The following is a 109,562-nucleotide window of genomic DNA, read 5'->3' as shown; positions in this document are numbered from 1 at the left end:
TTACATAATTAATGAATGGCCCCTAACACATAAATACAGAATAGAGAAAACTTTTAACAGGTTACTCTTACTTTATAAGTTAAATCATATTAAATTATCTGTATTGTTTATACTACCAGTGCTAGTTAAATTTTGCATAATTAAACAGAAGTTGAAATTCTTACTTGGCAATCTTTATTGCAGAAGTAAACGAATGAGCATTGACTGCATCTTTTCAGATTACTATTTCTACAAATGAAAGAAAAAAAAAATCAGAAATCAGAATTGGATAGTGGTTAACAGAGATGGGCAATGTCGTTCTTTCAAATGATCAGTTCATCAGAGGATTGTTCATTTTTTTTACCAATGCACTGAACTCATTCATTTGAAGCATCTTAGCAAAAGTTATAATCACAAATATTGAAAACGTTTCATTGGATCAGGAATATTCTTTATACATCACAGAAAATGTGCCAATAAAAAATTAACAAATGCAAATAAATTTTAAGAAATAACGTTTAGTTGCAAACCGGGATTTTGCCAGAAAACCGGTACGTTTGGCAAGCTCACACGCAACAACCTCCACAAAAGAAAGTTCACTCACATACAAACGCATAAGACTTTGTTTCACACCCTTTGAACAAATAAACGAATTAAACGAGAATTTCAGTGCGTTATTCTATGGGATATAGGCAAAAAAAAAAAAAAAAAGGAATAAGCGAATTCCGTACAGAATTTGCAAAAAACTTGCACTTATTATATACCAACCTGTTCAATATTTTCCAATTCAAATTAAAAACAAAGAAGAAACGCAGACTTACTTTTTAAAACAATTGTCACACCGTTTTCCTCTTGAAACGTTATTCAAAACATATGCAAAAGGTTTAGAGAGCAGTATTAAATCACCTGGAACAAATCCAGACATCGCAAAAAACAAAAAGCTAGTTACATCAGTTTCTTGTGTATGAAAGCATAAATTCCGTTTGGAGCTATGAAAATATCGAGAATTTATTTTCTCATTCTTTCTTTTTTTTTTTTTGTTTTTCTTTGTTTGTTTACAGTTCATAATAAAACCATTGCCATTCTGAAACTAGTTGCTGTGATCTTTTTTCTGAAATCAGAATTCATTCTTTAAAAAATTACAATTAAGTGAAATTAGGGATGCAATTAGATAAAAAGTTGTTTTCAGAAGTTTCTTAAGGGAAAAAGGTATTTTAATGGTTTAAATAGAACTTGTAAATTTTCGATAACTAAACTCTTTCGTGTTTGTAAACAACACGTGATTTTGACGGAAAAAGCGATAGCGGTATGATTTTGTTCACTGCTGTGGAAAGTTTATCAATTTAAGCCCATAAACTTTATTTTGTATATCAGAGGTAGCCATGAGTTATGTAAAAGCTTTTAAAGATGTAATATTTTTTCTTTCTTTCATTGCCTTGATTTGTTGTATAAATTTCATTTTTTAATCTATAGATATTTTCATAACGTGGAGAAGGTAAAACAGGGTGTCCGAAAAGTCTTTGACACATTAAAAAAATTCAGAGAAAACCAACAAATTGTCGAATGAATTTGCTGTTTGCACTATACTACTTCACAGGTTCAAGTGTTTTTATGACATCAAAAAAAAAAAAAAAAAAAAATGAAAAGGGGGGAAAAAAGAAGAAAAAAAGCATTTCGCAGCCAGGGTCTCAGTGTATGCTATGCTTGTAATTCTTCATTTAGTAATTTTAATTCCTTTTTGCGTTTTCCCATGTTAACAAAAACTTTTATCAACAAAAATGATTTAAAAGTTACTTTTAAATCGTTTTTGTTAACATGGGAAAACGCAAAAAGGAATGAAAATTACTAAACGAAGAATTACAACCATAGCATATACTCAGACCCTGGTTGCAAAATGCCTTTTTTCTTCTTCTTTTTTTCCCCTTTTCATTTTTTTTTTTTCCCCGATGTCATAAAAACTCTTGAACCTGTGAAGTATTATGGTGCAAACCACGAATTCATACGACAATTTGTTGGTTTTCTATGATTTTTTTTTAATGTGTCAAGGATTTTTCGGATACCCTTTATTTCTAGCTCCTTAATATGATCTACATAGCTCCTATACATGCACAACTCTCCTGTTTTTTGAAATCATAATCTGCACTTTCTTAGTTGAAAGTCCAATATTTTAAGTTCAGATAGCACTTCATTTCAAAAACCTGGTATGTTATTGTAATCAACTTTTCTGGAATATATATGTTTCATAAAAAAAAAAAAACATTTATTTAATTGTCTTGGAGCTGTCCGTAAATGTCACGCTATTTCTACTCATATTCCCCCTCCCCCCATCACAAAGTGTTACATTTCACCTTACCCCTTGTCACATGTGATACTATATTAAATAACACACTGTTACAAAAAAATACAATGATGTCACCAGGGGTCTGGCCAGAGCAAATTTGGGTCCGTTAACGGACCCTTCACAAAAATCCGATCAACCAAAACGGACCTTTCACAAAAATCCGATCAACCAAAACGGACCCTTCACAAAATTCTGGTAAACAAAAACGGATCTTTCACAAATTGTTTATTGAAAGAGCAAATCTCAAATTAAAATAATGCATTATATTTAAAGTTAAATTAGAGGAATCAACTTATACAAAATCAGCTAATTTTGCAAAAGGAAAAAAAAATCGGCACTCTTGTGATGCTCTTGCAAGCCATTAATAATTACTACCGCCAAATAAATATAATGCCTGTTGTTGGTTTCTTTGAAAGAAATTAACACCTGGAAGTCAGTTTGATTTATAATTTTGCTTGTTTGTTTTATGCAGCGGTGTTGTTGTAAACTTCTTTGGAAAAGCGTCAACATTCTCTGAATAGGCGTAGTAAGTACTTTTCTCCCCACTCATGATTTAATCATCAATAATATACAGTGAAATGAATTTAGAACTGCAAAGGATAATATGGGTGGAGCGGATGTGATCGCTTCAGATAGGGTTACAAAATTTAAACTTATCGCCACTTAGTGTCTGGTGGTGCGATGTTAAACTGTTATTTTGGGAGAAAGTTATATGGGTTTCGTTTTTCGATACTAAAAAGGATAACTAACTTTAAATAAACTTTTATTTACCGTTTTTTTTTCTATAGATATCTACATTTTGAAAAACGCAATCTTTTTACATCCAATATGAGAATCATATTTTATTCTTTTTTTCCGGCTAACTTTGCTTTATTAGGATGCAAATAAATAAAAAGTTTCTTTATTTTTGTAACAAAGCTTATTTCAAGTTTTTAAAGGGGAATTCCATTTTCTTTTATGAGTCAATAATTAAAATGCTGAATGGATGGTTTATTTTTTATTTTATTTATTTATTTATTTTTGCTTCAACTGTGTCCAGATATTAATGATATGTTTATCATAGGACTCTAAAATGCAATTCAAAAGTAATTTTATCAAAAATATTTATTTTACAAGCCGTTTTTATACTTTTGATTCCTTCACTTTGAGGATTGCAATCTCTTTGCATCCGCTGTGGAAATCTGATTTTTCGAATTTTCGATGTTTAGTACGCTTAGTTAAGAGGTAAACAAATAAAATATTTTTTATTTTTGTGAAAATCACGGAGTTTATAGGGTTTGAATGAAACTCTGTGCTCTTAAACAGTGTCTTGGGTTAAAAAGTTAAATGCTGAACCCCTGCCTAATTTTTTTTCTTACAGTTATTTTAAATACTATACAAAAAACATTTCTAGTATAATTTAATATGATGTAGAATCGTAGATAAATATTGATACTTGAGGGGTGCCCATCTCCCCAGGGAGCGATGCCTCCCCCCTCTCTTCAAATACTAGAAAAACACTCAAGAATGATATTCTCAACAGAAAAGAGAGAAAACACTCAACTTTAAGTGTCAATGATGCAGTTTCCACCATCTCAAGAGTCTAAACTTTCGTTTTTACAAGAAAAAAAATTTTAATTATTTGATTTTTCACAAAAATAATTGATTTTTCACAAAAATAATTGATTTTTCACAAAATTATTTTATTTTTCACAAAAAACAGACCTTGTGAAAAATCCTGGACAGACCCCTGGTCACACTTCTTTTCACATTTGTGATGCAAATTGCAATTTTTTAAGATAATATAGTTTCAAATAATGTAGTTAGTTTGATGTGGTTAATGAATAATTAATTGTATACATAAATACCAATGGTGGATCCAGATTCTCTGGTTTTAGTGGGGATCATAAGTGCCACTTTGGACCATAAATAGAGAGCCTGTTCTCAATTTTTCGAATTATAAGCTCCAAAAACGCAGCTTTAAGCTATCTTTGATCAAAGAGGGTGTGTCAGATGTCACTCTGGATTCCCCCCCCCCCCCTGATGCATATAATTGGCTTTCCTTTTGCTCAACATACTAGATTGTTTTTTTTTTTTATTTAGTTTGTTGAAAATGGATATGTTATCATCCCAAATTTCCTCAGTGACACAGAAGTTGCAAGTCTAAAAAATGAATGTTCAAAATTAGCTGAAAATTTTTCTCCACCTCAACATTGTTCTGTATTTCACACTGGAAAGGATCAGGTATTATGCCTAGTCTTTTAATTTAATTTTAACAGTTTGCAATATATTTCTATTATATGTATACACCCAAACCTGTTTTTGTGTGGTGGATAGGGACCGCATAAAAAAAATCTTTCAAAACTTCACGTGTAGCTATAAAAAATAGTTTTCACAACACAGTTTTAGAAAATAAAATTTTAACTGGTGGTTAATCGATCGCATAAAAAAAAGTCTCACATAGAAAACAACAAAACTTACGAAATGCATAGGAATTGCTTCTTTAAAGGAAGTCAAAATAAGTAACAATAATAATTTTGCCAAATCATCTGGCAAAATTTCCCAGATGTGGCTGGTGAGATAAATTTTCTTTATCTACCATTTTGTTGGCACTCTCAGCTTCAATGAAATGACATCTGCCTCCAGCTCGGTTATTCACTAATCCAGACTGATGAGTTCCAATAAGAGCAAAACTGCAATCTCTGGATGTAATAACCAGGCTGTCTGGTGTATTGCACATAATTACACCTTTTTCTTTTTCTTGTTTACAATTATAAAAATATTTTGAGCTTGTGAAGTATTATGGTGCAAATAGCATATTCATACAATTTGTTGCTTTTCTAAGAATTTTTAAAATGTGTCAAAATTTTTCAGACACCCTGTACTCTGAAAATTTGAGCCGTACACACTGGAATCATTTTTTTCTTTCTTTATAATTGTTTAGTTGTTACTATCATTAAATTGCTCTTCATGTTGCAAATTATCATGCGCTTTAATTGCAACCATGTTTCTTTTTTTAGTCTCGAGATGATTATTTCATAAATTCTGGAGACAAAATCTCATTTTTCTTTGAAAAAGATGCTGTTGATAAAGAAGGTTAAGATCAGTGTCATTTCTATTTTTATTTTCATGAAATAATAAATAGTGTAATAAATGTAAATTGAATTGAAAATTAATTTTTGTAGGAAACTTAGTTGTTGACAAAAGTAAAGCACTGAATAAAATTGGACATGGTAATTTGTTTTATTCTCACTTTTATTTAAAAAAATATTGCTTTGATTTAACATTCTAGTTTTTTTATGCATATCATGAAATCCCGTCACAACAAACTTCAAAGGTCCATGAATTTTGTTCGTTATTACCTGAATTTCATTGTCATGGAATTCAAGCAATGTAATGGTCTCTAAATTGGGACTCAAAATCATAGGCGGATTTAGAACTGAGTTCTTGGGGGGGCAGGATTTTTTTTTTTTTTTTGAGCAACATTTTTAATTGCCCCCCCCCCCCCCCCCATGTTTTTGTTTGTTTTCTGTGATGCGTAAGGCCATTCTTTACTTTTTTATGTGTCGTTTTCATTACTGTGTGTAATCATGCTGTACTTTTAAACTGACCTTAAAATAGAAGGGGCTGGTATTAAGAGAGTAACGCAATGCTCCCTTTTAAGTGGGATATAGAATATCTCCAGTTTTAGGGGGCCCGCGGGTTACTCCCCCGGAGGAAATTATCTAAAATGGATATAAAATTCTGCATTTTGAAGTCTTATAAGGGTTAATTAGAAATAATAGGCAAATAATATATTTTTTTAAGTTTTAAGCTTTAACTCCTTAAGACCGAGGCCGGCCCTATACGGCTTTGTAGGTTAGATCCGAGACCGGCCGTACCCGGCCGAGTTGTGGGAATGCAGGGGTGATGGGTAGAAGAAGACCCCTACTGTGAGACCTCCCTGAAGAAGATTCTTTCTTCTTGCCGATAGCTATTTAGCAAGTGCTAGCGACAATTGCATTGAATGGGGATCTGCTAATGACTTGAGGTTGCTTGACTTCCTCAAAAAAATAAGAAAAGACGAATCTGCTCTACGATTTCGTTTCAATTTCCTGCACTTTTAACTCTCACTTTTTCATACCACTCTTCAAAAACGAATGCTATTCTAGGGTTTATAAATTTATGTACGAAGTATCATAAAATTGATACAAAACAACATTACAAGGAACCTCGAAACACGGGTGTGCAATTACTACTTACAATATTTCGCCATCTATTAACCTTTTTTTTCATTATTTTTATTCTCAACCGAAATGTACTTATTTCTTTCCAGTTTTAGAAATTTAAAAGTAACACTTCGCAAATCAGAGTTTGGAAAGCAGCTAAACAAATCTGCCTAGAGCTTTAACGAGCATGTGAAAATATACTGCGCCCCACCACACAACTGTTGCCCAAACAGTAGCGCCCCACAAAGAGTGATAGAGGAGGTTATAATTCTACAAGAACATAAAACTACATAAACACACATAATATGTAAAAATGTATGCATGGTTCGATCAACTGCAGTAATCAGGTCGAACAGGTGACTAAAGAAAATGCCTTTGCTACTAGTTCTCTCAGAATGGGCGAGAGAAAAGAATTTCGTTACGATATTATACAATTTTTAATCTAGCGTATTATCACTTTACCTTTAGAGTTACAAATTTTGAGTAAAGTGATAATTACTAGCAATATCATTACTAATAATAAAGCTGAAAGTCTGCCTGGATATTTGGATCTCTGTCTGGATGTCTGGATCTCTGTGACGCGCATAGCGCCTATACTGTTCGGCCAATTGTCATGAAATTTGGCACAAAGTTTATAGCATAAGGGTGTGCACCTCGAAGCGATTTTTCAAAAATTCGAGTTTGTTTTGTTTCATTCGAAAATACTTCTATTCAAATTTTAAGAACATTTTACTCAGCAAATTATCGTAAAGTGGAAGCGAAAATTACGAAGTTATCATAACGTGGAACAGTAACATTGGCGAGAAAATGAACATAGCAAATGGGCGAGAAATTCATCATCCATTATTTGTAAATATACAAGCGAACCAAATGACCTTTTAATTTTCTACTACGGGCAAAGCCGCGTGGGTAGCACTAGTAATATATATTTGCACTTCTAAAAACTCAATCTCAAAACAGCATTTTCTAATTTTCTTCTGAACAACATGTTATTTATTAATTAGGAAAATTCAGTCATTTTGTCAACATGTAAGTTTAGAACCATGATTTAAAAAAAGGTGAAATCTACTTAAATCTTCAGAAACAGCTGTCTGAAGTGGGATAAACAGAAATTTCTAAGGGCTACTTGACTTTGAAATCATGTCATTTGGATTCAGGTGCTTTGAGGGAACTAGCATTTCCTTCAAAGGCAATAATTCAAGCACAATACAGAAATAAATTAAGATTAGAACCAGATCATTGAGTTTTATTGCAAGAATCAATCTTGGCAAATTTCTACTAAGTAATTGAGCAAGTTGCATATTATTTCAGCCGCTAAAGTGTTAACTCAAAGGTTTTCTTTAGGCAAAGACTGATGTGTTAAAGAAATTAAAAAAAAAAAAAAACTAAAGAATGTAATTCTAGTTGCGCTAATGATAATAAATAATGTATAAAATTGGTAGGTACAGTTTTAAAGTTTATCATTATTATTTTTGTCATAAGGGTGCACAGTCAAAAATCTTTTGACTGTGCAATCTGAGTACAATAATTACTTCTTTTGGGGATCATAAGTTCAACAAGAAAATTTTGAGTCGCTTTGGTTTCAATGATTGTTACATGTAAAACAAAGACACCGTAAAAGTTTTAACGATTGATTTAGCTTGTTATTAACTTTTTTCAACAACATTTTGCAATATATATGTTAATACTTAGGTACTTCATACTTATGTGGCATCTCTCCCACATTATGAGAAGAGATGCCAAACTTTTCAAAACTAAATAAAGAGATGTTTTGTTTAGAAATGTTTTTGTTTTTTGAATGCCGAGAAAATTAGCAAGGAAGCATACGGTAATCAGGGGGCAGTGGAGTGAAGAGACCTTAATTCTGGCAGATGAAAAAGTAAAAAAAGGAGAACTATCGAAAAATGAAGAATTATAACTTTATGGAACGCCGTGGGAAATGCTACATCAGGTTTTAAAGCTTGTGGAATAATACCACTCAATCCTAATGCTTTTCTGATCATGTCCTTGCTATTTCTGGTTTAATTCAAGTAGCTACTTTTGAAATTCCTCCTGAAAGTACTGCCTGTCCAGCTCTGTTTCCACATCAACTTTCAGACAAACGTTCACTTAGTAAAGAAACGCCTACAAATATTCTTGAGAAGTCTTATCTAATCCCTAAACTACCTAGCTCGACAGTGAAGCGAAAATACGTTGCTTGTGTGTGCACGGAATGTTGGAAAAATTACTATTAAAAAAGAAAAGAAAGAAAGAAAAACTGACTGGATTGAATGTTCCTTATGCTAAAAATGGCTGCATGAGTCATGTACAATGTACTGTAATAATTCTGGTATGGAAATAATCCGCAAAAAGATCAAAAACAATAAATAATAACATAGATGGCATTTCCCCCACACTATATAAGGCGTCTCTCCCACACGTTATGGGAGAGATGGCCTGTTGTCAATCTACAATTTTATTTGTTATTTCTTTTTTATTTAAGTCTAAAGCTCGTTAATAATAATTTTAATACCTAATAATAGTGTAAGTTCAAAATAAAACAAAGGGTTCAGTTATATTGCATCTTTAATTTTTTATTTAATTTGTACAAAAAGTATGGCGTCTTTCCCACTTTTACCCTATAGAGATAGACAGACAGTTGGTAGATAGATTTAAATATGCTGATAAATGTCACCAGAGATATAGATGTTGATTGAAATTATTTTTATACTGCCATCAAAATTATTTGAGCAGCCAGCGAAGGATGCATTCTTGGAGTAAGAAGGTGAATGGCATAAAAAGCGAAAAAACTACTTGCTGAAGGCGGTTAGTAATATTAAAATGTTTTTGTTTCTTAAAATAAAAATGCTTTATAATTAGTCAGAGCATTATAGCCTTATTTCAATCACCAAATAAAAGAGAAAAATTGAAAAGATCAGTTAGGAGTTTTGTAAATGTTTCGGTTGCTAATATCTAAATAAATAAGTAGTATTTAAATAATTTGATAAGTAATTAAAATAACTCCATGTTTTATAATTTATTTCTTCTGGAGAAGAATAATGGCTATGCTCAAACTTAATTAGTCAATCGAAATCGTGGAAAATTGTTCCAAAACTGTAAGCTACTAGAAAAGTTAGGTATTTTGTGGCGCAGGCTGAATATGATATCCCAAAAAAGAAAGTGATTAGTAATATTATGGGTAGGAATGAAAGGAAACTCATCTGCGAGACCACCGGACAAGTGACAATGATGGACTTGTCCCCTCTGGCAATGCTATAACAAGGATTGATAGCGCATAACTTGTGAAGATGTCCGCTTTTCGGGAAGAACGGGAAATGAGGAAACTTAGATCGTTGCTTTTTATTCATTCTACCTTTTTCCTTCACGCGACTTGTTCTATTTCCCTCTCAGTTTGTGCAAATTGATTTAAATCGGAAACGTGTTTCCAATTTGAAAAGAACATCAATTATCATTAGTTTTATAAGTTAAATTATTGCATGATAAATCTTAAGCTTGTGCTTGAACAGGAATTTTCTTATTTATAATTAATTTTTTTTATCTTTGTTTACCTACTCTAAAAATAAAGAAAACAAGATGACTGTTATGCATCTCGACATAAGTTCAAAAGCTATCGAAGAAACGATAAAGGCATTAGGGCAATGGTGAAGAGCTCCACGCGCCCGAAGCGTGAGTGATTAAGGTGACAGCTAACCACGCCTATTGCAATTAGCAAACAGAAGAACTGAAGAAGAGCGGACGAGGGGTCTTCAGAATGGACGGTTCCATTTCTAAAATAGCTTAGGCGAAAAAGTCAGGACTTAACTGTGGTAAAATTTCTCCCCGGCTCGGTCTTAAAGAGTTAAAAGTGCTTTGTGATGCAAGTTAATACTTTAAAAGAAATGGTACACAGATTTAGAGAATAGGTATCAAGAGAGTAACATACTACCCATTCGAACAATTCTTAATTTATACACTTGATAAGAAATAAAATTGAAGCACACTTTGCTTAGGAGTTTCAAAGACTTGTCTAATTATTTTCAAGGTTTGGTTGGTTAGATTGGGTTTTTGGTTCAAGAGCCCTTGTAGGCTATACTGCGCCAATTCTTTTCAGGGATTTTAGAACCTATTAATAATTTGCACTTTCCAGCCTCTGAAATTGAGTAGTAGATTATACACTAGTACAGTATTGTTCAAACTTTGTAAGAAACGGCTATTTTAAGTTTAAAAGAAAAAATAAACTTTAATTTTCTATTCAAAAAAGAAAAAATCATGATTTTTTTTTAATTTTTGAAAGATGTGTTGTTACTACATAAAGTCCTCCCAAAACTGGGGGGGGCATTGCCCCCCTCTGATCACCCATAAATCCACCCATGCTCAAAATGAATTTTGTTGAAACGGATATTTTGTTGCATTGGTATTCGTTGTAACAGGATTTCGCTGTATTTGTTTTTCTACTTATTTCCCCTTCTACTTATTTTCTACTTATTTTTTTGTTCCTAATTTTGAAAGAAAAATAACTTTTTCCATTACACATGAAAAGCAGTATTATTATTGTGGCACCAACTTTTTTTTTTTTTTTCTGAAAATTGCTAACTGAGCAATAATAATTTTACCAAGAATATGTTTTTAATGATTAATATTTTTAGTAATTAAATAAAATAGTTATTTTTCTCTTTGTTGATTCTGCACAAATGTTTCTTATGCAGATATTTGCATTGTAAGGTAGTTGAAATGACCCATATGCTATTTTAATCTACTATAGTTTAATTTTATAACAACTAAATATGATTTCATCAAGCATATTTTCCCCCTTTGTTTCTTTTTAGTGATTGACTTGCTGGCTCATAATTTGTTTTACGAAATTTAAAAAAGTTTTCAAATGATTCAACTTTTGAAAGATATTTATTTAGAAAAGTTTTTGAACTTTTCTTTCATTGTACAGACTTAACACATTTGCTGATATTTATTAAAAATAATTTTATTTACTTTGATAGCCCTTCACTGGTGGAATCCAACTTTTAAACATATCAGTTTTGACAAAAAAATAAAAGTAAGTGGAAAATGTACTCCAAGGTAAATACCCATTTTTAAAATTATCCTTACAATTTTATCATTATGAGTCCTAAACTGTGTTTATATTGGAAGACAATGCCAATGTTTAACAAGTGTGCTAGTTTTTGACTGTATGAATCAAAATTGTGAGTTCTTAAAACATTGTCGAGATCCTAAGCTTTGACAGTGATTCAGCATATATCTCTGTTGTGCTGTCATAACTTAAGATACTTTAGAACCAAGGGCACCCGTATGCAAAATTGTAAAGAGGGGGGGGGGGGAACAAATATTTTAGCAGGACATTTTCCTCATGGAAACCTATTTCAGGACAGATTAGTGTCATTAAAATTTGACATTTTCAAAAACGTATTCATTAATGGCTGGGGAAGAAATGTTTTTTACATTTATGCAAAGAAAAAAGTACTAAAAGCAACGAAGTTCTAATTTCTAAGGCAGGGCCGATCCTAGCTGGTGTGCAGAGTGTGCGCCGCACAAGGGCGGCCAAAGCAAGGGGCGGCCGCAGGCCGCATCATATAGTTCTTATAATCAAACAAAATTCCTCAAGAATTTCTCACAAGATAACTTATCATAAGTAGAATAAATATGTTGATTTTTAAATGTTGAATTGTCAAAGTATGTGTCGATTTCCCGACAGCATAGCATAGTTTAAGAAAAATAGAATGTTAGGGTGGAATGTTAAACATTGCGTTGGTTCATTGTCCATTAATATCTACTCTTAACACACATGCTTCATTTGGTTGCAAAGTTTGTGACAGAACCGGTAACCAGGCATGGATACAGGGGAGGGGAAAGGCCCCCTTCTGAAGCATGAAATGGTGCCGTCTAAAAGGAGCACCGAGGGCAACCACTAATGTTCCCTCCCTCCCCCCCCCCCAAGCTTTTATAGACCTAAACAATGAAGACATATTTTATTTATAAAAAAAGTCTATACTGATTAGATACTCTCGCAAGCATTTCAAACAACAAACTACTCGTATGTAACAAACTCTGTGTTTAACAATCGTGGATGCGTGGAGAGAAAGTGGAAAATTGCGACTCCCTTGAGAGTAACATATATGAATGACGAACTAAAATGTTGTATTTTCCCCCCTTTACAACAATTTTTCTGTTAAAATCTTGAATGAACTGCCCGGTTACAGATCAGGTAGTCCTTTCCCCGGGAAGTAAATTTAAATGTAGCTCTAAAACGAAGATCCAAAAGGATGCCATGACCTCCTTGACGAAATTAAAGAAGGCTTAAAATTGCGTTTCTAGGACTTGAATTTCGGAACATTTCACTGGTTGAACCACCGATCTTAAGGACCCAATTAAATCTCTGATTCACCCCTTCCACCTTAACTTAAACAAACATAGCCTAAAAATGTTGGCTCCGAAATCTAAAATATGTTTTTAAAGAACAGCCTTTCCTAATGTCATCAAAAATTGCTTAATGACATTTTTCGGATTTCTTTTTCAAAATTTTTGCGATGGACTTTTTGCAATTACTACCAAAGACAGTCTCAGTTAGAGTCTTTAGAGAAGCCCCTAATACCACACCTCTCACTTAATTTACTGAAAAACAAACTAAAATTGCGTTTTTCAGACATTAGTCTCAAAAACTTTCGGGAAAGACCCCGGATCCTCCTTTTCTCCAATGCAATCACTATACCTCAAAATTTCGTTTTTAGACGGTTCCGTGGAGCCACAGAACCCTTCCTGCCTAAACTAGCATGAAATTGACTTCAGTTTCTAAAAACAGTTCGTGAGGGCACACTGAACCCCCGCCCGCTCTTAGACCCATTGTTATCAAACAATGAATAAAATACGTTTTTGCGACTTCAATTTCTAAAAAATTCCGGAGAAGAACTGCTTGGCTTATGTAACTTTTCACCATGCTAGTGCATACCCATCAATCGTTGAGGAGAGGTGGACAAAAGTCTATAGTTGTATTTTTCAGATATTAATATCGAAAAATATATGTAAGATCCACTGAAGCTTCCCAGTATTGTTAACGTCACCAAAGACAGTATAAAATTGCGCTTTTAGAAACATCCACTTGGAGCCACAAAACCCTTCCTTCTAAAAAATAGCCTATAATGAATTTTTGTTCTGAAAAATATTTCGGTTCGGAATATTTTCACGTTTCCCCTATCGTTTTCAAATATAGCCCAAAATGAGTTTTTTAAACAATAGTGCCGAGAAATTACTGGAGGAAAGCCGCCAGATCCCCTACCATCACCAAAGACAGCCTAAATTTGCGTTTTTAGCTTCAATTTCGAAAACCTTCGATGGGAGACGATTGAATCTCCCTTCCTCTCTACGTCAACAAAGGTAACCCAAAATTGCGTGTTTAAACTTCAGTTTCGGAAAATTTTCCGGAAGAGCGCCGATCTTTCCTACGCTACGGTCACAAAAAATAGCTTCAAACTGATTTCAATTTGAAAAGAATTTTAGGAAAGAACATCAACATTACTATCTCCTGAAGTCGCGAAAAAGTTCCTAAAATTGCGATATTTGACATCAATTTCGAAAATTTCTCCATGCACCTTGAGTATACCCGACTATTTTGTCCTTGCAACCAAACACAACCAAAGATAACCTAAAACTATTTTTCATACGCCAATTTCGATAATTTTTTTCGGAGTAATCCCCCCTCCCCTGATTCCCCCCCCCCGCTTCCCAATCTTCCGTCCTTCCTCTGATGTCACCGACGACAGACTATAAAATGCGTTTTTAAGACTAGTAAATTTTGGTATCTATTACTTTCTTCAAAGATATAAATTGTACCTAAGGAGTTTCTTACTATAAAACTTTTCTTCCTTTTTATAAGTTTATCATTCCTCTGTTTTTTTTCCTTTCTTTTTTAAATTGGAACTTGGTATAGAAATTTGAAGAAAGATTTATATGGACGTTAAAGATGAGTCAAAATATGCAAATTACTCTTGAGGGGCGGCACATTAGGTTTTTGCACACGGGCGGCCAACACCCTAGGATCGGCCCTGCACACAAGGGAAGGGTCCAGGGGGTTCAGACCTTTCCCATCACCCTTGAGTTTTTTTGATTGATAATAATCCTATGTATGTAGTGCATAAAATAATTTCAAGCGAAGGAAACAATTTCAAATTTAATATAAATGGAATAATAAAATTTATTTTCTCATTTGCTTTTATTTTTAATTATGAGAAAAGTCTGTAAGTTGACCCCTTGCGGTGTAGTACTTTAGTGGTCAACTTAGACATGGGGACAACTTGCAAAGGGTTTTTCATAAGATTCTCAGCCAAGTTTGGTGCATATTGGTGGTCAAAGCAGACAGGTGATCAACTTACAAGGGTGGTCAACTTAAAAGGTTTTACTTGCATACATTTTTGTGCTTTCTAGTATTTTAATTAAGTATTTGTTGTTAATAATATATTTTATTAACTAATTTTGAGTATTTATTCAATAACTCATATTTTACCGTTTTTTTATTCCCGACAATCGATAAAATCAAAAGAATATGTTTGACATCCCGTCCCAGGGCCAGATCACCAAATAAGCAACTTAGGCAACTGCCTATACCCCCGAGGTTTTAAAAGGGCACCGCTTCCTTGACTTTACTTTCGGAAAATTTTGCTGGTTGAACTATCGATCTTAAGGACCCAATTAAGTCTCTGATTCACCTTTTCCGCCTTAACTTAATCCACCTTAACTAAATGTTGGCTCCAAAATCCAGAACATGTTTTCAGACGACAGCCCTTCCTATCATCAAACGTCATATAAAATTGCTTTAGCATTTTTCGAAATTTTTGCAGTGGAGGACCCCGAAATCCATTCGCAAACATTACTACCAAAGACAGTCTCAATTAGCGTCTTTAGAGAAGCTTCTAATTCCACCCCCTCTCACTTAACGTATCGAAAAACAAACTAAAATTGCGTTTTTCAAGAATCAGTTTCAAGAACTTTTGGGGAAAGACCATCCCGGATCCCCCTTTTCTCCAACGCAATCGCTATACCTGAAAATTTCGTTTTTAGACGATTTCATGGAGCCACAGCTTCCTGCCTATACTAGCCTGAAATTGCCTTCAGTTTCAAAAACACAGTTCGTGAGGGCACACTGAACCCCCGCCCGTTCTTAGTCCCATCGTTATCAAACAATGCTTAAAATACGATTTTGTGACTTTCTAAAGAATTCCGGTGACGAACTGAGAGGCTTATGTAACTTTTTATGGTGCTAGGGCATAATCCATCAATCGTCGAGGTAAGGTGGACAAAAGTCTATAGTTATATTTTTCAGATATTAATGTTGAAAAATATCCATAAGATCCGTAGAAGCTTCCCAGTCTTATTAACGTCACCAAAGCTAATATAAAATTGAGATTTTAGAAATATCCACTTAAGAGCTCTAAAATCCTTCCTTCCCAAAAATAGCCTATAATGGATTTCAGTTCCGAAAAATATTTTGGATCGGAATATTTTCACGTTTTCCTTATTGTTTTCAAAACTAGCCTAAAACAGGTTTTTGAAAAAATAGTGCCGAGAAATTACCGGAGGATAGCTGCCAGATCCCCTACCGTTACCAAAGATGGCCTAAATTTGCGTTTTAAACTTATTATCAAAGATCTCCTCCCCCCCCCCCCTTTTTTTAAAAAAAGTTCAAACTTGGCATAGAAATTTAAAGAAAGATTTATATAGGCATTAAAGATTCGTCAAAATATGCAAATTACTCTTGAGGGGCGGCACATTAGGTCTTTGCACACGGGCGGCCGACACCCTAGGATCGACCCTGTTCTAGGGGGGGGGCTGGAGCTCCCACTTGCCCCTCTATACGGGCACCCATAGTTAGAACACTTCAAGAGTTTGTTAGACAAATTTTGTAGGGTTAAATACTAACCCCAGTCAATTACTTATCTCTACCTCTCCTTTCTTTTTTAGCATTATGCCTTAGGATTTCTATGTCGTTGTATAACATGGCTTGAAATAGGATGCCATCAATTGTTTATAATTTGTGAAAATTTGTTTGGAAAGATCCCGCAGTGTGCAGTAAACCGGCTTGAAGTTTCCCCCTTCATACGTGAACCTGGCATGCCTTGGTACTTGATATTAATCATGTGTCATTGTTGTACTGGCCTTACCTGTCCCAGTCTAGAGCATTGGTACTATCATCCATTAATTTTTACATTGTTTTCTACTCTTTCCAGAACAGTCATTCCAAGCTTGTCAGCTTGAGAGATCGAGATTCTCGCTCACGTGATCGGTTGTGAGGTAAAAATGTCACAAAGAGTATTCTAATCTACTTTCACCTAACCGCAAGCTAAGTTCGAGCAGATTAAAATGCTACATTTCTACGTCACATCCGATCACGTGAGCGAAAATCTCGATCTCGCAAGCTGACGAGCTTGGAATGACCGCCCAGTTCTATCTTTCATCTAAAAAAATTGTCCCTGAAACGAATTACCTTTACACAATGTTACGAAGAGACATTTACATGCAGTTATTTTGTATACTTTTGTTTGAATTTACTACAAAAAGCTTCTAAAGTAACTCATAATGTTATTATTGTTCATTATTAACCTTAATTAATTTTAATTTTAGGATTTATTTCGCTGTTTTGAATACGAAGATCCTGCTATTGTTCAAAGCATGATAATCTATAAGGTACAATATGTGAATTTTGATTTAGTTTTCTTTTTCTTAGTATTTTCAAATGCTGAAAAAGAATCAGAGTTCACTGTTCCCTCATAAAGATCTTGTTTTAGTAGGCCTACTCAGTTTTTTTATAATCAAATTTTTTATTATATTGTAGAAGTAGGGGAATGTGGTGCAAAGTCAAATAGTTAAGATCAGTTACCTTTTTCAAAATGAACAAGAAGAAATAAAGAAATAACAACGCATTTTCTAACAAAATTTGCGATGAAATATTTTTTTTAATGTTTGTCTGTAAATTTGTACCTTTAAAAAAAAGTGAAAAATTTTCCCAGTTTTTGTTTTTTTTTAAATGTAATATTTTTTATTTGATTATTAATATTATTTTTTAGCAGATCAATGAGTAAATAAACAAATAAATGAATAAATAATGAAACTTTAAACAAATAACAATAAATAAATGCATTGTATATGAGGGAAAAAATGAGTGAATGAATGAATAAATAAGGGAATTACTGAATGAATGGATGTAAATAACTCAACTAATTCATGAATACATAAGTGATTTACTAAATTAGTTTATAGGTACACTAAATGAACTACTTTGCTTTGCCATGTGTACACTTGACAGATTGAATTAAATGTTTAAAATCAAAACATCCCTTATTTTAACTAAATTCATAGTGCACTGAGCATCAGTAAATTTTAAATAATACTTAAAATGTTAAATACAACAACTTTTATCATTTCATATTAACAAAAATTTTTTGACAAACCACAAAATGTTTTGCCGAGGAAGTAATTGAAAAAACTGCTCAAGATAATTTAAGAATCATAGAATTAACTAGGCCTTCACTACATTTTCGTCTGTGACAAGGTTAGAAATGTATTGATCAAAAAGTTAGAAGTTCACTTACTAAATACTAATAAAGCACTTTTAGAGTGAAATAAGTTTTTTTTTTTAAATTGAGTTAATCTATTTGATTTTTGAGTAGCTTATCAGCCTAAAAAAATCAACCAAATCCACGTCACAGCTACACCTCTGTTCACAAAGAGAAAATAACTTTTCTGGAAAAGATTGAAATACTTGACATTTGACACCCTCAGAGACCCCCCCCCCCCCCCACATCTACCGATTACTTGGTTTATCGGTAATAAGGATATTAAAAGGTACCTGAAAATAAGTGAAAGGAGAGGGTTTTTTTAACATCTAGAGAAGAAGGGGATGACACTATGAAGTGTTACAGCACATGGTCCAACACAAATTAAGTATTACGACAAAAACTCATGCAAGAATCACTGATCCCACCAAAAAATTAACAGCTGTGGTATTATAATTTTTATATATTTCCATACTGTGTACATTAAAAAAATTTCTTATTTTCAGTCTTGTACTTGTAGCTAAAGAAACCTCTGCGATCTTCATTCAATTTATAGTCCAAAGTTTATTTGCTACATTTTATAGTTGTGTGTCACAATTGCCTAGTTTTCTCTATCTTCCTTTCTTTTTTCTCTCTTCTAAAAGCACCTTTTATCTGCTTTGTAAATAAATAAATAATTTCAAGCAGAAAAACATTTTGTGAATTAATTCCAAAATTATGAGAACAAAATGGGGGCCATTTTAAGATAAATAAATATGCTGAAGACGATTTAAGCAAAAAGGGTTGACAGCATAAAATGTTTCTTTTTTTTAATCAAAATCTTGCACATATATTTACTTATAATCTCTTTTCAGCACCCAGAAATTGGTGGAGAAGGTAAGTACAAATAAAACTATATTAAAATGTACATTAGTATGCTGCATATTATAACATCTAAAGCAAACTAAATTATTTTTTCATCTTTAACAAAATTATTGCTTGTCAATATTCGATAATTTGCTACGCATTACATTTTCAGTTTGTAAATTATTATTTATTTTCATAGTATTGATAATTAATATTAAGAGGTTTTCTTTGTGCCAATTGTAGAATGTATGAAAAATAATTGTTTTTTTTAATTGAAATTCTAGTTTATTTAGAATTTATGTAAATGGGGTTTGTTATAAAGAGAGTCTCATTTTCCCAAAGTATTAAAATTTAGTTATATTTTTCATTTTAAAACTAAAAAAGAGATTTGAATCAAGTTTGAAAATTTAACAAAAATGGATTAAATTAAGTATTGTTATACTAAATTCATTGCTCAGGCATTTAGAACCAGTAGGTAATTTTAAAAGTTGCCACAATAACTTGAATCATTTAACGGTTTTGATAAAAACTTAACATTTATGAAACAGTAAATATAATAATAATTATTATTAGTGTTATTATTGGATGGTACCAAATTAACATTTATAAATTATTGTTTTACTTTTTTTTTGTCCTTTCTGACCTTTATTCATGGTTTTGAAGTAGTTATTTCACTTAAAACTGCTTCAATTTGTTTCCTTTTGAAGTCACACCCCATCAAGATTCCACATTCTTATATACTGAACCTCTGAGCACAATTGGGCTTTGGTTTCCTTTAGTTGATATAACCTTGGACAATGGTTGTTTATGGTTCATTCCAAAATCTCATAAAGGTAAGTGAGGTTTTTATTTACACCAAAATATATTGTTCTTCTTACTAAAATAAAGTATAGCAAAATATGTGCACTTTATTTTTTGAAATGTTTGCCCCTATGTAGAGGTTTTTATATCATTATTTTAAATTTCAGAAAATTATGCAGTTTTATTTTACTACAGGAAAAAAAAATGTCACTTCATGATGTTGCAGTAAAACTCCTTATTAATCTACACTGATGTGTTTAAAAGTTTGTCTGTGTTAAAAAAATATGCATAAAGGAATTATGTTGCTTATAATCCATGATTCTTTTTCAATTTAGGGTTGGTTGGAGTAAGTGAGTCACCCCCTTAAAACTGAAATATGGATAGTTTTCAAACTTTTTTGCACCAATCATGTCAAACTTCATCACATTGGTTTGGCACACATTTGGGTCTTGTGGAATTTTTTTCTGGGTCATAACACTACTCAAAAAAAGAAAAAAAAAACTGATTTTTTTTTTTTGGGGGGGGGGGAGTTTAAGCAACATTTTTCAAAGAAATGTTTCCAGGTTAGTTTTTATTATTATCTTTAAGAAAATTAATTTTCACACATAATTTAACTTAACCCATTCCATAATCAGCCCGAAACCCCTTAACGCGCATGCCGCAGATAACGAACGGAGTTGCTTTTTGCTACGTTGTAATATCACTTTTCTCCCCATTTTGCTCTCGGGATTTTGATGTTGCTTTTGCTGTTCAGCTTGCATTCGAAAATCGCTTCGCTTTTTTAGTTTTTTGGCACTGAATCAAATAGTTCAATAAAATACAAGGTTGCTAATATGTGCTGAAATATTCATTAAATTTACACAGTACATAACGGGAAAATAATAAACAATAGAGGATAGGACGAAAAGCAATTATTTTTGTAACACTAATTATTTTATTGATTTATTTTCTTTTTGCTTTTATCTCAGTATATCATTCTTTTCTTTTTATACACTTAAGAAATCAAAACTGTTAAATGTAAGGTGATCTACTTTCAAAAGGGCTCAACAAAACATTCTTCAAACAATTGACTGATCGATCCAACCTGTGAGAAAGGGATTTGAATGGACAAAACGCTTTAATTGTGGGAATGATTTTCTAAGCAGATAAAAAGTATTCTTCGGTGCCTTTTGATACATTGTGACCCTTCAAAACGACCAATAAACACAGAGACATCTCTTTGCTTTTCGGTTCTTTTATCGTAATTGCGACGACTTTTAAATCCCTTCTGAGTGTCCAGATATCAGTTGCTCAAGCGTGGGAAGTATTTTAAAGATAAATGATTACAAAAGATCAAAACTTGCGGCAAATCCCCTATTTCCCTAAAGGATACTTTTGTGTATGCAACTAAAAGCCCCCAGCTGAGAGAAGAATAACAGAGACTGCCTGGGCGGATTCCCTAAGGAGATGTCCCCCTTGGTGTCTTGCGGTCAACCCTTCCACATTATTTCCTTACAACAAAACAGTTTGAATCAGAAAGGAATTTCAAAGCAAGCTTTACTGTTTGTATTTGAGAACATGTCTTCAGAAGAAAAAAAAGAAAATCTTGCTTGAAATCGAGTCGGATTGTTTTTCTTTTTTTAAAACATATTTAGATAAATTTTAGTTAGTTTCATAGGATTATTTACTAATTAAGGCAACTTGATTATTGAAAAGAAACCAAATATTTTATTTCTATTTTTAAAATCTCATAAAAGAAGGTGCAATTAAAACATTGGAGCTATTTTAAAACAATAAATAAAATCTGAAAAAGAAAGGGAGAAAAGGAATGTTTCGTTTCGTATGAGTAAAGCGAAAAGAACGCAAGATATTATAATTTCATTTGTACTGTAGTGTATATTTTATGTTTTGCATGGTCAACTATTACGTATAATCAATGCGGTCGTCATAATTTTTGTTTGTGAAATTAAAAATATTCAAAACTGTGTCACTAAAAATCCATCAAAGGATGCCGCAAATATAAAAAGTTAAAATTTAAGTTTGAAAATATCATGATTTAAAAATAAATAAATAATAAAAAATAATAATAGTATACAAATAAATAAAAAGCGTAATTATAATTTAAAAAAAAAAAAAAAAAAACATACTTGTACAAAATTAAGATGTGTAAGATAATTTTTAAAAAATGTTGTGTAAAATAAATAATAAAATTTGAGGATTTTGAACAATTTAGTGAAGGTTGCTTGTGTAAGAAGGTGGATTTTTGATAACAAGAAAAAAAAATCTGTTTATTTGCTTTATTCAGGCATAGAAATATTGTTAAATGTGTAAGGAAATATTTTCACACTTGTTCTTCAGGAGTTCAAATGCCAGAATGCTAAGAAACAAAGCTTCCACGAAAAGATAAAAATATAATGCCTGATTATTTGAAGCATTATATGTGTCCCATCCAGGAGTACTTGAAAGGTTAATATCTTAGTAAAATAAAATAAATTACAACAAGTTTTGGGAAATACTGTAAGTTACATCCCTTTTGTCTAAGGAAAAGAGCTTGATTACCGCTCCCCTAAAAGCACCAGAACCCAACAGAGAAGCGCAATAACAGGGTTCTGCCCCTGGAAGAACCGCCGACACATATTCGGCCGAGGCAAAAACTGCTAGAAACGCCGTGACGACACAGGTTCGTCGAAGGCAGTTAGGAACCATTTTCTTGCGACGAGCCTGAATCGACCGGGGCAGTATTAACACAAACTGCGCGGCCGATCCTGTATCGGCCGGGGCAAAGAATGGGTTAAAGTTCATACAGCAACAAGCTTTTTTGTATAAAATATTATTAATAAGTGTTTAAAAGGACTTACTAAAGGACGGGACCACTTACCCGGTAAATTTTTGCTATATGTAAGGGGTAAGTGGGTCCCTGTATAATAATAAGGATTTCAAAATGAAAAGCAACTTTGATTAAATATTTGTATTAGTGAAATTCAAGACAACTATGATGACCAAGTAGGAATTGGATAGTTCAACTACAAAAAGTGCTAAAACTGGTAATTATGTATTTGTTAAACTTACATCAAAGTAGACCATAAAGTATTACGTTATAAAGTCCAGTATGAGTTCTTCCTTAGCACACTTTAAACAGAAGCAGCCATTTAGTGTTCACAATTTCTTTTTCAGCTTATAGTTTGGTAGATTTACCGAAATCAACCTTAATCAACTGTATTACGTTTATTGAACACACCTTTATATGTTAAGAAGTAAAATAAGTACCTATAGGCTTTTGGTAAATTTCATAGATGTAATTGTTATGTTTTTTGTTTGAAACTTTTCTGTCATATAGATTTAAAAGACAGTGAATATCTCGTAAATAGATGCGGTTACAAAAAAATAATTCATACTAAAAATTTACATACTTTATCAAGTAAAATCTCCTTACTCCCCCCCCCTTTTAGATATGCTTGATTTAATTTTAAATAAAAGGGGGTGACTTTCTTACCCCTTTTACGGGTTAAGTGTGGCCCCCATCTTTTTTTAAATACATTTGTTAAGAATATTTAAAGCATTATTATAGAAAATAATAATGAACTTTAGTTCATTAATGATGTCCGAGATAAAATAAAGACAATAAGTTTATAATGTTTTGTTTAAGGCTTCAAAAAAGAACTACTCTCAAAAAGGTTCCCACTATCCTAACAAATCCTACTTCAAAACTTTTATCTAGTTAGCTAAGTACTATTATTTTCTTGTCAAATTAAAGTGAAAAACCAAGTGATATATTCACTAATTAAAAAATATACACAAATATGTACAATCAGATCTGTAGCTATGTTATATATATTATTATTACTTTTTTTTTTTAATTTTTTTTTTCTCATTTTAAATGCCTTGTCTGTTTAAGAAATGCCATGTGCAAAAAGAAATGAATCAGTAAATTTATTTTCTCATAATTTTATTGACACTTTTAATCTAGCTATGCTTGTTCAAAATGTTTTTGCTGTAATAGTGGATTATTGAAAAGCATTTGAAATTTTTCTAAAACCAATACAGTATGTGTCTTGGACAAAAAGAGGAACAACATAAGTAAAAAATGTATAAATCATTTTTAAAGTATTTTAAAACTCTTAAAAAAAATGCTGTTTATGACTTGGAATCATTTTTTTTTTTTTTTTCTGAAGAAAATCTCGCTAGTTGAGGAAAAAGCTTTCTACACTGAAATACATTTTTTAAGAGATTTATTTTTCTTGTTCTGAATCATACTACGGTAAATCCACAAAAATAAGGCAGCTGTGTTTCAAAAAGGATTTTTTTAATCCTCTGAATACTTTTCTTTCTAATCTTCTCTCTAGTTAACTAATTGAAGTTCTCCATGGTTCTGTTTTGTTCTTACAATTTTGATGGGTAATCTTCCAACATTTTCTGAACAAAATGTCTTGACTGTTTTATGATTCAAGGATAAGCCCATCAAGTGTTTTAGCATTTTAGGATTTCAATTATGATTTCTATTTGGATAGAATTTTCCTGATTAAAAAAAATCTCCGTTACAATTTTCTCACATATTTATGAGTTTCATGAATACATTATCCAAAAAAAATAAAAGTGTCTGTGTCATTTCTTTGTTATTTAATAAAATTGACAGTGATAAGCGAATTAGTTTCTTAATATTTATGATTGTTATATTCATCCACATGGCATTATACCCACAGGGTGCATATGCTTTATTTGCAGACGACAGTCATTAACTTTAAACTCATTGTTTGAGTAACTGGAACAAATAGCAAAAATCTTGAATGATAGTTGAGAAGGCCATGTTACTATATGAGTCTGTGAGAAGCAAAGGGATGTAAGTGGACATTTTCAAGTTTTGAGTAAAATGCGTTTAAAGATAACATCCAAGGTAGGCTTTCATTAATTTTTTTTCTTTTTTTGTAAATCATGCTATATAGCAGTAACTACCAGGGCTACTAGTACCATCTCTTGCCCCAAGGCAGAGGAGAGGTTCACCTACCATGTGTTCTGGTTATCTTCAAATTTTTAATTTTGCCACTTACATCCCTTTGCTTCTCACTGCCTCACATGTGAATGCTAATTAATAAAAAAAAACCACTTCTAAGTATATCGATCATTGTATTATTGATGTGCAATTTGAATTGAATCATTAGTAGAGGTGCCTATATCATGTAAGTGTCTTTTAGAAGAGGTTTTACAGTACAGCAGTACGATGCAATATTGACAAGAACATTGAGTCACATGATATGTTATATCAGTCTGCATATGGAGGAGTTTTTAACAAAATAAATAAATAGATAAATTGTTATACTGCTGTTTGATTTATTTATTTTTAGTTGAATTTTACATTATCATGTTTTAAATTTTAAATAATAATATTTTAATTATACCAAGCATGAATAATCATGTTTTATAGTAATGATTCATTATCATTAGATGGGAAAATATACCAAAGATATGTCAGGAATCCAGAGAAAAATCCTCTTTTGATTTTAAATGGAGAAATGCCTAAATTTGATGATAGCCTATATGTTCCCACTCTTCCCAAAAAAGGTAAAATATAATTTTCTTTTAAGTATGATTTGAAATATTTTTTAAAACTTGTTTTGATGTAATTTTTTTAAAACATTTTTTTTTCCTTTTTTTTTAATTTATGAATTCGGTAATTATTTTATTATTTTAGGAGACTGTGTGGTTATTCATGGTTCTGTAATTCATAAAAGTGGAAAAAATACAACTGATAAATCTAGACCAGTGTACACTTTTCATGTTATTGAAAAGAAAGATACAAAATACAGTGAACAGAATTGGTAAGTTTCTATGCCGAACACTTACAGTACCAACAAGCATTTTCCTTTGCAACATTATGAAATTTATAGTTTAGAACAGGTTTGTAGTTTCAACTATCTATCGAAATTTTCAATAAAAATTTTCAGTGCATTATTTTCTTCTGATTTGTAGCTTTCTATGCATGGTAGCCTTTACACTTTGTTCAGAAATATATTGATTTTCTTATTGTTTTGAAAGTAACTAAAGCGTCAACAATAACTCAATACTTTCTTTCTTTTTTTTTAATTTCAGCAAAAGTTTAAAGTTTTATATCAAACAATAAGTTACGTTTTTTTTTTCCAATTGAAAAAAAAAAAGTTTAAAATTGCTAAATTTTAAGTAATTTGAGATTTTTAAACCTCATTTATGACATAAAGGTTTGTTGATTTTCAAAAGGTGGCTACACTTAGCTCAAGCATGCTTATACAAACAAAAGCAAGCAAATTTGATCATGTGCACCAGGATACTTTTACTGAAGGAAGCTACTTGTGCAAGCATTCTGCTTATGTCAAGTTGTCCTACATATACTCAGTGGCTTGCACAGGAGGGAGGTAGAAGGTACATCTGTTGACCCAGTCTCCAGCCTGAAGGGGGGCTCAAGAGTTTAAAATGAGGGGTGAAATATATGTAGAGATGTAGGCATAAACAGTATGGAGGGGTGCCCATAAAAGTCATGTGTGACGGCCCAAAAATTTCTGTACACGCCCCTGCATACACTCAAGTTTATTTGCTCAAGCATGTTTGTCAAGCAGACTGGAGCATGTATATCCACCTTAGCAAAGATAAATAAAAAATATTTTAAAGCTAATAATGTAACAACTTAAACGTAAAAATATATACCTTTATGTACCATCCTTTAATAATAATACTATTTTAAAAAACACAAAATGTTATGGTTATAGACAATATTTCTTCTTTTTTCCTAAGAAAAAATAAGTTAAAAAAAGAAGGAAATTGAGTTTTGTAGTTTTGATACAAAGTGTAGTTTTGTCGGCCGAAATTGAACAGTTGCATTTCATTAAAGTTGACCTTTAGAGTGCATTTGTTTTTTTAAATTAAAAGATATTTTTATTTACTTATAGGTTACAACCAACTGAAGTTCTACCTTTTTCATCTGTTTATTCAAACTGAAATTATTTTGTAGAAATATTGACTCATGATTTTTAAATAAGAATAAATTTTATATTTTGTTACTCCTTTAGTAGTTCTTTAAATATCACACTCTTACTGCAGGCATGAAAGTTGACGGCATTATAGGGCCAGATTGTAGTCTGTGGTGCAAAAAGAAGGGGGAAGGGTTATTGTGCTTGAAATCTGCATCATCACGCATTATTTGGAGGGGGGGGATAGTCTAATTGCATCGATAAATGTGTTTTCATTTCTTTGAAAGCTCAGTTCATTAATACAAATCTAGTTGTGATATATGGAAGGAAAGGGCAGTCTTTCTGTAGGTTGACACCTGAAATATAAAAGTAAAGAATTTTATTAACTTATAGCCATTAACATTTTAATATAAAAAAAGAAAGAAAAGAAAAAAAAAGTTTTTTTTTTTGAGATACTGATTATCTTTAATTTAAAATTAAATAAGTATGTTTTATATAGATGGTATACCGATGCGACTTCTCCAGTTGTTTGCTATTTTGATTCAGTGTGTGGGGTCGGTCTAGAAATTCTTTCCCAGACCACACTCATCGTGAGAAAAACATGTTACGCGGGTGTTTTATATCTGTCACCAGTATGGGAGCTGGATAAGTATAAGACCACACGTAAATACGGTTTTTGCTCCCCTTTTCTGAGAAATGTTCGAAATTAGATCTTCAGAAAAGCTGAATTTTATCCGAAGCTGGACATTTGTTGTGCACATAAATTTTCTCCGTTTGGTGTGATATGATGTCTGTGACACTATAGGGAACATTTTTCAACCATCCTGTCAACTCAGTTGAGACCCCAGACAGCAGAAGGAAAATGTCTTTACCCATTTTGTCAACATCGTCTGACTGTTGTAAACAGGGGTGCATTCCCCGCCAAACGAATCCCCGTATATAAGAGAAAGTAAATAGGTCAAAGGGGGAGACACTCGTAGAGCAGAGATGCTGGTGAGTCGCGGAGCGGCTCACGCAGTTCAAAATATCTTTGTAACATTAAATAATCTGTAATTTGTAATATAGCTGTAAATATTGATGTCATTAAACGTCTCTAAAAGACCATGCATTCTCTTGTCGTCTTTACACAAGTGGGATCGGTACAGCTTAAATTGGTGTCAGAAGTGGGGTACGAAAGATAACCCTGAACTGACTCTTTGCTCATAAAGAAAACGAGGGGAGAAGAAAAGTCGATGCTTTCTCCCGCTCCTCGAAGAATTCCCGAACAGCTGTTTGAATCGGAGTTTATTTCCGTTCTTCCGAAAAGGGGACTTTTTGTTTTCGTCTGCTTGCAACGCGGAGAAAAAGAGAAATGACGAACGAAACTGAAACTTTCGCGTCTCTTAAAGATTTGCTGTTCGCTTTGTGAGTGGTCAACCTGACCACAAGATTGTGAGATCACCCTGATCTTAGGATTGCAGCGTTGGAAACGGTCAAACTGACCGAAGGTTTCTGAGTTCTCCAGGATCTCGCTGTTTGCGCTGGAAGGGTCAAACTGACCATATGCTGAAGAGATCACCTTGATCTGTGCAACGTAGGAAACGGTCAAACTGACTGTAAGTTGCTGTAGCGGAATCCAGTCACGGAGGCTTGTGTTCGCGCTGAAGAGAGGGTCAACCGGACCTGTTTAAGAGCAGAAACGCAGTCAACGTTCTGCTTTTGTGATCATATTGATCAACCGATAAATGGTCAAACTGACCATAATGTGAAAAGGTCAAGCTGACCTTCAAAAAAGTGTGTGTTTGTGGGCAAATCTTGCCAAAGAAAATCTATTGTGCACGTGCCAATTGTGGATTACAAAAAGAAGAAAGGCGCTCAGGAAAATCTGGGGTATGTACCTTTGCTTTTTCTTGAGTTGTCATTGACTTGTTGCTATATTAAGTTCTAAGTTTTGGAATTAGCTTAATTCTAATTAGTTAAATGTATGACAGTGCAAATCTTGTACGGGAAAATTGTGTACATTGTAAGTCATTTAAAAGTTAACTGTGGGAACTCAAGTACGAGTACATTAACTTTCTTTTGCTTTCTAATTAGCTAATTAAGTAATTTCTTGTTGTAATTTTTGTATTCCTTGAAATGGCGTTCCTCGGAAAGGGAATGAAGCAGGATTTGATAATCCTGGCTGAAAATTTAGGGGTAACCGTTACCTCAGAAATGAAAATTGTAGAACTTAAAAAGGCAATTACAGTTTCCGACGATTACGAAGAGGAATTTGTTAGAACCCTCTCCGAAAACATAATTTCTACTAGGAAATTAGAGGAGGAAATTGCTGAACAGGAGAAACAAAGAGAACTCGAATTAAAAGAAAATGAAATACAAAGAAAACACGAACTAGAAATAATAAAATTAAAATGTGAAAACCCTTCTATTTTTGAAAATAATAATGGAGTACCTCCATCATCTATCGTTGCACTCTTAAATATTAAGAAACTAATTCCTGAATTTGATGCGAAACAATCGGACATCAGCCTATATCTGGTGATCTTTGAGAGACAAGCAAAGAGAGCTGAAATTCCCGAGGAAAATTGGGTCGCTCATTTGCTTAGCTTGTTGCCACTGGATATAGTGCAGCTGATCGCGAGGTAACCAGAAGGAGTAGCATCGGATTGCCATCATGTAAAACAAGTGTTGCTAAAAAGATATAAATTAAGTTCAGAAGTCTTCCGACAAAAGTTCACTCAACATCAGAAGAAACCTGAAAATTCCTGGAAAGATTTTACTTTTGAAATCACAAATTATTTAAATGAATGGTTAGCGGGGCTGGAAATAGAAAGTTTTGACCAACTGAAAGAGCTCATGGTAGTGGATCAGTTAAAAAAACGTGCCGGTCCAGAAATGAAAAGTCAATTTCTAGACGACTGGACTAGTTACAAATGATCCGCCAAACTTTCAGAACAATTTGATAATTACAACGAAGCCCGAAAACATAATTCAAAATCTGAGGAAAATTCTAATAGACATTTTAATTTTATGCAGAGGGTACTGGTTATAAAGAGACAGGAAGTAAGACGAGAGAAGGAAATCAGACATCTAAGTCGGCAAATTCTTCTAACGTGCAAATTCGGAAGGATTTCGAAAAACGCGTGGCTCCGCGGTGTTACTACTGCCATGAGATAGGTCACATTAAGCCTGCCTGTCCAAAACTGGGAAAGGGAGCCGGAGTGGAGTCTGTCAATTGTATCTATTCTGAAATAGAAACTATAAATTTTATAGAGACGGCAGAACTCACAGAGGGCTTGATTTCTTACACCGAAGGTACCGTGGATGGGAATCCGATATATTTATATCGGGATACAGGATCGACCATTGATTTAGTCAACGCTAAATATGTAAAACAATCGAGTTGGTGCGATCAAAAGGTAAGGATAAGGCAACCATTAAGTCTGGATTTAGTAACATTACCCTTAGCTCAAATCGAAATTTCAGGGCCTTTTGGTACAGTGAAAACAAAAACCGCAGTTTGCGGAGATGTGTTTGATCGAAATCGGTACCTGTTGGGAAATCGGACGGCCGCGTTGATCAAAGAAAAGACCGGCTATGAATTTTCCTTGGTAGATTCGATGAGCGGGGAGCCCCCCGGGTTCTGATATAAATTTCTTACTGACCAAATGTGGGAATGGGGCAGTATTTGATATAAATTCAGATGTGAAGGATGTCCTTGATGACAAGAGAAAAACTTGTCTCTATGTTGAGGGGCAGGTTTTGGTTTCCGGAACAGAGGAAAACTCCTCGCAAGTGGTCCTTTTTGATAATAATAGAAATGAGTTGAGCACAGCTCGCAACAGGGGTTCAAATCGTGATCTGAAAATTAGAGAGAGGAACGGCTCCGAAGCCGAAAATACGAATCAAACAGATTCATTCGATAACGTAATGCTGTGCAATCCTCGGGAAAACATTCCATTAAAATGTACACATTTTGTAGAATTAGGAAAGGAAATTGTGCCGGCTCTCGTTACAGAATTAGTAAATGATTTAATTAAGAGTTTTGGAAATTCGGTAGTAATTTGTTCGGATAATACAGAGGCATCTTCTAGCATGGGGAAGTTTCTTTATAGGATCCCGAAAACAAAACTAACTGCTATCAGAACGTCCAAGTGTAGAGTTTCTCCGGGGCGAGAAAAACGGAACGTAGTAGCTTTGCAAGTAAAAGATCATTGCTTCTTCGTTTTTCTGAATCCCCTAACGCGTGTTCAACTTAGGATACTTCTCAAGTTACTGTGTTTCCCGAATTATACGAAGTGTCGCGAGCGGGAAGGATTCATGGTGGAACGAAAGAGACGAGTGACCTAGTTTGTTTTGCCAACTTGGGGGAAAGACTAGCATATGTCAGGATGTCGGTAAAATATGCTGAATATTTTTGTTAAATGTTGTTAATCTTAACTATAACCAATTGTATAATTTTTAATTTCATTGCATGGTTTGGTTAATTGTTGTGTACTCGTACTGCGTTCTAATGAATAGCACGTTAACAATGTTCATGAATAATTAAAGTAGTTTGATGTGTTTACTTTTAATGCATTTATGAACGCGTTATATTATGATTAATTTTGTTGTTGTTTTCTTTTGTAATTCATATATGATTTTGCTATTTTAATTATATGACTCTTACAAGTTTCGCACTGTGTTTACATTGTAGAAGTAAAATTGTAAAGTACTTTATTTGTTTTAAAATGGAAATTGAGTATTCAGTCAATTGCAACTCCAGAATTAACATAGTACTGCCTATAGAAGTGCTATTTTTGTAATCAACTGTACTTGGGTGTCATCACCAGAAAAACGAAACTTTTCTCTTAATCGAAAAGTTCTTCTAAGGGGGAAGGAGCTATACCGATGCGACTTCTCCAGTTGTTTGCTATTTTGATTCAATGTATGGGGTCGGTCTAGAAATTCTTTCCCAGACCACACTCATCGTGAGAAAAACATGTTACGCGGGTGTTTTATATCTGTCACCAGTATGGGAGCTGGATAAGTATAAGCCCACACGTAAATACGGTTTTTGCTCCCCTTTTCTGAGAAATGTTCGAAATTAGATCTTCAGAAAGGCTGAATTTTATCCGAAGCTGGACATTTGTTGTGCACATAAACTTTCTCCGTTTGGTGTGATATGATGTCTGTGACACTATAGGGAACATTTTTCAACCATCCTGTCAACGCAGTTGAGACCCCAGACAGCAGAAGGAAAATGTCTTTACCCATTTTGTCAACACCGTCTGACTGTTGTAAACAGGGGTGCATTCCCCGCCAAACGAATCCCCGTATATAAGAGAAAGTAAATAGGTCAAAGGGGGAGACACTCGTAGAGCAGAGATGCTGGTGAGTCGCGGAGTGGCTCACGCAGTTCAAAATATCTTTGTAACATTAAATAATCTGTAATTTGTAATATAGCTGTAAATATTGATGTCATTAAACGTCTCTAAAAGACTATGCATTCTCTTGTCGTCTTTACACAAGAAGTGGGATCGGTACAATGGGGCAATGATAAATGAATTTGTGTAAGGAGAAAGCATGGCCACAGACAAGATTAGATTTATACATATACTTGGAATCACTTGTTCCAAGTATACATATACTTGGAATCACTTTGAATCATAATGTTGAGAACCACTTATTATGTCCTGACGTGCAATTTCATACAGTGGTTAATTAGCATTAGTTTTAATAACTTGATGTAATTCTTTCTATTAGTTGCACCATTTTGAAAATTTGTTGGGGGTTTTATATTCCAACTAGCATCTAGAGTATACTTTCTCTGAAGTCGGCTTTGTTTTCATACGAACTTGCCAAGGCTTTATATTCTGACAGCAGTATGCAGTTTCTAGTGAGACTGTTTTCTCAGGAACTTCCTAAAGGTATTATTACAGTAGACCCTCATTTTATGCAGGTTTATTTTACGCGGTTTCGATTATACGTGGTTTCAGATTTGACACCTTTATTTTATTTTACGCAGATGCAGGAATGCAAACAGATAAAATTTTCCCATCTTTCAAAATCCAAGTTCCTAAAGATTGCAGATTACGCATAATAAACTGCATCTTGGTGTGCTAATAATCGAGCTTGGGCCACCCTTATATGCGATTGGTTCCACAGCTCTTTCAGAAATAAAATTATTAAACTCACTGGAAGAAGAGCTTTTAGGAGTTACAAAGGTGGCCAAAACCAATGAGGATACCAACATCGGTGACACACAACCAAAAACGTTCTCATTGAAAATTTTGAGCCCTTCCTAAACAATAGAAATGATCTTTCTGATTTGTTAGTGAAGGAAGATTCTATCATGGAAATGTCTCAAGTGGTCATGGATGCGTTAATGCTCTGCAAAGAATTACAAAGAAAAATTCTTGATGACTGCCAAAAGACTATCATTGCCAGGTCCTCTTTATAAACAGAACACGAAATTAATTTATGTTTTTTTATGCATGTTGATAATCGATGTAAGTTCATATCAAACTTATTATACAATTAGTCATCACTAGAATGAAGTAGTTTTTTTTATCTACAGAACCTAACCCCTATTTTAACACAACTATTAAGTCTCAATTTACACGGTTTCAATTTACGCAGCATTTTCGTGGAACGCAACTCCCACTTAAAACGAAGGTCTATTGTATATTCTTTATCCTAAGTAAAACATGAAACATAAAATGTAACCTTCCAAAGGCTTTATACTCTAACCAGGGTTTCCGCTGCAATCACATTTTTAATACAATGCGAAAGTACTATCAAAATTACGAAAATGAATCAAGACATTTTCGCATTTTTGCTGTAATAAAAGGGCCATCAGAACTTGCGATATTCTGCTTAATATTTTTACAAATCTTAGTTAAGATGTTAAATTACTCTTCAGTTCAACGGTACATAATCTAAATAGCCATTAAGCATCTCCAAAAAAAAAATGCATTATTGGAAGTGTATTCATTAACTTTGGTCATTTTAACACTTCACTAATGCTTTTTTTTTTGCAATTTTAGTTTTTTTTTTTTTTTTTTTTTTTTTTTTTTGCTGAAAATCTTTTTAACTGAACTTAAACCATGATTTTAACGTGGCTATTTTCTCGCAAACTTCCCAAAGTTTTATATTCTAACTAGCATTTCCGTACCCGGCATTGCTCCGGTAGTGGAATTAGCAGGGGATAACAGTGCTTGGTGCACCTAGTTACGAAAATCCCCTTTAATAATTACTTATTACCTATAATTTTTTCTGATTTTGGGAGGGTCCCGAGGCCCCTGGACTCCTTTTATATATATAAGCCCTTGTCCTTAACTGTCTTTAACGATCCCTTTGAAGTATTGATTTTCTTTGCAAAAGCAGGGTATCCACATTTTATTGCAGAAACATTATTATTTGACTTGAGAAAAGCCTCGAAGAATCATGTGAGAAACAAAAACAATATCAAATTTAAAATTCACTATCGACCAAAAGTTGAGATGAAATACTGAATAATGATTTGAATGGAGAAAATAAGGGATTTAAATTTCAATTACAGGTTTTAATTTTGAAGAATTTAAGGGGTTTTTAATTAATTTTTCCTGAACTAACTGATATTTCGACAAGTCCTTTTTTAGTGGATACTTTCCTAATCATGTGGTTGTGGACATGCCTGCCAAATTTAAAGTTTGAGGCTTCAGCAGTATTGGCTGTGTGTTAATATATATATATATATATATATATATATATATATATATATATATATATATATATATATATATTATCTCAGGGCATTGATTTATATATATATATATATAGATCGAAGTAAGGAATTAATTATGCAGCTGCTTTCTCAGGAACTTTCCTAATCACAAGTCTTCCTTTAGACTCTTTTTCTGTATCATATGATTTCTAGTATGTTAAAAATGTTATTGACAGATAACTTATTACTTCATCATTCATTGCCACAAAATGTGCAAATACATTAAGTATCACTTTAGCAGCTTAACCCAATAGTTTTTCTCCAGATTTCATCAGAATTTTATTCAACTCCTTGCTAGGACATTGTAAAACTTGCATTCAACATTAAGCCTCTTTCAAGGCAGTTACTTGAATCAACTTTTCAAATGGGACGTTGTCAAGAAGTGTAATCAGGTAGCAAAAGGGAAGGAATTGTTTGAAGCCTTACGTCCTCGGTCAATTTGCCAGGCACACATGCCACTAGCGTTCTCATCCCAGAACCGTCATTTGGGAAATTCAGAAGGGTGCAATTGACCCCCCCACCCGGCCTTGAGAAATTAAAGAAGCATGTAAGTGGGTGTGATTTTGTTGTTTTTTTCGACATAATTTGCGTTAAGTATACCTTTTGATCCCCTCCCCTGGAAATATTCTAAATGATAGGCCTGTCTCATCCCAGCAAGTTTAATTAACTAAAAAAACATTGTTAATCAATAATGTTTCACACCATTCAACTTGAAAGTCATTTAGTTCGAGAAGTAGAATCAACTAACCGCTTTGTGCAAAAGAGGACTAAAGCATAACAGTACATTTTTTTAAAAGAAAATTACCCATCTTTGTACTGTGGGTTTATACTTAACATCAATACGAATATCGTAGTTCGTAGTGTAACAGATACTGGATATATAATATAGCTGGTGATACCAAAATCCAAGGTAGCAAAATAAAAATTTATTTTTATTATTTTTTTAATCTTAATTAATCTTCTAAAATTTTCTGATTATTATATGAGGGTTTCACCAAGCTATAGATTAACAGGAGTCCTGTTGGAACTACATTTAGCTGTTGCACTTTTGCAACCTTTTCAATTCATTTTTGTACCATGGAGTCTCGAAAATCCGAGGTAATTGAGGCTTACTTCACCTCGGATTATTGAAAACTCGTATTATACGGAAATTTATTCCAGACTACAAATTGACCCTACTCGGAAGATGTAAAGTAGGAGCACCTTTTACTTACTTATATAAAGTAAAGAAACTAGTGTCTTCACGAAAAATTTATCACTCAAACTTCAACATAAATTTCCTTTTAACTACGTCTAAGGGAATTTTAACTATTTTTTTTCTCAATATCCTACTCATTTATGTGTGCAAGGCAACCAAAACATAACCAACCTCTCAATGTATTTTTACTATTTACTGTAAATAATTATTAAAATTTACAATAGCAAAATATTTCTATTTTCATATTTTAAGGGTCACAGTTCCTTCAGAACATTGTTTTTTTTTTAAATTTATGTAAATTTTATTTTTCTTTGAAACCATAACATTCACACTTATTTTGCAATTAACAATTTATTTTCAAATCCTAAAATATTGCCCAGATTTTTTAAAAATTCAAAAAATTTAGAAAAATTTCAAATTTTTAAAACCCCTAAGGTTTTTTTTGTTTTTGCACTTATTAAAAAAAGGTTTTTTGCTAAGCGATCACAATAATCATCTCTAAAAATCTGTGGATTCATTTGCTTATATATGCATTAGAACAGTTTCTGTGATTAATTATATAAAAAATCAAATTAATTTTTTTTTTTTTTTAAGTACAATATGCTCTAAACATTTGAGTAATTTTCAAAATGCTTATCCAATGCAGTTTTGTTAAATATAATATCCTGACTGCAAAAAGCATTACTTTAAAGCTGTATCTTTATTAGAAAAAAAATCCTTAGGGATTCTAATGACATGAAAACACAATAAAACAATCACTGAGAAAAAGTTTATCTTTTGCATAAGTGCTTGCTCATAGCGAGGATGACTCAAAACCACTCATAACTTTTCAAATATTTGAATTAAAGCGATGAAACTTTTTCCCTGGGTTCAGAATAGTTTGTAGTTTTGAAATAAGCAATAAAATTTCTTTTGATTGTTTGATCATTTTTGAGGTACTGTAACCCCTTAATGAAAATCTTATTTTTAGCTACTAAGAATTGTAGCTTAAAATATAAATGAAGCTCCTCGGATTAAGCGGAACCTGGAACTTTCGAGACTCGGTTTTTAGAGACTCTACTGTATTTAGAAAATGCAATAAAACTTGAATACAAATTATGTTCATCATGGAAAGTGATAAAAACATACCAGTTCTCCTTACTCCACTCAGCCTCTTTCTCCACCAAATGGTATGTGTAAACTGTACGAGCCACCTTAGTAGTATTCCTCCCACTTTTGTGAACAACAGATCCATGGATAATGACACAATCACCTTTATAAATAAATGTACATTTCAATATAGTATTCACGGATTACTTTACCAAACAATGCTTACTAGTTTAATTTTTGCACCTAAATGCGTAAAAGTCTGAGTATTTCTAGTAACTTTAGATGTTTAATTTTTCACATAAATAAACGTTTTAGGATTTTATAAAAGTTAAAAAACATCCAGCAGTGATTTGAATTTCGATGTCTTGAATTCAAATTATGCTTTTTGCAATCATGCATTGCTATAGGACCGTACTTGTTGAGTTTGTTTCTACAAATGCGATGGAATGGAAATGGCAAAGAAATTTGCACCTGTCATATTATGACTGGTGAATTTTTATGTTAAGTAGCACAAGCTGTATCCATAAAACAAATAAATAAAAAGCTATTAGGATGCAGTAATAAAAACAAAGATTTTATGGCTGATATCCAAAAGTATCCGATTTGTTAGAGCGTTTTCGGTAGCAGGATTTTGGACCACCCTCCTTACAGTCCCAACCTGGCACCAAGGGATTTCCATCTCTTCGTATCATTAAAGAAACATTTGGGAGGTCTGCATTTCGGAACTGATGCTGAGGTTCACCAAGACGTCTTGATGTGGTTGCACAACTTTGACGCTGATTTCTTCCGTGCCGGTTTCTATGGTTTGGTGTACGGATGGAACAAATGCTTCGATAAGCATGGTGACTATGTGGAGAAGTAATATGTACCTGTGACTTCCTACATTGTATAGATATTTTTTAATTCCTGAATAAATGTTTTCTCTGATTAGGCTTGTTTCCTTACTTTTTGATACCCCCTCGTGTTTTTATTTCTCATCAATCTTAAATGATGTGAATCATTAATCTGGGACTTTTGTATTCAGATGAACTTTTGATCTATGTTGATGTTTTTCCCTGAAAAAACGTAATTGTACACCTTCTCCTTTTTAAAAATAAAATCTGCTTAAGTTAAGCCTTGAATGAGCGCAAAAGAAATTTTCTCCTTTTAAATATTTAAACAACTATCAAGTCGCCGGTCAAGGTGTGACGGGTGAAAATTGCTTCTCTTCTTCTACATTTGAACGAAGCCATTGCCTGTTTGGTGATAGTTTGATAGTTGAAATTATAACCCTAACTCCAGTGGATTAACCCTGAACTCCAGTAGATAGCGTTCATTGTTGACCACTTTTTTGTTTCTATAGACAGAACTACAGGTAGTTATCAAAATAATGGAAACACTTGAGAAAAAAAATTCGGAATCGCTACTCTGCCGTAAATGTTCTGTTTATAAAGGAGCCCTGCTAACTATAATCACTTACACTGGTGAACCCAGATGGTGATTGAATTCTGTGGTCACTTTTGCTGCTATTGTTCACTTTTTAAACGCTACAATCCACTTCAATACTAGTCTGTTTCTTTTAAGAGCTTCTCTTTCCTTCTACTGTTTTGCTTTGCCAAGCTTGTCTTACCGTGATGTGTGTATACTAGCATGACTTTAGATACTGTACCTCTAGAAACGCCAAAAATTTGAGATGTTTCAGTTACATTTGCTCCAGCTAGACGTGCTCCAACAATTTGGCCTCTTTAAAAAAATTGTGAAGTCTGACATTTCAAGTGCTTGAAAAAAATCCAGATCTTCCGTTAAACTACCAAATACTACCAGATCATATACATTGCTATTTATAAAAAAAAATTAGATATCTAGTTTTGTTCTTTATTACTTACAAAGTGCATTCAAAAATGTTTTATTCACAGGTGTTTCCATTATTTTGATAACTACCAGTACATATGCAGTATACTCAGACTCTGACTATAACGAGCATTAGAACAGGGCCTGGGCCTGCATTTAGCCCCCCCCCCTTCTGGTTGGTAAGTGAGTTCCCTCATAATACTGATGATTTTAAAATGAAAAGCAACTCTGATGCGGAAACTTCTCCTGAAGGAAGGCAAGACATCAATACTGCAAAAGCTGGTGACTATGCATTTGAGACTTGCATCAAAGAAAATCATATAGTACTAGCTTTTGCCCGCGGCTTCGCTCCCGTTGATGTAGTTTTTTTTTTTTTTTTCAATTGATTCAAGTTAATGGTCATTACAGGCAGAGGTCAAATAGTTACCAAAACATAGTTTGTCTCTAGTTTCGCCGACATTTCAAATTGCCTGCCCCTTAACTGTATCAAAAGGTATGATTAAAACTGAAAATTAGTGGGAAAGGGAGTAAATGAAATGTTGGCAAAACTGAGAAGAAACCCAAAAATCACAAAAAATAAATCACGAAAACGTTCAGGGGTTGTAAAGAAGTCAGTTTGGGTAATTCCCAAAAAATCCAATTCGAGTGAGGTCAACTATTCTTAAATAAAGTGAAACAGTTCCCTTATAATCCCGATCTCCATCAAATACATAATATCCAGCGCTACACCGGCAATCTAAATTATTGTATAATGTGTAACTTCTTACCGTAGAAATCGTCCCAAAATAGGGTCAACAATGATGCTACCCGAAATGTTTCCAACAAACAGTAAAAATTTGGCAAGTTTTGAAATTGTGTGCAAAGACAAAGTAATGGAAGTTTTTGCGCTGTTTATGAATTTGCGAGTTTGTTGGCGAATTATTTTACGTGTTAACAAATTTAAAGAAAGAAATATTAAAGAAATGGCGATATTTGGTTACATGGTGAAAACCGAGAAACAGTATTGCGTAGTCTTTAGCTTCAAAAACAACGACAGTTGAAAAATTTTTCGAATGCCTGAGCTATTGAAATGATTCCACAAAAAAAGTTTGGCTAGATTCCAGCTGATCGATTAAATACCCAGTCAATACAAATAAATAAAAAAAACCATTAATTGCCTCAAAGTTGCATTAAAATGGAAAAAAAATCAGTCAAATCCATGTATTATTTGCCAATCTTATGCAAAAATCTTACTTCAAGATTTGACTTGAGAAAAGCCTTGAACAGTCACGAAAAGCAAAGATAGTCAACAATACAACAATAGTCGTTATCGACAGGGAGTTGAGATGATACACTAAATATTGTATTGAATTAAGGAAAGCCTTCGAATATGGAACTAAAAAGCTCATAACTCGCTTTTTATTCTACTTAGAAATTTCGAACAGGTGTCATCTTCAGCAGAAAAATCAGAGCTTTCGATGGACATATAATGTTAATATGTGCAAGTATTTTTTCATCCCCATATTAGAGAATTTATGCGAAAATTGTGTTTTATTGCCCCTCTAAGGGGGTTTTGCCCCCCATAATGGGACGAAAACTACCCTATGTGTTATTCTGATGCATAAGCTATATTATTGCAAAGTTTCATCAAAATCCATTCAGTAGTTTTTGTGTGAAAGAGTAACAAACATCCATACATCCATACATTCATACGAACAAACTTTCGCATATGTAATAGTAGTAAGATTATGTAGCTCTAATGACAATGGATCTCCCTCAACCTACTTTAAATAGACGCTACCATTTAGTGTTTCCCATTTCTTTTCTATTTATAACTAGAAAATCGCCATGACGGGTCAAAATTGCTTCTATATTTGAACGAAGCCATTGCCTGTTTGGTGATATTTTGATAATTGAAATTTTAACCATAACTCCAGTATGTAGCGTTCATTGTTGACCATTTTTTCGTTTCTTCATTCACCTGAAATGACAGTCTTACCAGTAAAACAGTTAAGTTCCCGGATTGAGCTCAACCTTGTCACAACAAAGCCTTTCCCTGCATGTTAAACATTATTAAAACACATTATCAAATTATCATTCCATGGCGCGAGTTTCATTGTTGAAGCACGCGGTTACTCGATCATCGGCTATTATTTATATGAGGATGTTGAGCAATTTACAAAAATTGATCTAAATGAAATGTATTATGTTTATTCAACACTGCTTCATACGTAAAAGTACAGTATATGCCCATAGGCTTCCAATAAATTTCACAGAAGTAACTGTTTTGTTTTTTGTTTTTTAGTGCTCCGTCATACAGATTTAAATGTCAATAGGTTTAAATTATTTTGTTTCAAAACTTTCGTATAAGACTTCAAAAACGAACAGTTCTAAGAAAAGGTTCTACTAGCTCCAACCAACTCCTATGCCTTCTGACACGAAATTTCTAAGCTATCAAAATAAAAATAATTATGATATATTGTGCTGCGATTTTTGTTCACTTTCGCTAAAGTCAGGATACCAAAGTTTGACTTTACTAAACATTTTAGCACAATTATTGTTCAAGAGAATAACTTTTCATTCTTAAATTCTCACAGAAACAACTTTCTTTTCAGTTTTCAAAATATTTTAAATTTCCAAGAACACTCCATAGAAAGATAGTAGCATTTCTCAAGAACAAACTCTTACGATCTTCTGTAAATGTGTATCAGTTTGAACTTCAATATTTCAGCCTTATTAATTTTTCCGTAGACTATTGAAATCAATAAGGCATTTTTTTCTGAAGTCACGTTCTTGTTTTGTTTAAAGATCCTCACCTTTTTTAGCCGGAACAGAAACATATTCCTCGTCAGCATAATCTGGCACTTTCCCTTTCATAATCAGCAATGGGTCTTCAGTTGGATTTCGAACAAATCTTTGGTGAATTTCTTCTGTAAAAAGCAATGTTTTGTCACAATGTGAAACTTAATTAAACAAAGGTTATACTGGGTGTATCAGTACTGCGTTTACAGACTTATTACAGGGCAGACATAGTACACCTAGACCTAGACAACGGGAAATCACATAGCAATGCATGGTTGAAAACGCTTTCCTGACGCGAAAGTGATGGCACAAAGCACAAGAAAGACAAGACGAATAAGAGGAGAGAACATGTTTAATGCAGCGAAAATGCTGGTAAGTTTTTGTCTGGTGTACACGATAGGTGTCGTTACGTAAACAGAAGTATCAGATGACGGTGCGTGCGCACACGCGGTTTTTGCTGCCGCGCTCGCTTTGACGTTCGATCTTCAATGCGCCGCATCACGGCCCGGCGTCGTAATTTTGAACACCTACTTTGATGACAATCCTTGGCTCCTTCGTGTTCTTTTTCTTAGTTTTTTGCTGTATTAAGGATAATAAACATGTTTTCTTCTCTTATTCGTATCTTTCTTTTTGGTGATTTATGTCGTCACTACCGTGGCAAAAAAGCTATTCCGACCATGCATTGCTGTATGGTTTCCCTTTGTCCAATCTACCCTGAAAGTCTGTAAACGCTGTACTGATACACCCTGTATATAAAAATCCAAATTCTGTTCATTGAAAAAAACTCATGCTAAAGTTTAAAATTTGAAAAACAATACTGACTTCTGGACACCTAGTATGAAATATGTGCTGAAAATTCTCAGTACATATTGGAAACACACTTGAAACTGTTGTGTCCTGCTCAGGATATTTGTTAAACATAAACTTCGGAACGCATTTTAGAAAAGACTAGGACCAAACTTGGTTACACTTCGTACTTCTTCGCTTTCTTCCGTACAAATATAATTTCAACATCTTCCTTTAACTACCAGTCAATAATATCTGATGATCACCAATTTCTCTTCAAATCGCTAGTAGTTGCTGATTAAACTAGTGCAAAGCTGTCATTTTTTAGCCTACTTCCCAGTAAAAGTCAGAGAAAGACGAAAAATGCACGAAAGAAGGCTTAATGAATCTTGAAAATATTACAAAAAACAAAAAGTCAAAAATAAAAAAAATAATTAAATAAATATCGAAAAATTAAAAATTGGAAAATAGGATATTGAGATGGGGGAAAATGTCTGTCGGTCTGTCTGTCTGCCCCCAACCGCTAATAACTTTTGAGTGAATAGTCCGATTCGAACAATTTTTTTTTTTTCGAAAGATCTCGGCGAGGACACGTCTTTTTTTTTTTTTTTTCATTTTTTGATTTAAACTATTTTTTTAACCGACTTCAAAAAGGAGGCGGTTATCAATTCATACCGTATGTATGTTTTTTTTTTTTGTTGTTGTTTGTCCACTCATAGCGTCTCACCTAGTGAACCGATTTTGATGATTCTTTTTGTAATGGATAGGGGATGGCTCAACTTAGGTCCCATTACTTTGTTTGACCATATTTGTTCTTTAGAAAAAAAGTTATGGGCAAAAAACAGTAAATTTTATGCATTTTCCCTATTAAATGATTAAGATGATATTGTAGCGAAGTTCGCACTTTTCATCCGTGGATAACAGTGGCTCAGTGGTAGAATTCTCGCCTCTCACACGAGCGACCCGGGTTCAAATCCCGACTAGGACAAAGTGAATTTTACTAAAATTTCTTTTCTACTGTTTCCCGTATTTTCCCGAATCTTCTATTAATTTCTGTATCTTTCCAAGTCTGGAAAGTTCCAGCACTTTCTCAAGTTGTATATAAGGAGACGTAACGTTCACTCGTGGTTCTGAATAAAGATCTCGAGTTGAGACTAACGAGTATTCGCTTCATTTGGCTTTCACATTGTCTTCGCTATCTTCATCTACGCGACAATATGAAACTCATTGTTATAAAAGTTTGGTTCCATATACCAGTAACATTAATAGTAATTGTAATGATAATTTTGAATGAAGGCTTCTCTGAAGCAAGCATCAAATTTCTTCAAGGGATATTTCGATAATGGGGAATCTGGCGCTGTCGTATCATTTTTGGCGTAAATAATTTTATTTTAGTAACCCTGCTGATTTATAGTAACCCTATGTGAATTATCAAAATCTTCCTTTCTTCAGTGCTATTGCTCCATAGTAGGGGTAAACCTAACCTGGAAGCGAGGTGATGCAGTGATTAGAATCTGCTTAGCCTTCACAATGCTACCTTTAGGTTTGACTCAATTACTCTGTAGTATTTTTATCGTTATCATCTATGCCGATAACAGATGATCGGGGCTAAGTGAGAAAATACAGGATTGCATCATGAGCAACTTAGATGCTGTGGAATGTAAATTAGTTAGGAAAAACGTAATACTTAAATGGTTATAATTAAATTAAGTACGCATGATTTCCAGAGAGGAACAAAGATAAGTTTTTAGTGCCAATCGCTTAAAGTTTGACGCGTGTCAATAGTTTTTTTTTTTAGTATGGAGCATTTTTAAGAAAAAAATGTGAAGTTTCGTGATGGTAACTTCTTATTATTTCTGAAATACGTACATTTACACTAAAAAGAATGAAATAAAAAAAATTTGAAAAAAAAAAAAAAAATAGAACCGACTTCAAAATTGCTCTAAAAAGTGAAAAATAATTTTATTCTTTAAACACCATCGATAATGCTTTTAAACATAATTTTTGAAGTTGGCGCAAAAACGATAGATAAAATCATTCACAGCCATAAATCAAATACAACTATAAATTTAACCAGGACCAGTTTCTTCACTATCACATACATTATGCATTGATGACAACATATTTGAATAGCGATATAAATGTTTCGTTCGTAACTTTGGATGCTTTTCTGAAAACAAATATGAACGAAGCGTGGTTACACTGGATTTTCCGTTTTGTTTTTGCGCCAACTTCAAAAATTATGTTTAGAAGCATTATCGATGGTGTTTAAAGAATAAAATTATTTTTCACTTTTTAGAGCAATTTTGAAGTCGGTTCTATTTTTTTTTTTTTTTTTCAAAATTTTTTTATGTTCAATTTTGAACAGTTCAAAAAAACTTAACATTAGCGCCTACGGGGAAAATCAAGGCGATTCCGAACTGTGAGGCGAAGTTGCTTCAAACTTTGTAGGAAAAAACTTTTGATGAAAAACTTGTATATAAAATATCTTTTTGTTTTGAACAATTTTCCGTTCAATTTTGAACGTTTCAAATCCCTTAACATTAGCGCCTGCGGGGTAACTGAAAGTCAATGCAGATTCCGTACTTAAATGCGGATTTACTTCAAACAAATTTTGTTGGAAATAGCTCTTGACGACAAACTCCAGACTCTGACTCCGAGAATTTAGGGGCACCTGACTCCGACTCCGAATCCTGTGCCCGACAATTAGTCAGACTCCAACTCCCGATTTCGACTCTGATTTCGTAGCTTCGGCAAAAATTTATACACGGGGGACAAATGACTGACTCTGATTCTTGGATATTCGACTCAGACTCCATTATCCCAAAATGAGATTGACTCCGACTCCGACTCCGCAGTTATGGTTTCAACTGTGAAATAATTATTGTTAATGTGAATTGTTTTTATTTTCACGCTGAAGTTTTAATTTAGGTATTCAGTTTTCGGCGGATAAACTCGAAGTCATTTGTGTTTCTACATAAAGATATGCGCAGACGATTTTTTTTTTTTTTTGGACAATGAAAATTTTTTCTTTAAGTTGACATTTTATTGTTTTTATTTATTTTGGTAAGTGCCGAAAATAATTTAAAAAATTATTTTCGGCAACAGGGGAAAAAGAAACGGTTTTTTTTTTTTTTGATATGATGTATTTATTTTAATGAGCTTATTAATTTTAATTATTATTTTTTCGTTTTGAAAGCTGTTAAAGATTTTTTTTTAATGGAAAAAGTGCATTAGTTGCTTTGTATAAAAGGTGCTGCTATTTATTTGTTCTTTTATTTATTTTTTTACGCATCTAATTTTTTAGATGAGTGAGAAATATTTTATTCCTAGAAATCAGCTTAAAATATTAAGAAAATAGGTTTGAAACAATTTGCGATTTTAGCTATTTTTGAGAATATTGATCAGGTACTAGAAAGTAGCATGGGTATACGGGAAAGTAGGCTCGTTTAGTTCTAGACGGAACTTCTTGTCTCAAATTCATATTTAACATTATTATTTACATGATTAAATTCTGACCTAAAATATCAAAATCAATAGAAACGGCAGCATATTCTGGACTTAATTATTTCAGGAAGTAAACGCTTAGGGGGGAAAAACGTATTCATAATGTGGGCAGGTTTTTTTCCCGGCATTAAGAGTGCGCTGGCTGAAAAACAACTTTTACAGAGTTCATTAATTTTTCTACAAGTTTTTTGTACGAAGGTATAGGCGGAAGAATTGTTCGCTAGATTAGTGACATTTAGCGAAAACTATTTAAGAGCACCTTCTGCAGAAGTTTGTACAACTATTTAAACTGAAATACAATTTTCTTCAGAAACTTCTAGGCTGTGAGTGTTAAAAATCTTCAAAGATAATTAATTCCACAGAGTAAAGGATAATACACCGCATCTCGAATTAATTTTATAAAAAATCGCCCCCCTCCTCCGGTTAATTTTGACTGTAAGCGCAATTGTCACCAAAAATTGATAATATGGAACTAATTGTTTATCTTACTACTATTATATATGCGAAAGTTTGTCTGTATAAATGGATGTTTGTTACTCTTTCACGCGAAAACTACTGAATGGATTTTGATGAAACTTTACAATAATATAGCTTATGCATCAGAATAACACATAGGGTAGTTTTTATCCCATTATGGGGGGCGATAAAACGCAATTTTCGTATAAATTCTCTAATATGGGGATGAAAAATACTTGCACATATTAACATTATCTGTCCATCGAAAGCTCTGATTTTTCTGCTGAAGATGGCACCTGGTCGAAATTTCTAAGTAGAATAAAAAACAAGTTATGAGCTTTTTAGTTCCATGTTCGAAGGCTTTCCTCAACTCAATACAGTATTTAGTGTATCATCTCAACTCCCAGTCGATAGCGACAATTGATGTATTCATGACTATTTTTGTTTTTTATCTGACTGTTCAAGGCTTTTCTCAAGTTAAATCTTAAAGTAAGATTTTTACCCAAGATTAGCAAATGAAACATGGATTTGGCTGATTATTTTCCTGATATGATTATATTTAAAAATCGTATCTTATGAATTTAGATTAAGCAAACATTTTACGCAATTTTATAAACTTGGCAAGTCTGTGGGGAATGTATGGTACTGTGGTCCTTTGGCGATAAATAATGGATTTGGCTTTATTATTTTACATTTTATGTTGCTTTTAACTGCAAAAATAGAAAGTGAAATTAAACAAAATGACATTTTAAAAACTTATTCGATAGGCAGAGTTATGAAGACGCGGTCGGGACGAGTGCTCAAAAATCTTGGCGATACAGCCATTACAAAAGTTGCATTAAATCTAAAGATTTTGCAAAATTAATTTTGGTAAAAGATCATTAAATACTATGTATAAAGATATTGAAGTTAAAATTAATCCGCCAAATTAGTGAAACAACACGCTCGAATAAAACTACTATTAAAATGTAATTTAATCGGCCAAATCCAATTTTTTTATCTCCAGTTTCACCAGGTGATTACGTTAGCGCATTTGCGAATTATTTTAAATTTTTATGAGACTTTTAATTTTCTTTTTTGTGTGTGGTTTTAAGAATTAATGATGCTAATTAGGTTTTTGTGGAATTAATGTAACCACTTTAATGGTGGCAATGAAGAATATTGTTCTTTCTTTCTCTTTTTGAGCAATCACGATTGCTTATTGTTCTCATTTGACTGTTTTGAATTCCGATCAATTTATTTTCCCGCCAGCACCCTCTTCCAGCGTCGACCGGCCTCACGATGCTGTTCCTCTTGCGAAAACCGTCCCCAGGTTGCGTCCATATCCTACACACACACACGCTTACACACACTCATGCCTGCACACAGACACAAACACACATTCCTACACACACACATACACACTCATGCCTTCACACAGACACAAACACATATGCCTGCCTACATACATACATACACACACACACACACCACCGCCTACACACACAGCACTGCATACACAACACGCACACACATGGATACATACACACACGCACCCACACACATGCGCCTACACAAGCACACACGCGCATTCATACACACACACGTGATTGCGAAAAACATAATTTGAATTCAAGATGCCAAAAATTCAAATTAATATATATATACTAGAGGACCCGGCAGACGTTGTTCTGTTCAAACTTCGTAAATTGAAAGGGTGAAAAATTTCAATAAACTATCAAGTGTTCCAACCATTTTGTTGAAAAAAATAAGTAAATAGAAAATGTTTTAAGCTGCTTGGTGTCAGAAGACGAATATTTATTACAATTTGATTTATCTAGTGCTCACAGAGCAGTTGTTTTATCAACTATTTTTTCTGGCGCACTTCAAAGATCTTCAGAGATTGTATGGTTTGTTCTTCTAGGCATACTCAAAGGATAAAAATCACCCTCAGATATTAAGTATAAAAAAATAACTTTCCCGTCTAGTAAAAACGGGAAATCCCGCTGCAACGTCCCCCATATGAAAATGAATAAAACAATCGAATGGATATCGTTTAAAAAATGATAAATGTAAAAACAGTTCCCTGAATAAAGCGAAAATCACTTTCCTCCCCCTAACGATATAAAATAAACCCTTTCTTCAATTAAATAGACTAAACACTCTTTAAAAACCAAAAACTGTATTACTTTGATATACACCCCCAAAAATTACGCGCCAAATCTGGCATTTCCTACGGACTTTTTAGGGTTGCTGTTTCTTATTTTGGTGTTGCCAATTTAGGTTTTTTCAGCTTTTAGCTTTTTGCTGTTGCCAAATTTAGTATTTTCTTGTATTTTGTACCATTTTTTGAGTTTTTTTTAAAGTTTTGTGGCAACAATTTTTGTGGCAACAAAGTTTTGTGTCAACAAGAACAAAAAAAGTCGCCAAATTTCCGATTTGGGGGGTATATCAAAGTAGTTCCCCAAAAACAATTCTTTGCAATTTAAAATATTTTACCAAATAAAAAAAGATGCTATAAATTACATTAACAGTAGTAAACAAATAATCACGCAACTGTATTGTTATGGCCAAGATCGCCAAGTCACCAAGTTCCTGTAATCCAGTCGATCAGTGAGCGAAGAGAACTCCGACTGATTAGCGGTCCCATCTTTTGAACGAAAACTTCATATATTTGTCTAAATTGTTCTTTCCACCAAAGGTTAAAAATCTTCCACTGCACTGATCTTGTGTGTACAGAACTATCCTGTTGCAATTTATCTGGACGAAAATAATATTTATTCCGTCTTCAAATTCCACCATATTTTCCTTTAGTAATGCACTGATTAGTTTGATAATCCTTAAAGTATTTTTGCCATTGGTGCCAAAACTCAGATGGATTTGAACCGAGAAACAAATGTTCCTATCAAGGCTTCACTCGATGCGTGTCTTATCAGGCTCAGTCATTTCTCAAAAGATCAAAGGCGCCGCTGCCAGTAAGATGGTGCTGTAGTATAACCGGGGGAAATCATTTGTTTACATTAGTTAACGTATTATTTCTGCTGTAAAAAGTGATTTTTTTCAATCTTTAACGTAAAATTTCATTGATATGGTTAACCGATGTGTAGTAGTGTAGTACAGGGTGAATTGATGCCGGAACGCCGCACCTGATCTGTTTTTCAAGGAAAATAAATTCCCTTTTTAGGTAAAGCTGGTCCCAACTCAGTATTCAACTATTTCTCATTGGCGTTCACTTCTGGTAAAATGCATCCCTGAAACACAGGGAACTCCAAAGCATTTTGAGCCTTGGTCTCACTTTTAGTAAGTCGGCCCCAGAGATTACGTATACATTTTTTGAGACATTTAATGTGAGTCATTAATGTGTTGATATCGAGAAGGGTTCGAACATTACTCTTCCTCTAAATTTAAAAAAAAAAAAAAAAAAAAAATCTGAGAAGGAAACCTTGTTGCTTATAAATTATATAGTATTTTACTGCATATTTAAAGGAGGTATTTAATAGCGCAATCGTCAAGATTTCGACAATAATTGTTTTATTTTCACAATATCGGTAAGACTGTAATACGTATTTGCTCTTTTGATATTATTTAGTTTAAGGTACGTCGCTCAGCTTGGTGAATTTTCTCTTTACCTTTACTTGGCGAAAACTGAAAAATTGCACTTACATCATCGTCGGCGAAAGTTAAAAAATAAGGCTTACATTGTCGTATATTTGCTTCTTTTTCTAGTTTTACAAAATTTACACACTTTCAATTTTTACTTATGACAAGGTTAATTTATTCTGCTGATTATGTCACATAATAATGGAGAATTGAAATTGATTTAGCGAAATATTTTAACGAGATTTCTCATATTATTTTAACATCTCGTTTTTATTTGGCGAATTATTTTACTTTGTTTTGATTAAAAATCCGCGAAAAAAAACAAAATAACATAATACTTCGAAAAATAAATAAATTCAATGATCGAAAGCATTTAAAGTTTTATTACATATAATTTTATTGGAGGATTACGAAATAGCTTAATTTAATTTTCCATATTTTTTTCATTTTAATGTAACTTTTTATGCTACTTAATGGCTTTTTTTTTTAATTTGATCTTTCACAAATAATTTAAAAATTTTTGGAACTTTTCATGTTTTTTTGTGCAATAATGTATTTATGTGGCGAAGTTTCTCCCCTTTAAATTTCCTCACAATGCGTAAACATTGGAATACCGTTTACCTTTTCAACAGGCTTGTTTTTTTTTTTTTACTGTTATTATTATTTTTATTAATTTATTTTTTCAACAAGCAAAAGTTTTGTTCAAAAAAAAGAAGGAATTTTTATTATTATTTTTTTAAAAGGCTGGAATGTATAGGTTTATAAAAATCTTTAAATGAAAAGCTGCCATGTTTTCCTTTTTTGAAGTTTTTATTGGCATGTTTTTCCGGGTGAATTCATTATTGTTTCAATGTACTTTTAAATGATTTAAATTTCTTGTTTTTTAACATACAACGTACTCCTTTATGATATAAATCGTAATTTGTAATGATCGATTCTAACGATCAGTTTTATGGCAAAATTTTTATTTGATATCTTTTCTACTTATTTTTCTTTAGAAAAATTGTATCTCTATGCATTTTAATAATTCTCGTTGTAAAAAAGCTAAAGATATCAAATTGAGCTATTCACCATTTTCAGAATATGTTTAAAAAAAATAATTAATTTTGAATTAAACTTTAAAGTATAAGAAAAAAATACTAAAAGCTCTCTAAATGTTTCCATAAATATATTTATCAACTAACAAAAATATCCGGCGTTGCCTGGGTTAGTAATAATTATGAGAAACAATCGCTACTTTCATTTGTTTTCTGTTTTAACTGATAAATATATTTATCAGTTGTGCTTGATGAAGCATATGTAATTAATTTTTGCATAATAAAACCAAAAAAATACTTTTTCTTGATACAAATTATTAAGCATAGTTCATACGTTTAATAGACAGTGTGGTTTCGTCCATAAGATGTAATGTTTAATTTTATAACATTACGCATTATTTCATTCAGAGCCAAATTTCCAATGTTTGTTTGTTATTAATTGGAAGCAGAAATTACCCCCCCCCCCCCCCAAAAAAAAAGAAAAAATAACAGTATTTCCAAAACATTTATTCACATACGTTTTCGAACAGAAAACTTCTTTTTAAGCTCGTTTGAAATTGTTATTCAATGTATAAATTGCAATAAATGCTCACTCCTATTTATATTTATTGAAGGTTTGCAGTTACATTACTCATATAATTTAGAAAATGCTTATTGCGAAAAGTTAGAATAATTAATCACAACATTTTTTCATACACGGAATTTACATTGATTTGTCTTCCTCAGCTTATATTCATCTGATTTTGTTTCCAAACTTAATTTTTCATGAAAACAAAGTTTCATATTTTTTCACTTTTTGCCTAAAGTATCTTTTCAAACACTTTTCCTCAGGAAGAAAAAAAAAACCGCTTTTAAATTAACTCAAATACTTTTGAACTCAATTTTGAATAACTATTCTCTTTAAGAATAATCTTATCTGTTGTTTATATAGTTAAAAGTTGCTTAAAAGTTGCCACAAAATCCACCAGATGTCACTGGAGTCTGACCAGGTTTTTGTTTGATTGATTGGTTTCATACTACAACTGTTATTGAAATGACTGAGCCTGATAAGACGCGTATCAAGTGAAGCCTTGGTACGGTACTATCCGATCATTTGGTTAGGAAAACCTAAAGCACCGACCCGGTCACATGATTTAACTACGACGAAAAATACGCGTTTTGCGTGAACCTAGTGAAAGAAATCCGATTTCTTCCAGTATTTTACTTTTAAATATATCACTGGACCTAAAATAGTTGTTTTCAAGAAATGAAAAGGCTTCACTCTCTCTCTCTCTCTCTCTACGTTTTATCTATTTTCAATTGACGTGTCACAGTAGAAAATTTCATTACAAAAAGCAGAGCTGGCTTTCTTATTGTCCTTTGGCAATGGGTTAAATATTTATTTCAATTCTCGCTCAACAATAAGTTAAAATAAATATTAATCATTTGGGAGATAAAACCATCCAATGTTTAAATTAATTAATTAATTAACAAAAACGTTTCCGATTCGATCCATCGTGCTTCGAAACCATGCTTGCCACAACTTAATTATACACAAAAAATTCGATCAAAATTGGTTCAGCCGTTTAAAAGCCTTATGGTGACAAACGTCCGCACAGAAGATTTTTATATATTAAGACGGAGATCATAACGGAGATCTTCAGAGGGAGATGTTATTTAAAAACGCTGATATTATCATTCTAATAGAGACTTTAGGGAATGTTTCTCTTTCGAAATGAGAAGTTTTTTGTACTATTGTCCTCATTTAAATTTAAACTTAAAAACTGTTGTGCTTGCTCTGATTTTAATAATATTTTTACTCTGAACTTTTTGGTATTTTAATAAGGACCGTTTACGTTATTTAGAAACAGCCAATTTGCTTCTGATGGCGATTTTAAAGGTTTGATGTTCTCACTTTAAAGGCACATTATTAGACTTATGATTTGCATTGACTGTTGACCTGTTTTGAGACGATTTCTCCGGTAAGAAGCTATACAATAATTTAGATAGCCAGAGTAGCGCTGGACATCATTTGACGGCTATCGGGATTATTATGAAAATTTTTGACTTTATTTTGTTTGAATTGTTGACCTCACTTGAATTGGAATTTGAATTACCCATACTGACTTCTTTACAACTCCTGAACGCTTTCCTGATTTATGTTGTGTGATTATTTGGGTGTCTTCCCAGTTTCGCCGACATTTCATTTACCCCCCCCCCCCCCCAGATTTTCAGTTTTAATCATACCTTTTGATATATTAAAGGGGGAGGCAATTTGAAATAGCGGCTTATTTCGTTCCGATTCTAAAAAAGGGCAAAGAAGCAAAATCCTTACTAAAGTATAGACCCATTTCTCTTACCAGTACTATTAGCAAATTGATGGAAAGAATGGTAAACAACAGATTTAACTGGATTCTTGAATCTTGAGAGTTTTGGCATGATATCTTCTGAGCAGGCTGGCTTCAGAAAAAACCGTTCGACAAATAACCAAGTGACCCACTTCAACCAAGTAATAAAAGATTCAGTAGAAAGGAGAAATGTCCTCACTGCTGTCTGCGTGGATTTTGAGTCTGCGTATGACACTATCTGAAGAGAAAACCTACTATATAAACTGCTAAAGATCGGTATCTAATCGAAGATGGTTCACTGGTTTCGTTCATTTCTCAAACAAAGATATTGCAAGGTCCAGTATGGTAATTCTTTGTCTAGGAGTTATAATCTCCAAGCTGGTCTACTCCAGGGAGCCGTTTCCAGCTGCTCCCTTTTTGATATTTATATTGAAGATCTAATACAATCCTTAAAGTCAATACCTGGTGTAAACTGCCTGCTCTTTGCAGACGATTTAGTATTGTGGATGCGATGCAATCACCCAAGCAAAACGCCAAAATATCCATTGAGACTATTCTAAATGAGGCGCCAAATGTGCTGGAGACATGGAGCAAAGAAAACAATATGTCTGTAAATTTAGCTAAAACCGCAACCCAGACGTTCTCCCTGATGCACTAAAATTTAAAACCTGAATTATATTACCGAAATAATCTATTAGAATGTGTAGACATTTTTACTTATCGAGGTGTCGTATTTGACAATAAACTGTGCTGGAAAATGACGTTGATTACATTTCTGACCGTGTAACAAAACGTTTATCCATCCTAAAAAGACTTGCTGACTGTCTTTGGGGGTCGAGATCAACGCTGGTTTCAACTTACCGTACTTTCATTTTGCCAGTAAGCACTTGTTGTTGCGAACCACTAATAACTATGATGAAAATTAATGGGAAAGCTGGAGATCATTCAAAATCAAGCACTTAGGCTTATGATTGGTGGGGTTAAGTCCACGCCTATTGATTCAATGCTACTCTTTACAAATATTAAACCACTGAATACTGTTTTCGAAGAGAAAGCTACCATTCTGTATGAACAATTATTGCATCTTGATGACACCTTTTGGAGAAACTACCAGAACCTGCCTCGAAATCCTAAAACCCAAAGTGGCTTTGTCCAGAGAGTTCTTTCCTGCAAAGGTTCCCACCATCTCCCTAATACCGTTGATAAGGCTTTAAAACCATGTAACCCCTTAGTTATTCATGAAATAAGAGCCAGATTAAATCTTCAAACTTCAGTTCTTAAAAACGAAACAGCTCCTGAAGTTCTGCGCCTTCTTGCTCTGGAGACTTTAAATAATCTCTACCCCGAACTTGACTGGCTATTTATCCACACGTGCTAATTTTTAATTTTAGTTCAACTTTGTCCTTTATGTTTATTGCATTGTTGAATAAATGTGTTTATTTACTTACTAGAAAGTTGCCCGTCACGGTATGACGGGTGAAAATTGCTTCTCTTCTTCTACATTTTAAGGAAGGCATATCCGGTTTGGTGATATTTTGATGGATTGAAATGGTAACCCTAACTCCAGTGGATTAACCCTAACCTCCAGTAGGTAGCGTTCATTGTTCACCATTTGTTCGTTTCTTCATTCAACTGAAATGATAGTCTTACCAGTAAAACAGTTAAGTTATCGTATCGAGTTCAGCCTTGTCACAATATAGCCTTTCCCTGCGTGTTAAACATTCAAAACATATTATCAAATTGTCATCCGTGGCGTGAGTTGCATTGTTGAAGCACGCGGGTTACTCGATCATCGGCTATTATTAAAACGAGGATGTGTGTAACTTTTCATTTGTGTGCATTGTGTGTGCCAGTGCTTGTGGAGTCAGAGTCAGAGTTCAAGGTTCTAAAATTCCCGGAGTCGAAAACTCAAAAATTCCCGGAGTCGTAGTCGGTCATTTCCCCCCAAACTCCGTAACTCTGGTCAGATAATCCTTTACATTTTTTCGTGCTTTTACGTGCATTAATTTTATACAAATGTATACATACAAACCTTTATGCGATCCTGGAACAAACCACAAACATCCATTCTCTAATGTAGCATCCTCCAAGGGGAACCAGAGGCCAATGCAAGTGGGAGGTTCCGTATACAGGAAAGTAGAATCCTGGTGTGGACGCACTGTTACAGGAACATACATAAAAAGTTTAATAAACTTATTGGAAAGTAGTAGTAATTCCTTTCTAAAACGTTAGGGGTAAATCTTACCTATTTCTCCTATTTTTGGTTTCTGAAAAAGCAAATAAAACACTACCGTTAGTTTGATTTTGATGTTAGCTTGCGAAGTTTTGAATACGTTGATAAAAGAATAAACTTATTGATTTATGTATTTGGATATTTTAAATATTGTACAAAAACTACTAAATAACGTACTTTTTTCTACAGAAAACTAAAGAGGTTTTTTAAAAAATAATATGTCTAAATAATAAAAATTAAAAAAAAAAACCTGCACTTTTGGCAACCTTTTATTAGGCGATGTCTGTCCTACGAATTTAAAGGAAGTCCGTTGAATAAAAAAGATCCACGATCCCTTCCATTCCTTCTGATGCGAAACGATCATTTTTCTTCAACTAAAATGCGTACACACATTTTTAACAACCTATTAGTCTCTTTGAAATTTAAAACTATTCGCCAAATAACATTCAAAGATTAACTTTAAACTCAAAATAATCCTTCAACTGTATAGTTCATTTCTTAGCACGCCAAGCAACCACGCTACCGTAACCCTGCCCTTTAAAGAGTAAAGTTTTTTTTTCTGCAATTTAAAATGTTTCGCCAAATAGACGATACTACAATAAAAAGTTATAAAGAACAATCACAATTGAAAAATACGACAAATGAAATTATTTACTTAGATAAGTAACTATCTTAAACTATAAGAACGAAAACAAACGTTGTAGAAATAAGGAAAACAAAACCCAATAGAAAAATCCTACAAAATCAAATTATGTACCTAAATATCTCAAAGAAAAAAAAAACGCATTCTAAAATTAGTTAACCACAATAGTCCCACAATAGTGTAGCTATCGACACTGTCAGCCAGCGCCCTCTCGAGTCAACTTACCCCGCCATCTATTAGGAATTCATAAAACTAAACTTACCCCGCCATATATTACTAATTCATAGAACTAAACAATTAACTAAACATTTAATTTGCAATTACAAATACATTTCGGGAACGCTGTCGAACGGGATAAAAAGTATCCTATGTCCGTTTCCTGGTACTCCTCAACTAATCAAGAACATTGGAACTCATATAAGGTAATCCAAAATTAGGAGCCATTTTTAAACTTTTGTCAAAGCAAGATTGACATTTTTTTACAAAAACAGCAATTTTTACCCGATAAATAGAGGTAATTAGGGTTCATAGCTTATAATTTGAATTTCTGACTATAAGAATTATCTGTATTCTGTATTAATGGTTCTTACAATTATTTTATTTAAGTACTACTTTCTGTTTTTAAATATATTAGTTTTAATAACGCAAATTTCGTAAACTTTGTTAAGCTTACTTTCTTACATTAGTTATGTTTCGTACATAAAGACTGTTTTACAGTAAACAGAAATTCCTAATCCGATAGGTTGGTTAACTTGCATTATGTTAAGTTACTTCAAAGCCATAATAAGTAAATTTAAAAAAAAAAAAGTTTAATTCCTAAAAATCCAGTTTTGATGGCCTCTTAAATCTAATTTGTGGTATAAACAAATAAAACAAACTCAAAAAAGAAAAAGCGAGAAATTTCTAACCTGGTGTCAAAGAACAAATTGCTCGTTTGGAAAAAGAGTGCCACAATACGAAATTTTTCATTTTTTTTTTTTTCACTGAAAGAGTTTTAAGTGACGTTACTTTCATTGGAAAGTAATTTTTCTTCAGAATATTAACCACTGGATTTCCTGAAGTGTTAAACTTCTGTAAAATTTCATTTCTCCGTACTGTGACACTCTACTTCAAAACGAGCAAAATATAAAATAATATTCAAAAAACAATCTGTTGTAATTTTAATTGACAAAAATGTGTGCAATTCATTACCTTAAAGATGATCATGCTCTGAACGATGACGGGGTCTTTGTATTGAAAGTTACGTAACAAGTCCTGAGAAAATTAAAAAGAAAAGTAGTGCGATATTTAAAAAAAGAAGTAATACATGTGTATTTATTATGCTTATCAGTATTAAAATCTGGTGAAAGAGGAGCAGCTACAAATATTGCCACAAAAACATTTTCTGCATTGAAATATTAAGTAAAATTCTTTTCAATTTAGTTATTTATTCTAATGAAAAGTGAGAGCTCGATTTAAAATGATATAAAATTCACGTGGCTCTTGTAAAGTTTACTCTCTTGCCTTATTCGCAACTCCAACAAACTATAGGGGGCGCTGCAGTCACTGTCTAATGGCGAATGAAAAAACTAAAACAAACGCACGCTGTAACGTATAAATTGCTTCTAAACTTAGGAAAAGACAGAAATTTTTGTTCGCATGTATGATTTTTTGTTCTTTATTCATTTGAAAAGATTTTTCAAAGTCTCTTGGTTATTCTGACCCATGTAGAAAGAGATTCGAAATCAAAAAGTATTACCAAAGTAAAAAAATAATGCAGAACACTGTAAGTTGTTCTGAAGCAGCCATTTTCACGATGTTGAATTCGGAATTCATAAATTTTTGGTTTGCTTCGAACAGCATTTTCATTTTGTGCCCTTTTTTTCAAACATTAGTACACATTATGTCCAGTTTCGTGACATTTCCGGCATTTGTTGACATTTTTTGGGACATTTCCGGCGTTTGCTGACATTTTTGTCACATAGTGCACATACGTGACAGACTGTCAAGAGTAACATTTAACACTAGAAAATTTATTTCTATGACTATATGATTGGATATCAAAAGAAATTATCATGCATTTAATTCATTCGTCATGGAAATGATTTAACTGATATGCGAAATCTTGTCAAGATACATTATTCTTTCACACAATTTTAAAACCATAACCCTATAAAAAGATTTTGGGCGAAACTCTTACACCGATAATGACAGCTTTTGCAGAGCAATAAAGTCAAGTTGGCGCGATATTTTAGCGATAAAAATTCCAAACTTTTATTTTTTATTGTTCAAATTCTTAACGTTCTTTCTGGATTTTTCAATTCAGCGGTAAATATTTTCAAGAAAATTTATTTGCATACTGTCCATTTCAGTTGGATGCTGTAGTAACAAAGGTTATTTAAATGGGATTAAAGGTTATTAATGTGGAATTAGGTTAAGGAAAAGAGTAATTTTTCAGCATGGCCCTATTGTCCAGTCAATGTTGTTAAGTCCGCTTTTTTTCATCGAATTGAAAAACTAATTTTTATTCAAATTCACTCAGAACAAGAAAAATAAAATATGTACTCACAGTTTATATCAGATATTTTTTTTGTTACGCTGTTGAGGATGACGATTCCAAATGATGAATTACGCAAATAAAAAAAAAACACATAACAAATTGTTTGTTTTGCCCAAAATGAACACGTGGAACGCAATGTTTTAGTTTTTCCGGCAGTTTTGTAAATATCCGCAAGGTAGCATATTCGAGCTCTGGAGTTGCGAATTAATGGTTTTTATTATATATATATATATATATATATATATATATATATATATGAATATCGTTTTACAGTAAATTCATTGCTAGTGGCATTGAAAAATTTCGCAAAAATATTTATTTAAATAAATAAACGCATTGACATTAAAATTCATACAAAAGTAAAAGTTGTGATGATTTTTAAAATTATTTATTGGATTGAATTTGAACCTTTTTTTGAATATAACTACTTTATTCATGCAATATCATAATAAAACACTTACTTTTATTTTCTGGCTGAATGTATGTTTCTTAAAAAACGGATTCCACCAGTGAAGAGCTAAAAGAAAAATAATTAATTATGTGTATAATTTTTTTAAGAACAGTTCTACTTTTTTGAGGGGAAACTCAAAAACGCTCATTTTGATTTGAATATTATTTAAACTATGCACATAAAATACGTTTATTACTAAAGAATAATTTCTAGCGTAAAATATTGTTAGATGCGCGTCTTCATATTAACAGGAGCATCAACTTCAAAATTTTGAACAGTAACCTCTCATTTATAGGTCATTCAAATTTGTAAACACCATTATGTTTTGTTAAAAAAATAGTTTGGGGCAGAAATTTGCAGCGGGATCTTAGACTATAATGGACTGTTCTTATTAAATAATTAGGGATAAAATTAGTTAGAAATTTTTGTCCTGTAGGAAACAATAATAGTGAAATAAATGTTAAGCCTAAGCGAAATGAACCGAATAAGTAACAGGATAAATTTAAAAAACCAGAAAGATCGGAGCAAAAATCCCATTAAAATCAGAGTAAGCAAAAAAGTTTTTTAAAAAAATCCTGTTTAAATGAAGACATTAGTTCATAAAACTTTACATTAGGGAAAGAAAACTATTTCCTACAATCTCATTAGATTCACGATATCAGCATTTTCAAATAACATTGATCTAACTCTGAAAATCTCCGTCAAGAATAGTTCCATAAATCTTCATCAGTAAAGAGTAAAAAGTGTAAGTAAATAACCCAATAGCGTAAATAAAACACCCTTTAAATAGGAGCAATGTTCCCCAATGTCGCCATTAAAATGAGGATAATCGTACAAAACCCTATTAGCATCATTAATTTTTGAAAACACAGAACACCACTAAACATTTCATTGAAAAAATTAAAATAATTCGCTTAATGTGCTAACGTGGTCGCTCGGCAAGACTGGAGGTAAAAAATAGATTTGGCATATTAATTTACATTTTAATAGCGTTTGTAATGTTATTTGAGCGTTTTATTTTATTTATTTGGCGAATTTTTTAAAACTTGAATACCTCATAGTATTTAGTAAAATGACTGATAGTTCTGCTCACCTTTGTAGAGCCTCAACCATATGATAGTGAAATAATAAAAATAAAAAATAAAAAAAATGAAAAAAAATGAAAAAATTAATTTGAATTTTGACATCTTGAATTCAAATTATGTTTTTCGCAATCACGAGTGTGTGTATGTAGGCGTGTGTGTTTGTGTGTTTGGGGTATGTGTGTTTGTGTGTAGGGGGTATGTGTATGTGTGTGTAGGCAGGTGTGTTTGTGTCTGTGTGCTGGCATAAGTGTGTGGGTGGTTGTGTGTATGAATGTGTGTGTGGGGGGGTATGTCTATTTGTGTGTAGGCATATGTGTTTGTGTCTGTGTGCAGGCATGAATGTGTGGGTAGTTGTGTGTATGTGTGTGTAGTTTTTTGTGTGTGTGTATGTGTAGGTGTCTGTATGTATGCGTGTGTGTATGTGTATGTGTGTGTAGGTGTATGTGTGCGTGTGTGTATGTGTGCGTGTGTGTGTATGTGTGCGTGTGTGTGTATGTGTGCATGTGTGTGTGTGAGTATGTGTGCGCGTGTGTGTAGGACATGGATGCAACCTGGAGACGGCTTTCGCTATAGGAGCAGCATCGTGAGGAGCTGGCCGACGGTGATGGTGTGGGGCGGTTGGAAAATAAATGATAGCACGCCAAAAATAGTCAAATGAAAGCAATAAGCAATCGTGATTGCTCAAAAAAAAAAAAAAAATCTAAGTAGTGAAAGTGCAAAATAAAACAAAAACAAGTTTTGGGACACACAAATTACTCTGCCTCCTCTCCTCGTTATGGTAATACAAGATCTTAAAAGTCTGCGGAAATGTAAAGAAAAGTCATCAGATTGAGCAACTTTCGGCCCGCTTATACCATACTACTTTTAGTCACTGAAGTTGATAGAATGCGCAAAAAAAAAAAAAAAAAAAAAAAAAAAAAACATGAAGCGAGGAAAATCTTTTATTTTCAAAACGTTTATTTTTTAATTATTTTTTTAATGTCCGATTTTTTAAACAAATCATGGTCTTTATAACGTCAATAAGTGATGAACTTTGGCGCATACTCCACTGGCGCGCTGAATGCTGACGCTTGCTGTCTACAGCGTTTCCATAATCAGCGCTTCGTGATCATTCAGAAGCGAAATAAATATTGTACTCTACGCTTACAATGAACCACATACATGTGAGTAAAGATGCGAATTAAATATTGCGCTCTGGGCTAATGGCATCAGTGAGCGGCATCTCATCACTTGTGATGTCATGTGCCCAAGCGTAAACAATGAAAGCGCACCGGTTAAAGTATTTTTTTTTTTTAAATATTGAATTTTGTCAAATTATTTTGAAATGGTCAGATCCTATGTTTTTAAGCATGGTCTTTCAGAAAAAAAATACTTTTAAAATTTCGGAAACGAGCCCATTCCATGTAAAAATATATTCCTGTTTGAGAAATATTTGAACCAAAGTATGGGTACTTGCCATATCCTATTTTGTTGAGAGCTTCTTTCTTTTCAACAATTAACTTCCCTAAAAAAAAAGACAAATTCCAGAAGTAAAAATATGATTTAATACTTTTTTAAAATATTGCAAAGCAAGTTTAAGGCAATGGTGCGGCTCACCGTTCATGTCAAAGGCGTCATTTTCAAAAAAATATCCAATCTTGTCCCCTGAGCTTAAATAGTATTCATCTGCTGCCTGCAAAGAAAGGGGAGAAAGCCTTTATGAAGTAATTAAATCTATAATTCGTAGTTCTGAACCGATTTTTAAAACTTTTTGAAAACATTTTTGTCAACTTATATTACAACTAGTGGTATCAGCACGGCTTTGCCCGTAATAGAAAAATTAAAAGGTCTTTTGGTTCGCCTGTAAATTTACAAATAATGTATGGTGAATTTTCTCGCTAATTGGCTTGTACCCATGTTACAGTTCCACGCTATGATAATTTCGTATCTCGACAATTGGCTTGTGCCCATGTTACGGTTCCACGTTATGATAATTTCGTAATTTACTCGTCCGTCTTATGACAATTTTGTTCTTAAAATAGGAATAGAAAAAGAACCACATCGAATTTTCGAAAAATCGCTTCAAGGTGCATACCCCCATGCTACAAACTAACTTTGTGATAAAATTTCATGAAAATCGGCCGAACGGTCTAGGCGCTATGCGCGTCACAGGTCACAGAGATCCTGACAGACAGAGATCCGGACAGAGAGAGATCCTGACAGACGGAGATCCCGACAGAGAGACTTTCTGCTTTATTATTAGTAAAGACTAGAGGACCTGACAGACGTTGTTCTGTTCAAACTTCGTAAATTGAAAGGTTGAAAAATTTCAATAAACTATCAAGTGTTTGAACCGTTTTGTTGAAAAAAATAAGTAAAAAGAAAATGTTTTAAGCGGCTTGGTGTCAGAATGCGTATATGTATTACAACTTGATTTATCTAATGCCCACTGAGCAGTTGTTTTATTAACTATTTATCCTCCCGTACTTGATGGTTTGTTCCTTCTGCCATACTCAAAGGATAAAAAGCGTGCTCTGATATTAAGTGTAAAAACTAACTACCCATCTAGAACAAACGAAAAATCCCGCTGCAACATTCCCCCTATGAAAAAGAATAATAATAAAAAAAAATTATATTAATTTGAATTTTTTGGCATCTTGAATTCAAATTATGTTTTTCGCAATCACGAGCGTGTGTGTGTATGAATGCGCGTGTGTGTTTGTGTAGGCGCATGTGTGTGGGTTCGTGTGTGTGTGTACGTATGCATGTGTGTGCGTATTGTGTAATGCAGTGCTTTGTACGAACGCAACGCGCGTGTGTGTGTAGGCGTTAGTGTGTGTATGTAGGCATAAGTGTTTGTGTCTGTGTGCAGGCATGAGTGTATGTGTGTTTGTGTGTGTGTGTAGGAGTGTGTGTCTGCGTCTGTGCGCAGGCATGAGTGTGTGTATGTGTGTGTAGGCGTGTGACTGTATGTGTGTACAATATGGACGCTACCTGGAGACGGTTTTCGTAAGAGGAGCAGCATCGTGAGGCCGGTCGACACGACGGTGGTGCTGGCAGAGGGTGCTGGCGGGAAAATAAAATGACAGGAATTCAAAACAGTGAAATGAGAACAATATGCAATCGTGATTGCTCAAAAAAAATTAATTTGAATTTTGTCATCTGGAATTCAAATTATGTTTTTCGCAATCACGAGTGTGTTGTGTATGTAGGCGTGTGTGTTTGCGTGTGTGGGGGGGGGGGTATATGTGTAGGGGGTATGTGTGTGTGTAGGCATGTGTGTTTGTGTCTGTGTGCAGGCATGAGTTTTGGTAGTTGTGCGTATGAGTGTTTGTGTACAGGGGGCGGGGTATGTGTATGTGTTTGTGTCTGTGTGCAGGCAAGAATGTGTGGGTAGTTGTGTGTATGTGTGTGTATGTGTTTGTGTGTGTGTGTGTAGGTGTCTGTATGTATGCGTGTGTGTATGTGTTTGTGTGTGTATGTGTTTGTGTATGTGTGTAGGTGTATGTGTGTGTGTGTAGTTGTGTATGTATGCGCGTGTGTGTAGGATATGGATGCAACCTGGAGGCGGTTTTCGCTATAGGAGCAGCATCGTGAGGAGCCGGAGCAGAGGGTGCTGGCGGGAAAATAAAATTATAGCACATCAAAACAGTCAAATGAAAGCAAAAAGCAATCGTGATTGCTCAACAACCGAAAGGATAACGTTTAAAAAATGATAAAGGTTCTCTGAATAAGCAAAAATCACTCATCTCCGCCCTCCCCCCTCTATTTTTTATACCCCAAATCGCCAAGCCACCACGTTACTGTAATCCAACCGATCAGTGAGCGAAGCTAACTCCGACCGATTAGCGGTCCGATCTTTTGAACAAAAATTTTAAAACTTCATATATTGCTTAATTTGTTCTTTCAACTAAAGATAAAGATCTTCCACTACACTGATCTTTTGTGTACAGAACTACCCTGTTGTAATTTATCTGGACGAAAATAAAATTTGTTTCGTCTTTAAATTCCATCATCTTTTCCTTTATAAATGTACTGATTAGTTTGATAATCCTCAAAGTATTCTTGACATTGGTGCCAAAACTCAGATAGATTTGAGCCAAGAAACAAATGTTGCTTTTTACGGTACTTTCTGATCATTTGGTTAGGAAAACCTAAAGCACCGATCCGGTCACATGGTTCAACTACGACGACAGAACACACGTTTTGCGTGAACCTTCCAGTACTTTACTTTAAAATAAATCTCGGGGACCTAAAATCGTTGTTTTCAAGGAATGAAAAGGCTTCACTCTCTCTCTCTCTCTCTCTCTACGTTTTATTTATTTTCAATTGACATATCAGAGTAGGAAATTTCATTACAAAAAGCAGAGCTGGTTTTATTATTGTCCTTTGGCAACGGGTTAAATAAATATTTATTTCAGTTCTTGCTCAATAATAGGTTAAAATAAATATTAATCATTTGGGAGATATAACTATCAGGTATAACTTTGATATACACCCCCAAAAATTACGCGCCAAATCTGGCATTCCCTACGGACTTTTTAGGGTTGCTGTTCCTTATTTTGGTGTTGCCAATTTAGGTTTTTTCAGCTTTTAGGTTTTTACTGTTGCCAAATTTAGTATTTTCATGTATTTTGTACCATTTTTTGAGTTTTTTTTAAAAGTTTTGTGGCAACAATTTTTGTGGCAACAAAGTTTTGTGTCAACAAAAACCAAAAAAGTCGCCAAATTTCCGATTTGGGGGGGTATATCAAAGTAGTTCCAACTATCCAATGTTTAAATTAATTAAATGATTAACAAAAACTTTTCCGATTCGATCCATCGCGCTTCGAAACCATGCTAGCCACAACTTAATTACACACAAAAAATTTGATCAAAAGATTTGTCCAGCCATTTAAAAGCCTTATGGTGACAAACGTTCGCACAGATGATTTTTATATATTAAGACTAGAGGACTCGACAGACGTTGTTCTGTTCAAACTTTCTAAATTGAAAAGTTGAAAAATTTCAATGAACTATCAAGCGTTTAAAACTTTTTTTGAAAAAAAATTAGTAAAAAGAAAATTTTTTAAGTTGTTGGGGTGTCAGAATGCGTGTATTTATTACAACTTGATTCATCTAATGCCCATTGAGCAATTGTTTTAATAACTACTCGCAGCAAGGCCGTATCCAGAATTTTTTTTCGGGAGGGGCCCGGATTAGCACATTGCCCTAACACACACACACACACACACACACACACATATATATAGTATATATAGACACACCAAACGCATAAAAATGTTAACATAGAAGACTTTTTGTCTCGATATTTAATGATTCCACTGTTTGGACTGTTGTTATTTTAATTTCTTATTATTTTTCTTATTCACCTTGTAGTGATAAGGATAACAGGAGAGTGTCCCTTTAAGTCGGATGTAGAACATCCATAATTTCAGGGGGTCGGGGGTTTTCCCTCCCGAGAAATTTTCGAAAAAAAAAATCTGTATTTTGACGCCTTATATTGGGTAATTGTGACTACAAAAATATGAAAAAAAAAAATTAATTTGAATTTTGTCATCTTGAATTCAAATTATGTTTTTCGCAATCACGAGTGTGTGTTTGTATGTGTGTGTGTGGGGGGGGGGTATGTGTATGTGTGTGTAAGCATATGTGTTTGTGTCTGTGTGCAGGCATGAATGTGTGGGCAGTTGTGTGTATTTGTGTGTATGTGTAGGTGTCTGTATGCATGCGTGTGTATATGTGTTTGTGTATGTGTGTAGGGGTATGTGTGTGTATGGTGGTGTTTGTGTATGTGTTTGTGTATGTGTGTATGGTGGTGTATGTGTGTGTATGTGTTTGTGTATGCGTGTGTGTTGGTGCGTGTATGTATGCGTGTGTGTGTGGGATATGGACGCAACCTGGAGACGGTTTTCGCTAGAGGAGCAGCATCGTGAGGCCGGCCGACGCGACGGGTGGTGCTGGCAGAAGGAGGCGCCGCGCCGGTGGGAAAAATGATAGCACGCTAAAAACAGTCAAATGAAAGCAATAAGCAATCGTGATTGCTCAAAAAAAAAAAAAAAAAAGTTTTTTAAAAGTTATACATTCTTTTGCAAATCAAGATCAAACAAAATAAAAACTGCTTGCTCGACAAATCATGGAACTTAATGGACAGACAGGAAAAACGAGAGGGGAGAAAAGAGAAGCACTTCGTCATCTGCTCATATCGGCTTTTAGTGAAGTTTGTTTTTGATCACTCCCCCTACCCCATTTTTTTTTCATTAAATGCCCTACAGTATGAAAATTGTACAAAATAGTTTAAAAGAAATGGTGTAGACATTCAGAAAATAAGAACGGAAGAGTAATATTCTGGCCATTTGGACAATTCATACTTATTTTCTTGATAAGATACAAAATTGAAGAACTTTTCAACGAATTTCAAAAACTTAAATAATTTTCAAAGATTCTTGAACAGTTGAAATTATTTGAAGCTCTTCATTTACACTTTTCAGAAGTTGATTGCAGTCTTACAAAATGATTATAACTTTGTAAGACCACCCGTTTTAAGTTAAAAATAAATGCAACGAAATATTTCTCGAAACAAACTCTTTTTTTTTTCAATCACAAGTAGTGCAGAAAATGAAAGAGAGTAGAGCAAGTGTTATTTTCTTCTCATACTAAAGATATTAACAGTATGCAGTAGAACTAAGAGAAAAAAAAAAAAAAAAAAAAAAAACAAGCAATAACAAAAGAACTTCCATGATATACTGAATTCGGCATTAAATAAATGCAAGACAAGAAACATATCAGTCACAAAAATGATCTTGAAAGTTATGCTACAAAAACGCGAGAATCGTGATTTTTGCATTTTTTACTCAGGATGTATCAAGGAGCTGAATTTGTCCGATTTGTCACATCTTGGTAACAAGATACTCGCCGAATCGGAAACTAGGGGCCCAGCCTTTGGGGAGTCCGCGGCTCGAAATCAGTACAGTGTAAGTTTTATAAGAGTTTTAGGGGGAGGAGGGCAGGGTCGTGCACAGACGGGAGAAGGGACACCTGTTGGCCCGAGCTCGAGCTTAAATGGGGCCCAATATTTTTAAACCTAGGGTTGAAAATATGGGTAAGCAATATGGAGAGGGCCCAAAATAAAGCATTTGTGACAGCCCCAAAATTTCTGTGCACGCTCCTGGAGGAGAAAGTGCACAGAATTCAGTTTGGTAGACTTGAAAAATCTACCGAAATGACAAAGGGCCTGCCTTGACCCTGGACTGCCCTGAGTTGAATTGGGAAAGAGAGCAGGAAGTCCTAATTAAAGGTCTAAATTTCAAGTGCGCCTTGCAGCTAATGAGAACTAGAACTGCTTTTTCTGTATTTCTTCAAAGTATTATAAATTTTGAATAGTAGCAAAATTAAGAATAAAAAAAAAACATTGTTATTTTCCTTTTCTGACATTAGGAATTAAAAAAAAAAAACCTTCTGTTTTACGGTGCAAAACATTTCGGGTTTCGGGGGGGGCGGGCCCGTCAGCCCCCCTCCCCTCTGGATACGGCCCTGACTAGCAGTACCCGCATAGCGATGCCCGTGCTAAAAATTTAATGGAAGTCCGTTGGATAAAAAAGAATTGACGCCCACTCCCGCTCTGATGTAAAATGATCACTTTTCTTTGTATAAAATGCGTACACACCTTTTCAAGGAATTAAATTTCAAAGAATTAATAATTGATTAATTAAAAGAATTATTCTTTAGAATTCGAAGATATTTCGATTACTGGGGGTTTGGCGCTATCGTCAATTATGGGCTATAATTGTTTGCTTTTGTCACTATCAGCAAGGCCATGGCTGAAGTACATTATCCCTTGGTCTTTGGAGTCCACAAATTTGGCGACAATTAAGGAAATTCTAAGATTCCTAGTTTTCAAACTCTTCCCGCAGTTTCTACATTGTCTGGGGGAAATATAACGTAGATCGTAAAATATGCAGAATTGGCGAAAGTGTTTCCCCATTGCTTATAATTCCGTGGCGCCAAGTTTGTGGACCTTTAAGAAATTAAAATGAAGCGAGGCTAAAAGACGTAACCATAGCAATGCGAAACAAAACATCAGTAATTTTAATGGAGATTAGATTTATTCGAACTTTATTTTTAACGGCTTGTAATATTTTTTCTTTTGGAGATAGAAGGGTTTTTTTTTCGACCACAGGTCGTGATATTTCTATAGTAAAAAATGGCGCTTTTTCCAACGGTGTCAAAAAGAAAACTGTTGGACAATTCCTTCGCTTTTTATTGATTCTATTATCTCTCTCGCTGAGCATATGTCTCACTATATTTCCTTGCGTACTTAAATAATCTTCATATATTGGGGGATATTTCGATAATTGGGAATCTGGCGTGGTCGCCTCATTTTTGGCATAAATAATTTAATTTTGGTAACCCTATGTGAATAGATGTTTCCGATCTCTTTGATTTGATTTTCAAAGAAAAATACCTCTCGCACAGGCGCTGGAGCCAAAAATTGACGCCAATGAAGACAGATCGCCAGATTCCCAATGGGGTCGTTTCCAAAATTTTAAAAGTATTTTTTTCTGAAAGAGCATGCTTAAAAATATAGGATCTGACCATTTTTTAAAAAAAATATGTTTAATATTTTTAAAAAATTACTTAAATCGGTGAGATTTCATTGTTTACGTTTCTGTCGTATGACATCACAAATGATGAAATGCCATTCAGTGTTGCCATTCACGTAGAAAAATATTTAATTCGCATCTTTACTCACGTGTATTTGCAACTACTGTCCAACCACGGATTGTATGGAATTTTCAAATGTCCAGATAAGATGAATCTATCTAAATGAGGGGGAAAAGTAAAAATTTGATGCCGTTATTCCGCTCATTTGAATGAGACCCTGCTTCTGCAAAAGTTGGCATCGCTAAAAAATAATAGATTTGTCCGATTCCGGCTGTAAACTGATTCTTTAAACACTTCAACTTCTTTTGTTGTTATTTTACATTGCATTATTAAAGAACAAGGTACATTGCATTTCAGGAAAAAAAATATTGATTTAAGAAGTTTTATGACACTTTAATTTCCCTTTGTATTTATGACCACTTTACCCCACGGGATGGGGGAAAGTGGTCATAATTTAAAAAAAACTGCAAAACCGTTACAAATAACCCGAATTTTTATACATTTCGGTTGTTTTTATATTTACAAGTATATGTACGAGCATACTATACGTATACGTGTCGTGTAGACATGAGTAAACATGTTCATATACAGTGGCTCCCAAAAGTCTTCGTACACCTACGACTTTCAACGAAATAGGCCCCAAATCATTGGTTAGAATTAATATTTCGGAATAGGTATTTAATTATAAGATCTATGATCAATTTTCAACAAAACTGCTTGAAAAGTTTTTAAAAAATATTAAAACTTATTTTTTTAAAAATCAAAAACCGAAAAGTGCCGGAAATTTTATCTCACAAAAGTCTTCGTACACTTTATAAAATGTCTATATATTATTGAATAATCTAATTTTTGATTAAGTTATTAATTAGTAGAATATCATACAGTATTCATAACACCTTTTAAACGTCTGGGAATAGATTTTATTCTTTTTCTTTCTTTTTTTTAGCGTAATTTCTGAGTAAGTGTTCTACCACACTTCAAGTATTACTATTTCTAGCTCTATTTTCGTTTTAAAGCCCTATTTTCGTAATCTAGTCTCTAGATATCTCTAAATACGTTACAATAAGTTACAATCTGGAGATTGAGGGGGTATTTTTTAAACTTAAGGACAATTTTCGAGGCACTAGACGCAAACGTTGAAAACCGTGTGCTTCTTATCGTTATCTTGATAAAAAAACAAAGTTGTTTCCAATAACCAAATTTTTGGCTATGAGTTCAAAATTGGTTTTTAAAATATTTAAAGGAACATCATGATTCATTATTTCATCAAAAATTTACAAACTACCAAGTCCTGATGCTGATATGCACCCTCACACTAAAACACCTTCACCGTCCTGATTAACTGATCCAACTATGTTCTTAAGATTAAGTTCCTAATTTTTTCTTATACTAACAGTTATACAACAATTTAACCAAAAATGTTGAATTCATTTTTATCTGTAAGTAAGACATGATTCTAAACTGTTTTTAGCTTATTTATCATTCATTTTGGGACGAAAAGCGTAAGCTTTCTGTTTAACGCACGACCAAGAAAATTTCTGCGGGAAGAGGTCCCATTTAATCCAGCTAATCAAAGAACTTGGCGAGCAATTTTAGGTGAAAATTAAATGTAAAATGTTTCATTTAACTCTGCAGAAACATTTACAGTACTCAAATGTGTATTTTTCATAATTTTTTTAACTTTAAATCTACGATCACGTTTTGTCATCTTTGCCGGTTGACCTTTTCTTACCTTGTTTTCGGTCTGATTCCTTTCTTTAAAGCATTTTATCAAGCACTTTACTATACAAACAAATAAATTAACTAATTTAGAGACATTTCAATCCAATTTACCCCTACTGTGGGAAAAAAATTCAAATTGTGAATGGCGTTTGCGGTTTTTTACGAATACCAGTTATTTTACAGTAATAAGCAATATATTAAGGAATAAATAAACAAAAAATTAAAGCCAAATGACTTTTAAGGGTCAACACAATGCAAAAATATTAATAAAACGGCATATGATAATTTTAATCATGAATTTATTCGAAAATATTTCAGTGTACGATGACTTTTGTGGCGTGATATTTCTCTGTCTCTGTTTTCTGATCCATTTCAAAAAGAAGATCCGTCAATATCTTGAAAAAACCAATGGGTTATATTTAGAATGACATAGGAATGATGTGAAAAAATATTGGACTTTATATTCGAATTCAGTTTTGAGTTATTTTAGTTTTACTAAAAAATTTCAAAGTGTACGAACACTTTTGGGAGCCACTGTATGAATAGATACATGTATACATCAGATGCATGCACGTGCCTACTCAAGTATATACGTGTATACACTAGTATATAAGCATTTATACGTGATTACCTACACGAGTATATACGTGTCACGTGTATATGCGAGTATATACGCGTACAGACGAATATCATATGCGTGTTTTGCACTTGTATCTCGAGTACATGTGTGCATAAACACGTATAAACGAACATCATATGCGTATTTTGCACTTGTATCTTGTGTATATGCGTGTATACCTGAGTATATACGTGTACAGTCGACGTATATACGCATATATAAGTGTACACACATACTTATACGGGTATAAACGAGTTTATTCGTGGATATATCCAGTGCGTGTTTGGGGGGGGGGGGGGGTGCGTGTCTACTCACGGAAATATATATGGAAGCACGAGTATAATACGTATGTTTACGTGTAAACACGATTATATACCTGTTAGACGTATATAGGTGCATTTACGTGTATACACCAGTACATGTATCCACGTATATCCACGAGTATATCCGCTAATATACATGTATGCTTACAGAATGAATCCAAGTTCTTTTGCAAAATCTAAGTGGTGTGAAAGGGGAGGATAAGAAGCAAAGAAACATAAGGAACTTTTGATTCTTTGTTTCGCTGATGCGCTACATGCACAAAAGGTCAGAAACTGATGTTAGCAAAACAGGTCACAAATTTGTTACACAAAGATGATTTTACCCGACATTTTAGTTTTTAAGAAATATTTAGAGCGGTTGTTAAAAGTTACGGCCTGTAGTAGCTCTAATACACGCATCGCAGCGACTGATGAAAGTTTTTCAAAAGTCTCATAATTGCAACAGAGTGATTGCGATGCATGTATTACAGCTGCCGGCCGCAAACTTCATCAATAACTTTAAAACTTTCTTAAAACTTAAAATGTTGTGTAAAATCGCCTTTGTGTAATAAATTTTGACCTGTTTTGCATCCATCAGTTTCTGGTTTTTGTGTGCATGTAGCGCGTCAGCCTTGAGTTTGATTCTATATGTTTCTTATGATTCTTGCTTCTTATCCTCCCGCCTGACACCTTTTAATAATTTGCCCAAAAGTTCAGACTCACCCTGTATTGTATATCATATGCTTGTATGCAAGTGTCTACTCGAGTACGTACGCGTATATACGTGTCTTTCTGAGTATATAATTGTTCGTATATATACGAGCATAAGCGGGAATATACGCGTATAGTCGAATGTATATCTGTATAGATAAAAAATACTTGCAGATACCCAAATACGTGTTTATTGGTGCATTTCCGACAGCATATAGCATAGTTTAAGAACAATAGAACGTTTGGGAACATTGTGTTGGTTTATTGTCCGTTAATATTTACTCTTTACACGCATGCTTCATTTGGTTGCAAAAATTTGTGACAGAACCGGTAATCAGACATGGATACAGGGGAGGGGAAATGAGGGAAATGGCCCCCTCCTGAAGCATGAAAGGGTGCCTTCTAAAAGGGGCACCGAGGGCGGCCACTAATGTTTACCCTCCAAGCTTTTATAGACCTAAACAATGAAAACATTTTTTACTTATATAAAAAAAAGCTATACTGATTAGATACTCTCATCATAAGTATTTCAAACAACAAAATCTGTGTTCAATAATCGTGGATGCGTGAAAGAAAGTGGAAAATTGCGACTCCTTTGAGAGTCAAACATATATGAATGACGAACTAAAATTTTGTAATTTTCCCACTTGACGGCAATTTTTTCTAATTAAAATCCCGAATGAACTGCCCGGTTTCAGATCAGGTAGGAGGACAGGGCTCTTGCACTGGGTAGTAAGTTTAAACGAAGATCCAAAAGGATGCCATGACCTCCTTGACGGAATTAAAGAAGGCTTAAAATTGCGTTTCTAGGACTTCAATTTCAGAACATTTCACTGGTTGAACCACCGATCTTAAGGACCCAATTAAGTCTCTGATTCACTCCTTCCACCTTAACTTAATCAAACATAGCCTAAAAATGTTGGCTCCGAAATCTAAAATGCGTTTTTAAAGGACAGCCTTTCCTAATATCATCAAAAATTGCTTAATGACATTTTTCGGATTTCTTTTTCGAAATTTTTGCGAAGGATTTTTTGCAATTACTACCAAAGACAGTCTCAGTTAGCGTCTTTAGAGAAGCCCCTAATCCCACCCCCTCTCACTTAATTTATTGAAAAACAAACTAAAATTACTTTTTTCAGACATTAGTTTCAAAAACTTTCGGGAAAGGACCCCCGGATCCCCCTTTTCTCCAATGCAATCACTATACCTCAAAATTTCGTTTTTAGACGGTTCCGTGGAGCCACAGAACCCTTCCTGCCTAAACTGGCCTGAAATTGACTTCAGTTTCTAAGAACAGTTTGTGAGGGCACACTGAACCCCCGCCCGTTTTTAGCCCCATCGTTGTCAAACAATGCCTAAAATACGTTTTTGGGACTTCAATTTCTAAAAAATTCCGGAGGAGAACTGCTTGGCTCATGTAACTTTTTACTGCGCTAATGCATGCTTATCAATCGTCGAGGTGAGTTGGACAAAAGTCTATAGTTGTATTTTTCAGATATTAATATCGAAAAATATCCGTAAGATCCGCCGAAGCTTCTCAGTATCGTTAACGTCATCAAAAATAGTATAAAATTGCGCTTTTAGAAACATCCGATTAAGAGCCTCAAAACCCTTCCTTCTAAAAAATAGCCTATAATGGATTTTAGTTCTGAAAAATATTTCGGTTCGGAATATTTTCACGTTTCCCCTATCGTTTTCAAATATAGCCCAAAATGGGTTTTTAAACAATAATGAAGAGAAATTACCGGAGGAAAGCCGCCAGATCCCCTACTATCACCAAAGACAGCCTAAATTTGCGCTTTAAATTTCAATTTCGAAAACCTTCGATGGGAGACGATTGAATCTCCCTCCCTCTAGCAACGAACGTCAACAAAGGTAACCCAAAATTGCGTGTTTAAAACTTCAGTTTCGGAAAATTTTCGGGAAGAGCGCCGATTTTTCCTACGCTACGGTCACAAAAAATAGCTTCAAACTGATTTCAATTTGGAAAGAATTTTAGGAAAGAACATCAACATTACTACCTCCTGAAGTCTCGAAAAATTTCCTAAAATTGCGATATTTGACATCAATTTCGAAAATTTCTCCATGCACCTTGAGTATACCCGACTCTTTTGTCGTAGCAACCGAACCCAACCAAAGATAACCTAAAACTATTTTTCATACGCCAATTTCGATAATTTTTTTCGGAGTAATCCCCCCTCCCCTGATTCCCCCCCCCCCCGCCCCCCCCGCTTCCCAATCTTCCGTCCTTCCTCTGATGTCACCGACGACAGACTATAAAATGCGTTTTTAAGACTAGTAAATTTTGGTATCTATTACTTTTTTCAAAGATATAAATTGTTCCAAAGGTGTTTCTTACTATAAAACTTTTCTTCCTTTTTATAAGTTCATCATTCTTCTGTTTTTTTTTTTCCTTTCTTTTTTAAATTTGAACTTGGTATAGAAATTTAAAGAAAGATTTATATGAACGTTAAAGATGAGTCAAAATATGCAAATTACTCTTGAGGGGCGGCACATTAGGTCTTTGCACACGGGCGGCCGACACCCTAGGATCGGCCCTGCTTATACTTAAAGATTAAGTGACTTTAGAAGAACAATATTCGTTTAAGCCTAATATTATGACCACTTTACCCCATCTTACTTAAATTGTTCTAAAAAATTATTCAAAATAGATTCAGCTAACTGCTAATGAGTAAGAGTTCTTGAGACATGCAGTCAATCTGTTCATAATTCTAACAAACAAAATTTCCCAAGGAAGTTTAAAAAGGTATTTAGATTTTAAGAATTTTCATATTTACACAAAATATTTTTTTTACCAAATAAAATTTTGCCAGTTGTAAAATTTTGTATTCAAAATGTAGTATCTAAATGCACTACCCTAAAATAAAATTTTCACATTCATTCGAACCTTAATTTCCAAGCTATAGTCATTTATTTGAATTATGACCACTTTACCCCATTGATCACTTTCCCCCACCAGAACCTATGTTTTACAGCCGCTATATAGATAGGCCGACGCATCAGCTTAAGTTTAGCCATTTTGGATCGGATTTTTCATTGTTGCACTGCTAAGGGTTACCACTCCAAAGTTTCAGATTTCGCCAAATTTGCCGAACATAATATTTTATTTAAAAAAACAATTCACGTGCCGCTAATAATTGCTCACAGTGAACTATCACCAAACGCGATAACTCGCCAGAAAAGACAACCACTCAAGCACGCGCTCCGATCCAAAATTGCTAATCTTAAGCTGATGCGTCGACTGTATATATGTTGATAGCAAGCGTAGAGCGCAATATTTAATTCGCTTCTTGATTATCATAACGTGGAAATGTGGCAGAAAGATGCGCCAAATTGCATCATTTGTGACGTCATAAAGACCACGCCTTGTTTTCAAAATCGGACATTTTAAAAAATTAATTAAAAAATAACTGTTGAGAAAATTAAAGTATTTTCTGGGTCCATGTTATTTTTTTACTCATTGTATCAATTTCAGTAACTAAAAGTAGTACTTTTGAATGGAGGAAACAACCCCATTATCGAAATATCGCGATATATTGCCTAATTTGTTCTTTCCGCAAAACATAAAAATCTTCCACTGCACTGATCTTTTGTGTAATTTACCTGGAGGAAAATAAAGCTTGCTTCGTCTTTAAATTCCACCGTCTTTTCCTTTAATAATGTACTGATTAGTTTGATAATCCTTAAAGCATTCTTGACATTGGTGCCAAAACTCAGATGGATTTGAGCTGAGAAACAAATGTTGCAAGCTACGGTACTAACCACGCTGCCCGGATTACCGGCTGTCCAACCACGGATTGTATAGAATTTTCAAACGTCTAGATAAGACGAATCTATTTGAATGAGGTGGAAAAGCAAAAATTTGATGCGCGAATTCTGCTCATTTGAATAACGCTCTGCTTCTGCAAAAGCTGAATCGCTAAAAAATAATAGATTCGTCCATTTACGGCTGTAAAACGGATGTTTGTCTTTCCATACGATCCGTAGTCAGACAGTACTTTCTGATCATTTGGTTAGTGAAAAAAACCCGATTTCTACCAGTACTTAACTTTAAAATATTATATCACTGGAACTAAAATCGTCGCTTTTAAGAAATGAAGGCTTCAGTCTCTCTATCTCTCAACGTATTATCTATTCTCAATTGACATGTCACAGTAGGAAATTTCATTAAAAAAAGTAGAGCTGGCTTTCTTATTGTCCTTTGGTCACGGGTTAAATATTTATTTCAATTCTCGCTCAATAATAGATTAAAATAAATGTTAATCATTTGATAGATATAACCATCCAATGTTTAAATTAATTAATTAATTAACAAAAACATTCCCGATTCGATCCATCACACTTCGAAACCATGCTTGCCACAACTGAATTACACACAAAAAAATTGATCAAAATCGGTCCAGGGGCATTCCACGGTATTTTTGACGTTTATGTAGAGTCCGTAACGTGACCTTTTTTACCATAACTTTTAATTTACTGTTTGATTAGCATATTATTTTATTTTGATCTTCTCCTACCAACACACCAGCTCAAATTAAAATAATTTGCAAATCAAACGGTAAATTAAAAAGTTATGGCAAAAAAAGCTCACGTTACGGACTCTACATAATGTCGAAAATACCGTGGAATGCCCCTCCAGCCGTTTAAAAGCCTTATGGTGACAAACGTCCGCACGGAAGATTTTTATATATTAAGATAGATTGTTCTTTGACAGCAGGTCAGAAATTTCTCCCTTTTTCTTTTTTGAGTAAGTTTTATTTGTTTATATCACAAACTAGCAGTACCCGCACGGCAATGCCCGTGATAAGAATTTAAAGGAAGTCCGTTGAATAAAAAATTATCAAATAAAGACAAAGACCCGACTGCGTAAAAACCAAAAAGACTAAAAAGAAAAACTATATATAAGCTCAGTGGTTTTTATGTTATTAAGTACTACTGAATAAATAAACATTGAAATTGTTTTTTAATCGGTGCCACCACATAAGACAAATCATAAATTCAATAGCAGAATAGAAGGATCAACAGTCTATTTCTTTTTGACCAATCAACGAACCCCGTAAAATTTTAATGGGCCCCGACTGTTGATAATTCTATTCTGCTTTTGAATTTATGATTTGTCTTACGTGTGTATCGATCATAAAACTATTTCAATGGTGTTGTTATTCTGTAGTACTTAATAACATTTTAAACTGCTTTTACGCAGTCGGATTTTTTGTTTTTATTTAATAATTATTTTTTATTTTACACTTTTCAGTTAATTTTCATTGATTTAGTTATTATGATTATAAGACGGTAAATTTTGCAATCTTGTCATTTCATTGAGAGAGTTTATATCATGTATATTATTAAGTAAATTGCGGTGGTCTAAACTGCTGATTTTTCGTTCCTCAAGGGACCTAACTGGGCTTAAAGCTACACATGCTTGATCTTTAGCAAAAACTAGCAAAAATACCCGGCGTTTCCTGGGTTAGCAATAATTATGAGAAACAATCGTTACTTGCATTTGTTTTCTGTTTTAAGTGAAAGAACTTAAAACACACCTTTTTGACGTGATTTAAAATCTAGCTTCTACCTTACTCATAAAACTAAAGTAGCAGTAAGTAAAAAGAGCAAAATAGTATTCATTTAGAAACGAAAACACGAAATTTAAGCGTATACAAATTTGAAGAATTTCCGAAATATGAAATTAAACTTCACAGGTTTAAAAAGATTTATCGGTTAATACTTTTTTTACATGGAGTCTTACCTTCTCTGTATGTCAATTGAAGAACGAACTGTTTAAAAAAATGTAGCCGCGCGCCCGTGATCCCCTTTAACTTGCTTTAGTTATTTTAGAAAATTTTAATTATTGTGGATTCTTAATGCGATGTTACCGAATTTGCGGGAATCGTTGTCGCCATATGCTAAGATACTTTTGGTCACCATAAAATGGCGCTAAACTATTTCATCCGAAATGTTTCCAAAATAAGTAGAAAAATTTGGCGATGGTTTGAATTTGTGCACAAAGTCACATTAATGGAAGTTTTTGTGCTGTTTATATATTTGCCTAATTTAGTTGCTGGATTATTTTACAGTAAAAAAAGTTTTTAAAGACTTTGATTGACGATATTTTGTTTACATGGTGAAAGCTGACAAACATTATTACGTAGTCTTTGACTTCAAAAACCGCGACAGTTGAAAAAACTGCCAAATGCATCCGCTACAGAAATCTTTCTGCATAAATTTTGGCGAGGTTTCTGCTGTTAGATTGGATAATGATTAAAAAATCCAATCAGCACAAATAATAATAAAAAAAAAACCATTAATTGTACTAAAGTTCCGTTTAAACGGAAAATAATCAACCAAATCTAGTTATTATTAGCCAATCTTGGGGAAAAAAAACGTTACTTTAAGATTTGACTTGAGAAAAGCCTCAAACAGTCAGACGAAACACAAAAACATTCAACAATTCTAACTATGAACTGGGAGTTGAGATGATACACTAAAAAATGAATTGGGTTGAGGAAAGCCTTCGAACATGGAACAAAAAAAGCCCATAACTCGTTTTTCATACAAATTAGAACTTTCTAACAGATGCCATCTTCAGCAAAAAAATAAGCGCTTTCGATGGACACATAATTTTAGTATGTGCACGTATTTTTTAACCGTCATATTGGGGCATTTATGCGAAAATTTAGACAAATTAGAATAAAAAAGGAACTATCAATCGGATTTTTATCGAACTGGTCTACAAACCTCCCCAGTACCAAAAAGAACAAACGGTGAAAGCTTCAGCCAAATCTGCCGGGTAGTTTCTGAGATCTTAGGGAACAAATTTACCAAAGTCCATTTTTATATATATAGATGCGCGAAATTAAGTCAATCACAGCAATATAAACACCCTGTGTGACTCATGCTGGCGCGAGCTCGAAAACCTCATCAGCCAAGTCTTTCTCGTAAAACTAAAAAAGCCCGCGAAGAAAGTACACGTCCCGAAACCTCCGTCCGAAAACGGTACCTGCATTTGTCGCACGCTGTGTCACACGCAGGTAGCGTGCGACACAATCCCGAACCGACAATATGGCCACTAGTTGTTGATATGGTAAATTTTGATTTCTGTCTTATGTTTAGTGACACTCTCAAGGTTAAGACGAATCGATTGACGTAAGAATAATCCAAATCGCCCTAGGCGTTTAGCCCCTACGATGCCAAATAGGAACAAACATACTTAGACTCGTAAACACATTCTCTCCTTTGCGTCTCTCACGCGAAGGTAAAAAAGATATGGAAGAAAGTTTCGCGATAGTCACAACATACTAGTTTCAAATTATTTTTATAGCTTTAATTTAAATTTTTTTGAGCAATCACGATTGCTTATTGTTCTCATTTGACTGTTTTTGGCGTGCTAGGGTAAAGACCCCAGTGATTGGCACTTTAAGAGTCTATCCTTAAACTTACCTCTGTTTTTAGTACTTAGAAAAAAAAATACTCTTGCAAAAATTTTTGTATCCAAGAGTGCACATCTGTGCATCTATTTGGTTCACTAAAATCAAAAATGTTTGAATCGATACTTTTATAAAAATATGCATATAAAAAGTTACCAAAATCACCAGTAATTGGCACCTGATACCCCAATGTATGACACCTTGTGATCCAGTAATTGGCACATGTTAATAGACCTGGAAAATCACTTTATTTTTTACTTATAAATTACATACAAATTTTATCATCATAAGAAACATGAGTAATGTTAATGTTAAGTAGGTAATCTTTACTAATAATAAAGCAGAAAGTCTTTCTGTCGGGATCTCTGTCTGTCAGGATCTCAGTGACGCGAATAGCGCCCAGACCATTATGCCGATTTTCATGAAATTTGGCACAAAGTTAGTTTGTAGCATGGGGTGTGCACCTCGAAGCGATTTTTCAAAAATTCGATGAGGTTCTTTTTTTATTCCAATTTTAAGACCAAAATTATCATAAGATGGACGAGTAAATTACGAAATTATCATAACGTGGAACCGTAACATGGGCACAAGCCAATTGGCGAGATACGAAATTATCATTACGTGGAATCGCAGAGGTACAAGCCAATTGAAGAGAAAATACGCCACACAGGCGAACCAAAAGACCTTTTAATTTTTCTATTACGGGCAAAGCCGTGCGGATACCACTAGTTTTATATGAATTAATGCTAAATCACACTTCTTCATGTTGAAAAAGTATTTTAGAGAAATAAAAACATAAATTTGGAATGTTCCATGGAAAATGCATTGAAATTAATGCTGTTTCATCCTTTGGTTAACAGCTTTGATTTTACGAATGCTACCAAGTTAGGTTTGCCCCAAGTATAGTTAAAAACTCATATAGCATACTTTTTTTGCATAAGTTTTCCTCTTTTTTTTTTAATCAAATGCAACAAATCGGTTTTCTTTCTCTTGAAAAACCACCCGCTGCAGGCGGCATTGAGATACCGTAGGTGGCGAACGGGGGTTAGCGAGCGAATCGAGCAGAGGACGGAGCCCCCTAAAATTAATTACTGACTAACTTTCATTTGGATTTTTTTCTGGTGAAAGTCACTCCGATTGACAAAAAGCCGCAACTTCAAAAATTGATGATTTTGATGCTTTTCTTGACAATTACTATACAAAAGCTACAGATTTCAATTTCCGCTTTATCATATTCAGTACTTGGCTCACATGCCAATTACTGGGGACTAGCAAAATTGAAGCACCAGTAAATGGCACCCATCATTATTTTTAACTTCCAAATAGGGACGAAAATATACTTCTACATAATTAAAGTAAAACCTTTCAACTAAACAAAACTTTTGACAACGGAAATTTAAATGATATTTTAAGTCAGATTTTAATGGATTTATGTTCATGCTTCCCTTAAGCCAGAGAAGAAGCTTTTGCAACAAAAATGGCTGATTTGACACAAGCCACAATTGTTTTTCTTACCTACGTACTGCTGCCATTTAGTAACATGAATTGAAGTTATAATCTTTAAAATTAATGTACATTCAGTTGGTATATAGCCTTCTATTTTAAAAAAACTGGATACGGGTCTTTTTTTTAGGATATTTTTGTTGGAAGTGCCAATCACGGGTGCCGTGCCAATGATTGGGGGTGTTACCCTGTGATTTTATTTTCCCCCAGCCTCCCTCTGCCAGCACCATCTGTCGACCGGCCTCACGATGCTGCTACTCTAGCGAAAACCGTCTCCAGGTTGCGTCCATATCCTACACGCATACATACACACACGCATACCTACACACTCACACAGACATACACAAATATACACAAACACACATACCCACACACTCATGCCTGCACACAGACACAAACACACGTCTACACACACACACACACACGCCTGCACACAGACACAAACACACACCTACATACACACTCACACATATACCCACACACACACACATGCCTGTACACACGCAAAAAGAACACGTGATTGCGAAAAACATAATTTGAATTCAAGATGTCAAAATTCAAATTATTATTATTATTATTTTCTTTTTTTTTTTTTGCCATTTTCTGAGTTGTATATTGAATTGCTGGTCCACATAATTATTGCGACATTATATACAACCGATTAGTAAATATATTGTTCCCCGAATAGATTTATTTTTAAAACCCTTGATTATGTGGTGAATATAATTAGCACATCAAACAGTTTTGTAACAAGATACATATTGAGAAGTTTTTTTGTCAACATACCCTGCTTTTTCCTGCTCCATATACTGAAAATACTGGGCTATTTTCTTCTGGCATATTTTTAACTGCTTCAGAAACTCCTTTTCTCAGTTCCTCGACTTCCGCTGAAGTTAGGAAGTTTTCTATCTTTATGCATCCTTCTTCTAAATACTGAAATGAATACCATTTATTTATAGTATAAATATCATATAGTTTTTTTAGACTCTAAACTATTATTTTTACTAATTTTATAATTACACTAGCATTCCCGTACCCGGCATTGCTCGGGTAATGGAATTAGCAGGGGTTAACAGTGCTTGGTGCACCTAGTTTCGAAAATCCCCTATAATAACTACTTATTACCTATAACTTTTTCTAATTTGGGGAGGATCCCGGGGCCCCTGGACTCCTTACATATATGCCTTTGTCCTTAACCGATCTTTAACTGTTATTAACGATCCTTTTAAAGTATTGATTATCTTTGCAAACACAGGCCATCCACATTTTATTGATATACCTATGTTTAAGCAAGAACTTCTTTTTATACAACATTTTTAGTTTTTTTTTTTTTTCTGGTGCTAAAATTATTAAGCTGCTTGATGAACTGACTTTGGAGCAAGCTACATAACATTGGCCGTGTGAAAAAAAGTCTTCTCTTAAATCGGTCCCTGCTACTTTTAATGTCTCTCCTTGTGACTTATTAATGGTTAGTGCAAAGCAAACTTTAACAGGAAACTGCACTCTTCTAAATTCAAAAAGATAGTCCGCCTGTGATGATGTTCTTAAAAACTTCGTTTCTAGTTTTGAAAAAATGAAAGCAATAGACAGAAACATTATGAATTGACTTGAGAAACGCCTCGAAGAACCACGTGCGAAACAAAAACAATATCAAATTTATAATTCGCTATCGACCAAAAAGTTGAGATGAAGTACTGAATAATGATTTGAATAGAGGAAAGCCTTCGAAAATAAGGGATTTGAATTCAATGACAGGTTTAATTTCGCAGAAATTAAGAGGTTTTAATTAATTTATCCCGAACGAATTGAGATTTCGAAAAATCCTTTCTTAGTGGTTACTTTCGTAATCATGCGGACATGCCTGCCAAATTTCAAATCTGAAGCTTCAGCGGTTTCGGCTGTGCGTTGATATATATATATATATATATACTAGTTTTTAATTAATTTCGAAGAAAATAAATTAAAACAGTTGAAAGGAGATCAATTCAGATCATCTGGACTGAATGCTTCTTCGAAATTTTTTGGTATATGATGCGATACTAATTAAAAATAAAACATGCCATATATAATGCGATTCTTTTATTATATTTTACACTATTTATTCTTTGTAAAACGGGTAAAAAACAACTCATCCTAATACGTTTTATACCTTCCAGACGCAAAGGAATTATAATTCCTGCCAAAACAATTGACCCCACGATTTCTTATTTTTAAATATCGACTTAAGAAAATCTTACGTAAGAATGGATTTGACCCCCCCCCCCCCAAGTAAGGGTATGTAGAAATTTTTCCAACCCCTCTCCCCCTCGAGACCCTTACGCAATTAATGAATGGCCTCTTTTGTTCCGATTTTCTTCAATGCTGTCAATGATGGTATTAACAGCATTGAAGAAAATCTTCCCGTATATTGCGTTTCTCAATTCACCGCATTACCGCTTTTAACGTTTTTATCCAAAAAATGCCCAACTTAATTTTGCTCATTCTTCAATGAAATTATTTTTCTGCTGAAAGCAAGAACATGAGTTAAACCAGTTTTCACAACTTCTTTTCGTTCAACCTAACTAAAAAAAGCTCGTGGGGGGGGGGGGGGGATAATGCGTTAGAAGCATTACTTTCCATACCCTCTGCCTGGGAAAATGTAACACCGCTAGTTTGATTGTATTATACAGAGTCACAAGAAATAACTTGGACTTACATAATACATTATACTTTTAATGTTAATGAAAATATTACGACAAAACTTTAAAATGTATATGAATACATTATTTCGTCTACTATACTTTCAAATTTTCAAAGTGGTTACCTTTAGCCTTAATACAGAGTTTTAACGGTGTTGCAAAATTTTCGGCTATGGGCCGCAACTCACTTACTGATACTTTATTCCATTCCTTGCATAAGGATTTCTTTAGGGATGCCAAAGTTTTATAAGGTTTAGCTCACATCCTTGTCTCCAAAATCTTCTTACATTGTCGAACGGCATCAAAGACCCCAGTTTTGAGGTGGGATATGTGCTAGTAGAAAAATACTACTCGTTTTTGTTGATCAAGGGATAAAGATTAATCAAGAAAGAAATCGCAAACGCATTTTGGAAGATGTTGTCTTACCTCGGTCGCAAAAGCTCTTTGAAAACAAAAGGTTGACCTTCCAACAGGATTCCTCACCTGCTGCACACAGAGCTAAAAGCACTCAAGATTGGTGCAAAACACATTTTCCGGACTTCATTGAAGCCCAAGAATAGCCACCGTACTCCCCAGATTTGAACCGAATGTATTATTCTGTTCGGTCCATCGTAAAGATATATATATATATATATATATACATATATATATATATATATATATATATATATATATATATATATATATATATATATATATATATATATATATATATATATATATATATATATATATATATATATATATATATAGATAGATATCTTTACGATCGATATCAGTCGATCCATATATACAGTCGGATCTCCATATATCGAAGTAGCAAATTGCCGGAAAAAAATTCGATATATAGAAATTTCGATATATAGAAACGATCGTATTTTATCATAAAAATATCCTAAAACATTAAAATTAAAGCTAATTTTCGTGCATGAAACCCAATTTCTAATTTATACGAGCATCGGATTAAACAAAAGTTAATAACTGAAAAATTAACAGAAATTACATTTTTGTGCCTTCATACATCTTCATTCTTCGGCAGTTCAACTTGATTCGCAACATGAGGGGATTTTCGTTCTGACAATGTAATCGAGAGACAAGTAAAAAATCAATCTAATTAACTTGAATGATTTTTACTGAAGCTAAAAAGACTAGGAATGATAATTAACAGACAAAAAGGATAACTTGAAATTGATTTTACAGTGCTACTGGTTACAACTAAGATTTGAAATGAACTCGAGGGAATTTAAGAACTTCAGAACGGAACAACGACCTATCTATACTCACCCCTCAACCTCAGATTCCTTATGAGTTTCGTAGCAACCTTTAGTGAACATAATGTTCTCCCCCAACCTTCATTTTTCATCAGATAAACAGTCTAAAGCGGAAAAAAGCTTCGAATATCTCGAAAAATAATTTTGATATATAGAGATTTTTTCGATATATAAAACAGTTTTTCTGTGTAATGAACGTTGAAATTTGCTGCGATTTCGATATACAGAAAATTTCGATATGTGGAAGTTCGATATATGGAGGCTCGACTGTATATATATACTAGCCGCCTACGGCGACCAGCTGGTTCGCCTTCTTACGCCATTCGCCTTTCTGTGCAAGCAGCCACCTACGGCGGCTGTTTGCCTAACTTGTCATTTACATTTTTACTTCAAGTTTGCCGCCTTCGGTGGTTGTTTAAATTAATTTGGCAGCAGTATTAATCAATCCATCTGTATCTTTTTTTTTTGTGCCATTCACATTTTTACGCCAAGATTGCCGCCTTCGGCGGCTATCCACCTTTACAATCTATCTATACATTTTCTTACCCATCTCTATTTATTTTGACCTCACCGCTCATTTCCTAATAAAAACAAAGATCACTCAAAAACCGCTTTTTTTTTATTTAAGTAGAGCAAAAAAAAAAAAAAAAAAAAAGCTCAAATTCCCCGTAGTGTGCAAAAAGTAGCGTTTGACAAAGATAAAAAAAAAAAAAAAAAAAAAAAACTCGCTGTTTTTATTAAATTAATGCGCACAACTATGAAATGTAACGTAATATAGATACAGCGAAACCAGCTTGGGGGGAAGGGGGGGGGGGAGAAGGAAAAAGAAATAAATGCAATCCCTAAATAAAACAAAAAAAGGGAAGTAAAAAAGCAAGCACTGCCGGAAAAACACGTGGTCATCACGTCAGAAAATGTAGAAGTAAGCTATATATAGTAAAAAAAAAGATTAACATTGCTTGCGATTAAGATTCCATCGTAAATATCGAATCGAAACCCAAGTAGTGACGTCACAGGCATAAAAGATTGAAGAACGCTTTTTTCGACTGATGCGTGAAAGGACATGATGTGTTCAGCATTAAAAAAATTGTAAAAAAAAAAAACTATTGCGTATTTTTAAGAACTTTCTTCTTCTGAAGAGGGCGAAATGTTTTTACTATTACCAACTTAAATTTCAGAAATGAGGCTTTGATATTTCACGCAGGATGATATTAGAAAAAAATAAAACCCAGGAAAACATGTAAATTAAAGGTTTTTTAAAAAATTCATAAAAAATACAAAAATTGCTCTATCTTCAAATTTTTTTCATTCATCTATTTAAAATTAAATTTCCTACACTATAGTACAAAACATATTTGTGCGGTGCGATTGGTTCGGGGTCTGTGAGGTAAAAAGTACTAAAAAGTGTAAAAAAACACATACAACATTAAATAACTTTTTTTCCAATTAAAATATCAAAAATCGAAGCCCGAGGTGCACATCTTCGGCAAAAACAGCACCTGTGTACCAAATTTCATCTTTCTAGGCCTTACCGTTTTCCCGGGAAGCACGCCACACACACACACACAAACATCTTATTTTATTATATGTATATAATATATATATATATATATATATATATATATATATATATATATATATATATATATATATATATATATATATATATATATATATATATATATATATATATATATATATATATATATATATTATCTCAGGACATTGATTTTTATATATTAAGATTATCATTATTAAGCAATCAGAGACGCCTCGATGGGGGGTCACGGGATGTAACTGTGGCCTTCCAAAAATATCGCTTGGCGCAGCATAGCCAATTTAGGCTCTTGCGCTAGCAAAACCAATAGAACCAACCAACAACCAACCTAATTTGGAAAATTTTGCCTGACTCGCCAAAATTACCAACATTCGGCGAAATTTGGAGTTCTAATCGGCAAAATTATAGTCATTCAGCGAAATTTGAAGTTTCATTCGAAATAATTTGGAGTTCTAATCGGCAAAATTATCATCATTCGGCAAAATTATCATCATTCGGCGAAATTTGGAATTCCGCTCGGCAAATGGAGAATTTCCACCCTGCCAAAAATTTAAGTTCGGGGAGCCATGTAAGCAATCCTTGAGGTTGATGTTTCGATACCACAGACCACACTGATGTTTCGTTTGTTGCTTTTTAAACGAACGAGTCATTATTTCTTCTGACAATTGTCAGGAAAATGAAAAACAGCTCTTTGGGTTTCATTAATCAATTATTTGCACTTCGAACAAATGATTTTTCTTTTTCGACTACCGTAAACGCGGGCTACTTTGGCGGCTCTAAGGTATTTCTTTGGCCTAAATTGAGAAAAAGATACAACTGAGGAAGTCGGGAAGGTATAAAACAACTTCCTAATTTCGTTAGTAAAGTCAACTCCATTTCATACGAAAGTCAATCACAATTTGTCAAACATCATACATAACGTTGTTTAACCTCAAGAAGCCGTCACTCAATTTTATTAAAAATCTATCGAACGCGATCTCGTGCGTCGTTTATTTTTCAATAATGAGGTGTTGCCATTCGGCAGTTTGTGTAAAATGAAATGAATAAATAAATTTAACAATTGAAATACATTACAAATATGGATGAGGTGTTGCCTTATATAGGGGAGGGTGGTCCAAAGCGGGTAGGTCTTCGTATGCTCCTCCCCCCCCCATGGTGTGTTAGCGGTGACGAATACGTATGTCGTGTTTGCCCGAACACCCCCGAGTTATTACCAGTCCCAGCGAAGCAGCAGTGAAGCGGCATGGCTCAACCAGGCTTAAAATTAAAAAAATGATACATTTGAAAAAAAATGAAGTTTTGTAACTTTTGATTAGACGAAGACCAGCTTTTTTTTTTTTTTTTTACTGTCAATAACATTAATTTATTTTGACACTATCCACCTATAAATTACGATGGTCATTCCGTTTTTTTTAATTATTAATTTAAGGTTATAACTATTGAAATAAAAAACGTGCCTTTGGGAAAAGCGGGTCGGGCAAAGCGGGTATAGGATTAAATCATATATTTGTTTAAAATTTCTTGATTCGTGTGCTGACTTAGATTTTCTCTTCAATAGGATAAGTATAACTTGAAAAGGTTATTTTTTAGGATGACAACTAATTAGTCTATTACCTCAGTTATTTCTTTATGTTTTATAAACAAATGTACTGACTTTAAATTGGATAAGTACAACTGTTTTATATTTTTAAGCACTTTTATTATACTTGGCCTGATTGTCACAGAGAAATCTGAGGCCTAGTTTTGCTTATATCTCTGCAAATAGACCACTTCGAGACTTCGTGATTTCACTAAATGATTTGCTTAATCTTAAGGTACAACTTAGCGCTGAAAAATTGAAAGTTTAAAATAAAATTATTATTTCAGTTAGGATACAAAACAGCAAATTTTGTGTAATTTCCCTATTAAATGTTTAAATATAAAACCCATTGTTACAAATTTTGTTGCCTTACAACAGTAATGTTAAAAGCAATCATAATGAAAATTTTGAATCGAGGCTTCTCTGAAGCAAGCATGAAATTAGCAAGCATAAATCCTACAGAGGAACAAAGATTAAGCTTTAATGCCAACTGCTTAAAGTTTTAGACACGCGTATAGGTTTTTTCCCCTTTTAGTACCAAGCATATTTATATGAAAAAATAAGGTGAAGTTTCGTGAGGGCAAAATTATTCTATTTCTGAAATACATTTACACTAAAAAGAATAAAATAACAGAATTTTTGAAAAAAATACCAAGCACTTTTCATAATGCACTCAAAAGGACAAAATAACTGTTCTGGGTCAGAAAGAACTAAATTCCTGCAGTTTTCGAAAATTCCAAGAAAATGACACCACAAACGAAGAAAAGTGCAGTTCTAGTCATTTTAAACCAAACTTTCCCAATACGAAAAATATGCATGTTTCAACACTCAAAGTCATGATTGAAAACTAGATAATGATAAGAAATTCTCTTCATGACTTGAGCCGCACTTTTCTTCGTTTGCGGTGTCATTTTCTTGGAATTCTTGAAAACTGCGGGAATTCTTAAATTGTCCTTTCTGACCCAGAAAAGTTATTTTGCCCTTTTGAGTGCATTATGAAAAGTGTTTGTTTTTTTTTTTTTTAATTCTGTTATCTTAATATATAAAAATCAATGTCCTGAGATAACATATATATATATACCAGCTTTTACCCGCGGCTTCGCTCACGTTGATGTAGTTTTTTTCAATCGATTCAAAGTAACGGTCAACACAGACAGAGGTCAAATACTTAACAAAAAATGGTTTGTCTCCAATTTCGCTGACATTTTAAATTGTCTGCCCCTTTAAATGTATCAAAAAGTATGATTCAACTGAAAATCAGGGGAAAGGGGGTAAATGAAATGTCGGCGAAACTGGGAAGACACTCAAAAAATCCCACAAAATAAATCTTGAAAACGTTTAGGAGTTGTAAAGAAGTTAGTTTGGGTAATTTTCAAAAAATCCAATTCGAGTAAGGTCAACTATTCTTAAGTAAAGTGAAACGGTTTCCGTATAATCCTGATCTCCGTCAAATAATTTCCAGCGCTACACCGGCTATCTAAATTATTGTATAATGTATAGCTTCTTACCGAAGATATCGTCCCAAAATACGGTCAAAAATCACTACCAATCCTGATTCTAATAATGTCCTTTTAGAGTGAGAACATCAAACCTTTAAAATCCCCATTAGAAGGAAATCAACTGTTCTAAATAACGTAAACGGTCCTGATTACAATACCAAAAAGTTCAGAGTGAAAATACCATTAAAATCAGAGTAAGGATAGTTTGTTTTAAAGTTCCCGTTTAAATGAGGACAATAGTACAAAAAACTTCTCATTTCGCAAAGAGAAAAATTCCCAAAAATCTATTAGAATGGTCTCCATCAGCGTTTTCAAGTAACATTTCCCTCTGATGATTTCAGTCAAGATTATTTCCAAAAATCTTCATCAGTACAGGTCCGATAGGATAAAAAACAAATACAAAAACAAAAACAAAATAAAAGAAGAAAGAAAGAACAATATACTCCATTTTCGCCATTAAAACAGGGACATTAATTCCACAAAATCCTAATTAGCATCATTAAACCTTAAAAATACACACACAAAAAAGAAAATGAAAAGTTTCATAAAAATTTTAAATAATTCGCCAATGCACTAACGTAGTCGCCTGGTAAAACTGGAGATAGGAAATGAATTTGGTGGATTAATTTACATTTTAGTAGTAGTTTTAATGTTATTTAAGAGTGTTGTTTCACTAATTTGGCGGATTAAGTTTAACTTTAATACCTCATAGTAATTAATGATCTTTTTACCAAAATAAATTTGGCAGAATTTTTACATTTTAAGGCAACTTTTGTAATGGCTGTAGCGCCAAAATTTTTAAACACTCGTCCCGAACACGTTATCATAACTCTTCTTATCAAATAAGTTTTTAAAATGTCATTTTGTTTAGTTTCATTTTATATTTTTGCAATTAAAAGAAGCGTTAAAATGTAAAATAATAAATCCAAATCCATTATTAATCGCCAAATGACCACAGTACCATACATTCGCCTGAGCCTTGCCAAGTTTATGAAACAGAGTAAAATGTTTGTATATTCATGAGATATGATTTTTAATTCCAAACAGAAGATGCTATAAAGAAAATGTTTGCATGTATTTGGCCGTTCCTGTCGAAAAATAAATCTTTGTTCGACGGTAACTGGGGGTAGGGAGTCGGCCTCTATTTCATAACTTTATTTAGTTACCAGCTAATTGTATGCAGCAAAAATGCCCGGCGTTGCCTGGGTCTTTAATAATTATGAGAAACAATCGCTACTTTTATTCGTTCTCTGCTGTAACTGAAACAACTCAAAACACACCGCTTTGACGTGATTAAAAATAGAGCTTCTTCCTAACCCATTACGGCAGGTTGGCGTGTTACGTTCATGAAGAAAACGAAGTTACGCAAAAGTTACACATTTATTCAAACATTTTTGGACAATACAAGAAGGGAAAAGAAAATGATAAAGATATTCCAAGGATTATCTACACGTGATTCGTACGAGTGCGAGGCGCGAGTAACTTGGCGCAATGACAACATGTAGCGCTTCACTTCATTTCAATAGCAAAAAGTTGAGTTGTCAATATTTGTTGCCGCACCATAAAAGTAAAATGGCAATAAGTACGAAGAACAAAATAGTACTCTTTTAGAAACGAAAAAACGATACTTAAGCATATACAAATTTGAGGAATTTCCAAAATATGAAATCAAACTTCACTTGTTTAAAAAGATTTCTCTCTTTTTTTTTCGAACATAATCTAAAACCTTCTCTATATTGCTATTGAAGTACAAACTTTTAAAAAACGTAGCCGCCCGTAATTCCTTACTGCGATTTAAAATGTTATTAAATTTGCATTAATCGTATTAGGATACCTTAAATGAGGCTCCCCCTCCCTACTTTGTAAAACTGTGTGTTACTAATTTTCATCGAAGAGTTAGTGTCACCAAATACTAAGGTTACTTCTGGCGATTATAAATGATGCTACACGAAATATTTCAAATAAATAGTAAAAATTTGGCAATTGTTTGAATTTAAAGACAAATTAATAGAAGTTTTTGTGCTGTTTATGGATTTGTTTAATTTAGTTGGCGAAATATTTTACGTGTTAACAAAATTAAAGAAAGAAATATTAAAGAAATGGCGATATTTGGTTACATGACGAAATTCGAGAAACAGTATTGAGTAGCCTTTAGCTTCAAAAACAGCGACAGTTGAAAAAATTTCCAAATTGCTTAGCTATTGAAATGATTCCACAAAAAAAGTTTGTCTAGATTCCTGCGGATCGATTAAATACCCAGTCAACAGAAATAAATATAAAAAAAACGCATTAATTGCCTCAAATGCATTAAAATTAAAAATAATCAGCCAAATCCATGTATTATTTGCCAATTTTGTGCAAAAATCTTACTTCAAGATTTGACTTGAGAAAAGCCTTGAACAGTCACGAAAAACAAAGATAGTCAACAATACAACAATTGTCGCTATCGACAGGGAGTTGAGATGATACACTTAATACTGTATTGAGTTGAGGAAAGCCTTCGAACATTTAAATAAAAAGCTCATAACTCGTTTTTTATTCTACTTAGAAATTTCGAACAGGTGCCATCATCAGCAGAAAAATAAGAGCTTTCGATGGACATACAATGTAAATATGTGCAAGTATGTTTTCATCCCTATATTAGAGAATTTATATGAAAATTGTGTTTTATTGTTCCCCTAAAGGGGTTTTGCCCCCCATAGCAGGACAAGAACTACCCTATGTCTTATTCTGATGCTTAAGATATATTATTGTAAAGTTTCATCAAAATCCGTTCAGTAGTTTTTGCGTAAAAGAGTAACAAACATCCATACATCCATACAGACAAACTTTCGCATATATAATAGTAGTAAGATATACATATATATGTATATATCAACGCACAGCCGAAACCGCTGAAGCTTCAGACTTGAAATTTGGCAGGCATGTCCGCATGATTACGAAAGTAACCACTAAGAAAGAATTTTTCGAAATCTCAATTAGTTCAGGAGAAATTAATTAAAATCTCTTAATTTCTGCGAAATTAAAACCTGCCATTGAATTCAAATCCCTTATTTTCGAAGGCTTTCCTCCATTCAAATCATTATTCAGTACTTCATCTCAACTTTTGGTCGACAGCGAACTATAAATTTGATATTGTTTTTGTTTCTAACGTGGTTCTTCGAGGCTTTTCTCAAGTCAATTCATAATGTTTCTGTCTATTGCTTTCATTTTTTCAAAACTAGAAACGAATTTTTTAAGAACATCATCACAGGCAAACTATCCTTTTGAATTTAGAAGAGTGCAGTTTCCTGTTAAAGTTTGCTTTGCAATAACCATTAATAAGTCACAAGGACAGACATTAAAAGTAGCAGGGACCGATTTAAGAGAAGACTTTTTTTCACACGGCCAATGTTTTGTAGCTTGCTCCAAAGTCAGTTCATCAAGCAGCTTAATAATTTTAGCACCAGAAAAAAAAACTAAAAATGTTGTATACAAAGAAGTTTTTGCTTAAACATAGGTATATCAATAAAATGTGGATGGCCTGTGTTTGCAAAGATAATCAATACTTTAAAAGGATCGTTAATAACAGTTAAAGATCGGTTAAGGACAAAGGCATATATGTAAGGAGTCCAGGGGCCCCGGGATCCTCCCCAAATTAGAAAAAGTTATAGGTAATAAATAAATATTATTGGGGATTTTCGAAACTAGGTGCAACAAGCACTGTTAACCCCTGCTAATTCCATTACCCGAGCAATGCCGGGTACGGGAATGCTAGTTTTATATAATGGCAGGTAGCTAGTCAACTCTTTTAATTATTTATAACTTCACATTTGATTGGAAAATGTACCAAACGACAATTAGTTAAGCTTACCCGCTTTGGGCTCAATTTTAGGGCAAAGCGGGATTTTCAAATATTTGTTAAGTTTGATGATAAATAAATATTGGTTTTAAAATAATACAAAAATCACTTTTTATTTTGAAGTTCAAGAGCCCTGCTAGAAAATAAAAACCAAATTGTTGCGATTAAAATCCAAAAACTACAATTTTCGAGCGTTCTTCGAAAACCTACCCGCTTTGACCCACCCTCCCCTATTACTAGAGATGATTATTACGTGGGAATATTATAAATTGAGAAGGGCACCTCAGTACCCCCCCCTTCCCAGTAATGAGAATATATAATATTGACGTTGCTGAAAGTCATGCATTTAAGGACGCAGTTTTTAAACATATTTTGATGGAATGCACTGGGAGCAACACTAATGATTCTCAGTTCCTCGCGCTAACATGTGTCTTCATGACCTCTCAAAATTTTACATGTTAGACATGTAGATGCAGTTCAACATCAGTTAAGAGTTTATTAAGTGCCTATTTAAAAATACCATTCAATACTTTATGTAGTAACATAGTTGTACTTCTCATTTCAAATAAAAGTCTGAACAGGGAAAACACAAAAAAAAAAAAAAAAAAAAACTGGTATTCTCGGCAACGGATGACGATTGATTACAGACTCAATTAAATCATTAGGGCTAAGTTAGACGGCTTGTAGAGGAACTGAAAGTTGTAACAAGCTTAGAAAAAGTTGACCCAATTTCATCTACTTCTTACAAATTTTGTTACATTTGTAGGTAAGTTGATGAAATTTTGCTGTTGTAAAATGGAATGGTCTCAACTTTCCAGGAATGGCTGTGGATGTGAGAAAAGAAAGATCTAATGTTGAGAGCATGGAACGCAGCAGCAAGTTATGAAAGTGACCGACGATTTAGGAATTTTTATGAAAGGTGCTCTGTTAGAAAAATTATTAAACCTCTAAAAGTAATGAAAAGATGAATATGTGTTGTGTGTCGTGAAGACACACGATAGAAGTGAAACTCTCTTTTCTTTCCTTTTTTTACATTCTAAACTGTTACTTCACCGTTCACCCGTTCTTTTTCTCACGCCGCGCTCTTGTTCTTCCTGCGCGTTTAATTAGGCATATTCACAACAAAATTGTATATTTTAAAGAAAAAAATAAATTATAAACAACGTGAAAACTAAACAGTACTCGAAATCCGCTTTTAAACTGTTGCCAAAACAATGAAAAATAATAGCTGCCATAAAGTTAATTTTGTTAATAAAAGTTTACAAACCAATTTCAAGGTTGAACAATGGATTATACTTTTAAACTGATGATTCGACTTGAATCAAATAAACTTGCATTATTTCGAAAGTTTAAATCCACAAATATATTCATGTTTTAAGTTCAGCCTTGAAATTAATTTGTTAAGTTTAATAAAAAAAAACAACTTTGTAATTACAAAAATATTTCACTGTTTTTGGCAACAATTAAGAAACAACTAAAAGTTTGCGGATCAGAATTTCAAAGCACTAGAGTAAAAAAGTTTTACTTCAAAAATGTTTAAATGCAGATCATGAAAAATTCGTTGTTTGCTGGCTATGATATTACTTTACCTCTTAAGGACATAAGTAAAAAAATACACATTGAAAACACATGTTGCGGAAGAAAAACAATAAAACATCTTACTTGAGCATGAAATTTTTTGTAATCCATTTTAAACAGTTGACTTCCCTTTTCACACGGACAAGCACAGATTTCTTACGAAATAAGCCAACAAAAAACGCGCAAGTGCTTTTATACTCGTTGACAAAAATAAGAAACATCGTGCGCTTTATCTTATCAACTCGTAAGGGTACTTCAGCACACGCGGCATTCTCATTTTCAAAAGTAAAGGAGTTTTTCTAAATTTCGAAAAACTGGTCTTTAAGAGACACTGATTTTAAATCTGATTTTAAATAAAGGAAGGAAATTATATTAGTAAGGAAATTTCCATAACTGTATTTATTGATGACTTTTATTTTTTAGACGATGCCAAAAGTATCTGAAGTTTCCTCTCTTACATACTCTCTTGTGACATACAATCGAACTTCAACAGGACAAAAATTTATTGGAATTAAACATTTTGTTTGTTATCAACAGTTGTTTGTTGACAACACGCGTTTGAAGGGTGATAAAACAAATTAGTGTTTCTAATTCTTTCAAATTAAAATAAAACGATATAACTATACAAGCGAGATAGGGTAGAGTGAACAAAAAGGTTCACTTGATCAGGGGTGACCATCCCTTCAAGAGCAATGGCATCCCCCCCCCCAAAAAAAAGTCCCAAAGACCACCCTGCAGAGCAAAAGCCCCCCTCCCAAAAAACGAGAGAAATACCCCTGAAAACATCCTCCCCCGAAAAATTTCGATGGAGGTCTGTGGCATGACCCCCCCCCCCTCCGTCTGGACACCCCTATCATCATCAATGAAAATAGCTGTCGAGTGTTATATAAGAAGTATTTACATCGATGACCAGAAGAAGAGTTATTTGAGAAAAATATTTACAAGCGATTTTAGTTTTCCACTCTCTATTTTACATATCAAAGAAGAGTGTCCATGTAATATCAAACTGGTGTCTGTGGTTTCTGCAGCTGATTATGCTGCGTACAGCGTTTTGTAGAAGTATGAATGCTTGGGGATATTTATGAAATTTATTTGTTAACTTTAAATAATTGATGCAATATACCAGACAGCCCCGTTATCACATCCTGAGACTGCAGTTTCGTTCTTATTAGAACTCCTAAGTCTGGAATAGTGAATAACCGAGCTGGAAGCAGATGTCATCTCATTACGCGCGTTCACAACACACCATTCTACCTCGCAAATAACCGTTCCGGTTCCGAAAAAAAAAAAAAAAAAAAAACGGTTAAAAAATACCCCTTTGACATGTAGAGAGAGGTTTTCCTTTGTACCAGAGAAATCGGTTTTTACCCAGCATCCTTAGTGGCTATACCCAAACAACAAGTATTGTGCGTTCATGAGGAGAAGAGACTTCGGAACGCCTTCCCGAAAGCAAAGCTACGTTTAGCGCGGGGGTGATCGCTACCGCTTTCAATTGAGACAACCCTAAATTTGGCGGGCATTTAAATTTGTAAAAATGTCTTTGTGTTCTTTCCTTTCGTTTCTGGCTTCGCGTAATTGTCGTCTACGGGGAATCTATACTTTTTAAACTGAAAATTTCAGAACAATATTGTATTTACAAAAAAAAGTAAGGTATTTTGTTTTCCGAATGAAACATTTCTATTAAGGATAGGCTTTCTGAATTTTGAACGATATCCTTTTAAACACTAACGTCCTATATTCGAGATTGCAAGTGCGCTGATGAAAAAAAAAGGGGGGGGGGGGACAGAAAAACTTCATTGCCACACAGACTGTGGTATGGAAATGCTTATATTAAGGGTTGCGTTCGTTTTGAAGACTTAATATCTCTCTCCATCTCCCTCTCCCTTTTCTTGATGGGGGGGAGGTGACTCAGTAGCTCTTACGGGTTGGGTCTTTTTGATGCATCTGTATGAATTGTACAAAATTTCAGATCATATAGAGCGGATATACAGTCAGTAGATCTACAGTAGCAGTTATTTTTGAAAAATGATAAAAACATTATTCGAACAAAAGTTGCCTCCCCCCTCTCCCCCCCCCAAAAAAAAAAACTTGGTTGAACCAAAGGCGGGGACTGGGCAATTGTTCCAGAAAGGATTTACATGTGAGAAATAAAAGTAAATGAGAAAACAATAAAAAATCAATCTGAAATATTTAAAGCAATTGATTATTAAAATCAAGGCTATTTCTCTAAGTATTGCATGAATATTAATGCTTAGAAATATGTAATAATTTGCGATGCGTTATAAAAAGTGTCTTTGGTTTGAATACTGTTTTAAAATTATAGGTTCATCGGTTGGGTCCGGCTTAAGAGATGACGACTACCCCCAGGGCGAATATTTTCAAGGCGGGCGGGGGGGGGGGGGGAGGTAACCAACTTCGTTTCTGGGGGGGGGAGGCAAAAAGGAAGTTAGTTATAACACTTCAGTACACAGTAGCCTAACGTAAACACGGATTGTCCATAAAGGACGTTACACTTCACCTTAGCGTCTCCCCTCGTCACATCTCACGCAATGTTCGATGAACATATTGCTATAACGAACGCTTTTATTTGGACCAAAATATGTGAAGTCATATTTCTTATAATCCCCTCCTTCCCCCTTGAGACTAACTATCCGAAGTTCATGAACCCCGAACCCTTCCTCCCTACCCCTCTCAAGCGTGACATCATTTGTGAACGGCTCCTTAGGTTTGCTCTAAGTCATCAAAATCGCAGTAACAATTGTTTTAAGGGAAAAGACCGGCTCCCCCCCCCTCCTTCCTGGATAGCTCTAGTCACAATTTGTTTATGATCATGTATGTTTTTAATAAAGAATCATATCGCACTCCGGCAAGGAAAGTGACACAATTCAAAATCTGGGAAAACCGTACCGGCTATTGATTTAAAATCTAAATTTAGTGCTTTTTCTCGACACAAAAACCGCAAAGTTAGCTCACCTAAATGGTGCGGGGGGGGGGGGGGGCGTAGAAACGATTTCATCAATAATGACACATCATTAAAATTTCATAATTTGGAAGAATATTTTTCGAGCTTAAAGTATGCATTATGTATCTATACTTCAAAAACTAATTAATAAACATCACATAATAAGTTGACTGCGCATATTGTAATGTTTGAGACTAAATCACTTAAAATTACTATTGCGTCAAACCTTAATTTTCTCCATTGCTGTTTTTTTTTTCTTGTGGTTGAGTCAGTTTCCTTGCCAGTGTGGGATATGTTGAACAACTGAATAGGTTGACTATAGCAACGTTTCTTGATAAAAATAACGCATTTTACATTCAGAGCCAAGGACAGATCCAGAAACTATTCAAGGAGGGGGCAATTGATTTCACACCCTTACCCTTTCATAAATTCTCAAACCTCCGCCCCCCCCCCTTTCCAAACACCATGAAAGATCGTCTCATTTCAGTTATTTTGGGAAGGGGAGGGACTTCCTTTTCTACAAAATTGCGGAGGAGTGTACCAAACCCCATCCCTTACCTTAACGCCATCAAAGGTGTCCCATTAAAGTTCCTCTTTTTTTTGGGGGGGGGGGGACTTCAATTTTTCAAACTTTCCTGAGAAGAGCCCTTGAACCCTATTTAATATCATCTAAAATCTTCTAAAATTGAGTTTTTGGAACTTTGAAATACTTCCTATACAAAGTTCAGATCTCTATCAGTAATGTGTTAAGAATGAGATATGTGCTACACTTTCATTTTCCAGACAGCAAGAGCTTCGTCAAACTATTGAAGATAGGCTAAAACAATTTTCAACTTCAGTATCAAAGACATGCCGTGGAAGAGTTCTGCATCTCGACTCAAGGAAGGGGCGGTCGCCTCATCGCCCCTCCCTTGTGTCCATCCTTGTTCGGATCTGTATTAGAATACGGGCAACAAACTTTTGCTTATTTTATGATCCCCACACGTAACGCTGTTCCGTAAAAGTACTGGAAGAACTGAATTACTTTACTTTTGAAAAAAATTGAATAAAAAAAGCATGTATATTTTTTCGTATTTACAAAAATAAATAGGTTAAAACAGTAACATAAAACGTTGTTTCAGGCACTTATTCAATTATTCTGTAGATAACCATATTGGCATGTGAAAAGCTTTAATTTTTGTTTTGTTCCTTTTTTCATTTCTGAAGAATAAAAGCCATATTGGAAAAAAAAAAAAAATAGTACTAAAGTATTGAAATGTGTCACACAGAGTGCAACTTACCTACTGAGGCTTCCAAAATTGTTCGCAGGCTTTAAATGTGTATGGTTAAAAATGAAGTGCCTAGGAATCGAAATAGTAGTTCAATACTTTTTCATACTGTCTCTACATGATTACATCAATTCAACATTTTTTTTTACAAAATATTGACTGTTTGAAATGGGCCAAAAATGAGGTGACAGAGAAATATTTTCAGAAAAATTCGAAATTAAAGTTATCGTCTGCCGTTTTCTTTCTTTCTTTTTTTTTTGTTATTTTTTCAATGCGGTGATAGTTAAAAAATCTTTTGGCATTAATTTTTGCTTGTTCACTTTACAAATCTACGTATTATTTTAAAAATGACTCGTATTCGCAAAGTAACAACAAACACAATTCGAAAACGCATTAATTCTTCATTATATTCGAAGTAAAACAGTTCGAAATATTGCAAAAGTAGTTCATTTATCCCTAAGCACTGCGTAATATTTAATAAACGCTTTAAAGAAGAAAATCGGATCGAAAATAAGGTGAGAAATGGTTGACCAGCAAAGTTAACAATATGCGATTAGAGATTTATAATTAGAACACCTATGAAAAACCCACGTTTGAGAGCTGTGAAAGTTTCAGCAGAATAGAAGGAAAAATTTTCCTTCCAATTTCACCTGCAACTGTTCACCGTGTTTTCAGAAAATGTTTACTTAGCATGAAAGACAGAAAGTTTAGGATTTCCTTCGCAAAATCAATGATAAATTAACCCAAAACGTATAGAAATACACTGCAAATCTTAAAATACTTTTAAGTCGAACAATTGTCTTAGTAGCACACCTTTTTTTCGGGAAAGAAGGTGGGAGGTAATTTCTTAGAAAATTATAGAACACTCGTCTTCTTACAGCGCGATAACGATGGCCAATTGCAACCTTTCTCAGTGTTGGCCTGAAGCCTCATCCCCAAAAGACGCATATAGAATCTTCCGATACCACGTGTTGGGGGCGTGGCCAAGTCTCAACTAGTGAAAAACGGACAATAGACACGTTTAGTGTGACGTCAGGGGTTGCCAGAAACACTGGGAAGTTTCCAATCATGCCGTTGCTATGCGCGTTGCTAAGGGAGAATCAGCATAGGATCTTCGTAGGAATAGGGTTAGAGCGATGTTTAATTGATAGTTTTTTGGCAATTAAATGGTCTAAATAATTTTTTTAGTGGTTTCAAGTTACATATAAGCCACCTGTAGACATCATTTGACGAGTATCGATAATTTTTACATGTGAATCGGGTTAAAATTCGGCAAAACATAGAATTATGTGGAATACAAGTGTGTTTTCTAGAGTTATACACTCTTCTTATTGTTATTTCTTTTTCGTTGGGGGAGAGGGGGACAGGTCCGACATTTGAGAGGGTCAGGAGAGGTATTGCCCCTCTCATGTCTTTTGGAAAATAACTGTATTTCTATAAATTTGGCGTAATTTTTGCTGTTTTTCGACGCAACATACTCGTACATTGACTTTTTCCTTTTTGCACGTACCCTTCTAGGAAATTTGAAATATCATGACTTGGGAGGGGGGTGAGATTTTTCTTTTAAAGTTTAGAGCGAAATTTAATTATTATTATTTTTTTTTAGGAAGAGGAGTAGTTTTAATTGAATTGTATGCATTCTTTTCTTTAGAAGACGAGAGACCATGTCAGCCTAGTCAGCGATACCTGGAGGGAGGGGGGGGGGGAGAATTTTTCTGCATTTGTTCCAGTAATAATGCATATTTTAATGAAACTCCATTCCTTTGGGCTCTTTGGGGGAAAGGGAGAATTGCGTGTTTTCTTCAAATTGTCACGAGTATTTTAATCTTTTTTTTTTTTTGTATTCCGAGGCGGGGGATTTTTACTTTACTCTACTTGTTATACATATTTTTTGTATCAATATACATAAGTATACATTGAAAATTTCAGTTTGTTCTACTATTTGCAATGCATAGTTCAATTAAATTCTTTTTTTCTTCGGGGAGAGGGGATATTTCTTCTTGCTGCGCGTAATTGTAAGTAATTGCTCTTTGGGGGGGGGGGGGACAAGGATATACATATTAGTTTTTTTCTAGGTTCAATGTGAATTTTATCAATTTCTTCAAGCTAGTTTTTATTCCTATTCGGAATAGAGCTCAATTGGAGTTTAACTTAAATTACGTGTGTGTTCTCGCAGAAGAAAAACTTTTAAACTAAAATATCCCAATCAAACTCGCATTAGAATAAGGACAATGTAACCTAACATCCCCCCTCCCATTCGAAAAAAAAAATAATTTCAATGCAAACAAGCATCACAATCGAGAAAAGTGAAAAATTTTCCTTCCCCAAACAAAAAATTACTTATACCATTAAAAAAAATAATAAATAAATAAAAAATCCGCCCGAAGAAAATAATTATAATCAAATTCTTAGAAAACTTTAAACAGGATTCAAAAAAAAAAAAAAAAATATTGTCATTTCAAATTTTTCTGCAAGGGGGGGGGGGGTTTAAATCATATACAGTAAATGCATATTGCATCGAAAGACAAAAAATTGCACAAAATTTATAGAAATACAGCAATTTTCCGAAAGCGGGGGAGGGGGGCAATGTCTTTCCAGACCCTCTCAAATGGCGGAGCTGTTCCCCTCCACCCAAAGAAAAAGAAATAACAATAAGAAGAGTGTATAACTCTAGAAAACACACTTGTATTCCACATAAGTCTATGTTTTGCCGAATTTTAAACCCGATTCACATGTAAAAACTATCGATATTCGTCAAATGATGTCTACAGGTGGCTAATATGTAACTTGAAACCACTAAAAAAATTATTTAAGCATTTAATTGGCAAGAAACCATCAATTAAACATCGCTCTAACCCTATTCGTACGAAGATCCTATGTTGTTTCTTCCTTAGCAACGCGCATAGCAACGCCATGATTGGAAACTTCCCCGAGTTTCTGGCAACCCCTGACGTCACCACTAAACGTGTCTATAGATGAATTTGTTTTGCGAAATGCATTCTGGGTAAAAACTCCGCTTTTACTCCAGAAGGAAGCAGGTCAGAGGCGAAAAATTTACATATACCCTGCAAATAAGCGGAATGCGGTGAAAAGTAGGTTTTTTTTCCTGGGTCGAAAGTGCCCATGGAAAAGCGCCTATTGAAGCTGAGATTGCCAACAAGCTGGTAAATAAAGTGAATAGTGAATTTGTTTCATTATTGAGTGTCCGCAGCATGGTGTGGTTCGACTAGTGAATTGAAGACAAAGCTTGGGTATTAAGCAGTAAGTTATCGCCCCTAAGCTCTAGCTAAGACAGAACTACATGCAATATACAGTTTAGGAAAAACAGTATTTGCATTTACCCAGGATTTCTTTTTGAGGCAGCAGCATTTTTATTAAGATGTGTATTTATTACCATGGACATTTGTATACATTTTGGAACACTAAATTTCCATAACAAAATATTTAACACGATTTTTAGTATAAATAAAGTTATAAGGTCTCGTTGTGACATCCGTCACAAAAAAGATGCTCAAGTACCGTAGCAAATGCATTCTGCCATGGAAAAACATGATACTTTCCCAATTTCTAAATATTTGCAGTACTGAATAAGAGTAGGGTATAAGGGAGCACAAGCGAACATGGTATGTTTTACTAGGATAACGTTGAGCAAAAAAATCTTGAACAATTCTCAACCAATGGCAGGACCAGTCCTACTTCTTGACCAAACTTTTAGATGAATTTAGAACAATGAACCAGTTTATGTTCCTGTAGTGACAATTTCTTTGTTTTAGCAGATGCTGATGTAATTTTATCACTGTCTTCTCCATGTGAGAACAAATTTTAAACTAATTAATAAGCTAAACTTAATAGTTATAAACCATTATACGTACATTCAAGTAAATTTATGACAGTGTTTAAATTTCTTAACTAAACTAAGAATTCTTTATTTTTGAAAATTAGTTCTAAGGTAGATAACGGGGCACTTGTGAACACAACATGTCGGGGCACATGTGAGAAATTCTCATATTTTCTCCGTAATATAAATATTAGTGTAGGGATATTGTAAAGTGTTAAAAAGGATGTAAAAATTTATAATTATTATTTTGCTACAATAATTCATTGTTAATTATTATTATACAATATTATTAAATGATTATTGATTTATTTTATTATTTTTTAATTTTTAAATTGTTTTGTTGCTAAATAGTAGGCCAACAATTTTGTGTTACATAATATTTACAAGAAAAAAAAGACAAAATATTTTCCTTTAACTAAAAACTTATGCTTAAAATAATTTTAAAATTCATCATCATGTGTATATATAAAGTAGCTTGTCCTGACTAACAATCAAAGCACAGCCAAACCTACAGAGGCTAGAAAGCTGAAATTTGGAACATAGGTTCATTTTATCTGTATACAATGGCTCCCAAAAGTGTTCGTACACCAACGACTTTCAATGAAATAGGACCCAGGACCCTATCCATTGGTTAGAATTAATATTTCGGAATAGGTATTTAATTATAAGATCTATGATTAATTTTCCACAAAATTACATGAAATGTTTTTAAAAAATATTAAAACTTAATTTTTTAAAAATCAAAAAACAAAAAGTGTCGGAAATTTTATCTCACAAAAGTCTTCGTACACTTAAAAAAGTCTATATATTATTGAATAACCTAACTTTACTTAGTAGAATATCATGCAGTATCAACAACACCTTTTTAAACGTCTGGGAATAGATTTTATTCTTTTTTCTTTCTTTCTTTTTTGTTTTGTAATTTCTGAGTAAGTGTTCAACCACGCTTCGAATCTTATTGTTTCTAGCTCTATTTTCGTTTAAAAGCAGTAATTTCGTCATTTAACCTCCTAATATCTCTAAATATGTTACATTAAGTTCGAATCTGGAGATTGAAGGGGTATTTTATAAACTTTAGGACAATTTTTGAGGCACTAGACGCAAACGTTGAAAACCGTGTGATTCTTATCGTTATATTGATTTTTTAAAAAACGAAGTTGTTTCCGATAGCCAAATCTTTGGCTAAGAGTTTAAATGGTTTTTAAAATATTTAAATGAACAGCATGATTCATTATTTCATCGAAAAATTCCAAACTTTCAAGCCCTGATGCTGATATGATAAGAACGCCTTCACCGTCCTGATTAACTGATCAAGTAAGTTCTTAAGATTAAATTCCTTATTTCTTCTTCTATTTACAATTATACAACAATTGAACCAAAAATGTTGAAATTATTTTCATCTATAAGTAAGACGTTGTTCCAAAGCGTTTTGAGCTTATTTATCATTGATTTTGCGACGGAAAGCGTAAGTTTTCTGTTTTTCGCAGCAACAAGAAAATTTCTCCAGGAGGAGGGTCTCTTTTAATCCAGCTAATCAGAAAACTTGGAGAACAATTTTAAGTGAAAATTAAATGCAAAAATTTTCATTTACCTCTGAAGAAACTTTTACAGCACTCAAGCGTGTATTTTTCATAAACTTTTTAACTTTAAATCTCCGATCACGCTTTGTCAACTTTGCCGGTTGACCTTTTCTTACTTTTAGTACAGTAAAAGTAGGGATTCGGACCCAAACATCCAAAAAAAAAAAAGCTAAACATGGTGCAAATTGTTTATTACCCTCCCAATAAGAACAGGTAAAAAGTCCCACCCCATTGTACGTCGGGTTTTGGAATGGGAGGCATCTAAAAATTGCTGTTTTGGGTATTTTTCCAGAATTTTTAGAGTAAATTTAAAGAGAGAATATTATGTCATACTAAATTTAAAAGCAAGAAATTAAAGGTGTTTGACCCCCAAGATGACATAACCCACCAATGCTACAGAGCCCCCCTATCCCCGTAAAACGAAGCAGTACCTTCGAACCCCCCTCCATACATTTCATATGTACATTATTTTATGCTAAGAGAAATCAAGTGTGTCCATCCTCCAAGAGCGATGCTGCACCTCTTCTCAAAGCTACAACACCCCCCCCCCCCCCTCCGCCAAATAAAATAAATCCTCAACCCCCCCCCCCCCTTTCATTTCAAGTAGAAGTATTATTTCATGCAAATCTAAAATGCATTAAATCAGGACTGTCCACCCCATAAGAAAAGTAGCTCACGTCCCAAAACGAAATTATATACTAAAATATTATCCTGCCCCCCCCCCCCCCCCCCCACCACCCCCTTCTGATGGTGCACATTTGATTAAATGGCAAGAAAAATTACGCTGAACTGTTTTTTGCTTTGAAATGATTTCTCCTAAGCTTGTAACACAAAGTCTTCGTTATCAAAATGTTTTTTGGAATCTAGATCCTCAGCAAAATCGTGATTGTTGCAGCTATGTCTAGCACAGTTTGTGCATATTATTGAGCACTTCAGTTCACTTTCAGACTTTTCAAACATTCACTATATCCAATGAACCCCTCAGAGCAAGCACAAGATTTGAGACGCAGAAAGTCTTCTAGAGCAGAAGGCTTGGCTGTTGTAATAGGATGCAGATTATCTTTCTGTGGTGCTTTCTTTGCACCCATCAAAAATGACACTAGCTTTCCCATACTTACGAGTGACCTATACACTGCATTGCTGGCATATTTCCTTGAAGCTTACAGATCATTACCAAAAGTATGATCAAGTAGGTATCTTCCATCTATTACATATGAGGCAGTGAGAAGTAAAGGGATGTAAATGGCAAAATTAAAAATTTGGAGATAACCAGTACAAATGGTAGGTGGTGAACCCCTCCTCTGTCTTGGGGCAAGAGATAGTACTAGTAGGCGTGGTAGGTGCTGCTGTACAGCATGATTTAGAAAAAAAAATCAATGAAAGCCTACCTAGGATCTTTTCTTTAAACGCGTTTTATTCAAAACTTGAAAATGTCCACTTACATCCCTTTGCTTCTCACTGCCTCATAAATGACACCAGCTGTTCGTTTTGTGATGGTGGATGAACCTACCAGATTCGTCGAATATTGGTGGAGGATCAGCGCATAACTCGTACCAGAAGTTTTTAGCAATTTGTTATTCCATCTTTACTGTTCATACCATTCGATTCATCTATCGTTGAATCACTACAGGTTCTAGACCACTTGAATTTGTCACTGCGTTAGATCGTTGGATAGCTGATGTTTTTTTAGCTGATGTTTGATGTGATTAAGATTTTTTTATCGCATAATGTACTCAAAAGTTTCAGATAGTGTTGCAAGTATATGTCCGCATATTTAACATAATTCACATAACCAGCTGCGTAAAAGAGAGGTAGCTTGGGGTTTGCAAATGAGAACCCCCACCGACTTAGAGGATGCAGAATTGCAGCATTACACGTCTCATTATTGGCAATTCCGGTTTGTCCCCCCCTTACGGTGATGGCAAAAGGTTGTAGAAAAGTTGAAGTAAGTTAATCAAGAAGTAGGGAAACTTTGGTCAATTTGGACTTTTTTTATGCTGCACAGGAATTTTTTTTTTCCAGCGCTCTAAACAGTTTAATAACTCCAGTCGCAAATAATTTGGTTACTGAGCTCGCTTAGATCTTTTAAAATCATCATTCTGACATTACCATATCATTGTGTGGCATTTTGTACTTCGGAAAAGTTTAAATCAAGGAAATTTTTTCGTGAACTTCACTGCAATAGTTGATTTTAGAATGTAAATTCAGGGTCCCCCCCCCCCCAAAGCGATGGCGCACCCCTTAAGTGTGGCGGAGTACCCATCCAGAATAAAAGCCATCAAAAAAAAGAAAAAAATATCCCTTGAAAAAACTGCCTTAAAAATTCCAATGATGCAAAGCTGCTCCATGGACCCCCCCCCCCCCCCCCCATTCTCCCCACGCCTGTGAACCCCTGTTAATTAGATTTTTTTCTGTGAGAGTTTATTATTTTACTATTATAGAGTGGTTTCTGCGAGGTTAGTGAATCTTTTTTTAAGTAAGAGAAATTATTTTTATTTAAATAGAGGATGATTTCGTCTCCCCCCCCCCCCCCCATCCCCCCAAAATCCGACGAGCAAAGTGCTGGGACTTTTTACCCCTTCTTACTGGAAGGGTAACAAGTAATTTACAACAGGGTTCACTTTTTTTTTTGGATGTTTGGGTTTGGCCATTTTTTGACCTAATTTTACTGTACTATTTGTTTTCGGTCCGATTCTTTTCTTTAAAGCATTTTATCAAGCACTTTACTATAGAATGGAATAAATTAACTAATTTAGAGACATTTCAAACCAATTTACCGCTACTGTGAGGAAAAAATTAAAATTTCGAATGGTGTTTGTGATTTTTTTACGAATACCAGCCATTTTAAAGTAATAAGTACAATATTAAGGAATAAATAAACAAAAAAATTAAAGCCAAATGACTTTTAAGGGTCAACACAATGGAAAAATAATAAAAAAATACGACATCTGATAATTTTAATGATGAATTTATTCGAAAATATTTGAGTGTACGATGACTTTTGTGTGGCGTATTATTTCTGTCTCTCTTCGCTTTTTGACCCATTTCAAAATGAAGATCCGTCAATATTCTGAAAAAAAAACTACAGTGTTTTATTTAGAATGACATAGGAATGATGTGAAAAAATATTGGACTTCATATTCGAATTCAGTTTTGCGTTATTTTGGTTTGAATAAAAAATTTCAAAGTGCACGAACACTTTTGGGAACCATTGTATATAAAGTAGCTTGTCCTGACTGACAATCAACGCACAGCCAAACTTACTGAGGCTAGACTTCATTCGGATGGCGCGCGCGCCGCAGGCGGGGGTCATTGATGGTAGAGTTTAATGGCCCTTTTTTATCAGTCTCAGTTAGAAAACTTAAAGGTTAACCAATATAGTAAGCTAGACCTAATAAATTAGGATATTGCCTACCACACTCAACTTGAAGACCGCAGGTTAGGCCCACGTCTATAAATGCCCTTTAGTGAGAAAAGAACCATTTACTCACTAAAGGGCATGGTTACGTAACGTGGTTGCTTGGCGCGTTAAGCGATGGATAAACTATGCAGTTGGAGGATTATTTTAAGTGTAAAGCTACAATAAATCTGATTTGATATTTTGGCGAGTAGTTTTGAATTCCAAAGAAATTTTAATAGGTCTTTTTGAAAAGGAATGTACGTATTTTAGTTAAAGAAAAATGATCATCTCACATCGAGGGAGGGGAGGCGTGGATTTTTTTTTTTTTTTTATTCAACAGAGTTTTTTTAGATTCTTAGCATTGGCATCGCCGTGCGGGTACTGCTAGTTTCTGTATAAAGCTTAAACGCACTATATATAAAGAATAAGCTTTACATGATAAAATATTCTTTGTACTGTTTTTAGTCTTATAAGTTTTCTTCTTGTCGGTACAGTATGCTACGTAACTTTAAAATTTGACAGTGAGCAGGGTAATGCAGTTGGGAAAAAATATTCTCTAATTGACAGTTTTACTGTACAGTTTAGACTGATATAGTATAGGTTAAAAACCCATCAATGTATTTGGTATACTATACGCATATGTTTCTATATTAAAGAGTTTTTCGTTGAAAAATGATGCTTGTCCTGCATTTTTCAATCGTATTCATATGTGCCCCAAGCTTGTTTACATGTGCCTTCCTATAGGGACACATGTGAGCAATTGAAGACCTTTTTTTTTTAATTCCATAAAGTGAAGAAATTTTTCTTTTTTTTTTTTTTTTTTTGAAAATTCTGAAAAGAATCCAGGGCACAAAGAAAGACTATTCAATCATAAGGACATATTTTCCCCGAAAAATAGACATTTTTTGAGAAATTAAGAAAAGAAAAAAAGATGTTCACGTGTGTCCCCCCTTTCCCTATGCTGTTTAAATTTGATCAAACTTTTGTTCTACGGGGAAAATTTTCGGGTGACGGCTGTGACAAAAGTTTCTGACAGGTGAGATTGTTTTCAACAGTTTTTTTTTTAGAAAAACCGAGGGGGCGGGGGAGGGGGAGAGATGCGAGCGCAATTAAATCAAAATTGATTAATAAATTTCGATAATACGTCCCTACATTTACATATAGTCTCACATCAGTCCCTTGAAAAATGTGTGCAAATATCGCTTTGGCGCATTTGTATGTTAATTTTAATGTATGAGAAACGGGGGGGGGGGATCTGAGCGTAAATAAAATTATAGTTTTACAACAATAATTAAGCTACTGGTAAGAAAAAACTACTATTTTCCGCATGAAATCTACCGAGTGTATCTAAATTCGACTCCGTTCTTTGAAACAATAAAAACGTGCAGTTTTGGTTATCATGGTGTGTCAGCTGCTTCGACCGTGCGACGGAAAAAAAGTAAATAATCACAAGAAGTTCAAGGTTGCAGATACTGTTGAGTAATGTCAAACATCTTCGCTAGTAAAAGGATTCCTTCTTTAAAATCTGTGCGCGATATCAAGGCGAATACTTGACTAGAATTACGGCAGTTAAAAACTCTTTTTGCTCTCCGATAAATATTTACAATAGTTTATTGAGAGTGTTCTGGAAGAGAGATAAAACTAGCAGCTGACTTTTGATATGACTTTGAAGTTCTTTCGGCTAAAATCTTATTTT

The 109,562-nt window shown here is 33.8% G+C and overlaps 2 protein-coding genes across 3 annotated transcripts; one reads left to right on the top strand and one right to left on the bottom strand.

Moving 5' to 3' along the window:
- The first annotated feature begins 1,266 nt into the window (after nt 1-1,266).
- LOC129216110 (phytanoyl-CoA dioxygenase domain-containing protein 1-like) lies at nt 1,267-26,690 on the top strand. Of its 2 annotated transcripts, XM_054850262.1 has the most exons (11): nt 1,267-1,388; nt 4,403-4,543; nt 5,320-5,395; nt 5,485-5,532; nt 11,481-11,536; nt 17,110-17,172; nt 18,896-18,917; nt 19,595-19,720; nt 25,107-25,223; nt 25,354-25,480; nt 26,582-26,690. In XM_054850262.1, exons 1-11 carry the CDS (start codon nt 1,362-1,364, stop codon nt 26,628-26,630), a joined length of 852 nt encoding a protein of 283 aa, XP_054706237.1. In that variant the 5' UTR covers nt 1,267-1,361; the 3' UTR covers nt 26,631-26,690. The 2 variants fall into 2 exon arrangements, with proteins under 2 accessions (XP_054706237.1, XP_054706238.1); XM_054850263.1 differs by lacking the exon at nt 4,403-4,543 and having other exon boundaries at nt 1,271-1,388.
- Nucleotides 26,691-26,822: 132 nt separating this feature from the next.
- On the bottom strand, nt 26,823-94,968 carry LOC129216111 (phytanoyl-CoA dioxygenase domain-containing protein 1-like). The gene is made up of 11 exons (XM_054850264.1): nt 94,903-94,968; nt 81,601-81,747; nt 61,466-61,541; nt 61,326-61,373; nt 58,795-58,850; nt 56,986-57,048; nt 55,164-55,185; nt 54,951-55,076; nt 41,241-41,354; nt 36,655-36,778; nt 26,823-26,958 (listed from the first exon to the last, which is right to left on the bottom strand). The coding sequence occupies exons 1-11, from the start codon at nt 94,927-94,929 to the stop codon at nt 26,910-26,912; spliced, it is 852 nt and encodes a 283-aa protein (XP_054706239.1). The 5' UTR covers nt 94,930-94,968; the 3' UTR covers nt 26,823-26,909.
- Between the last annotated feature and the right edge of the window lie 14,594 nt (nt 94,969-109,562).

Source organism: Uloborus diversus, chromosome 2 (assembly GCF_026930045.1).
Source record: "Uloborus diversus isolate 005 chromosome 2, Udiv.v.3.1, whole genome shotgun sequence".
NCBI classification, from domain to species: domain Eukaryota; kingdom Metazoa; phylum Arthropoda; class Arachnida; order Araneae; family Uloboridae; genus Uloborus; species Uloborus diversus.
This window is presented reverse-complemented; position numbering and strand designations above follow the sequence as displayed.

What these genes read in the sequence shown, in the direction of transcription:
- LOC129216111 (XM_054850264.1), bottom strand. Translation starts at nt 94,929, where the DNA reads ATGGATTACAAAAAATTTCATGCTCAA. An exon ending in CATTCAGCCAGAAAATAAAA is followed by an intron (nt 57,049 to 58,794) that starts GTAAGTGTTTTA and finishes TAATTTTCTCAG; the next exon opens with GACTTGTTACGTAACTTTCA. An exon ending in TGTTCCAGGATCGCATAAAG is followed by an intron (nt 41,355 to 54,950) that starts GTTTGTATGTAT and finishes TGCTTTTTACAG; the next exon opens with AAGAAATTCACCAAAGATTT.
- LOC129216110 (XM_054850262.1), top strand. Translation starts at nt 1,362, where the DNA reads ATGAGTTATGTAAAAGCTTTTAAAGAT. An exon ending in ATGTAAAAGCTTTTAAAGAT is followed by an intron (nt 1,389 to 4,402) that starts GTAATATTTTTT and finishes TTTTTTATTTAG; the next exon opens with TTTGTTGAAAATGGATATGT. An exon ending in AAAGCATGATAATCTATAAG is followed by an intron (nt 17,173 to 18,895) that starts GTACAATATGTG and finishes ATCTCTTTTCAG; the next exon opens with CACCCAGAAATTGGTGGAGA.